Source organism: Agelaius phoeniceus, chromosome 7 (assembly GCF_051311805.1).
Source record: "Agelaius phoeniceus isolate bAgePho1 chromosome 7, bAgePho1.hap1, whole genome shotgun sequence".
Classification (NCBI taxonomy): Eukaryota; Metazoa; Chordata; class Aves; order Passeriformes; family Icteridae; genus Agelaius; species Agelaius phoeniceus.
In genome coordinates this window covers 49,102,068-49,246,246 of record NC_135271.1, presented here as the reverse complement: position 1 = coordinate 49,246,246, position 144,179 = coordinate 49,102,068, and the positions used below count along the sequence as shown (strand labels likewise).

The window sequence follows — 144,179 nt, the reverse complement described above, 5'->3', positions numbered from 1 at the left end:
TTATATTTATAATTATAAATATAATATTATAATATATTTATTATTTAATATATAATATAAATTTAATGCATCAATATAAATTGTAAATTTGAATATAATTTGAATATAATTTGATTATTTCAAGCTCCCCAATGAATTCTTTATTATGCTTATAATTATAAATATAATATTATAATATATTTATTATTCAATATGTAATATAAATTTAATGCATCAATATAAATAGTAAATGTGAATATAAATATGAAAAATATAAGTATGAAAGATATTGAAATATGCTTTAAAATAAAGTGTGTTTTCTGATTTTATTTGGTTAAAGGCAGGTTTTTTAAATAAATAATATAACTATTATAAGAATGTACATTTAAGTACAGAAATACACAAGAAATATATAAAGATATTGTATAGATATATATTAAAATATATATTATACACACTATATATTTTTATATGATATATCTATTATATATAACATATCTATACATAAAATATAAATATATTTCTATTTTTAATATATACATTATATATATAATTTATATAATAATAAATATCTATATAAAATATAGATATTTGCTATATAATATATATTTTATATAGATATATATCTATATTATAGATATCTATAATATATAATAGATATATAATATAAAGATTATATATCATAGATAATAGATATAATAATAATAGATATATATAATACATATAATATAATAATATTATATATAAGATATATAATATAAAGATATATAATATAAAGATACATAGTGTATATAATATACATATGTATATTTATATATAATATATATTTTATATAGAGATATATATCTATATTATAGATAGATATCTATAATATATAATAGATACATAATATAAAAATACATAGTGTATATAATATACATATGTATATTTAATATATTTATTTATATATATATATATATAATATTATATTGCAAATAACACCCTGCATGGATTTTTATCTTCTGGAAGCTCCTGGTGTGGAATTCAAAGCCTAAGGAATAGGAATCCCCATCCTTCCCAGGCCATCAGTGGATGCAGGCCCTGCTGGAGGTCACAGTGCTCCAAACCAGGATATTCCTGCAGGAAAAAAAGCTGGAAAAGGATGGGAAAAGGCTGGAATTGCTGCATCCAAGGGGAAAAGGCAGCCCAGTGTCTCCAGCCCACCACTGAGCCATCCCTCCGTTTCCATGGATATCTCCCCAAAACCGTGGCCAAACAAGGCAATTAGGCCCCCACAATACCTCTAATTGCCTGGATTTTTTCCAGCTCGCTCTCCCCACTTTTCCAGAGGGGATTTCCCAGCCCTTTTCCAGCATCCTGCCCCTTCCCAGCTTTTGACAGCTCCCTCCCCGGCGGGAGCCCCCGGCATAAATCGCCGAGCTCCAGGTGACAGATGCTGCAATCAACCTGCTCCTAATTAGCCGAGAGCGGGACGCGCTCATTCAGAAAACGCGGATGCTCCCAGCAGGACCAGCGTGCGCTGCCTTTAATCCCGGGATCAAATCTGGGGCTCTGGGCCAGGCTTTAATGGCAGCAGCCCGGGATGACACCGGGGGCTGGGGCGGGATCGTCCCCGCCGCACCTGAGGATGCTCGGGCGGCTCCGCACGCACAGGGAGGCGCCTCTGGAGGCTCCTGGAGAAAAGCAGGATAACCCCAAAATCCCGATCCCTCCCTGGCCTCCGCAAGCCCGGAATCAGGGATGGAGGCAGCACATTCCCACCTTCCAAGGGTTTGTGCCCGAGGTTAAAAACTGCTGGAAAAAATTCCCCGTTTTTAGCTCGGTTAACCCAGCACCAGGGAAGGATTGGAAGTGGAGCGAGGGGAGGATGGGAAAAAATGGGAATTTCCACTCTCTCCCATGGTGCTGGGGAGAAAAAAGCCTCTTTTCCCAAAGCCTGGCTTTATTGGGATTTTAATGAGCATTTCAGGCCCATTCTCTGCCTGCCTTTGAGGCCGTACAGTTGTCAGGGCATCAAATATTCCAGGCAGCTCATTTGAGCGGAATTTCGGGATTTTTTTACATATTTTTCCAAAGGAGACTTTCATGATCAGAGTTTAGCATCCCTTTCAAAGAGCTGGGGCTTTGGTGACTCCTGGCTGCTCTTCCTGCAGGCACAATTCCTCTGGATTTTTGGCTGGAACATCAAAAACGCTCGTGGCACCACGGAAAATGCAATTTATTATTAGAGAAGGCAGCAATTCAGGGTGTAAATTTATTACAAATGGAATTGTCCTGGAGAGTTCGACATTCCAGTTCCAAATCCACTACAAAAGCCCTGTGAAATTCCCTTCCCTGCCTCATCTCCCTCCTGGGTGAGGTGGGGGCAGCCAGGGAAGAGTGACCTTGGGAAATACTGGAGGATTTTGGAGGGAACATTTCTGCAGCGTGTTTGGGAATGGTTTTGAGGATTTTTTTTTCCCCCACCGTGGGGTTTGGGATGCACTGCCTGCCTAACTCAGATTCCCTGCTCTTTCCTCGTAGCTCCAAAGCTGGAATGCATGGACAAGGAGTATCCCAAATCCATCTGGTACTAAAAAATCAAATTAAATTTATAATTGAGGGCTTATTCGTGGGTGAAAAATGAGGTTTTGAGGGAATTGTCTTCACCTGGGAATTCCCCCAGGAAATGGGGAGCAGGGATGGAGGCAGGGATGTGCTGAGGGGAGCAGGAAAAGGAGGAGCTGTGGAACAATTCCTGGATTCCCAAGGAAAACAGGGCATCCTGGCACAGCTGGGAATCCTTGGCCAGCCCTGGGGAAGGAGAAGGAATTTGGGATGGGAGAGAACGGGTGGGCTCCAAATCCCTGTGGCCAATTCCACCTGGAGCCTTGCAAGCCTGAATTTGGGGAATTACAAAAGGAATTATTGGGAACAGAAATCACCTCCATGGGACACTGTCCCAGCTTGCTCCAAACCCGGCCTTGGACAATTCCAAAGATCTCCTGTTTTTTGGGATAAAGCCACAATGGGGGCTCACCTGCCCTTCAGCTTGTGTGCAATTAGGAGGAATGGGAAAATGCTTTCCCAAATGGAAATTCCTAATTAGAGGTATCCATGTACCCTGGAACACGGAATTCCCAGCGCCCTTCCCGGTGTTTATTGATTAACAATTATTATGGGCAAACACGAGCTCCCCTCCAGAAATCTTTTGACAGCAGCTGTCCGTCAGAAATAATGATCCTTTTAAAACTCATGAATAAATAATAATGCAAATCCAGAATCCATCCCAGCCTCTGGAATGAGATGCACTTATTTAAAATAATGACTCTGCAACGCTTCCATAATGAGCTGTTCCCTGTGTAATCCCCCCGACTTTTCCTCTTTTCCCCTGGCCTTGGGACTCTTCCCTTTCCACATGAAAACATCCCATTCCTTCAGATCCTTCTCTCCCAAACCCCTGTGACAGTTTTTTTCCAGTGGGTTAAGGAGATGAGGGATGAATTTTCCATGGATTCATGGCATGATGGGCATTAATGTTGAGTTCCATTCATGTTCTCCTTGGGTTTTTGGGGAGCAGTTTGCTTGGGAGCACCAGGAAAGAAGGATAAGATCCCCCTGATCCTCCTGTTCTCCAGGCTGAGCTGGAGAGTTCTGGGGAAACTCCCGACTTTTCCTTTTTTCCCCTGGCCTTGGGATTCTTCCCTTTTCACACAAAACAGGATTCCTTCAGATCCTTGGCGTCTGGCCTTGGGACTCTTTTCTTTCCACATGAAAACATCCCATTCCTTCAGATCCTTCTCTCCCAAACCCCTGTGACAGTTTTTTCCAGTGGGTTAAGGAGACGAGGGATGAATTTTCCATGGATTTGTGGCATGATGGGCATTAATGTTGAGTTCCATTCATGTTCTCCGGTTTTTGGGGAGCAGTTTGCTTGGGAACACCAGGAAAGAAGGATAAGAATCCCCCTGCTCTTCCTTTTCTCCAGGCTGAGCTGGAAAGTTTTGGGAAAACTCCCGACTTTTCCTTTTTTCCCCTGGCCTTGGGATTCTTGCCTTTCCACATGAAAACATCCCATTCCTTCAGATCCTTGGGATCTGCCTTGGGATTCTTCCCTTTCCACATGAAAGCATCCCATTCCTTCAGATCCTTGGGATCTGGCCTTGGGACTCTTCTCTTTCCACATGAAAACATCCCATTCCTTCAGATCCTTGGGATCTGCCTTGGGACTCTTCTCTTTCCACATGAAAACATCCCATTCCTTCAGATCCTTCTCTCCCAAACCCCTGTGAGTTTTTCCCAACGTGTTAAGGAGATGAGGGACGAATTTTCCATGGATTCCAAGCATGATGGGCATTAATGTTGAGTTCCATTCATGTTCTCCTCTGTTTTTTGGGGATCAGTTTGCTTGGAAAGACCAGGAAGGAGGGATAAGATCCCCCTGATCCTCCTGTTCTCCAGGCTGAGCCCTCCCAGCTCCTCCCAGCCCCTTTGGTGAGCGGGAAAAGGGATCCAAGGAACCAAGGGAGAGGCGGGGGAAAGTGGCTTCAATAAATATGGGCTCCATTTGTATTTTCCTCATCTTTCCAGTGGGGGGTGGAAACTGGGAATGGGCTCCTCCCGCAGCTCTGGTATTAAAGGAAATATCCTCAGATTTCTCTGTCAGCCGAGTAATTTGGGATAATTTGAAATATCTTTTTGGAGATGGCTGTTAACAACTGCAATTCTTCTCCTGGCTTTCAAGTGAGCAGTGAGTGTTCCTAATGTCAGCCAAGGAAATCACATCCCGAGCAGCATTTGGAAAATAGCTCGGGAGAACAATTTGTGTCGATGATTTCTTGCCATTTTTCCTTCCCCCCCCCCCCCCCCCCCCCCCAATTTTTCAATTGGAGCCTTTTCCACAATGTTATTACATGAAATTCAAACACCACGAGGAATTCACCCCAGAGGAATTGTAGGGAGGCTGCAATCAAGGAATTTGCTATACTTTGGAGTTAGAATCTTTATTTTTTTCCTGGTTTTTATTTGATGTTTGCAGAGATAGTGATGGCTGGGTGATAAGGGGGTGCCAGCTCTCCCCCCCTTGCTGCATGTACCAATTGTCCCCTGCTGAAATCCCAGCTCCCACCTCCAAATATATCAATTACTCCATTGAAACATGTAAAAAGGTGGAAGGAGAGATGGAATTGTTTGAAGGTTCAGGACTGGAGAGATTTGCAATTTAAAAAAGGACCAAAAAAGAGAGAGGAAAAGCAACCAGAGCCATTCCATGACCAGGCTGGGGCTGATTTTTCTGATCTCTGCTCATTATGGAGAGGTTCCTTGTGCAGGGAATTGGAGGTGGGATTGGAAAGGATGCTCCAGAGGGGAAGGAGAAAGAGAAGGAGGAGGAAGAGGAGGAGGAGGAGGAAGTTAAGAATGAGGAAAGGGAGAAGGAGGAAGAGAAGGAGAAAAAGGAAAAAGGAGAAAAAGGAGAAGGGAACTCCTGGATATGTCTGTGCAGTGAGTGGTCTCCTTCTCCTCCCCCAACATGGAATTGTTTGAAGGTTCAGGACTGGAGAGATTTGCAATTTAAAAAGGACCCAAAAAAGAGAGGAAAAGCAACCAGAGCCATTCCATGACCAGGCTGAGGCTGATTTTTCCAGTCTCTGCCCATTATGGAGCGTTCCCTATGCAGGCATGAGTCCAAGCTTTGTTCCCAAATCCCTTTTCCCAAAATAACAACCCCGTTTCCCTTCCGCATGAGGACACAAAATCCCTGGAGGAGCAAACCTAAGGCAGGTCCCCAGCAAGGGCTGGTTTGTGGTGGTCCCTGAATCTCTCTTGTGCCCCTCGGTGCCATTTCCCAGGTGGATGCATCCAGAGGGGGAATTCAGCCCCTCCAAGGGCTGGGGAGAGCTCTGGGAATTGTGCTGGGGGAGAAGGAAGGAGAGACCTCACTGCCCAGACATCTCTGGGAGTTCCCTTCTCCTTCTCCTTTTCTCCTTTTCTCCCTTTCCTCATTCTCAACTTCCTCCTTCTACCTCTTCCCCTTCCTCCCCTTCCTCCTCTTCTTCCTCCTCCTTCTTCTCTCTCTCCTTCCCCCTCTGGAGCATCTTTTCCAAGCCCACCTCCAAATCCATGAGATTTTGCAGCCCTGATCCTCCAGTTACCGGCCAAAAATCACAGGGAAGAAAAGACCCTCTGTAAACAGAAAAAAAAGGAGCCAAAAAATGGCAAAAACCTCTGAGAGATGGAAATCAGGATCCAGGAGAGGAAAAAACACGAGGACATCACCAGCAGAGTTCCCTCCTTGTTATTTTATTCAAGGCTTTATCCAAGCCAGGTTTCCTTCCTGAGGTCTCTTCATTGCTGTTGCTCCCACGGATCCCAAAATTCCAGGATTGTGGGATTGTCCTGGTTCCACACCATCCTGCTCCAGGCACCTCCTGCCTGCTCCCAGCTCTGCACAGGATCCTGAGAGAGGTGAGGAGACAGGAGCTCGTCCAGCCGAGCTCAGTCAGACCAACACCCAAATTTCCAGAGCATTCCTTGGATTTGGGTCCCTCTGTCCTGCTGCTGTTGGGGGTATCTGGGACCATCCATGCAGCAAAGTGAGCAACACCTGAATTCCTGAATTCCCACAGAAATCAATGCTGGATGCAGAAAGCAAAACTGAACAGGTCTGCTGGGAAAACAGGAGGTGCTGGCAGCACTTTTCCAGCTGGGATGATCCCAAGGATTGGTCCCGAGGCAGAGCTGGAATGGGACTGGAGAGCCAGCAGGGTTCTCCCAAGTGAGGGATTTCCAGGAGAGGAGTTCCCCTGCACATTCCCAGTCCATGGAACATTGGCTGGGAGGGAACGGGGGATATTTTCCTCCAGCAGCATCCAGAGGGGTGGGAAAACAGGAGGTGCTGGCAGCAATTTTCCAGCTGGGATATCCCAGCACTGGTCCCGAGGCAGAGCTGGAATGGGACTGGAGAGCCAGCAGGGTTCTCCCAGGTGAAGGATTTCCAGGAGAGGAGTCCCACAGCACATTCCCAGTCCGTGGAACATTGGCTGGGAGGGAACGGGGGATGTTTTCCTCCATTCAGGAGCATCCAGAGGGGTGGGAAGGAGCCAGAGTGTCCTGGTACCAACCACAAAAATTCCCTTTCCCAGAGCCCCACGCCTGGCACTCCCCAAGAGCTTCCCACCCTTCCCAGGCCACCCAAAGGATGCCAAAATGCTCCAAGCTGCCTTTTCCAAGAGCATTCCTCTCCTTATTCCTTGCACATGGGTCCTGCTGGAGCTCCCTCCCAGCCTGGGGAACGAGGCTTTTCCAGCACATCCCAAAACTCCTGCTTTTAAAACCACAATATAAAATCCTCCATCAACTTTGGGAATCATTTCAGGAATCTGGCAGGGCTCACCCACTTCAGCTGCCTCACAGCAGGCCAAGGAAAATAAATCACTTTTTATGGCAAAGGGAATTTCCCTAAAAGCCATAACCTGGGAAGCGACCGTGGGGGATTTTTTTGGAATTTTTTACTCCCACTCCCCCCAAAAGAACAGGGAATTACAAAGGGCTCTTCTGATCCATAGGGATGCATAAATGGGAGCTGACATTAATCTCCTCCTGCCTGGAGTGTTATAATGGGACACTTCACAAGCAGGGAAAATTTTTGACTAAAAAGGATTTTCTGAGGAGAAAGAAGAACAAAAATCCACCAAACCTGGGCTGAAAGAGCGTGAATCCATTTTTTGAGGATCAAAGGGAATTCATGAGACATGACTCCAGCTTTTTGGGGTTTTTGATTAAGGACCAGGACCCTGGATGGCTGTGGGATGGTGGGGATGAGGCAGCAAAGGGCTCTGCATGGGATATGGAGCAATTCCCGATCCTGCTCCCAGCAAATCCATTGTCACGGGATGTGTCTGCAGTGGATCCTGCTCAGGGCACAGGGCTGGAGGCAGGGATCTGCCCCACCGGGAATGCTGAGGTTTATCCCTAAGTTTTTGATTCAGTCCTTATAAAAATTATGGAGAGGTGCTGAAAGTTGGCTCTTTATCCATGGAAATGCCCCAGGAATGTGGCTGGTCCAAGAGCTGAAGCCAGGGCTGGGAGCAGTGAAGTGCCTGAAAATCCCAGCTCCAGGTTTTATAGGGATAACGGATGGAGCTGGAGCTTTAGGAGAGCAGGAGGAGTATTTTCCCAAATCCCAAGGACAAATTATCCCATTTGGGATAACGTGGGGCCTCCATCAGCATCATTCCAAGGTCTGAAGGATGCCCAGGAGCCCTTTGGTCCAACTTAATCCAACATCTGCCTGCTGGGTGATCCTTAAGGTCCAGCCCAAACCATTCCATGATTTATTTTCCGTGGAGAGGAAAGGTGACAGCAGAGAAGAGCTCTGGGCCTTGGGCAGCTCGACCAGCCCATCAGCTCCATGTTAATGTTCCCCAAAATCATCCTGATCCAAGGAATGAGCTGATGTTTTAATCATGATGAACATCCGAGATGAATAAACAACCCCATAATAATTTCAGGCTCCATTAGGAATAATGGATAAACCTCAGGGCTTGCCAAGTGGAAAATAACAATCTTGATAAGGGGGGAAACAAAATTAAAATTAATTTTCAACAGCACAAAGTGAATTTGGCAGCAGAAAAAGCCACGCAGAGTTTAAAGAAATTCCAGAGGAAGGACTTTTGTTAATAAATTACTTCACATGGGGTTATCCAGCTCTTTTACTCCAGGCTGTTTGCTGTTATGTCTAAAAGCATGGATTTAGGAATCATGGAGTCAGGATATTCTATCCCACTTCCCAGAAGTGCCAAATCCCACAGGTCAATGCTGGGACTGGGAAAATGAGGGGGGGTCCCAGCAGCTTCTCCCTCTGATTCACAAGCAGCCACTTCCCTAATTCCAAATTCCCTCAGAGTAGGGACCTTCCAGGGGGGGTTTATTATAATTAAACTCTCTGCTTGTGGCCAAGGGCTCTGGGAGAATTAGTCCTGATAAAAACAGGAGCAAATCTGCCCAGCTTGTGGTGAAAAACCTTCTCCACACCGAGGGGCTCCACTGAAGTCTGGAGATGTGTGGGCAGCTCCCATTTAATTCCACATCCCAGCTTTTTTTTCCAATTACCTTGGACTAAGCTGTAATTGAGATCTGGAATTAAAATCAAACAGGATGGAGGAGATTTAGTTGGGAAAGCCAATCAGGAATTCATGAAGAACTTCCCATCATGCACAGGATGCTGTCCATCCCACACGGATCCATCCCTCTGGCTACGGCCCTGAAGTGAGAACTGTCATTCCCTCTTCAATCCAGCTCTGCTCAGCTATTCCAGAAGAAAAGAAAGCACTGTTGCAAGACTTTTTCCCATTTTCCAAGGATCAGAGCTCTGCTGGAGATGCTGCTCCTCCCCACACGCCCAGATCCGTATCCCAGGAGGGCTCCTGGAGCTCCAGGTCAGTGGGAATAACTCAATTTTCCTGCTGCACCTCCTAATAAATCAGTATTTAAGCTCTGAGCACCTTGGTTGCATATTAAAAACACCATTCCAGTGAATTTCCACTGGGATGGGATTCCTGGGAATTGCATCCCGCCCTGCAGAGCGGGACTGGCTCCATGTGGAGTGTGCACTGCCCGGGTTTGTTAGGCCAAGCTTGTAAGGCCAAGCTTGTTAGGCCAAGCTCGTTAGGCCAGGCCCAGCATGGCATGGGCAGAGCTGAGCCAGCTCATCTCCAGCTTGGATCCAGGATAAATCCAGGTCTTTGGGATGGCAGGGAGCCCATGCTAATGACCCCCCTTGGATGAGTGCAGCACCAGCAGCATCCTCACCATTTTCCCTGCTCCACTGAGGAGCCACAATTCCAGATTGGATGGGCAGTCAGGACTTCCTGCACCTGCGCCTTGGAGCTAAATCCACAAAATTCGGTTGAACAAAAGGGGCTGGGTGTGAGGAGAAGGAAAAAATGACCCCAGTGTCCCCACGCACCTCCAGTGACGCTCGCGCTGTCCCCAGCTGGAGAGCGCTTGGCTTGCTCTGAATTCCAAAGAAATAAATTGGATGTGAGGGGAAAAACAGCTTTTCACCCCTCGTGGGAAAGCAGAAATTCTGGAGTAATGGATGACCTGCTAAAAATATTCCGTGGCAGCAAATTGTGCCTTGTCTGTGTTTGTGTCCCAGCTGCAGGAACGAGGCCTGGAGGCAAATGCTCCCGTTGGGATGGAACGAAGCGATGATAATTAGGAATTATAATTAGATATATTCTATATTTTTTATCTATATAAAATTATATATAATTATGAGCTTTTTTTCCCCAGTTGTGTGTGAAATTGTTGGGTGCTAAAACCTCGGGATGTGGGTTGTGGCTGCAGGAGGACCCCATGGTGGTGCCAAACCACCGGCACCCACCGGAGCAGCCGGGAAGAATCCCTGCCTTTCCCCCCCGTCACCTCGCAGCCCAGGGATGGAGTTTTGGATGGGATTTTTTGGGAGCTAAACACCTCATTTCTGCCTACGGATCCAGGGGCTCATTCCAGGAAGCTGGTTGGATATTCCTGCTGGAAATGCTCGCCCAACAGCACATTTGATAATCATCCACGGGCCCGTAGCTCGATACACCCCTGCCCATCTGCCGGCGTGGCAGCGTGCCCGCTCTCCAGATGGTCCTCGTGATTCACAGGGGCAGAGGTGCCAAAAAAAAGATGGATTTAGATGACACCGTTAGTGCCACCTCTCCCGCCTCCCCTCGGCGGTGACAGCTCCGACAAATCAGCGCCGCGGCGACAAAGAGTCCCTCTCAATGAAACACGGGAATTAGGGATGGAAGGACCTATTAGGTCATTTACTGCAGCTCCCTGCCAGCGCCTGATCAGCACATTAATCTCCCCAAGCGCAGATTTCGCCGTGGAAGGGGAAAAGCCAGGCTGCTCCCGGATATTCCGAGTTGCCAACGACGCGAGCGGGATTTCGGCTCGTGCCGCGGAGAGCCGCGAGGGCCATCTGGGGTGTCAAAATCTATTACACAAAAGTTCAGCCTCCAGGCAATCTCCGGGAGAGCAGGCCCGTGACAGACATGGAAAACGTTCCCGTTGAGGGGAGGGTCCAAAGGCAACGCAGGAGCGGGAACACGGGACAGGAAACCAGCACAAAAATATCTGGGGACGTGAAAAATGGCGCTTGGAAAGGGCAGCCAGCTCCACTTTCCCTCTTTTTTTGGCCTTCATCCCCTATGAGCTCAATTGGTTGGAGATAAAATGGCCAAAGTTGTGCGATCCATCCCCATCCCAGAGCTGGACTTGATGATCTTTGTGGGTCCCTTCCAACCTGGAATATTCTGTGATTATTATATCATTAAATATATCAGGGTTCTAAACATCTGCTGTGGCAAATACAAAGCCACCCAATGTCCTGCTTCCCAAAATGTCCCTTCTTTCCCCTTGGATTGGGATAACTTTAACAGCGTCCATTTTAAAGCAAAAAATTCCATAAATTTTTTCATAACTTTGCAAACTCTACCCAACCCCGATTTCATATCTCTTATGAGTACAAGGGGAGCAGAAAATTGAAGTGCAGCCCAATTGCAAGGTGAAGATCCAAATTTCTGCCAAAAATTTACTAAAATAAGGGAAGAAAATGGCAGAATAAAAGGATTTTCCCCTAAATGTTGCCCTCAATCTGGGATTAAGGTATTTAACAACTCCTTGCATGGCAAAAGTAAAGGATGGGTCCTTGACCAAGCCCTTGGCTTTTCCATGGGCTGGCTGGTTTTTTCCCATTTTTCCGCCCTGCAGAAATTTTTTCCCTCTTTCCTTGATTCCCTTACCAATCCCCAAAGTAATGTAAATAACACAGAGAAAAGGCAGTCATCCTGTGGGCTTCCCATGATTTTTCCTCTTTCCTTCCCAATTTGCAGAAACTGTAATTACTCAATTCACCTAATGAGGTGGATCTTCAAGGTTTCCTGAAATCCCTTGGATTCCTCCATCATTTATGTCCATATTGCCCCTGAGGTGAGAATGGTCCCCCTGATTCCTGATAGATGAGGAAATAAATGGAAATCTGATGATTTTCCACTCAACTTTTCGGTCATAGTCCACAGCAGCATTGAAAAAGTGAGGTTCCCCTGCTGTTTTACTTTTTTTGCTGGAAGTTATTCCAGGCAGAGGGTGGAAAACCCACTGATTTAATTTTTTTTTAAGAACTTCTTTGGGAAAGGCTGTGGGAAGACTTTGGAAAAGGGCAATGAGAAGTAGGGACACATTTCGAGGTGAATATTTTAAGCGCTGCCAAATATTTCGCTAGGAAAAAAAATTGAAAATGGCAGATTAAAAGGAGTTCTGCCTAAATGTGGCCCTGGAGTTGAGATAAAGGGAGTTAATGAATTTAGGGAAGGATGCAGAAAGACTTTGGAAAGGGATAGCTGCTCTTTCATGCCATAATTGGCCAAAAATCCCGTGTACAAATATCCATGAATTCAGGAAGAAACTGCTGTTATTGGGTCACTGGTTTTTTCCTCTTCACTCAAGGGAAGAGGAGAAATTCCTCGGTTTCTCCAAATGAATCCCCATTAAAATGAGCAACCGAGAGGCCACGGCTCCGAGGGGCCCCCCGCGGGCTCCCGCATCCCTGCCGAGCCCATTCCCCTTGGATGGGGCTGGGAGAGGCACCACTTAGAGAGGATGGAGGTGGCAGCACCTGGCCCGTGAAGAATTTGCTCTTCAGCTCCGGGAGGGTCCCCGCCGTGACCCCACGGCGAGACGGATCCCGCCAGGAAAACATCAGGACATTTTGCTGCCCACAAGGAAAACCGTAAATCCATTAAGGAAGGAGGGGAAATTGCCCTGCACCGGTGCTCCCTGGCCCGTGTGCATCCCACCCACCAGATGTGGTCCCTTAGGGATGAGCACAACGATCATCCCGGAGCTGCTGAAATGAGCAGCGGCCGGGCCGCACGGAGCTCCTGCCGCTTCCCTTTGTTTTTGGCGGCTTTTCCCGGGAGCAGAGCTGCCTCTGGGGCAGCCAGGCGTGGGTGCTGAGTGCTCCGTGCTGAATGGGATGCTCCTCTCCTGGTCCTTTCCTATTTTTTCCGCTCTGTCACTCCTGGAAGGGCTTTGATAGGAGATGGCAGCCGGTGATCATTGACAAAGGCCGGGAAGGAGGATGCTCATTTTGTGTCTTGGAGAAGGGAAGAAGGGAGAGGAGCAGCCTCTTCTTCCTGCTTTCATGAGCAATAAGCGGGAATATCAAAGAAAAGGATGGCAGGTTTCTGAAACAGTGGCTAAGAAAGAGATTTAAGGGCACAATGGAGCCTTGGTTTGGAATTGGAAAGAGTCCCTTTGGTTTCAGTGCCCTCTGGTAATTGGGGTTTATGGGAACAATTAGAATTGTGCCGAGATAAATAAAGACAGGAAAACAGGAAATGCATCCTATTTTCCAGCGTGCAAAGTGAGCTTTTCCCAGGGAACAAAAAAAAAGAAAAAGCCAGACTTTAATTTGTGAGGAAGAGACCGCAGAACCTTTTTATCCAAAGCTTTGAGATGCTTTCCTTACTTCTCCAAAATGCAACAATATCAGAGTAGAGATTTTTGGGATGACCATGGACACTCAGCCCCTTTGCACCATTCCATAGGCTACTCCAATGTGTACTTTTTTTCCTATATTTTTCTTTCTTTTGCCCTTTCTTCCTAGTCCGAATCTGCCTTCCCAATGGCAGGATCCAGTGGAATCAAAGATATTTATGCTGGAAAGCAGCTCCCGGCACCCTCAGTGTGAGTGGATGCAGGGAATATTCCATAATTCACAGCTGACACCAGTGGGATGATCAAAGGAATGTTACCCCTTGATCCTCACCTTCAGCAAATATAAGGAATTGGGAGATGCTTGGAGGTTCTTCCAATCTCAATGGATCTGCAATTCCATGCTCTCCTAGGATCCACCCCCAGGTTCCCCTCAACCTCTCCATGAGAAATCCAATCAGCTGTAACCAGTTCCTGGGGATGCCAAAGGTTTGGGGCCAGGCACCCCAAACTCCCCAGGGAACAAAGCATTTCCTGCTGCTGGCCAAAATGTTGGATGGGCTTTGCCTTTTGGAGGGAAAAAGAGCACCCAGGACACCTGGAAGTGGCATTTCAGGTGGGCACCTGGATTAGCAGGATAAAATCCTCACCATTTCATCCCTCTCCTGCCTATTCCTGCCCAAAAACCAGGACAAAGGGAGGTAAGAGCTTTAAAATTCCCTTTTGCTTCTGCAAATTCTATTTTTTTGCCAAACAAGCTCGGTTTTATTTCTGAGCTTTGCTTTTGCTGCTGATCACGAGGTACAGAAATCAAGGAGAAGAGCGTGAAATGAACTTGAGTTGTTTAAAAGAGCTTGATTGATATGAAGAAAAAGCATTTCCCCTTGAATTCACTGCATGGAGGGAGCTTTTTGAAATCCACACTCCTCATCAGGAAAACAAGGAATTATGTGTTCATTGAAGCCAGATCCAAAGTCTGGGAAATTACTAAAGTTAGAAAAATGCAAATGTTGGATTAGTCTGGAAGCCGGGAATTCAGTTCCATTAACTCTGACATTTCTGCACATCCATTGTGTATTTTCCCAGTTTATTTCCGTGGCTAACTGGGAGCAAAATCCACCTCAGCCTGTTGGCTCCGCAGGAAAAGGAGGGATGGCAAAGGAGGACATGGATCATGCCCCACATGCCAGGGACTTCCAGGGGCAGTGCCACCTTCCCGAGCTTCCCAGGGCTTTCCCAGCCCTCCTGAGCCCTCTCTATTCCACATCCAAGGGGGAATGGCAGGTGGGGTGTCCTGCTAGGAATGTGCCAGGCGATGCCACCCTTCCCTTGGCACCACTGCATCCGTGTCAGGCTGTCCCTGCACGGCTGGGCTGGCTCAGGCAGGTGCTGAGATGAAGCCAGATGGCCCCAGCTTTTCCATTCAGGACTCCTGAGTCACAGCCCATTCCCTGGATCCTTGAGAGAAGATGCTTCTTCCCAGTTTTTTATTTAGCATGGAAGTGCTTCGCTGAGGAATCCACCCCCGGAGCAGCCTCCCACTGTGCTTCTCCCAGGATCTCCTCTCCACGGCTGGGAAAGGAAGAAGTTTTGCTGGCAGCACAATTTCCAGCTCCCCAGGGACTGGGAAGTGCACGGGCTGCACTTAATTCCAGGGTTAATTAGTGAATGATCATTAGGATCCTCTAGCAGGGCATGCACCTGGAATGGGACACCGCAGCCAATTCTCAGCCCTGAGGATCACCAATCCCACTGGATCATCCATAGCCAGCCAGCTCCAGCAAGGCAGGAATTACTGCTAAGCCCTGAAATCCAAATTCCCGGAGGTGACAACCTGGATTGCTCCGTGGAACCCCAGGGTACAGCCCTGCCCTGCTGGAAACAGCCTTGGGATCGCCCATTCCATGTGGAAGCTGCTTGTCATGCTTGATTTACCCAGCTTATCCCATAGGCAGTTAATTAATCCCCTTCCCCAAAAACAATCATGAGTTTACTGCAGTCTGAGTGGCTTCCTGGTTTATCCCAGCTTCCCATGCTGGGATCTGCACTGGAATGATGAGTTTGGGACTGCCCCAGTCTTCCTTGGGTCTGCGATCCAAACTTTCCTCTGGCTGTGGGAAACCTCTTGGATTTGTGGCTCTCCTGAGTGCTGCCAGCTACAGCTGGGACACGAGCAACTCTTCCCTGCCTGGATCACTTATTCCAGGGAATATGAATATTTCCAAGGGAAAATGAGCATTTCCAAGGGAAAACGAGCATTTCCAAGGGAAAACGAGCTTCCCTGCAGAAGCATCGGGATGTAAAAACTGTTACAGACCTTATCCCTAATTTAATGCAATTCCCACCAGTTTAGCTCAGAAACAGCTGTGATCCAAAGCTGGGAGCAAGGAAATGTGGTTTTCCTGAACTTTTTGGGAGGAAGGAAAGCAAAACCAAATGGGGAAATGCGTTTCCCTTGGAAAAGCACAGCAGCACTTGCATTTTCCTCATGGATCTCCCCTCTCTGCCATCCCTTTCCTCCCCTTCTCCCACCAGCCAGGCTCCAAATATCCCAGCCAGGACCCAGTTCCAGAGTTTATTGTCAGCCTTCCTAAGTGTCCATAGTTCTGGCATGGAAATATTCCCCTCAAGGGACCTGTGTGGGATGGAATTGATTTTTTGGGAGAGCTTGGGAATGCTCAGTTAGGAGATGCTGGATTCCAAATGTGACAATACTTTCATTACTATTGTTGATGGTTTTGTTGTTATTATTATTATTATTATTATTATTATTATTATTATTATTATTATTATTATACACCTGATCCAGTGCAAGCACCACTGCACATTCCCAGGGTGGAAAACAGCTCTGGGTTGAAATTCCATGTGTTACAAACAGCTGTCCCAAAACTGAACTTCATCAGGATTGCCCAATCTTGGTTCTTGACCAATTTCCTTCTCCATGAGAGAAGAATGATTAAAATCCAGGATTCAGTCAGCTGGAATTGCCCATAAAAGCCAGGATATTATCATTTCTGTGAGGGAATCATCATGCCAGGGATGTAAGAGCCCTCCATGAAGGATGAATCCACAGCCAGAGCTGTTGGAAGCATTCGGAAAATAAAAGGCTTCTTGCTGTTAAGTTTCATTTAAAGGAACTTGAAATTCCCAAGAAGAGCAGCCCACGAGCTGCAGAAACCTCGTTAAGTGATTTCCAGGGCTGTTTGTTATTTTACCTCTGTTTACATGACATTTACAGCGGGGTTTAGATGAAACAACAGCTCCCTCAATCCGTTTGTAAACCCTCCCTTTCCCAAGGACAGCGGTGGTGCGCAAGGAAAGGAGTCAAGGAATGAAAATGTGAGGGAAAAGGGCTTTATCCTGGAACCTGGAGTGGCTACAAATCCAAATAAACCCAGCAACTCCCCCTTGGAAAAGCCAGGATGTCCCAGCGGGGAGGAATTGGCTGTAATTTATCCCAATTCCACAGGGTGACCCTTAAAACGTGCTGCACTTTGCATTTCTTGCCCTTTATTACCCAGCCCATCTCTGCTTTGCTTTTAAGATGATAAAAATCGTGATTAACTGAGGGGAAGCTTGCAGAGAATTTAAATCCTCCACGAGCACCTTTGCACTGCTAAACTGCTGGAAAAAAAAACAAACCCCAAAAAAGCCTCTTTTATGTGCTGGATGAAAACACAGAGCAGCAAAGTACAGAGGGAAGAAAGAAAAATGAAAAAAAAAAAAGCTTTCAGATAAAATTTTAATCATATTTGCAGTAAATCAAGAGCAGTTCTGGGTTGCTCTGAACTTTGTCCCCTTGGGTTTGTTTCAGAATGAAGGCATCACATGAGAATCCCTTTAATAATGACGTTATCTCGCTGGGTTTAGAAGAAAAGGATACAAAAATCAGGGAAAAATGGGAATGTGTGGCTCACAAAATTAAATACATGTGGGAAGCATAAAAGAACAAGCCTGAAGAGTAAATTGTGGGCTGAAGGATTCCCTTAATTGCACAGACCCCAATCATCCCCATCCCAGCCCAGCCCGGTTTTGATCCGGGGTTCTTTGGGATTTTGTGGATTATTCCAACCATCACAAGCCACATAATTCACAGGGAAAATAGAACCAAATTTCCAGCAAATTGTTCCGTTGTCAGCTCATTTATGAGGTGAAACGCTGAATTTTTCTCCAGTTTCCCAAACCCACCCCCAATATTTACAAAGGGAAGATGAAAGCAGTTCAGCCACTCAGCACAGAAGGCGACATTTTTGGGAAGTGACTTAATTGCAAACATTTTCCTTTTAGGAGCCACTCTGGGAGACACCTTAAAGGGATTTGTTTTCCGAACGTGTCGGGTGTTTAATTTCTAAAATAACATTTCGCGGCCTCAGCACTCCGAGTGATGAGTCACTTGTCAAACCTTGGCCCACGCTGCTGCCGAGTGACTCAGGGAAAAAACTGCCTGAGGCTGCTTGGAAAGAAGGCAAGGAACAGAGCAGAGGAGGTGGCCAAGATTTGAAGGATGAGTGGCGTTTTTGAGGGCAGGGAGGAGCAGACAGGGATTTCGGGGAGGGGAATGTGTCTCCATCCTCTCCTGGGGTCCTTTGTTCACCCACAGCCAGGAATTCCTTCCCAGGATCCCATCTAAACCAGATGAAGCCATTCTCCCTTGTTCTCTCACTCCATCCCTTGTCCCCAGTCCCTCTCCAGCTCTCCTGGAGCCCCTTCAGGCCTTGCCAGGGGCTCTGAGCTCTCCCTGGATCCTTCCCTTCTCCAGGGGAACATTCCCAGCTCTCTCTCCCAGCCTGTCTTATTATGCAGAGAACAAAATAAAAAACTCAACCAATTCTTGCAGATCCCCCCAAAATTCCACAACCTGGGTGAAGAAGAAACCCCTCCAAAGGGACACCCCTGCCTTTGGTGCTCCCAGTCCTCCTCCAGTGATCCCAAAATCCCTCCTGGGCTGGGGAGGAGCGGAAACCTGGGCGAGGGAGGCAGCAGCATCCATCAACAGCCAATTCATTATCCTAAACCCAGGGAGGATAATGAAACCCGCTGAAATATGGGACCAAAGGCCAAGGTTGGGTTTCCCTGGAAACCAGAGCATTGTGTTGGCTGACTTCTGTTGTCCCCAAACGTTGCCCTCGGTATTCCAGCGCCGCTGCTTTGCCAAGGGAAACGTCGGAGCATTTCCCCCCTTGCCTCCCCTCCCCTCCCTCCCTGCATCAGGCTGACTTTATCACCACTGATTTCTTACTGAAAGGATTCCAAAGGTTGCCTTTTTTCCATCATTCCCAAAGTTTTCCCCCTTTAATCCTCATCAAGACGCTGTCATTTATTCCCATAAATATCCTGGCCCACTGAGTATCTCCTTGGCCCTTGCCAATCTCCAGGAAAATAAAGGAGTGACCTCGCTGGGGCTGTGGTGATAAGGCTGGGATTTATCAGGAGGAGCTCCTAGGAGCCCTGTTTTCATTTTTCCAGCTGGGGCATAAATCAAGGGGGTGTGGGGATCATTCATCCCTGGTGGTGGATCTGTCAGCGTGGGGAAGGACGGGGGAGCAGGGAGATTTGTGAGGATCCCTCCTCTCCCTTCCTGCTGTCACCCCTGATGGAAATGTGAGCTCACACTGGGAATAGCTGGGCAGAAGGGGCTGATGAATTGCTCCACCAGACCATTCATATTGTCTGCTCATAATTCCCAGTGTTTTATCTCCGTGTTTTCAAACGGCGAGGGAATTTCGGGGCTTTTTGCACGCCATTCCTTAAACAAGACAAACTATTTTTAGTGACTGAACCTTTCCAAGGAGGGGTGAAAACGAGATGGGCTTTCCAGCAGGATTTTTAATGCTCAACAGCACTTTTCCCCCCTCTCATGAGGACCCCAAAAGCAGCTCCAGCCAGCCAGGAGATGCTTCTACAACCTCTGCTTTATCAAACCCGCTGTGTGCAGCAACTCCTCTCCCCTTGGTGGCAAGGAAAGGTGATTTTTCCTATTTTGTGTGGATAAAGAAGTGCCTCGGGCCCTGGGATGTGCTCTAATAACAACCAGCCCCACGCAGCAGGAGCTGCTCAAGAATGGAAAATGGAGATAAAACTGTGTAAACATTAAGCAAGGGATTAAAACATCGCCACGTTTGATGAGAAAGCCCAGAAATATCTTCCAGGAGTTCTCCTGAACCGCCTCGTTTTCCATGTTTTGTCTGTCAGCTCTGCCCCCCGAGCAGAAAGGCAGCTGAAAATCCCACAAACAGCCTGGTCATGGGGGAATGACATTCCTGCCATTCCAGGACTGGGAAATGCAGGAAATATTTGACATTCACCATCCTTCCTCAGGGGAAGGAAATTCCTGTTTTTTCCTTACCCCAGATAATTTCAGTCCCTCCCTCCCCAGCCCACAAAGGTTTATCAACATCAGGGCTTGGACTTGACGATGTTAAAGGTCTTTTCCAACCTTAATTCCGTGAATTTAACTTCCTTTGATTTAAATTTGAGGAGGCAAATGGTCAGTGTGTCTATTTGGGTTTATTTCCAAGGGGAGGAAAGGGATGGCAGAGAGGGGAGATCCATGAGGAAATGCAACTGCTGCTTGTGCTTTTCCAAGGGAAACGCATTTCCCCCGTTTGGCTTTGCTTTCCTTCCTCCCAAAAAGTTCAGGAAAACCACATTTCCTTGCTCCCAGCTTTGGATCACAGCTGTTTCTGAGCTAAGCTGGTGGGAATTGCACTAAATTAGGGATAAAGTCTGTAACAGCTTCCCAGCAGGAATTTTCCCTGTCCCAGAGGGAATTCTGAGCTGTGTCCCAGGGGTCTCCTTGGAGCTCATCTCTGCAGGGTGAGGCTGCTCAGGGAGGGATCTGTGTCCCCTGGCTGGAAAATCCTGCTGGGAATGTGAAAACATCCCTGATTTCCTCCCCCAGAAAAAGAGGCAAAAGCTGGGAATGGTGCTGAGGGGAAATTTCTGACAGGGAGCTGGGAATGGTGCTGAGGGGAAAATCCTGCCAGGGAGCTGGGAATGCTGCTGATGGAAAATTTCTGACAGGGCGCTGGGAATGCTGCTGGCACAGGGGGACAGGGATCCCCTCCAAGGCCAGTTTTCCACAGGGAGGGATGGAGGAGAGGGGCCTGCCTGACCCAACCTGCCTTTAATTGCCTCATTCCCATTCCCATCCCTCCATTTTCCTTTCATGCCTCCTCTGCTGTCCCTCCCTGGCTCCTCACATCTCCCCAGGCCTGGCTCCCTCTTCTTTCACTGCCATTTCAAATGCCCCAAAGGGTTGGATTTTTATTTCTCTGCCTCTTGCTTCCCCGAATGCTTTCCCTTGGGAATAACACCGGGGCCTCATCTTTCATTCCCTTCTGAGGTGAGATAAAAGGAAAAGGGACATTAAACCCACACAAAGCACCCCAACTTCACTTTGATCTGATAGGACCAGAATCATAACAATGCACAAATTCAGCACAGCCAGAAAGGAAGGTTTCCAGGAATTAAATTTTTTTTAAAATTGAGGTTCAGGGGAAATTCAAAGTCTTGCACATGAAGGCATTCCACCCTGCCAAATCATTCCCAGTTTTATGGTGAGGAAAAGGGAATTGAGCCTTATTTGCCATCACCAAAATCATGGAAGTGCATCGAACCAAAGCAGCCTTTCCCAGGAAACTTATGCAAATCGAGGGGGAAATTATCACCTACTCCTATTAGAATGGACCTAACATTAGTAAGACAGTTAATTAAACACAAGACCTAAGTGAAATTTTGAACAGAATCCGGAAAAATAGAGAGAAAACTCTAATTTCTGCCCACCATGGTACAAAAGAGATAAACAGAGTTCTGCAGAGAATAAAACAAGGAGCAGACCATCAGTGGTGGGATGTAATCTTTAGATAATCACCAACTGCAACTGGGATTTTTAATACTTCGTGTCACCTCATTGAAGCTTTACTGATATTAGCTGGGGCAAATATAATTTTAGAGTTATCTTTTATAGTAGTCATCTTTTATAATTTCAGTCCATCCCAATCCACAAGGGTTTATTATCAACATCAGAGCTCAGGCTTGATGATGTTAAAGGTCTTTTCAACCTTAATTCCATGAATTTAAGTTCCTTTAATTTAAGTTTAAGGAGGCAAACAGTCTGTGCGTCTGTTTGGGTTTATTTCCCAGCTTTTGCCTCTTTTCCCTCTTTTTCAGGGGGAGGAAATCAGGGATGTTTTTCACATTCCAGCAGGGTTGTGCCAGCCAGGGGACACGGCTGATGTTACAATAACTTGATGATGGTTTTTGGAATTAAAGAACGCTGCAACCTCCTTGTGAAACGCACACAGCCCACGTTCCTGCATGCCCTGCCCCAGTGGGACCCTGCACATCCTCCAAGTCCCCTTCCTGTCTTAGGGGCTCTTGACTGAGCCCAGCAGAGCATTTTTAGTGCAGAAAATTCAAATATTACAGATTTTTCCCCCAGTTTTCTGGGAGGCATGCAGGGATGCAAACTCCAACCTGGCCTCGGACGCTTCCAGGGCTGGGGCAGCCACAGAACCTGCCCATCCTCCGTGTAAAAATCCACGACAATTCTCATTTCAGTTCTGCTTCACCACTGGGCTTCAACGGCCCAGCGAATTCCTGGGAAGCGCCGCCTTTGCACCCATCTGGATCCCGCCCCTGTTTGATTCCTCAGTAATTACCGGGAATTCCTCGGGCAATCAAGCCTTTATCAGCGGCGGGTGCTCCTGCACAGACGAGCAGATATTAAAGGGCATCGCCTTACAAAAATCAGCATAATGGCTTTTAGTCCCGGCCTAAATTTGTGCCGGAACATCTGGCTCGAGGTGTGTGTGTTTAACTGTGCACACATCGCCTTAATTAGAGGGGGATCAAGGCTGGGGCACGGAGTCCCCGGCAAGCATTCACTCTCTATTTTCATTTAAAGCACTCTCTATTTTCATTTAAAGCAGATAATGATCGAAGTTCTGCCTCTGCTTGCAATAAAAATTTCATTTTTTTGGTTTTGGTTTCATTTCAAGGAGCTGAGCTCGGGTGCATCCCCCTCCAAACCTCACATCCCATCTTCTTGCAGCTCCCTGGTTTTGGGGTTTTTGGGGCACCCTGCATGCCCATAAAGCCAGAAATCCCTGTCACACAATAATATTTTGGTTTTATATAGGAATGGATCCATCAGCTTTGGGCACACCCCGGCCCCCAGCACTACTTTGGGCCCAAATCCACAATAAGGGTTAAAAGAGAATAAACAATAATGAACAACTGCTGCTGGCTGGGGCACTCTGCGGTGGGAGCCATGGATAAACACAGGATATTTCACTGCTGATGGGACATTTCTGGGCACCTCGGGAGGGAAGCTGTTGTCTCCATGTCCCTCCTGCCACAGCTCCACACCCCATTTGGGCGTTTCCATCCGTGAAAATTCCATGGATTCGTGCACAATCCAGGGGACAGCAATTAACTCTGCCAATCCCCTCATCCATCAGGAATCTGCGCCCCCCAGAGCTGCTGGAGGTGTCTCATCCCATTTTCCCCCTGGCTTGGCTGGCACACAGGCATGGACATGTCCCATCTCCTTGTCATTCCAGCTGGGATCAGGGGTCTCATCCCTGGGGGGGGTGGGCTAGGGAGCTCAGAATTGTAAAATTGGATTTTAGGAGCCTCATCTCCCTTTATTCCCCTGCTGCAGGAGGGAAGGGCTCCAGCAGGGCTGTCCCAAACTTCCCCAGAGCGTTGTAGGATCATGGAGGGGATGGTTGGAAGGGGCCTTTAAAGGTTGGATGGGCTTGGAGCAGCCTGGGATAGTGGAAGGTGTCCCTGCCCTTGGCAGGGGTGGGATGGGATGGATGGGATGGGATGGGATGGGATGGATGGGATGGGATGGGATGGGATGGGATGGGATGGGATGGGCTTTAAGGTGCTTTCCAACCAAACTCTTCTGGGGTTCTGGGATTGTGGGGTTCTAAATTCCATCTGTGGGAATTTCTCAGAGCCAGAGAAACCCTTGGGAGTCCTGGATTGCATGTGGCCCCAGCAGGAGGGGATTTCCAGCTCTCCTTGAGGAGTCACAGAGAAATCTGGAATGCAAATCCTTGAAGTTCATCGAGTCCAACCATTCCCTGCCCTGCCCAGGCCACCACTGCCCCATGTCCCCAGGTGCCACATCCACAGGGCTTTAAATCCCTGCAGGATTGGGGACTCCACCCTGCATGGATTTAAGTTGTTCCAGGACTTGAGCACTTTTTGGGAAAGAAATTTTCCCTCAGATCCAACCTAAACCTCTCCTGGTGCAACTTAGGGCCATTTCCTCTTTTCCTCAAGCCTGGCATGGAGGAAACAGAGCTGGGACCCAAATCCTTCTCCCCAGTGGTGAGGAATTTTCATGGCTAATGCCAAGGGGTTTTAGCCATGTGGGATTATTCCCTTAAATTCCTGCTCTGCTGAGCTCCACGTTTCATATTTACCCCCCAGCCAGCTCTCTCCAGTCCTGTCCAAGCACACCTTGCCAAAGGAACAGCCCACACCAGGCTCCAGAGGGAAAATCCAGAATTTCCAGTGCTTTAAGATCCCCACAGATGCATTATTTAGGGGAAAGATGCAGGGATGGGGGGCAGGAATGAGCTCGAGATGAGACCCAGATGGCCCAGCCGAGGAGGGGAGCAGCCTTTGCCTCCCTGGTGATGGATGCACAAATCCCTCCTGCAGCTGGGGGATGGATGGTGATGGATAGGGAGAGCATTAACCTTGTCACTTGGAATAGGTCACCCAGAGATTTTATCACGTTTTAATCCATGGTTTTTATCATGTTTTTATCATCCCAGCCCTTCCGAAGGGAAACACGGAGATGGGGATGGACAGGGGCAGTGTTCAGGGGGTTTGATGATAATTTTTTTAATGCTTCCCTTTCCTGAGTCCTGTTTTTTTTTTTTTATTTTGGGTTTAGGTTTTTTTTTTTTTTTTGGCTGTGGAATGAGATGCCCATTTCCCAAGATTTATGTCATGAAATTAGTGATGTACAATTCCCGATGGCCGTGAATTCACATGTCCTTGAGGGCACAGCAGGTTTAAGGGAACACCCCACAGGCAGGGGGTGTTTTTAGGGCTGTTCCACCCAAAAGGATGAATCTTTCCAAAGCACCAAACACCATGTTTCCCATCAATCCAGGAAAATTTGTCCTTCTTCCCTGCATCTTCACTGGGAACATTTCCCATTTTCACCTCTTTTTTCCATCTCTGTTTTCCATCACCTTTCCATTGAAGTGAAAGGGAAAGGGAAAGGGAAAGGGAAAGGGAAAGGGAAAGGGAAGGAAAGGAAAGGGAAGGAAAGGAAAGGAAAGGAAAGGAAAGGAAAGGAAAGGAAAGGAAAGGAAAGGAAAGGAAAGGAAAGGAAAGGAAAGGAAAGGAAGAAAGGAAAGGAAAGGAAAGGAAAGGAAAGGAAAGGAAAGGAAAGGAAAGGAAAGGAAAGGAAAGGAAAGGAAAGGAAAGGAAAGGAAAGGAAAGGAAAGGAAGGAAAGGAAAGGAACGGAAAGGAAAGGAAAGAGGAAAGGAAAGGAAAGGAAAGGAAAGGAAAGGAAAGGAAAGAAAGGAAAGGAAAGGAAAGGAAAGGAAAGAAAGGAAAGGAAAGGAAGGAAGGAAGGGAAGGGAAGGGAAGGGAAGGGAAGGGAAGGGAAGGGAAGGGAAGGGAAGGGAAGGGAAGGGAAGGGAAGGGAAGTGAAGGGAAGGGGAAGGAAGGGAAGGAAGGGAAGGGAAGGGAAGGGAAGGAAAGGAAGGAAAGGAAAGGAAAGGAAAGGAAAGGAAAGGAAAGGAAAGGAAAGGAAAGGAAAGGAAAGGAAAGGAAAGGAAAGGAAAGGAAAGGAAAGGAAAGGAAAGGAAAGGAAAGGAAAGGGAAGGGAGGGAAGGAAAGGAAAGGAAAGGAAAGGGAAAGGAAAGGAAAGGAAAGGAAAGGAAAGGAAAGGAAAGGAAAGGAAAGGAAAGGAAAGGAAAGGAAAGGAAAGGAAAGGAAAGGAAAGGAAAGGAAAGGAAAGGAAAGGAAAGGAAAGGAAAGGAAAGGAAAGGAAAGGAAAATGATGGTATCCAGTTATTATATTCTTTTTATCCCTAATTGAGCTGTCTGGAAGGGATAATTGTGGTCTCAGGCTGCTTTTGACCCAGGAATAGAATAATGGAATGATAGAACCAATAAAGCTGGAAAAAAACTCCAAATAATTGAGTCCAACCATGTCCCCAAGTGCCACATCCACACGGATTTTCAATTCCTCCAGGAATGGGGACTCCCCCACTGGACAACCCTTTCCATGAAGAATTTTTTTTTTCCCTAATGTCCAATCTTTAGGAAGTGACATCTCAGACGAAACAAGACCTAAAAAGGGCTTCTCCATTCCATGGGGACAATTTGGTGGGTTGGTGACTGTGGCTGTGCATGAGGGTTGTTCTCCCTGACTGGGAGGATTCAGGGGTGCAGCAGGAAGAGATTGGATCCAGGGAATCATCCTGTCCCAATTTAATGCCATCAAGCTCAGGCTAGTGGGATTTTTATCTGGAAAAGCCACTCAAGGAAAGTGCTTAGGAAGGGGCTAAACAGATGCCTGAGTTCTGATGGAAGAAGTCGTTAAAAACACGAAGAAATAAAATTTTAAGACAGCAAATAAGAAAAAGAGGGAATATCCCAGCACTGGAGAGGAGAGGATCCGCACGGAGTTTTTTAAGAGGTGTTGATGTCTGCGGGAAATTCAGGCAACGGGAGGCTCAGCTTTGGCTCTTCCCATCTGCATCCCAAAGGAAAGGAGCTGAGTTTCCCCCTGGCACATCCCCAGTTCCCAGGATCATTCCCATCCCAGCCTGTCCCTGGAATGATGAGGACACCAGAGCCCCTTGCCCTGGGTCAGGGCTCACTGATGGCAGAGCACAGAGTGAATTTTTATCACCTTTTTGGCATCAGCCACAAAACCAGGGCAGAATCTGTTCCATCTGCTCCATGCTCACGCCCTCAAAAGTTGAGATTAAATTAATTTCTCGAGCAGGGCCGGGAGGTTTTTTGGGACAACGATGCACCAGGGTGTATTTATGTCACAGGACTGAATTCTCTGGGATTTAGGGCATCTCCTCCCTGGAGCAGAGCTCTGTGCTCCAAATTCCACCAGTGCAACCTCTCCTCAGGCTGTGCAGGAAAGAGGATTTCACCCTCACAGCAGCTAAATCCACCTTCAGGGGGAAAGGCACCAGCAGCCTCTTGTCCCAGATGGAATTATCTTGGGAACCACATTTAACTCAGTCTTTCACTTTGTTTCAGTTCAAACACAGAAAAACATATGTGGATACAGAGAGGTATTTACACAGCGTTTATTTTTAGATTTAATCTGATGCAGAAAAAGGAATTAAAAAAAAAATCAAGCTAGGGGAAGGTGAAAATTAATTTCTGAGACGTGGCTGGACCTGCTGCACTTCGTAATAAGATTTCAGATCAGTATGTTGATGGAATATTCCCTGGAACAAATATTCTGAGGGGAAAGTGGGGCAAGGATGGCTGGGGGCTTTCCAAGCCTTTGGATCAGCACTGCAGAAACAGGAGGAATATCCAGTCTGGGAAAAAATACAGGGTTTAAGCTCTCAGTTGGAGAAAGCCCCAATACATTCAGGAATTTCACCCCATGGGGGGATGATGCATTTACAATTCGCTCTCTCTCTAGTGAAGGCTTTGCTCTTGTTAAGGGATTATTCTCATTTTTGGGGTGAGCTCAGATCAGGCACTTTTGGCTTGGATCGTCCCTGTCAGGACTGGGGAGGTTAACCACCAAAAAGGGTGGATTTCCCCCAAAAACATTCCAGAGGTTTCCAGTGCCAAACTCTCCTGTCACAGCCACAGCGACTGGAAGAAGAATTCAACCCTGAAAGCAGCACCCATGGCCTGTGTTCTGCACACACTCTTGGAAAAGACTGCCCAAAATATTGACTGACAAAGATTTTAAACATTGCTCCAGTGCTTTACAACACCAAAAAAACTGAATTTATTTAAACTTTGTGCGGCTGTTTTGCAGCAGGGATGAGTCAGAGTTTGTGAGCACAAGCTCGGGCTGCAGGGCTGTGTTCTGGGCAGGTTCCTCGGGCTGAAGATGGAGATTTTATTAAATCTGGGCTGAAAATGAAGTTTTTAAAATGGATTTGGATCCCTGGATGTGCAAATATTCATGGTCAGGTTGGATGGGGCTTGGAGCAACCTGGGAGAGGGGAAAGTGTTCCCACCATGGCAGGGGTGAATTTAAATATTTCAGACCTTTAAATATCTCTTCAAACCCAAACAGATCCATGATTCATTCAAGTAATTTCAGATAAAATGAGGTAATTTACAGGAAATTTGATTAAAAACCTCCTGGTTTTTTGGAGTCTGGTAAAAAACAGGACTGAAGGAGCTGTTGCTGGTGTTAAATATTTATTTATCACTGCTGGGTGGTGGAAAACAGATTTTTAAGCTGGAAAATCGAGGCTGAGCCTCAGAATAAGGAAAGCTCAGCTTTCCCAGAGAGGCTGTGGCTTCTCCTGGATCCCTGGAAGTATCCAAGGCCAGGCTGGATGGGGCTGGGAGCAGCCTGGGATCCTTGGAGCACTCTGGGGTGGTGGAAGGTGTCCCTGCCCATGAGCTGAGAGATTGCTCATGTGCCTTCCACCCAAACCATTCCCTCATTCCATGGTGATTCCATGGTGATTCCATGGTGATTCCATAACAGCTCCATGACGATTCCATGATGACTCCATGAAAACTCCATGATGATTCCATGATGATTCCATGATCACTCCATGATGATTCCACGACGATTCCATGATGACTCCATGACAATTCCAAGGCAATTCCAAGGCGATTCCGTGACGATTCCATAACAGCTCCAAGACAATTCCATGATTCCATAATGACTCCATGAAAATTCCATGATGATTTCATAACAGCTCCATGATGATTCCATGACGATTCCATGATGACTCCATGATGATTCCAAGACAATTCCTTGATGACTCCATGACGATTCCATGATGATTCCATAACAGCTCCATGGTGATTCCATGATGACTCAACGATGATTCCATAACAGCTCCATGATGGTTCCATGACTATTCCATAACAGCTCCATGACGATTCCATGATTATTCCATAATGACTCCATGACGATTCCATGACAGCTCCATGATGATTCCATGATGATTCCATGATGATTCCATGATGATTCCATGATGACTCCGTGATGATTCCATGATGATTCCATGACAATTCCATGACGATTCCATGACGATTCCATGACAGCTCCATGGCGATTCCATGACGATTCCATGACAATTCCATCCCCTCACACCATGCAAGGCCGTGACCCACTCCTGACTCAGCCTCCTGGCACGCAATCAATGAAATTTGGGTTTTTCGTGAGTCAGAGCCCTCACCTGTGAGCGATCAGAAGTAAAAACTCAATCCAGACCCTCCTGAGATCAGAATCTCAGCCCATCTGCGCCTTCAGACCCTTCAAACAGCCCGGAACAAAAACTGTTTGGAGGAAAAAATCCCAAATAAAGGATTTCAGAGAGAAGCCTGAGCTGCAGGAGCTGTCGCACCTGGTTAGCTCCAACATGAGGCTGCAACGTGGATTCATGGCCCAGCATGGATCACTCCAGAGGCTGGGATGAGGGATTTTGACAGGAAGGATGGATCCCTCAATTTTATTTTTTTTTTTTTGTACCTAAATATAAAGTTCAGCAGAATTTAAAAAAAAAAAAAAAAACAAAACCAGCTGACAAAGGAACAAAAGGATACGGGGAACATCTAGAGGAGAAATGTAGTGTTTTAAAAGAACATGGCATAAAAAAATCTGTGTTTTGTCCTCAGCCTGATGTCTGGCCAAAAGCTCAATCAACTTTTCCCCAGCTTCACGGAGATTTTGCATTTTTTCCTATTATTTTCCCTTGATTAGCCCATGTCCCACTATTGCTCCTGTCTCCATCTGGGAGCAATCTTCGTTCTCAGCCACAGCAGGAATTTTTTTTAGGGCATTCCTTGAAAATTGTAATTCATTTGGATTCATGAGAGCCCAAGATGTCCCTGTGTGTCTTCCTGCACCATCCAAGTGCCACCAAACCACATCCATGGCTTTTTTCCATGGTTTATATTGAAAAAAAAACGCTGCCACAAATGCCCAAATGATGCCAAATTTTTAATTCTTCCATTTTTTTCCCTCACATATGGTAATCGTTTTTCCATTTAAAAAAAAAAAAAAAAAAAAGCATGTGCATGGCATTTGCTAAGGATAAAAAAAATAAAATAAAATAAATTAATTTTTTGGGGGGAAGCTCTGTCTTTTGGAAGGAAAACAATGCTTTTGAAACTCTTGTTTTAAAGAGTGTCATTGCTCGTGTCAGGCTGAAAATATTTGGCTCAAGTTCAAGTGCAATAAAAACAGCTTTTGAAACGTCCAGATTTACAGTAAAACAGACATTCCAGCCTCCACACAGCTCTGGATCCAGAAAATCCTTAGGAGCACTTGGGACAACCCACCCTGGAGACACCGAGCAGCTGTTTTGCCATTCCAGTGGCAAGAAAAAAGGAGGAATTTTGGGACATCTCTTGGTTTCCCAAGCACTGGGATTGTTCTGTGTGTGCAAACAATGGATCCATCAAATCCAACCCTGCTTTTCCCAGGATCTTGGATCCTCAGCACAAAAATGATGGGAAATAAATACAGAGGAAAGTCCTTAACCTGAGGAATGGAATGTTGGATGAGTTTTAGGGAAGGGAGATTCCAGTGGGACAATCAAAGGAAGGCAACCTCGCTCCAAGGGTGCCCAGGGATGGATCCCAACAACTTCCAGATTCCCAAACCCACCTAAAACAGGGACAGAATCCATGCTGCTGGTTCTGGTTCAGGAGATAAATACAGAGGAAATAAATATAGAGGAAAGTCTCTCCTTAACCCAAGGAATGGAATGTTGGATGAATTTTAGGGAAGGGAGACTCCAGTGGGACAATTGAAGGAAGGAGACATCGCCCCATGGGCACTCAGGGATGGATCCCAACAACTTCCAGATTCCCAAATCCACCTAAAACAGGGACAGAATCCATGCTGCTGGTTCTGGTTCTGGAGATAAATACAGAGGAAATAAATATAGAGGAAAGTCTCTCCTTCACTTGAGGAATGGAATGTTGGATGAGTTTTAGGGAAGGGAGATTCCAGTGGAAGGATCGAAGGAAGGAGAGCTCGCTCCAAGGGCACTCAGGGATGGATCCCCACAACTTCCAGATTCCCAAACTCACCTAAAACAGGGACAGAATCCATGCTGCTGCTTCTGGTTCAGGAGATAAATACAGAGAAAAGTCTCTCCTTCACTTGAGGAATGGAATGTTGGATGAATTTCAGGGAAGGGAGATTTCAGTGGGACAATCAAAGGAAGGAGCCCTCGCTCCAAGGGTGCTCAGGGATGGATCCCAACAACTTCCAGATTCCCAAACCCACCCAAAACAGGGACAGAATCCATGCTGCTGCTTCTGGTTCAGGAGATAAATACAGAGGAAATAAATATAGAGGAAAGTCTCTCCTCAACCCAAGGAATGGAATGTTGGATGAATTTTAGGGAAGGGAGATTCCAGTGGGACAATCGAAGGAAGGAGCCCTCGCCCCATGGGCGCTCAGGGATGGATCCCAACAACTTCCAGATTCCCAAACCCACCTAAAACAGGGACAGAATCCATGCTGCTGCTTCTGATTCTGGAGATAAATACAGAGGAAAGTCTCTCCTTAACCCAAGGAATGGAATGTTGGATGAATTTCAGGGAAGGGAGACTCCAGTGGGACAATTGAAGGAAGGAGACCTCCTCACTCCAAGGGCGTTCAGGGATGGATCCCCACAACTTCCAGCTTCCCAGATCCACCTAAAACAGGGACAGAATCCATGCTGCTGCTTCTGATTCTGGAGATAAATACAGAGGAAATAGATATAAAGGAAAGTCTCTCCTTCACTTGAGGAATGGAATGTTGGATGAGTTTCAGGGAAGGGAGATTCCAGTGGGAGGATTGAAGGAAGGAGCCCTCACTCCACGGGCGCTCAGGGATGGATCCCAACAACTTCCAGATTCCCAAACCCACCTAAAACAGGGACAGAATCCATGCTGCTGCTTCTGATTCAGGAGATAAATACAGAGGAAAGTCTCTCCTTAACCTGTGGAATCAAGTGTTGGATGAGTTTCAGGGAAGGGAGATTCCAGTGGGACGATCGAGGGAAGGAGACCTCACTCCAAGGGCGCTCAGGGATGGATCCCACCAAATTTCGTGCTTCCAACTTCCCAAATCCACCTCAAACAGGGACAGCAGCCATGCCGCTGCCTGTGCCACACATCCATAGTGCCACATGCCACGTAATTAACTTAATTAGCCAAAGCCCGACGAGCAACAGGCGCCGGGACTGCTCCCCAAACCATCAACGTGACAGGAGAGCCGGGGCTAATTAACACCTCCTTAATACCTCCACAAATACCAAACCTGCTGCCGGGAGAAAGAGTTTCACACTTCCTTATCAAATTAGGGCGAAAGCGCTCCTAATGAGCGAAAATCAATTAGTGCACACCCAAATGAATGTATTTGTGCTGTCAGCAAGAGTTATTTGCATAACAGTTTGCAAGGGCAGGGGAGATGCTGGAGCTGCTCGGGTTCCTAATGAGGAGCTGCTGCTGGAAAAAATTGTTTTATCCAAGTCCCGACAGCACCAGGAGCATCACAGGCGATCCTGCAGGGCTGTGTGTCCAAAAAAACCCCAAATTCCAGGTGAGGAATGGGAATGACTTTCCAGCCCGGCATTGCTGATGGAGACCTGGTTCTTCCCTCGTTTATCCAGAGCGGTGAATTCCTCTTCAGAGCATCTCCAGGGAAAAATTAACAGCTGGAAATGGTACCCAGCAAGCCAAAATAGCTCTTGGAAAATCACCCTTAGTTTTGTGCTGTTGTTAGAAGTTCTAATTAAACTGGGGGAGTGGCTCAGGAATGAATGGAGCAGAGATCAACAGCAAAGGATTCTGATCAGATTTAATTTTATTACAGCTCCTTAAAACATTTTCTTGCCTTTCTGGCGTCTTCCAATGTAGTCTGGACCTTGGATTTAATAGTTTTGGAGGTGTGTTTGTGACTAATTCCAATGTGCCTCAATGGAATAGTCATGGAGTCACAGAATCATGGAATGGTTTGGGTTGGAAAGGATCTTAAAGCCCATTTAATTCCAATCCCTGCCATGGGGCACTTTCCACTATCCCAGGTTGCTCCAAACCCCATCCAGCCTGGCCTTGGATACTTCCAGGGATGGGGCAGCTTCTGTGGGCAGAAATATAAAAATAAAATTTACGAATAAATATAAATATAAATATAAATATAAATATAAATATAAATATAAATATAAATATAAATATAAATATAAATATAAATATAAATATAAATATAAATATTACAGACTGTGGACCGAAATAACTTCCCACAAAGCTGAAATCTTGAATTCCTCTCAGGAGGAACACACAGCCCCCAACAGCCCTGACAGTATTTTCCAGCCCATTTTCTCCTTTAAAATCCAGTGGTCAATTCTCCAGCTTGGGAAAAATCCATTCAATAGAAGGCAGAACATTTTCCTGGTAAAACAAAATCAGGTTTGAAGATGCGTGGGCAGGGTGATGCTCCGTGATGATCCCAAGCTTTTCACATCCTCAGTGTTATTTTCCAAGGACAATAATAACTGTGTTCACACAAACCCATTAAGCACTCAATGACAACATTTTTAGAATCCCTGTTTTCATTTCAGTCAGGTTATTAAAAGGTGTGGGCACTGGAGAATGTTTTAATCCCCTAAAAAAATAACAATAAAGCAAACAGCCCCATTTATTTAATGTCCTTGGAATTATCTGCAGCAAATATAAAATTATTTTTAAAACTGGGATTGATGGGAGGCGCCCCCCAAGTAGGGGGGGATGAGGTGACTTTTTATGGTCCCTTCCAACCCAAAATATTCCACAACTCTAAATCCATGCTGGAGGTCACTCCTGGGGAAATTTCCCCAGAAATTTTCTTCTCGAGCCCCTCGATCTTTTGGGACCCCACTTTTCACTGGATTCTCTGCGGTTCCTTTCACGTGCCCACGGTGGGGTTTGGCTGCTGTGGGATCTGCAGCCCCAGGAATTCCCAGCGTGCTGGGACTGCAGCCTCTCCGGTTAACATAGTTCACGCATTCCCCGGGCTCCCTCTGCATCCTCCAGCGATTCCAGCTGCCCTGGGGGCTCCACCATGCCCTGCTCCAGCACATCCATCACCCTGGGGGCTCCAGGGAACACTGCAGGCTTTGCAGCCCTGGATTTACCCCAGAAAACAGGGGGGAAATGCATAATATTTCAAATTTCTGCACTGAAATTTTAACTAATTTTAACTTTCCGCACTTTCTGCTGGGCTCAATCCAGTTCTTATCTCTGGTTTTTGTCTGGCAGCCATGGGGAGAGCATTTCCTAAAGCAAGCAGGGCCTGCAGAGGAGTTTTAAACAGAGTTTCTGGGGAAAGCAGAGGGTTTGTCACAGGCTGGTTGTGTCCATCAGGAGAAATTTGGGATAAAGAGGACGGAATCCGAGGCTGGGAATTCTTGGCCCGAGCCAAACGTGCAGAAATCCCACACTGGGGAAGGTGGGCATCCCAATCCTTGATATAACTTTACATCTTTCTACAAAAAAAAATAGAAAATCCCTTAAATCAGCACAAATTTCCCTAAATCACCACAGAAAAAATTCCCAGAAGGAAAAGGAGACAATCCTGGAAGGGGAGGGATGAGAAAAATGGGGACAAACTTTATGCAGGGCTGCTGTGACAGGACAAGGGGAATGTTTGTAAAATGAAGGATTTTGCTGGATTTGGATTGGATTTAAGGAAGGAGATTTTGCAGTGAGGCTGGGAAGGCCCTGGAATGGAATTCCCAGACAAATTGTGGCTGTCCCATCCCTGGAAATGTCCAAGGACAGAATTTGGAGCAACCTGGGGCAGTGGCAGGTGTCCCTGCCCGTGCAGGGATTGGAATTAGATGGCATTTAAAGGTCTCTTTCAACCCAAACCGCTTTATGATTTATGATTATTTGTCCAGGAAAATGAAAATCAATTGCAGCTTCCTGTCAAATTTTATGCAAAAGAAAGAAAATTCCATGGAAACAGATCTTTCCTCTCCTCTCACATCACTCCACAGTCTGCTGAGGGCTTTATTTTCTCTCTGAAAATAAATGTTCTCGTGCTCTATCTGGGTCTAATGCATAATTTGAACATTCTGAGGGAGATCTTTGATAGAAATCAGGTTGTAATCTCCTGGAAAGGATGGGAGGCTGCAAGGTCAGTGCCTGAACAAGATGAGAGCAGATCAGCACCTAATAAAGAAAGCAAATATCAGTGAGGGAGGAGGGAAAATAAATTCCTGAAGGGCTGAAACCAGGATTCCCAGCCTCGTGGGAGAAGCAGGGAGAAGAGTGGGAATGAGGGGGATCACAGGAGCTTGGAAAAACCCATCAGCCTCTTACAGACACCTCCGAGATGATTCTCATTTACACACGAGGAAATTGGCACGGGGCAGCTCCTTGGCTGGTGCAAATCAGCTCCGGGGCAGGACAAACAGCCGGAATAAATATCTGGGAAAAAGCTGGGAAAGGCTGAGCTGCCAGAGCCATTAACGCCGAGCAGCTCGTTACCTGGCGCAGTAATTAACGCTGTGCTCCTGGAGGTGCACTCTGATGCCTCAGCTTTGGCTTTTCCATGTTTCAGGCTCTGTGCTGCTTTAGGTGCAGCTCTGAGCTTCACATTCAGTGGTGCTGAGCTCTGTGCACAGAGCAGGGAGACAAAACAATTCCTGCTCCAGCTGGGCACCAAGGACAAATGAGCCAAATCTCAGGTTGGTGCTCCCAAGAGCACAAACAGCTGTGGAAGAGGTTTTACAGCAGCTCCTGTGAGCCACAGAGAAGTTTGACAAGAGGATCCATCCTTAACCCTGAAAGAATTTTCTACCAAGGTCTTTGACATAGAAACCAAGAAGGAAAGAAGGATAAATAAGGGAAACCTGCAGCTGCCTGTTCCAATGAGCACTTTGTTTGTTTCTCGTGACCAATGAGTAAAGGGTAAACTTCTGAGCTTTGTAAGAATGTATAAAAAGCATGCATAAAAACATATATAATAAAATACAAACAATAAAATATATATAATAAAAACAGTTTGAAGCCTTCTGAAAATGGAGTGTGCTGCTTTGGACTGTCTCTGTCTCAACTACAACAAACCCCGTGGGCTGGAGAGAGAAAAACAAGCAGGGTGGGACTGCAGGGGCTAAAGCTGGAATGGGACAATGAACTGCAAGGTGCAAATGGAGCAGAACTGATCCCAGGGACAGAGCCCGGGAGCGCTGGTGCATTTTGGGGCCATTTTGGTTCATCTTGGGTGCAGCCCTGGCTGGGCTCTGGTGCTGCCCAAGGTGGATCCATGGAGGAGATCCTTGGAATGAATCCCTGCTTTATTCTGTGGCTCTGCCCAGCCTCTGGGTCAGCCTTGACAAAGCATCACTTCCCTAAACGAGTCCTTTCTAAGGACACATCCCTGGATCTGGGCTGGAATTCCTCTCCCAGCCTTGCCTGAGGGGAGCACAGGCCCTGCTCGGCAGGAGGTGATACACACACACCATGTGCTGGAGAGTAACAGGGCTTTTTTTAGCTTTGCAGGCTTTAAATAGGCTCAAAGGCTGTGAAAACACCCTGGAAAGCAAAATCCCCCTGCCTGGCATCCTCAGGGTGCGTGGGGATACAGGAATCCTGCTGGGAGATGTTTGGTGTTTGTAAAACCTCACAGGTGTTTTGGGATGGGTTCACCCTGGAACTCTGTTCTTCCTCTTTGCAGCCTTTCCTCAAGGGATGATCCAGGAATAATCCTGGACCTCTCACATCAGGTTCAGAGCCCCTGGCAGGGCCTGAAGGGGCTCCAGGAGAGCTGGAGAGGGACTGGGGACAAGGGATGGAGGGACAGGAGCCAGGGAATGGCTCCCAGTGCCAGAGGGCAGGGATGGATGGGACATTGGGACATTGGGAATTCCTGGCTGGGCTGGGATTGCCAGAGCAGCTGGGGCTGCCCCTGGATCCCTGGCAGTGCCCAAGGCCAGGCTGGAGCAGCCTGGGGCAGTGGAAGGTGTCCCTGCCATGGCAGGGTTGGAAAGGATGAGCTTTAAGGTCATTTCCATCCCAAACCATCTCATGATGCCATTCTCTACATTTAATTCCACATCTGTTGCCTCACCGTTGAGTCATTCTTGTTATGGTTGTTCAAAACACCTGAATTCCTGGCATGTGACCCACAAGAGCCCAATGTCACCCCCAGATCTGGGTCAGTGTCTTGTTGTCACTCTCTGATGTCCAACAGCAGCAGGAGGGGACATTGGACTCACCAAGAGATGAATATTCCATGACCATTGTGGGACCTTGAGGGCAGAGGGAGGAACCCAAACCTCTCACCCCAAACCTCACACCCCAACCAGTTACAGGGCAAAGCTGCTTTCCTGTCAGAACCCAGGACATTGCTCTGGCTGCCCTGGAGGACTCCAGACCCTGGCAGGGGCTCAGAGACCTTGGCATGGAGTCACAGACACCTGTGCCTTGGATTTTAACCCATGGAAACAATTCCCAACTTTGTGTGAATGTTCACAAGCCACAAGGGTTTGAGTAGAATGATAGTTAATTTGTCACAGGGTGAAAAAGTGACAAATGAACTATCACTCTACTCAAAAGACTTCCAAGGATTTTGGGGATGTAGAATGGGGGTTCAAGAGGCAAGATGGAGGAATCTGGGCGTGTCCTGTCCTTCTTCTTCTTCTTCTTCTTCTTCTTCTTCTTCTTCTTTTTCTTCTTCTTCTTGTCCACCATCTTCTGCTGGGATGGTGGCACTTTTGGATTGGTTTAGAGTAGAGACAGACTGTCTAACATAGGTGATAGGTATTGGATTACAAAATTATTGTAAATAAAGTACAGGTAGTTCTTAGTATAAAAAGCCAACACCACCCCAAGGGCAGGGACTGTGCCACAGCCTGACCTGCCTGACAGATCTCAGCAGGTCAGAGAAAGAATGTAACAGATAAGGAAAAATAAACAATAATAAATAAAAGCAGAACAGAGGAATCTCGACTTCTTCTTTGGTTGTGGGGCTGGGAGAAAAAAGCCTTTTTAATACCTCGGGGGTCATTTCAACCACAGAAACCCGAGACTTTCCTCGCCTCCTCTGAGGGAAAAATGCGGCACAGCACCCTCGGCTGAAGCAGAGGCCGTGGAGAGCCTGAACCAGGCCCAAATCACAGCAAGGAGTGTTGATGTTTGGTATCACCCAGCAAAATCTCCCCAGGACAATCTCAAGGAGCTGCTGCATTTTCAAACTCCGGCAGGAGACCATTGGGACGGAGCAAAACATTTCATTCGTGCTTTTCCAACCCCTCGGGAAGCGCCGCGGCAAAGCTCCTTCGAGGTGCGCTGAAATGTCAGGGACCTCCCCAAGACAAATATATCTTTTGTGCGATTTAAATGGCAATCAGGGAGCTGTTTCTTCTGATTAATATGGGCAAAGTTGGCGGCCACAGCAGGGGACTGATGAGGCTAATCCGTCAATGTCCTTGAGAACGGGACGGCTGATTGCTCCAAAGCCACTGGAAATGCATAATGAGGAGGGATCAGGGCCGGGATGCCCCATCCCTCCTGCTCCAGGTTTTGAGGAGAGATCAGGGCCGGGATGCCCCATCCCTCCTGCTCCAGGTTTTGGGGAGGGATCAGGGCCGGCATGCCCCATCCCTCCTGCTCCAGGTTTTGGGGAGGGATCAGGGCCGGCATGCTCCATCCCTCCTGCTCCAGGTTTTGGGGAGGGAGCAGGGCTGGGATGCCCCATCCCTCCTGCTCCAGGTTTTGAGGAGAGATCAGGGCCGGGATGCCCCATCCCTCCTGCTCCAGGTTTTGAGGAGAGATCAGGGCCGGGATGCCCCATCCCTCCTGCTCCAGGTTTTGGGGAGGGATCAGGGCCGGCATGCCCCATCCCTCCTGCTCCAGGTTTTGGGGAGGGATCAGGGCCGGCATGCTCCATCCCTCCTGCTCCAGGTTTTGAGGAGGGATCAGGGCCAGGATGTCCCATCCCTCCTGCTCCAGGTTTTTGGAAGGGATCAGGGCCAGCATGCTCCATCCCTCCTGCTCCAGGTTTTGGGGAGGGATCAGGGCCGGGATGCCCCATCCCTCCTGCTCCAGGTTTTGAGAAGGGATCAGGGCCAGGATGCCCCATCCCTCCTGCTCCAGGTTTTGGGGAGGGAGCAGGGCTGGGATGCCCCATCCCTCCTGCTCCAGGTTTTGAGGAGAGATAAGGGCCGGGATGCTCCATCCCTCCTGCTCCAGGTTTTGAGGAGAGATCAGGGCCGGGATGCTCCATCCCTCCTGCTCCAGGTTTTGAGGAGGGATCAGGGCCGGCATGCTCCATCCCTCCTGCTCCAGGTTTTGGGGAGGGAGCAGGGATGGGATGCCTCATCCCTCCTGCTCCAGGTTTTTTTGGGTGTTTGCACCTCAGCTGCCTCCACAGGAAGGCTTTGGATGCTCCAGAGGGCACCGTTAATGAAATGACGAGTAGGAGAAGTAGTTGTACCAGGGCAGGGAGATCAGGAGCAGCACAAAGGTGGAATTTAGGATATTTGGGTGGTTCTGGCTCTCTGCATGAGCAGAGCTGGACCTAAAGACCCTGGAGATTCTGACAAATTCCTGGATATCCCACAGATTAACCTGTGCTTCCACTGCTGCTGCAGCAGGCACCTGCCAAGGGCAAAGTAACCACAGCTAAATCCATAAACAATTGTCCTAAATCCATAAACAATCGTCCAGTGCTCTTTTTCCAGGGAATTTGTACAATCATTGGGACCAGGACAGAGATCACTGCCCAGCCTTCCTTCCTGCATGTGGGACCAGATATTTGTGATGCAGGAAGGCCCTGGAGCAGCCCAGAACCCCCTGAGTACCAAATCCACATTTTCCTCTCCATCCTGTGAACCCAGGCTCGTCTCTCCCTGGTTCCTCCCTGCTCAGAGCAGGAGCCATGGGTGTTTTCCAGGCAGCCACTGCATCCCTGCTGAGAAATGAGGAATTTCACGGCTTATTGAGCACAGCAAATCGTCGCAGCAGATAAGACACGGCCCCAAATTATTTAATTCATTTTGTCTTGCTGTTGTTACACAGTTAAGGAAATTCCCATCATGCCACAGCCTGCAAAGCCAGGCTGGCTTTCCTCCTCCCAGTGCTGGGAGCTGGGTGGGATACACCCATGGAGAGGATGGAATCCCTGCCCTCTGCCTCCTGGAGCTCTCCCCACTTCCTAAAATCCAGGAATGCTGTCCTGGCAGCATTCCCACAGCCCCAGGAGCAGCTGGTGGCATCTTCCAAGGAGCACAGCTTTCCAGAGGGACTCCCCATTTTGCATTTCATTTGGAGATCTGTGCCTGCCTCCTTGGGGTTTCTCCAGGTGGGATTCAAGGATTAGGACCAAGTTTTCCAGAAGAGGGAAATTGGGGTTGCTGCAGCAGCAGTGGACACATCCGTGTTGTTTCCCAGAGAGTGGAGAGGAGGAGCCATTACTCAAACAGAATTATTCCTCATTTTTGCTCCTTATGGGGTGAAATGTTCCTTAGGAGCAGCTTTGGCCCTGCCCAACTTCCCGCTCCAAAGGCTGAGCCAGGCATGTCCAGGCAATGTTCCCTTTCACGGGCTGCATAAACCAGGAGGAGCAGCTGAAGATCTTCTCCATGTCCTGGTGTGACTCTGCCCTCCTCCCAAACCAGGTCACCTCCCATGTCCATCCATCAAAAGCTCCACAGAAGTGCCAAGGATAATCTCCCGCTGGATTAATTTTTATCCTAAATGTTACAAGCACAGAAATGCAGAAAATTAATGGAAATTGCTCCGTTTACGTTGGGTAGAATTTACAATTATTTGAAATTAAAATTCCAGTGATAACAACAGCACAACTAAAGCGATTCCACCTCATTTTTCCCTCGAGGACACAAAGTGTTCCCAGATTCAGGCATCCCTCAGGCTCTGGCAACACCAGGAAGGCTGGGAAGGGATTGGAAGTGCCCTTACAGGTACCAGTGACCCCCACTCAGCTCAGCTGCCATTTCCATCCCTTCTGACTCCACTTCCAGCCCCCGGATCACAGGGATGCTGTGGGGAATCACATCCTTCCCTCCAGCCTTTAATGCCATGGATTTTGCAGCCGGGATTGCTGGGGCCGGGGAGGAGGTGGCACATCCGTGTCCCACAGGAGCTGGGAATGCCCTGGGGTGGCACCTGGCCCGGGCAGGGCCCAATTCCAGCCCCGTTTTCCCCGGCAGGGTGGGACACCGGCTGCCAGGATCCCTCGCCATCTGCTCATCCGCTGCCGCAGAGCGATTCAAAGCGAGTCGCAAATTTGTAATGACCTGAATATTCCAGCGCCGGCACATTGGTAATTAGTACTCGCTAATTTGCTCTCAGATCTTTCTCTCTCCCGTACAGCTCAGGCTGCTTTGCAAGACAAATGATCGTTTCCCTGGAACACCTTTCCTCCCCTCGGATCGCAAAGCAGCCCCGCGCAGACGGCAACTCCGCCACCTTAGGATGGCTCTGGAAAACTGCAGGAAAAATCCAGCCTGAAATCCCGCGGGCACTTCTCCACCTTCCATTCTCCTCCCTCCATCCTCCCCTCTTCACCCTTCATCTTCAACCTTCCCGTTTCTAACCCTGACCCTTTGTTTGCCATCCTCCATCCTTCAGCCTGCATCCTCAGTCCCCCATTTTCCACCCTCCACTTCCCATATTTCATCCTTCATTTTCCACCTTCCACTTCCCATCCTTCATCCTCCATTTTCCACCTTCCACTTCCCATCCTTCATCCTCCATTTTCCCCCTTCCACTCCCCATCCTCCACCCTCAATCCTGCCTTCTCCACCCTCCAATCCTGTGCATTGTTCAACCTCCATCCTCCACTCTCCACCCTCGATCCTTCATCTTCCATCTCCCATCCTCCACCCTCCATCTCCCAATCTCCATCCTCCATCCTTCATCCTCCCCTCTTTTCCCTTCGTCCTCAACCCTCCAGTCTCCAACCCCGACCGTTTGTTTGCCATCCTCCATCCTTTACTCTGCATCCTCAACCCCCCATTTTCCACCCTCTATTTCCCATCCTTCATCCTCCATTTTCCACTTTCCACTTTCTATCCTCCACCTTCTACTCTCCACCCTTTGTCCTCAATCCTCCCTTCTCCACCCTTCAACTGTCCATCGTTCAACCTCCATCCTCCCGCTCTCCATCCTCGATCCTTCATCTTCCATCTCCCATCCTCCACTTTCTACCTCCAATCTCCGTCCTTCATCCTCCACTCTCCACCCTTTGCTCTCAATCCTCCATTTTCCACCCTCCACCCTTTGTTTTCTACCCTCCATCCTTCATCCTCATCTTCCATCTCCTTCCTCCACTCTTCACCCTTCACCCTCCACCTCCCGTTCTTCATCCTCCCCCCTTCACCCTCCATCTTTCACCCTCTATCCTCACAGAATTCCCAAAACACAGAGCAGGAGGACAATCCACACCTGGAGAACATTTCCTTCACACCTGTGGTGCTGCACATCCCTGCTGCAGATCCTGCCATGGGGTTGTTACACCTGGATTTCCACTGCTGGAGGCAGATTTTTCCAAAAGATCCAGAATTGGAATTTGGCTCTGTGCTGGAGGAGGCTTTACCTACAACGCAGCCATGTTTGAAGGGTTTCCCCAAGGCCCAGAGCTCCTCGTGGCCAGCACGGTCCTTGCCCCAAGCTCAGTGGGATTTGCCAAAGATCCCAGAGGGATCCCACCCTGAGCACTCAGCCTCACAAACATTGATGTTAAAATTTGAAATTTGGCAGGAAAAGCACATGGCCATCAAGGCAGGGACACCAAACTCCTCCCCAGCCCCTCCTGCAGAGACCTCGGTGCTGCTTTTTTCCCCAAAGTGCAGCTGACAATCCCTGGTCCATGAATATTCCTCCACCAGGAGAAATCACCTGCTGGCAGCACGGGAAGGAAAGGTTTTCCCTGGAAAACTCCCCTGTTGCCTCCACAGCTGGCAGCGTCCTCAGAGCCCGAGCTGTAATATGAGAAACACTTGGAATTGCTCTGTATCCCAGAAATCTGATCCTACACAGCCACAATTAAGCAGACGAGCCATCAGAAAATATTTAATGCTTGCAACAGGTTTTCCTTCTCAGCCCCATCAGATAAAGGGATACTGGTGGGAAAATCCAGGGAGGCCGTGGCTGGAGTTCAGCAAAAGGACTAATGAGAGGGAAAACAATGTTCCTTTTAGGCCCGGGGCTTCAGGAGTCCCAAATTCCCAACATCTGAGCTAACACATCTGAAACGGCTCCCCAGGTCCCAGCCCTGAAGTCTGTTTGTGTTTTGGAGAGCAGCCAAGAGGTGGCTTAAGTGGGTAAGGAATCTGTGTTGAAATAGGATTTCTTCCTGGGGTATCCCTGGGGCTCCATAGGCTAAAGGGGACACAATTCCTTCCAGGGAAATCCATGGAGCTCCAGCCTTTCTCCATGAGCTAAAGGGGACAGGATTCCTTCCTGGGATATCCCTGGGGCTCCAGCCTTTCTCCATGAGCTAAAGGGGTCACAGTTCTTTCCTGGGATGTCCCTGGGGCTCCATGAGCTAAAGGGGACTCAATTCCTTTCCAGGATACCCCTGGGGCTCCATCCCTTCTCCATGAGCTAAAGGGGACACAATTCCTTTCCAGGAAATCCCTGGAGATCCAGCCCTTCTCCATGAGCTAAAGGGGACAGGATTCCTTCCTGGGATATCCCTGGGGCTCCAGCCTTTCTCCATGAGCTAAAGGGGACACAGTTCCCTCCTGGGATACCCCTGGGACTCCAGCCTTTCTCCATGAACTAAAGGGGACACAGTTCCTTCCTGGGATACCCCTGGGGCTCCATGAGCTAAAGGGGGACACAATTCCTTTCCAGGATATCCCTGGAGCTCCAGCCTTTCTCCATGAGCTAAAGGGGACACAAATCCTTCCTGGGATACCCCTGGGGCTCCATCCCTTCTCCATGAGCTAAAGGGGACACAATTCCTTTCCAGGAAATCCCTGGAGATCCAGCCCTTCTCCATGAGCTAAAGGGGACACAGTTCCTTCCTGGGGTATCCCTGGGGCTCCATAGGCTAAAGGGGACACAACTCCTTCCTGGGAAATCCCTGGAGCTCCAGCCTTTCTCCATGAGCTAAAGGGGACACAGTTCCTTCCTGGGATACCCCTGGGGCTCCATGAGCTAAAGGGGGACACAATTCCTTTCCAGGATTTCCCTGGAGCTCCAGCCTTTCTCCATGAGCTAAAGGGGACACAGTTCCTTTCCAGGATATCCCTGGAGCTCCAGCCCTTCTCCATGAGTTAAAGGGGACATGATTCCTTTCCAGGGAATCCCTGGAGCTCCAGCCCTTCTCCATGAGCTAAAGGGGATGGGTTTGGCTTTTCCAACTCCCAGACCTGGCCAGTTGTTCATGCCCAGTGGAGCTAAATCCATGGAGCAGCAGGAATCATGTGGAAGGATGGGAAGCGCAGGGAAGCAACCAAGCACAGGATCATGGAATCATCAAGGTTGGAAAAGGCCTCTTAAAATCATGGAGTCCAACCATGAACAGAGTCCTTCGGGTCAGGAAAATGAGGGTGGGGACTGGGCTCTGATCCCAGGGAACAGGGACAGGATGGGAGGAAATGGCCTCAGGCTGTGCCAGGGGAGGCTCATATCAGGCTGGATATCAGGAAAATTCCTTCATGGAAAGGGTGGCCCAGCCCTGGCCCAGGGTGGAATCCCCATCCCTGGAAGGACTGAAAAGCCAATTTAAAATGTGGAGGTGGCACTTGCTGGCCTCAACAGTGCAGGGGAATTGTTGGACTCAGCCTTGGAGGGCTTTTCCAGCCTTGATGATTCCGTGATTTGATGATTCTCCCATAAGGAAGAGACTGGAGCTGCTTCAGGAAGGGAAAATGTGGTTTTAAAATAGAACAGAAAAGAACTTCCCCCATCTCCCAGTTCCAGCTGAAGGAATTCCTTCCAGTCCTTCCAATTGTCTTGCATGAGTTAGAGGGAGGAGAACTGAGCCTCATCAGATCCCTCAGACTCAAATAATGGTCACCAACATTTTTTTTTTCAATTAACTTTGATGCCTCTGCAATCCATATTTCCTTCTCATACATAGAATTTTACGTGTTTCCAACAAGAAATTTATGATTATTTGTGCAGATGCTTTGTTAAATGTGATATTCATTTGTTTCATCTTACACATATTCCATCAATGTTTCTCTGAGTATAAATAAGAGAATTAAAAGTTTTATACATTTGTTACTGAAGGTGCTCATCAAAGAAGTTTTGATGTAGTAAAATAATAATAGTAATAGTAATAGTAATAATAGTAGTAGTAGTAGTAGAAAATAGAAGAATGCAGGTGCATTTCCAGAGTTCCAGGTGGAAACTGGACAGGAAAATGTTCCTGTTGGACACCAAACAACACAGCGGGCCTCAGAAAAACTCAGAGTATGATAGGGTGAGATAGGAAAATCCTGCCTTAGGACATGGAGATGATTCAGGGTTCCAAACCATCATATTTTAGGGAATTAGGTCATCTAATTCATCCCTCTGAATTGCTCCTTGTATTTTTGAGAGTGCCCCATTAAATAATACAATTAACTGGGGCTGTGTGTGAGGATATCACAGATCCTGATTTGGGATATCCAGAAAAAAGGAGGATTTCTCCCTTCACATTTATTGATCTGATATCATATTTATTGATCTAATATAATATTTATTGACATAATGCCATTTTTATTGATACAATGTCATTTTTATTGGTACATTTGGGGTGCTGCCAGTCCCACCAGTTCACCCCCAGTAGATGTGGGCACCCTCCAGCTCCCAGCTCAGAACTGGGAATTTCTTCCCCATTTCTGCCCTGGCTCATTTCAGATTTGAGGCTTCCTTGGGGAACTAATCCTGCAAACAAGGGAAAGATTCCCATTGGGATTCTTTCTTCCAGCACCACTTTATGCCTACATCACAATGTCTAAGATGACCTTCAGTCTGTCTGAACTTTTCCCTGGGGAGCAGGATGAAGAGGAATTTGCATGTCCAACCCTTTTTTCCTGACATTTGCTGGCACGTGGATGGAGCTTCATTAGCTCCACGTTATTTATTTGATCTTCCCATTTTTATTCCTGCCTTTGATTACCCAATAACTCTGGAAATTATCTGGAAGCCTACGAGGGGGTTCAGCCTAAATAACAACCCTGCCACCTGACCCTCATTATTCTCCTCTTCCTTTATTTTACATAGGCAGAAGAGGAGGGAAAATAAAAAGGGATTAAAAAAAAATAAAAAACTCTACAAGGAACGATGTCACGGAGACAGATGAACATTCCTGCTCCAGCTTTTATCTCTGGGAATGCTGGCAGCCCTCAGATGTCTGAGCAATGCCGAGTTGTTACAGCACTGCTGGGATCAATAGATCCATTAATCTTTCAGAGGCTGCCTCCTTCCATGCCCAATCCACCATTTAGAGGGAAAAAAAATCCACCTTGCACGTCCCATCTGCATCCCTGGAATCGTCCAAGGCCAGGGGTTGTGGAAGGTGTCCCTGCCAAGGAATCCCTTGGAATTAGATCAGCCTAAGGTCCCTTCCAATCTTTCCAATATTTCATGGAATTCCATGAAATAAATGTAAAAACCAACCCAGGAAAGGAAGATTGGGAAGCTGTGTCTGTGAGCACCCCATTGGAGTGGGAACGTCCCTTCCAGCCCTGGAATTCCATGAAATAAATGTAAAAATCAATCCAGGAAAAGAATATTGGGAAGCTGTAGCTGTGAGCACCCCATCGGGGTGGGAACACCCATTCTAACCCTGGAATTCCATGAAATAAAAAGAAAACAAATCAGGATAGGAATATTGGGAAGCTGTGACTGTGAACACCCCATCGGGGTGGGAACACCCATTCTAACCCTGGAATTCCGTGAAATAAATGTAAAAATCAATCCAGGATAGGAATATTGGGAAGCTGTGGCTGTGAGCACCCCATCAGAGCATGAATGCCCCTTCCAACCCTGGAATTCCATGAAATAAAGTAAAAAACATTCCAGGAATGGAATATTAGGAAGCTGTGGCTGTGAGCACCCCATTGGAGTGGGAACATCCATTCTAACCCTGGAATTCTATGAAAAAATGTAAAAACCAATCCAGGAGTGGAATATTGGGAAGCTGTGGCTGTGAGCGCCCCTCTAGAGCGGGAACTCGCGGCAGATTCCGGAGCTAACGGCTGCACTTCCATTTATGGCTCTCTTTAAGTATTACCCTAAGTGTTATTTAAGAGATGTGCAGTCCTTGGATAGATCCCTTATCCCTGAGGAGAGGAGCTGAGGGAACAAGGCACGGAGCAGAAATGACTTTGTGTCATAATCTGGAGATTTAACGACGAGCAGAGCGCGCGGAAGGAGGAAGGAAAGGGCAGGGTCGTGACACCAAAGCAAAAAGGATCCCAGCAAACAACCCTGGGAGCCCGTGGGAGAAACAAAGCCAAGGAAACTCGGGATGCTTTGATGGGAGTGTTTCCCAAAAGCTGAGTTCTTCAATGCAAAGATCTCAGCAGGCGGCTTCCAAATCAAAATTCAATTGGAAAATCCTTCATGAAGATACCCTGAGGTACAGGGATGGCACAGCTGCCAGGAGCAGGGATGCATTTCCAACAAGTAGGAATGAGAGAGAAAGGCAGGAATGAGAATTAACTGGGAATATTCAGCCTGGGAAGGTTTAAATTATATCCACCATAAAGCAGGGAGGGGGCAACATCCATACAAGGCTGTGAGTGGGATTTATGTTCCCTGACACTGCTGGGATAGAGCTCTGGGAAGGGCTGGCTCATCTCCCTGTCAGTCTGAAAAAACAGGGAGGGGAAAAACCCATTCAAATCCACCCATTTTCACTGCTAAATGAATTTTTTCCTGAGAAAATGAAGCAGTTCCAGCACGACTCCTTGATGGCATTTCAGGATCCAACCCAAATATCAGAATCATGGAATTTGGTAATGCTGCAGTGAACTTTATAGGCTGCTTTTCAGCCTCAAAAAAAATACCTGTGCAAGTAGAAAAATAACAGCGATGGAGCAGCTTTTACATTTTCTGGGAATATTTGATGAAGGAATTTCATGCAGTTCCACTTGGGAAGGCACAAAGACTGTGGTTGGGAGCCGAGCGAATGCTCTGTGCAAAGATACTTTCTCCATCTGCAAGGCAATAAAATGGGAAAATAAATGCCATGTTCAGGGAAAAACAAGCAGCACAAACACCACAATTCAACCTCTTTTATTTTTTTTTTGCAGAGGAAACAGTTATGGCAGCTTTTACATGGATTGGCTTCCAAATGGAGAGGAGATGTGGAGGAAAGGAGATCCCAGCCTGTTTTTCCCCCACTGACACTGAGTTTTCCAGCCCCACAAGCTGTTCCCATTCCTGAAATTTCTGCAAAGTCACTCGATTTGCATATATGCAAATAACGCTGGGTGTTTTCCCTGCTGGAGACAGAGCTTGGCCTTTCCTGCATTGGGCCATAAATGCTGGCAAACAGCAGAAACTGCAGGAAAATGAACAGCTCCAGAACAAGGAATTGGGAGTCGGAGAAACGTGGATTAATTAATTTGAAATGTCAAAAAGATCTGAGGGCAGTGAGCAGCCCCCAGCCACAAGGGGCTGCTTTGCCCAGGTTATTCCCAGGATGGATAAAATCACTCGGAGCCATGGAAGAGCCTTGCTCACAGAGATCCCAAAGGTTTGGAATTCGCATGGAGCTGGGGTTTTTACTGTGAGGCTTTAGGATAAGAGGAACGACATCCAAGGGCACCATTCCCAGCTCAGGGCTGCAGCTGAAGCACTAAAACATGAGCAGTTTAGTCTCCTGGTAAAATGGTGATTATTATTTGCCACTGGCTGCATCCAGCAGGAATCTTTTGAACCTCTTTTCCCATTGTCACCAGGTCTGAGGCTGGGCTGTTCCAGAGGCAGGGATGCATCGATCCCGACCCCCATCCCGCATTTCTGACGGACAAAAGGGCTCATTTCACACCCAGCTGGATTCCCTTTGTGAAGGACGCTCCTAAAAGGGCTCCCCGGGGTCATCTGCGCACCAGGCAAATGGTATTTCTGGGAAAATAAAATAATTCCCAATATATTCAGGGATTAAACCTGGGAAAGAGCTATAATCTATGCTTGGCTTTTATTTTAAAAGGGCAGCATTGGAAACCGTTTTGGAAAATCCCACAGGAACATTTCACAGGAGGATAAATCCCACCCTCAGCCAGCCTGGGCAAACTGGAGGTTGGATGGGTGGAATAAGCTCAGGTTCTTTGTCTGTGGAAGCCACGTTGGAAAGAAACTTTGGGAATGATCCTATAAGAGAAGAGATTTAATTTGCTTTTCCAGCAGAGCTCCCAGCCCAACCCCAGCAGAGCCTGGCAATGCTCAGGTGGAGCAGGAGGACATCCCAGGACAGCATTCCCTGCACATTCCTGCTTCCTGTCTTCAGCCAGGCTGGACACAAAAATGCTGGGAATGTACACAAATCCACAGCCACAAGGAAAACATTCGGCACTGGATCCCTCTCCAGGCCAGACTGGAACCACCTGGGATGGTGGAAGGTGTCCCTGCCCATGAAGGGGGATGGAATGGGATGGGCTTCAGGTCCTTCCAACCCAAACCATTCCATGCTGCTCTGATTCCATGATTCACTAGGGCCGGAAATCCTCCTGATCCCAAAAATGCCAGAGGCTGCAGGTAACTCCAAATCCTTGCTCCATCCCATCCCCTCTGCTCCTGAGGAGGTGACTTGGAATCACACAGGGACACCAGCAAACAGCAGCTTTGCAATAAAAAAAAATATTTCTGATAAAAATTTCCCTGGAAAATTCAAATTTCCCTAGATAACATCCAAAAATGTTATTTTGTTATTTTGTTTTTTCTTTTTTTTCTTTCTTTCTTTTTTTTTTTTTTTTTTTTTTGCTTCAGACACAGGCCCAGTGTTAATAAGGCAAAGCTGTGAGTGACCAGGGTGGCTTTTGCCACCCTCCAGGTGGCCCCTGCTCACTCTGAGGTCACCAACTACATAGGGTTGGGCAAAAGGAAAACTCTCCCTGCAAATGGGAAAAATCCACGTGGGACAACGCTGGCACAAACAAGAGATCAACACATTCCCTGCAACAATCACCTGGAGAGAAAGGCAGAAATTCCAAGCCAGCTGATAGTTTGTGTTGCTGGAGGAAAACTGGTGCTGGATAAATTCATCCCACAGGTTGTGGATCCTTTGTTTCTTTTTTTCCTGCCAAGGTCAGGATTAAATGTGTGAGATGGGATTTCTTGTTGGGACTCAGGTGTTTGTTGGTTCTTGTCTCTGTCACAGTCTCACAAACCCTGAGTTCTCCAGAACTTCACTCTGACACACTAAAAATGGAGCTGTGTCTCTCCCTCTCCAAGGCCTTTTAAGGATAAACTGTCCAATTAAGAAATGACACCTGAATTATTTTTCCTTTTAACCCAAAAATCAATCACTCATGTCCTGCAATGTGGACTTTTTATCCAATTACACAAAACCACCCAAAGCCATGGAGGAGAAGGAGAAGGAGAAGGAGAAGGAGAAGGAGAAGGAGAAGGAGAAGGAGAAGGAGAAGGAGAAGGAGAAGGAGAAGGAGAAGGAGAAGAAGGAGAAGAACCAGCACCCACCCTAAACCCTCCACCTTGCTCTCTATCTATTCCTGTATTCTAAACCCTTAAACTCTGAGTTTCCCCCCTGTGATATCACACACTTCTATCCAAACTCCACACCCACAATCCCAGTTCCACCATTCCATTTTGGAAGCTTCTCCACGGCCCCAGGTCAATGCAGTGTTCTCCTGGGGGTCAGTGCCTGCCAGCACAGAGAGGCTGAAATTCCGAGCACAGAGAGTCTGAAATTCCCAGCACCAACAACTCCTGACCTCCAGCCTTTCCGAGCGCTTCCGACAGCACGAGGACACTGATGGATCTGGAGCTTTGACACACAAGAAAACCCGACTGTTCTGATTACAATATCCTGTGAAGCTGTAATTAAGGCCTTTATGACAACAAAGAAAATTGGATTACATTATTCCAGGGCTAAACAGCCCGAAGATTGCAGGGAAGCCAGGAGGATGGAGCGTGACGAGCCGCAGGCGGCTCCGACAGCAGACAAAGACGGGCGATTGTGGGAGAATCTGAAGTGGTTTTGTGCCTTTTGAAATTATAGAGGACAAGCCCAGGAGTGGCAGCTGAGGAAATCACACCTTCATTTTCTCCTGGGCTCTTCAGACTCCTGTTTTCTGTAAGTAATGTGGGTAAATCAGAGGGGCTTAATGCCGTCCACGCAGATCCTGCTTTCCCTAAGAATCACGTTTTCCATCGTGGTTTTATTTAAATGAGTGCATCACTCATGTCACAGGGAGGTGAGGCATGCTGGAAATTCCCAACACACACCACAACCACCTGAATTCTCTGTTCTTTAAAACACCAAACCAGTTCTGTAAGACCCAGAATCCCCTGAATTAAAATCCCAAGGGATTTTAAAGCAGGCACGGGGCAGCTCCATCGAACTTTGCAATGGTTTCCAACCTTTTCCATTGTATTATAGGATCACAGAATTCCAGATGGTTTAGGCTGGGAGGGACCTTAAAGCCCATGCCAATCCACCCCTGCCATGGCAGGGACACCTTCCACTATCCCAGGTTATTCCAGCCTGGCCTTGGACACTGCCAGGGATCCAGGGGCAGCCACAGCTTCTTGGGGCACCTGCGCCAGGGTTTCCCACCCTCCCAGGGAAGAAATCTTTCCTAAATTAATTAAATAATTATCCTTCCTGGATTAATGACATTATTAACAGAGTTTATGGGACACTGAGGAGCATTTGAGACCCTGCCCACAGCTCTTCTTCCCTGCCTTCCTCCATCAAGACCAGCAGGATTTGCTCCCTCCTCTTCATCGCTCCCAAAAGGTGCTTCATGGTCAGCAGCTCCCATTTGGGGTTTGCAGGGGGCCAAAAGAGCAGGGACTTGGCTCTTGACAAAATGTCCTTGTATTTGTGTGTACTTGCTCTCTGTGCAAATCCAGATTTGAGGCAAACCCACTGATTTTCACAGATTTCACAGAATTCACAGAATGACCAGGTTGGAAGAGACCTTCAAGACCATCGAGTCCAGCCCAGCCCCAACACCTCAGCTAAACCCTGGCACCCAGTGCCACATCCAAGCTTTTTCCTTGGTTCTTTGTCAAAGCCTTGCTAAACCTCACCAACCATTTGCCAAAGTTCCTTCCCAGCCCTTGTCAAAACCCTGTCTGATTTCAAACTGTGAAAAACCACATTTTTTACAGCAAACCAGTGGAGCAAGAGTTATGTTTTAAGTGACATGTTCTAAACCCCCCCACATTTTATTTATTGCCATGGTCCCTTGGCCTTTTCCTGGCATCACACTCTGCACCCAGCTGTGCCCACAGAAAAACCTGGATATGGGAGGCTTTGCTACGTGCCCTCACCATGGTTTGGCCATTCAGACACTTAAATAAAACTGTATTCTCAAGCCAGAGAATAAAAATCACCTCACTCCTCAGCTGTAGGGTAAATGAACTTCATAAAACACGAATATCATTTGTTTTAATAAAAGGGAGCCCACAGGGAGTTGGTTCATCTGAGCTCGGAATTCTTTGTTTTCAGGCCGTGTTTGGCGTGTTCCCAGCTGGGGTTCATCCCTCACTGCCCATCAGATCACACACAGAGGTGTCTGTGCTCTGCAGTATTGTTTTTCCATGTATTTTCCATCCTCTTTACTCCTTCATAAAAGGTACAAATGTGTCAAAGCCTTGCCAGGCTGATATTGATTTGTGGCACCTCGTGAATGCTTCATCTTCGATTCCCTTCACTGAGCAAAAAGAGCTGTGGAAAATCTCATCCCTGCTTTGTTTTTTTTGGTTGCTGTTTTTTTTTTTTTTTTCCCTCTCTTCACAGAACCAGCAAAAATCCAGGTCTGAAACAACACTTGAAACACCTCATTGAAAATACAGGGATTTTTCAGTGGATTATTTCAGATTATTTCAAGGGATGGCCTCAGCACCGTGCGGATTTCAAGACAGGCTTTGTGCTGCTGTGTTTTTATTTTCTTTGTTTTCCCAAATAGGGTTTGGACAAGGAGAGAGGTTGAATCTGTGTGGGAAAGGGGCAGGGAATGTGCAAAACCTCTCCAAGATGTCCCAGGTGTCACCTCTGGTGCTTCCATCAGCATCTTCCAGCTCCTCCTCAGGGCTGCATCTCCAAATTCTCAGCCAAAAATTCAAGTCTGTTCTTACCACTTGTTTCCCTTCTGTGGAGCATAAATTTAGGGATTAATTTAAAATTAGCAGAGCAGTGTTTTGGGAGGGATGAGATGTGAATTCTGAATTTAGCAGAAACAGTATGTTTCCTCCTGATGCCTCGTTCCAAGATGGCAAAATTGATCCACTTGGAAAAAAAAAAAAACAAGATGCTGAACATCAATAGTATTAACCAACCCCAAAATTCCCCTCCAGAGCTCTTCTAGGATATAAGGAAATTATTTAGGTTGACACTAAAGAAAAAAAATATATTTCATTTGAATCTACTTTCAGTTTGGCCCATTAATTGCTTTAAAAATTCATTATCTGCACAGAGTTACTTCATTTCCAGTAGGATCAATATATATATATATCTATATATATATACACATATATATATATATATAATTATATATATATTATTTATCTATATATAGATAAATAATATATAGTTCTATATCTATATATAATATAGATATAATATAGATCTATATCTATCTATATCTATATAATCTATATAATTATATATATATTATATGTAATTATATATAATATTATATATTATATATATTATATAATATATATTATATATATCTAGATATATAGATATAGATATAGATATAGATATATAGATATAGATATAGATATAAATAATATATATATAATTGAAAGCTCAACACCATTAAAACAACTCATACTATTATAAATATAACAGTGCCATACTTCCTAAAAACCCCCAATTAATTCCATTTTCCAAAGCCTTTGGGCAGGACATCAAGCAGGAGGGTTGTGAATTCCCTCCTATATCCACCCCCAAAGCCAAGCCAGGCTGTCTGCAGGAATCAGGGCTCCCAACAATTTGGAAATCACTCCTGGAATATTGTGCAGTTTGTTCAGATTAGGCAGAGTCAAAAATCATCCCTAATGGAGCAATGTCCATGCAGCAGCAGGCGCACACGAGATAATTTAAGCAGGAGGAAATGGGCTTTGAAGTGGTCCCTGATGAGGTTTTCCTTGTTCCTAAGAGAATCCAGATGGATTCCAGAGCTTTTTTAAAACCACTTTCTGAAACTCCCCCCACCACCCCCTGTCATTAGGGCGCATTATAGTGACACTCTGCAGTTGGGATTTTATGGGGAAAACGATTTCCAAGTGGGATTTTCCTGGGCAATGTTTCCTCTCAGTACCTGAACCCCCACTCTGCCATTCCATTCCCTGTCCTGCTCAATCCCTGGGATTTTCCTGGGCAATGTTTCCTCTCAGTACCTGAACCCCCACTTGGACATTCCATTCCCTGTCCTGCTCAATCCCTGGGATTTTCCTGGGCAATGTTCTGAACCCCACTCTGCCATTTCATTCCCTGTCCTGCTCAATCCCTGGGATTTTCCTGGGCAATGTTTTCCCTCAGTACCTGAACCCCCACTCTGCCATTCCTTTCCCTGTCCTGCTCAATCCCTGGGATTTGCATTTTGCAGAGGATCCATCCTGGAGCAAATCCTGCCTCCTGTCATCCTTGGGAGCTCATCCATCCTGACCTCCTGGGAGTTGTGCTACAGGAATTGAGAGTGGGTCTGAACATTCCTGGTTTCACCCCAAAATGTTCATTCCTGGTTTTCACAGCTGCAGAGAGGAGCAAACCCAGAGAACAGCCACGTGAATGCTCCACAAGGAAGGGAATTCAGTGTATTATCATTAAAGGGCTCCCTGATTTTGCACTTTGCTGGGAATTTCCCTGCAAAGCCACGGAGCAGCCAGCCAGGAATGTGGGATTTTTGGTTTTATTCCTTGCCTTGCTTTGTCTCCAAAGCCAGGGAAGCAATGTCTTGGATGCTCCAGCTGGCTCGGACTGTGCAAGCCAAGGAGGCAGCATCTAAACCAGGGACACCCAAACAGCCACTGAGCCCAAACCCAGGCTAGGATTGCCTTCCTGATTGGAATTTTAAGGAAGACACACACACAGCCCCATTGTATCTATAATTAAAACCCACAAACAAACCCTACCATGAGCATTCCGGCCCCTCTCCCCACTCAAGCAGCTGCAGCAGGTCCTTCCCATCAGGATAGGGGTCACCAAACCTTGTTTTCTTTTCTTCTCCTTCATTTTTTTTCCCCCAAGATTTGACCTTCAGAAGGCAATTCCTGGGCAACCCTCACAATGAGTGCCTTCCCCCATCCGTGTTAAGTGCTGGGGAAAGCTATCAGGCAAAGAAAATTGATTCCCTTTCAGAGGCAGAACCAGAGGCGGCGAGGGATTTGATTTCCCTGGAAGGTTATTATATTCAATGCTAACATTATTTAAAGGCTTTTCAATGGAGCTCCACTCCACAACACCTCATTATGGAGCAAAATCAGCCTAATGATTGCGCTCTGCCAAAGCTGGGGGGATCTCGTTCCTGCTGGAGATGCTCTCCGCCTGGGAATGAGGTGCATCCATCACAGCAGCCTGGACAGGACGGGAAGAGGAAGGAGAGCAGCCCTGTGCAATAATTGTTAGAATTCCTGGCTGCAAAGTTGTGACTTTTCCGTTCAAACGCGTGGGATTTTGCGTTTTTCGAGCGCCTCGCAGAGTTCCATCCATTAAACACGAGTTCAGGGCCGAGTCTGTTTGGACTGGCTGTTTCCTCTCCATAAGGAATCCGTCAGGAGATTCAAATAATCGGGAATGTGGTCATTTATTTCCACGTTGCTTCACTAAGTGTGTGAACGGCACTTATCACCCCCTCACACACCTGCAGCGCCCGGCACATTTGCATTTGTGGAACTAAACACATTTCTGCAAGGGAATTAAGTAACTTGGACTTTTTTTCTCAGGTTTAGCCAGCAAAGTTCTTACAATGTTCCCCCCCCCCCCCCCCCAAAAAGGCTTTCCAATAAATGAAGTGACTTTGGGGTTTATAAAAAGTGTTGGCTGGAAGGGTTTGTGTTTTCAGTGAAAACTCCAAATTGTAGAATCATAGAATTCTTTAGGGTGGAAGAAACCTCAAAGCCCATCCAGTTCCACCCCTGCCGTGGGCAGGAGCATCTTCCACTATCCCAGGCTGTCTAAGCCCTGTCTAACCCAGCCTTGGACACTTCCAGAGATGAGGCAGCCACAGCAGTGGTAGGCAGGTAGAAAAAACTTGTTGCCCACTCAAAAAGTAACATTAAATACATGTTTATAGTGAACAACTTTAGTTTAATAGATGGATTTTCTCATGAAGGGAAAGATTATCAGGTGATATCTCCTGTCTAACAGGAGAGTGCTTGGCAGCCTGGCAAGAAATGTTCAAAGTTATCAGAGCTGGGACTTGAAATTCAGCCTGGTACAACTTAAATCAGTCAGACTCAGTTCCAACCTTTCATAATCTAAAATTTAATACAAACCAGAGCAAATTCCCCAGTGCAGCACGAATCAGGCACCAGGTCTGGCTGAGCAACCCCAGGCTTGCCCTCTTCCCCCTCCTCCAGCCTTCCTAACTGCAAAGAACCTCTGGTTTTCTGAGCTTTTCCCTGCTAATTGAATCCCATTTACTGCAGGCCTGCCTGCATTTACAATGAGCTGGGGGATCATTTCTGCCCAGACGTGGGGACTCGGCGGAGCTGCAACTCGTAACTCAAACGTGCCCCTTGCTAAGAGGGTTTAGAGCCCTCAGAGGAATAAACCCAGCACTCTGTGACCCTGGAAAGTCACCTCCCTGCAGACACGGAGTGGTGTGGGATCTTTCATCCCCCAGATCCCGAAATCCAGAGCTTTTCCACCCCCCCAGGCATTGTGGGGCAGAGCTGGCTCTGGTTCTGACGTGTTCCTACAGATAAATAGGGATTTTTAAACTCCTTTTCCCCCAGTTTGCCATTAGAGTGATTAATGGAAGGAGAGGAAATATGGATAAATATGGATAAGGAGAGGAAAAATGGATAAGGAGAGGAGAGCAGCATCCTGCAGCCCACCCCTCTGCCTTGGAGATGGATGACGTTGGGAAGAGGAGCCAGCAGGCCACGCTGAAATCCCATCCCAAATCCAGGTTTAATATTTACAGCTGGGACAGTGCACCAGGAGCCTGAATCCCACACAGGGGTTGAATTATTGGGAGCTTTTCCCACTCTCTGCCTTCACCTCCAGCAGCAGCAGCAATTCCATATGGAAGCATCCCAGCACTTGCCCAGCCAGCAAAGCAATTTGCCAGTCAACAGCTGCATTAACCAGGAAATCCTCCCGGGCAGAATTCCTCCCCGAGCCACAGATTCCTTTACGGAGTCCCCCAGCCCTCCAACAACTGGATTTTAATAACTTTAATGACCCCAATCCTGTGAGCTCAAGTTAAAGATTAACTTTGGAGCTTTTATTGGACTTATTTGGGTGCAGGATGGTTTGGAGTTGTTTTTCCTCTCAGAGGTTTGGCCCTGGGCTTGCAGTTGGATGCTCAACTCAATTGCTTCAGTTTAACAATTTTTCCTTCAGTTTTCCAACGGTTCCTAAAGTGCAAAGGGGAAGAAAGAAAAACCTGGGGGGGGGTTTTATGGATATTTAAAATTCATGAGGAGGGAGGTACCCTCTGAAGAGCTCAAGTGTGGCTGTAGGAATGGGACGAATCCATTGGAAAAAATCCAAATTTGGATTTTGGACAAATCCAAATCTCCTTCTGGAATGGTCGCCATCGCCCTGCTCCAATGGAGGTGATGTCTGGGCACCCAGCACTTCCCAAACCTCAGGAGAACTGAGGAGCTGCTGCCAGGAGCCCTCATGCTCGTTAATACCTCCTCATTTGCAAGTCTGGCAGGTGGAGGGATTGGACCTTCAGCACACGGGACATGTGGGAATTTGGACCTGTTGCTGATGGAAGATGCCCAATGCAACGCGATGGGAGACCCAGCCCAGCAGGATGGAAGGCATCCAACCCAACATGGTGGAAGATGCCCAGAGTGATGGAAGATGCCCAATCCAACACAATGGAAGGTGCCCAGCCCAATGCGATGGAAGACACCCAACCCAACGTGATGGAAGACACCCAACCCAACATGGTGGAAGATGCCCAAAGCAATGGAAGATGCCCAACCCAACGTGATGGAAGACACCCAACCCAACATGGTGGAAGATGCCCAAAGCAATGGAAGATGCCCAACCCAACGTGCCGAAAAACCCCCAATCCAACATGATGGAAGACCCAACCCAGCAGGATGGAAGACACCCAACCCAACATAGTGGAAGATGCCCAAAGTGATGGAAAATGTCCAGTACAGCACAATGGAAGGTGCCCAACCCAAAGCAATGGAAGATGCCCAACCCAACATGATGGAAGGCACCCAATCCAACATGGTGAAAGATGCCCAAAGTGATGGAAGACACCAAACCCAACGTGATGGAAGACATACAATGCAATGGAAGATGCCCAACCCAGCATGATGGAAGACACCCAACCCAGCGTGATGGAAGACACCCAACGTAATGGGAGACACCCAATCCAACGTGACAGAAGACACCCAACCCAACATGGAAGACCCACAACCTGATGGAAGACACCCAACCCAAGGTGATGGAAGATGCCCAACCCAGCCACACTGGCACAGCCAGCTCAGCTCCGGGATTTTGACCTGGAGAATTTGGGGGGCACGGCCAATCCCACTAAGCAGGGCAATATGGGCAGAGGGGTTCCCACCACTGCAGCTGCACTCATGCAAGAACCTTGCTGCTTTCAGAAGATCTTTTCCTTTCAAGCCTAGGTCCAGTGCCAGAACCTTCTTTAGCCCTACAATGAGAATTTTAGACTGGTTTGGGTGGAAAGAGACCTTAAATCCATCCCATTCCAGCCCCTCCCAAGGGCAGGGACACCTCCCACTAGACCACGTTGCTCCACACCTGATCTGGAACATTTCCAGGGATAGGGCAACCACAACTTGATCTACCCCACAAATGTTACTATCTCCAGAAGAATTCTGCCACGCACCCATGAGGCATCAAAAACAGGGAAAGCAAAAGCAAGCCTGCAAAATCCATCTTTTCTAATGTGAACATGTTGAGTCACAAGTTAATTAATGAGAAGTTACACGTGAAAACTCCAGAATGAGTCTCCAGCTCTCTGAGTCAGACGCCCACAGGTTGGAGGAGGGAAGGAAGAGGGGGAGAAGGGCTTTGCAAAAGGATGCCCTGAGGAGCAGGACCAGGAATGAGGGGCCATCCACCCGTCACATAATTCCCAAGAAAGAGTTATATAGAGCATGATGAGAGATGTCAGTGCTTAAAAAAAAAAAAAAAAAAAAAATCCCAAAAAGAAATAAAATGCCAGACGTCTACAAGCAGCAATTTGCCAGAAAAAGCAAAACAGCTGAGGAGGAGTAATCCGAGCCACATTATTTTCTCATTTTCTTCATTAATTTTAAATACCAAAACTTACAGCAAGGCAGGCCCTTAAAAAAAAAAAAAAAGAAGAAAAAGTTTAACTCTTTCTTCTCTGTGTGAACAAGCAGCAGTGATTTTTCTAGTGAAGTCTCCCTTAGATCTGAGAGGATGGGAGCAGGGACACAGAGCAGAGCTGGCTGCTCAAGAAGACCATGACAAGGTGCTGAACTTGAAAGTTACACCCAGCTTAGATCCCATCAGGAGCTCCAGCCCAGCTCTGGATGGGGAGATTTGGAAAAAGCCTCAAAATCCTTGGACAGTTCTGCTTTCCCTTCTCAGGGTGACAAGCAGGGCAAGACCAGCTCTCCCTCCTGTCACAGATACCAGGACAGATCATTTTTCTGAGCTCTGACACCACAGAGAGGAATGATCTCCCAAAAAGGGAATTATTCCCAAGCCAACCTGTGAGAAACGCTCCTGTTTGGTTTGAGATTGAACCTGATCACCATCCTCCTTCCCTTTTCACTCTCTCCCCTCTGGATGCAGCCAGAGGTTCAGCCCAGTTTGACCAGTAAAAACCTGAATGATTGGAGTTATTCCTCATTCCTGCCAGGTGCTGGGATAGCTGTGCCTGAAGGATCCACCAAGACAGGTGTGAAACAAAACGTGATCTGTTAGTGGAGACACCTTGGAGTAAAGACAAGGAACACCTGGAGCCCAGTGGAACCTGTGACCCTGCTGTGACACTGAGTGACAGCCACCAGGAGCTTTAGAAATACCTCAAAAGCACCAAACCCTTTGGATGCACCAGGTCCTGCCACCCCCAGAGGTCCAGGTCCCTCTCCAGCCAAGCACTCATCATCCAGACTTCCAAGTTTAGGGAAAACAATTCCTGAAGTTTTTATTGCCAAGAAGCTGCTTTGCTGATGACTTGTAGAGGGATTTCTCTCCCCAGCTTTCAGCCCCAGCTTGCACCTCCTTATCCTGCACTTCTCGTGGTGATGGAGACAAGACCCAAATGCCTCAGACAGCAAAAAAGCTGCTGGTTTTCATCTCCCTGACAAACACAAGCCAGGCCCCAAGCCCTTTTCATCCAAATTCTCTTTCCCAAAAAGAATATTTTATTCTCATAATATCACAGTGCTCAAAGTTTGGGTTTTTATTCCTGAAACCTAAGCTAGAGGTGCTCCAGGTCAGGGGGTTAGGAGAAATCTGGAAAACCCTGAAGCTTCCTTCCCTTCCAGCTGGTGGCAATGCTCTGCCTGAAGTCACACGAGTCACTTTTTGAATATAACTCAGAAATCATCTCCCAGGTAAGAGCTGAACCTTTTGGAGTCCATATTTCCACGTGGTTTGATTTGGGAGTGAAAAGGAACGTGAGCAGCAAGGGCCTGGTCCTGCTCCCACAGCAACACCCACTGACTGCTGCCTGCCCTGGCTTTCCTCCCAAATTTCACTTTTTCCCACTGACAAAGCAAAGGATGAGACAAAGCAGGGAAGCAGGATTCCTGTTGGGGATGTGTTTCCATAGAAACACCAAAATTAGGAGGGAGAGGAGCCTTCCAGCACCCCCCAGTGCTCCCAGGCCCACAGCTCCGGGGCCTGCTCCCACCTCAGCTGCCAAAACACAATTCCATGGGAATTCCACAGAATTCCTGCCACCACCAACCATCCCATACAGAATTCCACTGCTGGGATTTCACCAGGGAGCAAATGCTCCGTGGGAGCAGCTCCCAAGGGCATTCCTTGGCTGTGATGGGCACGAGCCGCCCTCACGCTCCTGCCTGGGAGCTCTCGGATATATTTAACTGACAAGATGCACATAAAACCCAGCAAGGAGAACACAGGAGTTATTTGGACAGGATTCACAGGTTTGCAGTATCCAGATGGAACACACAACTCCTCCAAGAACGTGAATATCATGTATTTTTTCCCTTTTTTTTTCTTTCTTTTTTTTTTCTTTGGAGCCAAATTAACGTGGGCCACCAGCCAGGCTGTGTCAAGAGGAATGTTCACATAAGGGAATCAGTCACAGCACGACCCTTTGTCCCAAAAAAACATCACTGCACTTCCCACTCTGCTGGGTTTAGGACAAAGGAGGTCACCAGGCTCCTACCTGGCATCAAAATCCAGGGAATCTGCTGGTCCTGGTGTCCTCCAGTGCTGGCTGGGAGGGAGGAATTTCATCTTCTCCTTTAGATGCCTGGAAATGAAAACATATGTGCCAAAAAAAAAAACAACCGACAAAAAAACCAAACCCTGAAGCATTAATGAAAACTGGATGCTGCTTCTTGTTACTTTCTAAATTTGAGATATAACAGGAACACCAAAAAATGTGCAAAGGAATGTTCTTCCCCCTCCCCTCAGCGACGACAAGCTTTTCCCTGGTAGTTTGCAGCACCATCCCTGCTCCATAAAAACACAATAAAATCACTGGGAGAAACACCAGAAGAGATTGACAGAGTAAAACAAGAACAAAGTATAAACCCAGAAGCATCAAGAGTAAGCCCTTAAGTCTCTTCTTCCTAATCTTCCCAATGATCTCCTCCACTGCTCTGTTTTATTACCTCTCAGAAGGGTTTTAGCTTTAATATAGATTGGAATTACTGGGGAAAGGAAACATTTTAAACATTTAGGCATCCTAACTCTTTCAAGAGAGGCTTCTTAACCTTTAATCCTCCTTCCTCCACCCGCGGGCCACGCAATATGTGGGGCAAAAGGTCAGGGACGTGGACAAAGGCAATAATCTGAGTCTAACCCACTTTTCTGGGACCCAGGCAATCAGCAGTCAGTGCACAGACACACAGCCAGAGCTTCTGCTGCTGCTCAGGGCTGCTGGACTCAGCTTAAATGCAGGCCAGGGTTTAAATCACTGCACAGGCATGGAGAAAGGCTGGAAGGGCCAGAAGAGGGGCAAGGGCAGCAGAGGGGGCACAAAGCCATCAGATGGTTTGGTTGGGATCCTAAAGTCCGTTTAAGGGCAGGGACACCTTCCACAGGCTGCTCCAGCTTGGCTTTGGACACTTCCAAGGATCCAGGGGCAGCCACAGCTGCTCTGGGCACCCTGTGCCACAGCTGGCACTCTCCTAAGAGTTCAGTGTAGCCATGGAATTTTATGAAAAATCCCTTTTGTTAGGATTTTTTCTCCTGAGAAGGTGAGAGGCCTCAGAGGAAAAGAAAAACCATAATTATCTGCTGCTGTGGAATGCAACAGGTGCATCTTTGATCGGTCCACGTTGGTTGTTTCTAATTAATGGCCAATCACAGTCAGCTGGCTCGGACTCTCTGGTCAGTCACAAGATTTTATTATCATTCCATTCCATTCTTAGCCAGCCTTCTGATGAAATCCTTCCTTCTATTCTTTTAGTATAGTTTTAATATCATATATATCATAAAATAATCAATCAGCCTTCTGAAACATGGAGTCAACATTCTCATCTCTCCCCTCATCCTGGGACCCCTGTGAACACCGTTGCAGTTCAGGCTTGGCCAAGCAGCTCTTTGGATGATTTGAGCTGATTCTTTCCCCCTTTTCCTCGCCCCTGGAGTGTTTTTGGGGTGATCAGTGAGTTCTGATCAGCTCTGCCCTGCTGTCCCCAGCCTTGGAGCTCTTTAGGAGCTACAGCTGTCACAGCCTGGCGAGGGACGTGTGGCCTTGGCTGGCGTGGCTGTCACAGCCCCGTCACTGCTGTGCACCCAGGGGTCTCATCTGGCTTTTAGGATGGTTCCTGGCAGCTTGCAAATCAAACAGCAACAGCAAAATCAGCTCCAGATCCCCCCCAGGCTGAGCAGCTCCACGAAATCCTTCCCCGCCACCATAAATATTCAGGAGGCGCCCCAGGGAGCTGTGCCTTCATTTCCTCTGCCCTGTCGCTGGCAGGGTGACAGCTCTGGAGCCAGGACACTGCCCCAGCATCCTCGGGAAGTCTGGAGGGACAGCAATGCTCACAGCAGGCAGTGATGTGGTACAAAAGAGAAGGCACAGCCCACAGCCACCCTGCCTCAGTGACCTTTCCAAATCCGCTCACTTCAGCAGCTCCACAGAGCCCAGGCTAACGAGAAATGCCAATTTTTCCACAAGTTCATTCACTCCCAAAAGGCTCCCAAGGGAACAGGGAAATGGCTGCAGCCACTGGTGTAGCCTGAGCCCAAACTAACCAGAAATGCCATTTTTTAAGGAACAGGGAATAGCTGCAGCCACTGGTGTAGCCAGAGCCCAAACTAACCAGAAATGCCAATTTTTCCACAAGTTCATTCACTCCCAAAAGGCTCCCAAGGGAACAGGGAAATGGCTGCAGCCGCTGGTGTAGCCTGAGCCCAAACTAACCAGAAATGCCAATTTTTCCACAAGTTCATTCTCTCCCAAAAGGCTCCCAAAGGAACAGGGAAATGGCTGCAGCCACTGGTATTGCCAAACTAACCAGAAATGCCATTTTTTAAGGAACAGGGAAATGGCGGCAGCCACTGGTGTAGCCAGAGCCCAAACTAACCAGAAATGCCAATTTTTCCACAAGTTCATTCTCTCCCAAAAGGCTCCCAAAGGAACAGGGAAATGGCTGCAGCCACTGGTGTAGCCTGAGCCCAAACTAAGGAGAAATGCCATTTTTTAAGGAACAGGGAAATGGCTGCAGCCACTGGTGTAGCCAGAGCCCAAGCTGGGTCCCCTGAAGGCAGCTTCTCCCCGGTGAAAAAAGTGAGCACGACAGAAAAATAAAATTATTAAAAGAGATTCATCCCTTCTGCTGCTTTTCCACACCAAACTGATTCACTCAGCTAAACATTCAGCCCCGAGGCTTTCTTCCCTCAGACTGATTCACTCCAAAAGTTGTTTTATTCAGGGCAGAAAGGACGGGCAAAGCCAGGAGGATCCTTTTTCCTTTCTATTCAGGCTTGGCAGGGGATGCTGAGTTTTGGGGTGATGAAATGATGCTCTCACCATCACCTCGGGGCTGAGAAACCTCTCCTGAGCTCCCAGCTCTTCACCCCCAGAGCTGGGGAGGGGAGACTTTAGGGGGAGATGAATAAAGATGTGGATTTGAATATTCAAGTACACAGAGATGTGTTGATGCTGCCTTTTGTTAGACACAGCAGACACTGATTTGTACCTTCTGTCAAAGCTAAAGATTTGGGAGACAGCACAAAATGTTGGGTCTGCTGCGTGGAGTTGAAAAAAAAAAACACGTAAAAATTCAAGAAAATTGTGTGCACATTGCTGCATGTCTGGGTTTTTGTGGTTCATCTACAAGTTGGAAGGAAATATTAATTCAAGTCCAGCTAAATGATCCTGGGGCTGTCAAAGTTGTGCATCAGTCTGGGAGGTAAGTGACATTTAAAATTCAAAAAAAAATTCAGCAGGGAATCAGCAAAATGGACCAGGAATGATCCCATTTGTCCTGATCAGTATTTATTTATCCCAGAGGAAAATACTGATTTATGCCACAGATTAAACCCTTTGATTTAGTCGTTTGGAAGGCCCCTGACAACTAAAAATGCAAACAAGGTGCACTAAACAAGCTTTTGGCAGCTCTTTGCAGGCTGAAATCTGACGTGCAGGATGGGAACCCAGAGCATTTCATGGCTCCATCACACAGACAGGGAACCTCAGCAAACTTCCCTCTGCCTTTGATCATCTCACAGGTCTCATCTGTTCCTATCAGAACTTTTCAAGAGGAATGTCTGATGTTTCCTTCTGAAGTCGATGTGAGAAAGTGAAGAGCCTTTATTTTAAGGTACCTTTAGAGAGGAGGAGGTTGACACATGCAAAATGGAGTTTTCACTCCCTTTGTTTGAGTCATTCCAGCACAAAAAATAATAATTAAAAAAAAAAAGAATCTGTCAGTGACAAGTCAGGAGGTTGTTTGTTATTCTTGAACTGGTAAAAAAAGAGATTATTAAACCCACCAGGAACGTGTTCTGGAAATTCCACTGTTCCTTATTCTTCCTGAAGGATAAAGAAGTGTGGTGCCATAGAATGGGGTAAATCAGCAAAAAAAGCAGATTAGGAACAAGAGTTTGGGGACAGAATTAACAAATGCTGTTAGGTGACAGAATTAGGTAACAGCACCTAACCGTGTTTGTCAGCAGAAGGGGTTTGTTCTCCACAGTGAAAATGCTCTCCAGTTAAGAGGTTTAATTTTAAGTATCTGGCAGAGCAAAATGAAGCCATTGGAATAATTATTTACCTCCTGACTCCACCCAAGGCCTCTCTACAGCAATAATTTTACCCCCAGGTACCAAATCAATGGTGGAAAGCCCAGACAGGGAGTTCACACCTGGATTTTGCCTCCCTCGGTGGCTCAGAGGGGGAAATATCTGGGGATTCCTAATACAGAACGACTCCCAGTGGGAATTTTTATCCCAGTTTTCACTAAAGTCATGGGAAAGTGTTCCATAAACTTCACTGAGCTCTGGATGTGGGTAAGGAGAATCCTGAAGAGGCTTTGCAAGAAGATTTTCTGAACCGTGTCCTGAAATTCTGGGGCTTCTGACCTCCTTTTTCACAGAGCTGAGTTAAGATTTGCTCCTTAAACATGGGGCAAAAGAGGAATATTGAGGGATTTTCAGCATCCATGGCATGGCAGCATGCTGTACAACTTGGATCCAAATCTGGGAATTGATGGAATTTAGGTGTCAATAGTTTAATGCTGAGGCTGTCACCAAAGATGGAGGCCAGAAATGGTCTGGATTAAGTTTCATGGGACCTGAATTTGGGGTCAAATCTGGGAATTGATGGAATTTAGGTGTCAATAATTTAATGCTGAGGCTGCCACCAAAGCTGGAGGCCAGAAATGGTCTGGATTGAGTTTCATGGGACCTGAATTTGGTGTCAAATCTGGGAGTTTGTGGAATTTAGGTGTCAATAATTTAATGCTGAGGCTGCCACCAAAGATGGAGGCCAGAAATAATCTGGATTAAGTTTCATGGGACCTGAATTTGGGGTCAGATCTGGGAATTGATGGAATGTAGGTGTCAATAATTTTGTGCTGAGGCTGCCACCAAAGCTGGAGGCCAGAAATGGTCTGGATTGAGTTTAATTGGCCTGAATTTCTTGTCAAATCTGGGAATTGATGGAATTTAGGTGTCAATAATTTAATGCTGAGGCTGTCACCAAAGCTGGAGGCCAGGAATAGTCTGGGTTAAGTTTAATGTGGGCCTGAATTTGGTGTCAAATCTGGGAATGGATGGAATTTAGGTGTCAATAATTTAATGCTGAGGCTGCCACCAAAGCTGGAGGCCAGAAATGGTCTGGATTGAGTTTCATTGGCCTGAATTTGGTGTCAAATCTGGGAATTGATGGAATTGAGGTGTCAATAATTTAATGTTGAGGCTGCCACCAAAGATGGAGGCCAGAAATAATCTGGATTAAGTTTAATGTGGGCCTGAATTTGGGGTCAGATCTGGGAATTGATGGAATTTAGGTGTCAATAATTTAATGCCAAGGCTGCCACCAAAGCTGGAGGCCAGAAATAATCTGGATTAAGTTTCATGGGACCTGAATTTGGGGTCAAATCTGGGAATTGATGGAATGTAGGTGTCAATAATTTAATGCTGAGGCTGCCACCAAAGCTGGAGGCCATCTTAGTCTGGATTAAGTTTCATGGGACCTGAATTTGGTGTCAAATCTGGGAATGGATGGAATTTAGGTGTCATAATTTAGTGCTGTCAGCAAAGGTGAAAAAAGGAAAATCAGAGGGGTTAATCTGTGAGATAAATTCCCTGAAATTTCCAGCCAGGAGGTTTGGTTAAGCCCCATAAATTTGGCCAGAAAGGGCCTCCAACTGTCCTGCCTCACGTGTCAGGAGAGCCATTTTATCACAACATCCATCAGGCAGCCCAGCTCCTCCGAGTGGGAAGCTCTGTGATTTCTGCTTTCACATTCTGCCAGATGCTGGGCTCTTTCATTCCCTGCCAGACAGGAACAGCCTCATCACTCACAGGCAGCCCACCATGCCATAAACCTCTCTGTGAGACACGCTTCCCATCTGGGAGTGTTACAAAATACAAAATACAACCCCATCTATTTAAAACAAAAAAAAACAAAACAAAACACCAATAAATGAGGAATCTGGTGGAATAAGTAGCCCATTAGGCATGGCACTGGGTTGAAGCTGGAATTCTGCTTCCTCAGATTTTCTAACACTTCCCAGATGGATCAAATTGACCAAAAATAGAAGCAGCCTATAAAAAGCTGATTTTGAGGGGAACCTTTCTCCTCACCTGGCACCCAGCACATCTGGCACCCAGAGCCTGGAGTGGCACATTCCAGAGCAGATTCCAGAGGGCTCAGGACCACCAGCACCTGGAGCACTCCAGGCTGCCAAGCCTGGTGTCTGTGCCACCAGCAGGTCCCAAGAGAGAGCCCCGCGTCCTCCTGCTCCTCCTGGAGATCTGAGCCCAAGAGTTGGGACCTCAGGAAAATGCAAACGGATACAAACCAGTCCTTTCCCCAGATCAGCTTCAGTGTGGACCAAATTCAGGCCCACATTAAACTCAATCCAGACTATTTCTGGCCTCCAGCTTTGGTGGCAGCCTCAGCATTAAATTATTGACACCTCAATTCCACAAACTCCCAGATTTGACACCACATTAAACTTAACCCAGACCATTTCTGGCCTCCAGCTTTGGTGGCAGCCTCAGCATTAAATTATTGACACCTAAATTCCATCAATTCCCAGATTTGACCCCAAATTCAGGCCAATTAAACTTAATCCAGACTATTTCGGGCCTCCAGCTTTGGTGGCAGCCTCAGCATTAAATTATTGACACCTAAATTCCACAAACTCCCAGATTTGACACCACATTAAACTTAATCCAGACCATTTCTGGCCTCCAGCTTTGGTGGCAGCCTCAGCATTAAATTATTGACACCTCAATTCCATCAATTCCCAGATTTGACACCAAATTCAGGCCCACATTAAACTTAATCCAGACCATTTCGGGCCTCCAGCTTTGGTGGCAGCCTCAGCATTAAATTATTGACACCTAAATTCCATAAATTTGGAGTGGGACCAGTGGTAAATAGAAATATCTCCCAAAACACCCAACCTGCAGTCATTCCCTGTTGGATGTGGCTGTGTTGGATGTGGCAGCATCCCTGAGGTGCTGCTGGAAGGGACCTGGGGAAAAAGGAGTTGGGAATCTCCTCACTCACCCCATGTGAGCAACAAGGACCAGCTCATGCTTCCCAGGAAAAATATTCCTGTTTAATCAAGTTATATTTAAAATATTAAATTATATTCAAATATAGTCAATTATTATGTTACTATATAATATAATGATATATTATATTATATATTATTGTATTAAATTATATTAAAAATATTCCTGTTTAATCAAATTATATTTAAAAATATTAAATTATATTAAAATATATTAACATTATTATATTATTATATAATACAATTATATATATTATATATTATATTATATTATATTATATTATATTATATTATATTATGTTATGTTATGTTATGTTATGTTGTTATATTATATATTAAATTATTATATTAAATTATATTAAAAATATTCCTGTTTAATCAAATTATATTTAAAAATATTAATTATATTAAAATATATTAACATTATTTATATTATTATATAATACAATTATATATTATATTATATTATATCATATTGTATTATATTATATTATATTATATTATATTATATTATATTATATTATATTATATTATATATTATTAATTATATTATATTATATTATGTTATATTTTTATATTATGTTATGTTATGTTATGTTATGTTATATTATATATTAAATTATTATATTAAATTATATTAAAAATCTTCCTGTTTAAGCAAATTATAAAGCTTTTAAAACCTGATTTCTCTGTTTTAAGCCTAAGTGAGGTGAATTAGTGTCTGCCTCATCCTCAGATCCATCTGGATAATCCTGCATCAGGGCTCCTGTTGGAAGGATGTCCCTGGAAATGGCACATCCCAGCTTAGGAAGGTTGGTAAAATTCTCTCTTTGGTGAAAACCTGGGAGATTGCAGATCCAGGGGAGGCTGTGCTGGTGAAGGATTCCCAGTAAAGCCCCAGTAAAGCAGAGCCCAAGCCAAGCAGTTTTGTGGGAAATGGCCTTTTCCTCCCCTGCCCTTTGGGTGGACATTCCAAAGGGCAGGGACACGAAGGAGATAAAGGAGGAAATCCCTTTCAGGTCCACAGCAATCCATCCAAGGGGGGGAATGTCTTGCCAAAAAGAAAACAAATCATGCAGAGACTTATCTGGTGTGATTGCACCGCTCCCCTAAAAGCCTCTTTTCCCAGTGGTGGCCAGCAAATCTCTGGAAATGCCAGAAGAAAGGGATTGTTCATATAAACACATCCATTTCCAGGGGAAGTTTACTCTTCCTATAGCCAGAGGATGTTTATTTTGTGGAAAAGAGCACGTTAAAACCTTTCCTCCCTTCTCCTCCACCCCCTGGCACTCGGGGATTCCTCATTCCTCATTCCCCAGGTTTAGCAGGTCAAGGGAAGGGGGAGCCCCAGTGGAAAACGTGAGGAAAAATAAATACAGGGAAAGAAATGGATAAACAAAATAGCTGAGCTGGAGTGTGGAGGCTAAAAATTCCCTGGCTGGGGCAGTGACAGAGCGTGGCTGAGAGCTGCCAGCTCTGTGGGGTGATCCCAAATATCCCCTGGACCACAGGCTGGGATCCATCCCTCTGCTGCCCTTTGGAATGTGGCTGGAATGGTGGCTGAGAGCTGCCAGCTCTGTGGGGTGATCCCGAATATCCCCTGGACCACAGGCTGGGATCCATCCCTCTGCTGCCCTTTGGAATGTGGCTGGAATGGTGGTTGAGAGCTGCCAGCTCTGTGGGGTGATCCCAAATATCCCCTGGACCACAGGCTGGGATCCATCCCTCTGCTGCCCTTTGGAATGTGGCTGGAATGGTGGTTGAGAGCTGCCAGCTCTGTGGGGTGATCCCAAATATCCCCTGGACCACAGGCTGGGATCCATCCCTCTGCTGCCCTTTGGAATGTGGCTGGAATGGTGGTTGAGAGCTGCCAGCTCTGTGGGGTGATCCCAAATATCCCCTGGACCACAGGCTGGGATCCCACCCCTCTGCTGCCCTTTGGAATGTGGCTGGAATGGTGGTTGAGAGCTGCCAGCTCTGTGGGGTGATCCCAAATATCCCCTGGACCACAGGCTGGGATCCCACCCCTCTGCTGCCCTTTGGAATGTGGCTGGAATGCCGGGGAATGCTCCGTGCCCCATGTGCTTCCCGCAGCTTTTAGAGATGCAAAATCAATGGCAACGATTTGAACTCGGGTTTAACGCAGTCCTAATGAAGTTTAATGGGTGCCGTTAGGAAAATTGGGAGCACCAGCACAATTCATCATTGCACAGATAAATGGAAAAACGGGAATAAAGAATATCTGGGGGGTTTTTTAGCACTATTTCACCAGCATCTTCTGTATCCAAAGGGAAAACCACTAGGGAAAATTCCTGAAATTTAGGCTATTGTTGCATGTCCCTGCTTGCTGTACTATTGTAACTTTTTCTGCTTTCAGACTTGGCAGCTGCAGCCAGCTCTGAGTTTTCTGCTCTTTCTGTTTCTGCTTTCCCAGCTTTCTGAAAATCTTCTTATCTTTACTATTTCCCACAGTTCCCAGGGTGGAAATGGGAATAAAACCAGCAAGTACCCACAACTAAGGATGAAACCCTGGTTTGGGGTTTCCAGTCCAGTTCCAGGACCTCATCCCAGCCTTTTGAAGACTCCAGGGATGGAGTTTGCACAGCTTCTCTGGGCTCCTGGAAGAGCTGAGAGGAAACAGCTGAAAATTCACTTTTTGCTTGTCTTGGGCACCAAAGCAGCTTCTCAGGGGCACCTCTGGCTCCTCTGCTTCCAGAGCAGGGAATCCAGCAGGGAAGCTGGGCATGGAAGGAGAGAGAATCCCACATGAGGTCTGGAGTTCACTTTTCAGGCAGGGTGTGCTGAAAAGTGAACTCCAGACCTCATCTGGGATTCTCCAGATGAATGGGAAAGGTCCAAAATTCCTGTTCCAAAGAGAGAGAGAAGAATTCTGGAATCATGGAATGGCTTGGGTTGGAAAGGAGCTTAAAGCTCATCCCATCCCATCCCCTACCATGGGCAGGGCCACCTCCCACTGTCCCAGGCTGCTCCAGCCTGGCCTTGGGCACTGCCAGGGATCCAGGGCAGCCCCAGCTGCTCTGGCAATCCCAGCCCAGCCAGGAATTCCCAATTCCCAATGTCCCATCCATCCCTGCCCTCTGGCACTGGGAGCCATTCCCTGGCTCCTGTCCCTCCATCCCTTGTCCCCAGTCCCTCTCCAGCTCTCCTGGAGCCCCTTCAGGCCCTGCCAGGGGCTCTGAGGTTTTTCCAGAGCCTTCTCCTCTCCAGGGGAACATTCCCAGCTCTCCCAGCCTTTCCCTCTGATCATCCCCATGGTCTCCTCTGGACTCTCCAGCAGCTCCACGTCCCTTCCATGCTGGAGATCCCTGAGAAAAAAGGGGATCCCCGAGGATAAAAAAATCATCTCAACAGGAAAAAACAGCAAGACCTGGGCATGAACTTCAGCTTTCAGCTCCAGGTTTTGGACACTGAGGAGTTTCCCTGAACTGAAGGCACGAGGACTTTTCCAAAAGGGCTTTCCAAGGAGGAATTAGGAAATCCTGTCATGTGCATTTCTTCCTCTCCCTCAAACTGAGAGCAGCAATCTCTGAGGGAAGAATTTAATCAAAGCCAGCTGCTAATTACTTTCCTGACACCAGGGGAGAAGGATGTTGGCATCCAAAAGATCTGGAAGATTTTTTCCTTATTAATATTTGATAAATCTGTAATTGGATCGTTTGATTCCGCAGTCTCCTTTGAATAGGAACTTTATTGAAATGAATCTTTATTAATTCAAGCCACAAACTTGAGGGGCTGATAACTCAGGGATTGATTGGAGTATCTGGAAGTGGCAGCTCTGGAGAGGAGATAAATTGGGATTGCTTAAGGACAAGTCAATACAGGCTGGATTTAATCCACAGTGCTTCCTATTAGAGGACAGAAATTACATTCTGTAAAGAGTTAAAGTTAAATTTCTCTGATTTCTCATTTCTCTCTTTTTTTTTTTTTTTGCTGAAGTTCAGAGATTCCACATGAATATTTAATTCAAAAGCAAATGAGAATTAAGTGTGCTAACATTGAATTAATAAAAGAGTTGAGTGGCATCCAATAGTGAGCAAATGTGCTCATGAAAAAGTCCAAAAATCAAAATTGCAACATTAAAGCTACTTAATACATCACATTGTTTAGGAACGGATATCACAATTTCCTCCTGATCCCGATAAAATAAAGCCAAGACTTTATTAAATGCAGTAAGAACATTGTAAGGCTGAGTGTTATTACCCTGGCCACAAACCCAATGTCCTGCTCTGATTTTGAACTATGGAAACCTCTGGCACTGGTTTATGTTAATAAATTTCTGCTAATAAACCAGTGACAAAGCAAAATAAATGTCCAGAAACCTCTGGTTTCGAAGGAAAATAAATTCAAGGCTTTGTGCAAAGTCATGAGGGATGGGAACGCCCAAACTTTTATCTGGGAGAGATTAAAATTCCTTTTTCTTCACCAGTAACGCTGCTTGGAACAGACAGTGAAGAAATGGCAAAAAATGAGAAAGAAAACTTTAATCCTTGGGGTTGTGACCATTCCCTGGGGAGGCTGTCCAGAGCCCTACCATAAAAAAAAAAAAAAAAAAAAACAACAAAATCAACAGGGAGGGAAGCCATTGAAGCAGGTTTTAAATATTTTTATTATTATTTTGTAAAGTTATTTGAGGTATTGCCCTTAAAGTCACAGTTCTGTGGCAGAAGCGCCACGGATGCTCCCCATTCCCAGCGAACCTGGCTTTGCGCTTTTCCTTGGCGGAAACACCCTCTCTTCCTTCCAATTCCCTTCAACAAAACCCTTTTCCCCTTTTTCTCCCCATTTCCCCTTTTTTTCCTCATTTTACCCTTTTTTCCCTCATTTTACCCTTTTTTTCCTCATTTTCCCCTTTTTGGATCCCCGGCGACGAGGGCGATGAGGGCGGCTGACGCTCCGTGACTGCCCCCTGGTGCCCCGCACGGGAACAGCACCCACGGCCGCTCTTCTGCGCCCCTCACACGGGGCAACACCGCCTTGGGAGCACCGAGGGGACACCCCAGCCCCGTCACCACCGATCCCGGCGCCGCCACCACCGATCCCGGCCCCGTCGCTCCCACGGGAGCTTCCCCGGCCCCGCCAGCCCCGCCGCCATCGCCGCCTCCCTCTCACGGCCTCTACCGCCCCTCCCGCAGCCCTGAGCAACCGAACGCCGAGCGGCGGATTCCGCGCGGTGCCGCGCCGCGCCCATCGAGGTGTCGGCGCATCGGCTGGCTCGGCCTGGGGGCACGCGGCGAGGGCGCGGCGGGGGCGGGTGGGCGCCGCCATTTTGCAGGAAGAGGTGAGGGGGGCCGGGGGCTCCTTTTCTTTTCCTCTTTTCCCGCTTCCTTCTCCCTTTTCCCGTTTCCTTCTCCCATTTTCTCGTTTCCTGCTTCCTTCCCGTCAGCTGTTGCTGCCTTTCCGCGGCAGTGCCGCTCCTGGAACGCTGGGAGGTCGTGCGGGGTGTGAGGGGGCTCCGGGGCTGAGGAGTTCAGCGCTTTCTTTTCCCTTTCCTTTTTCTCTTTCCTCTTCCCTTCCTTTTCCTCGTTCCCTTTCTGTTCTCTTCCCTCTTCCCTTCTCTTTTGCAGGGGTGTCCGGGCCTGTCAGCGCGGGGAGAGCAGCGTCTGCCATGGCCAATGTGAGTGAGTGACGCCAGGCCTTGCGGATATCCCGGGAACGGCGGAATTGAGGATTAAATGGAGTTACAAACAGGTTTGGGTGGGAAAAAAAAACTTCAAAATCCTTTAATTCCGACTCCGTGCTGTGGGCAGGGACAACTTGCAGCGTGCTCCAAGGCTTGGACACTTGTTCAGAGGCAGCTGCAGAACCTCAGCACCCTCCGATGGAAGAATTTCTCCCTGAAATCCCAATCCAGCCCTCCTCCAGTTTGAAAATCCCAGGAATAGTAACTTAATTAAGGATTAAATCCTTTTTTTTTGGCTTTTTCTGTCATCCTGGGCTCAGGCACGGAGGAGTTCCGTGTTTTGGAGCACTCAAAAGGCTGGAGCATAAAACACCTTTTATTGATTGTTTTTATTGCTCCCGCCGTGGGGACATGAATAATTCATTCCCTCCCTGGCTGCTGCTTCTTGGCTAATGCCAGGTGTGTAAATATTTGCATGAGCCAGCTGTAATTAGTGACATCTCCGTGTTAAGTGAGGCTGATAATAAGGAGAAATTCTCTTTTCTGCTAATTACACGTTGGCTGTAATTGTTTACATCTGTTTACAGCATCATCATCATGCAGAAATTGATTTTAAGAGCGATTTGCCATGATAAAGAAAAAAGATTTGAGTGGAATCCAATTTTTGTTGTGCTACAGGAACCTTTTAAAGCTCTTTTAGAAGGAGACTGCTCCAGGCTTGAACTGTAAATAATTGATTTAAGTCATAAATTAAATGTGTCTTGAAGCATTTGAGTTGTTATAATTTGGTAGAAATTATTTTATATTTACACAGAAGTGCTGGATGAAAAACCTTCTACTACCTTAGGTCCTAATGCTTTAAATACAATTTTTATATTAAACATCCAAATAGCACCACTTATTCTCTTCTTTTCAAAGGAAATGGCTGCTGAAAGTGCCTCTTTTGATATAAAATTGCATAAATTTTTATACAATCAAAGCTGCAGCACTTGAGGAACATCCTTTTATGTTATTTTCTCAAAAGAATTGTGATTTTTTATCTGAAAAGTTGAATTTTCCAACAAACACCCACCCTGTGGCAGGTGGGATTTGTGTTTTCCAGGAGAGATAATCACAGAGACAATCCCTAGCCATAATTTAATTTAAATGTTCAATTTTTAGGGCTTTTTCTGCATGAGAGGCCTTTAATTAACACTCAACCAACAAAATGTAAAAATACCAATAAAATATTTCTACAGTTTGATGTCACAGCTGGCCATAATTCAAATTTCAAGATCATTACTGAGGATTTTTCTTGCGACTCGCGGAGCTGCGTTTAAACAATTCTTTGGATTTTTATTATGAAATAATTTTTATTTTAATATGAAATTATTATTTTTTTTGTTTTTTCTCTCCTCAGGTGCTCTGTACCAGAGCAAGGTTGGTCACCTACCTGCCAGGCTTTTATTCCTTGCTCAGGAGAGTGGGGAATGCCAAAGCTTTTTCCACTGCAGGATCCTCGGGCTCAGATGAGCCTCACGTGGCTGCTGCACCTCCTGATTTATGTAAGGAAAACCCTGGAAATCCCCATTTGCACCTGGGATTTTCACTTGGGAGAAGGAAAAAAAATCCAATTTCTGAAGAAAAAGGAAATTGAAGGAAAAAAAGCATATTTAGGAAAAAAAGCAAATTTATTGCCTTGAAATGTGAATTTGGTTTGAGAGAATAAAAAAGCAAATTGAAGAAGGAAAAGAAAATTTGCTCCCTTAAAAGGCAAATTTATTTCCTTGAAATCAGAATTTGATTTGATAGAATAGAAAACCAAATTGAAGAAGGAAAAGAAATTTTGCTCCCTTAAAATCCAGATTTGGAGGTGGGATTTTTGACTTGGTAGAAGAAAAAAAAATGCAATTTCTGAAGAAAAAGCAAATTGAAGGAAAAAAAGCAGATTTAGGAAAAAAAAGCAGATTTATTCCTTTGAAATCAGAATTTGATTTGGTAGAAAAGAAAAGCAAATTGAAGAAGAAAAAGAAAATTTGCTCCCTTAAAAGGCAAATTTATTCCCTTGAAATGTGAATTTGATTCGATAGAAAAGCAAATTGAAGAAGAAAAAGAAAATTAGAAAAAAGAAAAAGCAAATTTATTCCCTTGAAATCAGAATTTGGTTTGAGAGAAAAGAAAAGCAAATTGAAGACGAAAAAGAAAATTTGCTCCCTTAAAATCCAGATTTGGAGGTGGGATTTTTGACTGTGTAGAAGAAAAAAAAATCCAATTCCTGAAGAAAAAGCAAATTTAAGAAAAAAAAGCAGATTTAGAAAGAAAAAGCAAATTTATTCCCTTGAAATCAGAATTTGGTTTGATAGAAAAGAAAAGCAAATTGAAGAAGAAAAAGAAAATTTGCTCCCTTAAAATCTAAATTTGGAGGTGGGATTTTGACTGTGTAGAAGAAAAAAAATGTAATTTCTGAAGAAAAAGCAAATTTAAGAAAAAAAAGCACATTTAGGAAAAAAAAGCAGATTTATTCCCTTGAAATCAGAATTTGATTTGGTAGAAAAGAAAAGCAAATTGAAGAAGAAAAAGAAAATTAGAAAAAAGAAAAAGCAAATTTATTCCCTTGAAATGTGAATTTGATTTGATAGAAAGAAAAGCAAATTGAAGAAGAAAAAGCAAATTTGCTCCCTTAAAAGGCAAATTTGGAGGTGGGGTTTTTGACTGTGTAGAGGAAAAAAGGGAAATTTAAGAAGAAAAAGCACATTTAGAAAAAAGAAAAAAAGCAAATTTATTCCCTTGAAATATGAATTTGATTTGATAGAAAAGCAAATTGAAGAAGGAAAAGAAAATTAGAAAAAAGAAAAAAGCAAATTTATTGCCTTGAAATCAGAATTTGATTTGATAGAAGAGCAAAGCAAATTGAAGGAGAAAAAGCAAATTTGTTCCCTTAAAAGGCAAATTTGGAGGTGGGAATTTTGACTTGGTAGAAGAAAAAAAAAATCCAATTTCTGAAGAAAAAGCAAATTTAAGGAAAAAAAGCAGATTTAGGAAAAAAAAGCAAATTTATTGCCTTGAAATCAGAATTTGATTTGATAGAAAAGCAAATTGAAGAAGAAAAAGCAAATTTGCTCCCTCAAAAGGCAGATTTGGAGGTGGGGTTTCTGACTGTGTAGAAGAAAAAAAAAATGCAATTTCTGAAGAAAAAGCAACTTTAAGAAAATAAAACAGCATATTTAGAAAGAAAAGCAAATTTATTCCCTTGAAATGTGAATTTGGTTTGAGAGAAAAGAAAAGCAAATTGAAGAAGGAAAAGCAAATTAGAAAAAAGAAAAAGCAAATTTATTGCCTTGAAATGTGAATTTGATTTGATAGAAAAGAAAAGCAAATTGAAGACGAAAAAGGAAATTTATTCCCTTAAAAGGCAAATTTGGAGGTGGGGTTTTTGACTGTGTAGAGGAAAAAAGGCAAACATAAGAAGAAAAAGCAAATTAGATAAAAGAAATAGCAGATTTATTCCATTGAAATATGAATTTGATTTGATAGAAAAGCGAATTGAAGAAGAAAAAGAAATTTTGCTCCCTTAAAAGGCAAATTTGGAGGTGGGATTTTTGACTGTGTAGAAGAAAAAATCAAATTTATGAAGTAAAAGCAAATTTAAGAAAAAAAGCAGATTTAGAAAGAAAAAGCAAATTTATTCCCTTGAAATGTGAATTTGGTTTGAGAGAAAAGTAAATTGAAGGAGAAAAAGAAAATTTGCTCCCTTAAAAGGCAAATTTGGAGGTGGGATTTTTGACTGTGTAGAAGAAAAAAAAATCCAATTTCTGAAGAAAAAGCAAATTTAAGAAAAAAAGCACATTTAGGAAAAAAAAGCAAATTTATTCCATTGAAATCAGAATTTGATTTGGTAGAAAAGAAAAGCAAATTGAAGAAGGAAAAGCAAATTAGAAAAAAGAAAAAAGCAGATTTATTCCCTTGAAATCAGAATTTGAATTGATAGAAAAGAAAAGCAAATTGAAGAAGAAAAAGGAAATTTGCTCCCTTAAAATCCAAATTTGGAGGTGGAATTTTTGACTGTGTAGGGAAAAAAGGGAAATAGAGGAAAAGCACATTTAGAAAAAAGAAAAAAAGCAAATTTAAGCAGAAAAATCCAATTTATTCCCTTGAAATCCCAGTTTGGAATTGGGATTTTTGTCTGGTGCATTGCTGATGTTTGTCATCAAATCCTCCTTTTTCCCTTGGGTTTCCCTGCTGGTTTTGGGGTTTCCTGACTGCTTTGGGGTTTCCTGACTGCTTTGGGGTTTCCTGGCCATTTTTGGGGTTTCCTGGCCATTTTTGGGATTCCCTTTTGGGATTTCCTGGCCGATTTTGGGATTCCCTGCTGTCTTTGGGATTTCCTGGCCATTTTGGGGATTTCCCTGCTGGTTTTGAGGTTTCCTGGCCATTTTTGGGGTTTCCTGACTGCTTTGGGATTCCCCTGGCCGTCTTTGGGATTTCCTGCTGTCTTGGGGATTTCCCTGCTGGTTTTTGGGTTCCCCTGACCGGTTTTGGGTTTCCTGGCTGTTTTTGGGGTTTCCTGGCTGCTTTTGGGATTCCTGGCTGCTTTTGGGATTCCCTGACTGGTTCTTGGGATTCCCTGACGGTTTCTTGAGATTTCCCTGCCGGTTTTGGGGTTTCCTGGCTACTTTTGGGATTTCCTGACTGTTTTTTGGGTTTCTTTGCTGGTTTTGGGATTTCCCAACTGGTTTTTGGGATTTCCTGGCCAGTTTTGGGATTTCCTTCTGTCTTTGCAATTGCCTGGCCACTTTTGGGTTTCCTGGCCGCTTTTAGGTTTCCCTGCTCTCTTTGTGGTTTCCCTGCTGTCTTTGGGGTTCCCTGGCCGCTTTTGGGATTCCCTGGCCACTTTTGGGTTTCCTGGCTGCTTTTAGGTTTCCTTGTTGTCTTTGGGGTTTCCTGGCCGCTTTAGGTTTCCCTGCTGTCTTTGGAGTTTCCCTGCTGTCTTTTAGGTTTCCCTGCTGTCTTTGGAGTTTCCCTGCTGTCTTTTAGGTTTCCCTGCCGCTTTTGGGATTCCTTGGCCGCTTTTGGGATTCCCTGGCCGCTTTTGGGATTCCCTGGCTGCTTTTAGGTTTCCCTGCTGTCTTTGGGGTTTCCCTGCTGTCTTTGGGGTTTCCCTGCTGTCTTTGGGGTTTCCCTGCTGTCTTTGGGATTTCCCTGCTGTCTTTTGGGATTCCCTAACCGCTTTTAGGTTTCCCTGCTCTCTTTTAGGTTTCCCTGCTATCTTTGTGGTTTCCCTGCTCTCTTTGTGGTTTCCCTGCTATCTTTGGGATTTCCCTGCTCTCTTTTAGGTTTCCCTGCTATCTTTGTGTTTCCCTGCTCTCTTTGTGTGTTTCCCTGCTGTCTATCTTTGGGGTTTCCCTGCTATCTCTGTGGTTTCCCTGCTCTCTTTTAGGTTTCCCTGCTATCTTTGTGGTTTCCCTGCTCTCTTTGGGATTTCCCGGCTCTCTTTGGGATTTCCCTGCTCTCTTTGTGATTTCCCTGCTCTCTTTATATTTCCCTGCTCTGTGTTTCCCTGCTCTCTCTGTGTGTTTCCCTGCTGTCTCTGTGTCCCCTGACCTCTCTCGGCTCCCCTGCAGCTCCCAGGACGGTGTGGCCGGACGAGCTGATGGGTCCCTTCGGGCCGCAGGACCAGCGCTTCCAGCTGCCGGGGCACATGGGCTTCGGCTGCCACCTGCACGGCACCGCCCCCCAGAGAGCCCGGCCCGCCCCCAGCCTGCCCGACCTCCTGGCCGAGCCCTCGGCCGGCGACAGGCACGAGTTTGTCATGGCCCAGTGCATCAGCGAGTTCCAGGTGAGAGCAGCCCCTGGTGTGGGCATTCCCTGACCCATCCCTTCGCCCAGGGGATGCTCCTGGGGAGCTGAGAAGCCCCAGAGGAAAAGGAGAACAGTCCTGGTCTGGTTTATCATTATTTGCTTTGGAATGTGGTTGGACACTGTTTACCCACAGGTGATGGTTTCATGTGAATTGTTTTGTCTGAATGGCCAGTCAGGGCCAAGCTGTATTGAGGCTCTGGAAAGAGCTGAGTTTTATAATTTTAACCTTCTGTAAGTAGCCTTTCTGTATTCTTTAGTGTAGTTTAGTACAGCATTCTTTAATGTAATATAGGATCTTAAAGTTATAAATAAGCCTTAGAGAACATGGAGTCAGATCCTTCCTTTCTTTCCTTTCCCTTTCCTTTCCCTTTCCTTTCCCTTTCCTTTTCCTTTCCCTTTCCTTTCCCTTTCCTTTCCCTTTCCTTTCCCTTTCCTTTCCCTTTCCTTTCCCTTTCCTTTCCCTTTCCTTTCCCTTTCCTTTCCCTTTCCTTTCCCTTCCTTTCCCTTCCTTTCCCTTCCTCTTCCACCACTCCTTTCCCTTTCCCCCTTTCCCTTTCCCCCTTCCCCTTTTCCCCTTTCCCTTTCCCCCTTTCCCTTTCCCCCTTTCCCTTCCCCCTTTCCCTTTCCCCCTTTCCTTTCCCCCTTTCCCTTTCCCCCTTTCCCTTTCCCCCTTTCCCTTTCCCCCTTTCCCTTTCCCCCTTTCCCTTTCCCCCTTTCCCTTTCCCCCTTTCCCCTTTCCCCCTTCCCCTTTCCCCCTTCCCTTTCCCCCTTCCCTTTCCCCCTTCCCTTTCCCCCTTCCCTTTCCCCCTTCCCTTTCCCCCTTTCCTTTCCCCTTTCCCCTTTCCCCTTTCCCCTTCCCCTTTCCCCTTCCCCTTTCCCCTTCCCCTTTCCCCTTCCCCTTTCCCCCTTTCCTTTCCCCCTTTCCTTTCCCCCTTTCCTTTCCCCCTTTCCTTTCCCCCTTTCCTTTCCCCCTTTCCTTTCCCCCTTTCCTTTCCCCCTTCCCTTTTCCCTTTCCTCTTTCCCCTTCCCTTTCCCCTTTCCCCTTTCCCTTTCCCCTTTCCCTTTCCCCCTTTCCCTTTCCCCCTTTCCCTTTCCCCCTTTCCCTTTCCCCCTTTCCCTTTCCCCCTTTCCCTTTCCCCCTTTCCCTTTCCCCCTTTCCCTTTCCCCCTTTCCCTTTCCCCCTTTTCCCTTTCCCCCTTTTCCCTTTCCCCCTTTTCCCTTTCCCCCTTTTCCCTTTCCCCCTTTTCCCTTTCCCCCTTTTCCCTTTCCCCCTTTTCCCTTTCCCCCTTTTCCCTTTCCCCCTTTTCCCTTTCCCCCTTTTCCCTTTCCCCCTTTTCCCTTTCCCCCTTTTCTTTCCCCTTCCCTTTCCCCTTTCCCTTTCCCCTTCCTTCCCTAGCAACCCCCTGCATGTGGAACAAGCACAACTCTCTTCTTCCTCAAAAAGGATTTTTCTGCACTATTTTCTGCCACAAGAAACTGCCTCAAGGTGGTTCTTTTTTAGGAGAAAAAGATTTCAGACTGTTTTGAAGCAGCATTTTAGGAGTGATTAATGGGAAGATTTCAGTCCCCAAACCTGCTGTTGGCCAAGTCTCACCACCTTTTACCCTGTAAAGTTGAAATGTCTCTCAGTATTTTAGTTCATGGATCTGGATTTGCAAAGTTTAGGCAATATTTAGTTCTGAAAACCATGGAATTCACAGAGGAATCCCTCAACCTCATAATGAGAGACTCATCATTGTAAAATTGAATTTTCCTTCAGTATTTTATTTCATGAATCTGGATTTGCAAAGCTTGGGCAATGTTTAGTTCTAAAAATCCTGGAATTCACCCAGAAATCCCCCAATCTCACAATGATTCATCTGCATGAACACACCCAGTAAAATTGGAATTTTCCTTCAGGATTTTAGTTCATGGATCTGGATTTGCAAAGTTTGGGCAATGTTTAGTTCTGAAAACCATGGAATTCACCCAGAAATCCCCCAATCTCACAATGATTCATCATTATGAATCCACCCAGTAAAATTGGAATTTTCCTTCAGGATTTTAGTTCATGGATCTGGATTTGCAAAGCTTGGGTAATGTTTAGTTCTAAAAACCATGGAATTCATAGAGGAATCCCTCAACCTCATAATGAGAAATTCATCATTGTAAAATTGAATTTTCTTTCAGTATTTTATTTCATGGATCTGGATTTGCAAAGCTTGGGCAATGTTTAGTTCTAAAAATCCTGGAATTCATCCAGAAATCCCCCAATTTCTAATCTCTCATTATGAGAGGATTCTGGCAGTGTTGCAGATTCATCTGTATGAATCCACCCAGTAAAACTGGAATTTTCCTTCAGGATTTTAGTTCATGGATCTGGATTTGCAAAGCTTGGGCAATATTTAGTTCTAAAAATCCTGGAATTCACCCAGAAATCCCCCAATCTCTCAATGATTCATCATTATGAATCCACCCAGTAAAATTGGAATTTTCCTTCAGTATTTTATTTCATGGATCTGGATTTGCAAAGTTTAGGCAATATTTAGTTCTAAAAACCATGGAATTCACCCAGAAATTCCCCAATCTCACAATGATTCATCTGTATGAATCCACCCAGTAAAATTGGAATTTTCCTTCAGGATTTTAATTCATGGATCTGGATTTGCAAAGCTTGGGCAATATTTAGTTCTAAAAACCATGGAATTCACAGAGGAATCCCTCAACCTCATAATGAGAAATTCATCATTGTAAAATTGAATTTTGTTTCAGTATTTTATTTCATGGATCTGGATTTGCAAAGCTTGGGCAATGTTTAGTTCCAAAAATCCTGGAATTCACCCAGAAATCCCCCAATCTCACAATGATTCCTCATTATGAATCCACCCAGTAAAATTGGAATTTTCCTTCAGGATTTTAGTTCATGGATCTGGATTTGCAAAGCTTGGGCAATATTTAGTTCCAAAAATCCTGGAATTCACCCAGAAATCCCCCAATTTATAATCTCTCATTATGAGAGGATTCTGGCAGTGTTGCAGATTCATCTGTATGAATCCACCCAGTAAAATTGAAATTTTCCTTCAGGATTTTAGTTCATGGATCTGGATTTGCAAAGTTTTGGGCAATATTTAGTTCTAAAAACCATGGAATTCACAGAGGAATCCCTCAACCTCATAATGAGAGACTCATCATTGTAAAATTGAAATTTCTTTCAGTATTTTATTTCATGGACCTGGATTTGCAAAGCTTGGGCAATGTTTAGTTCTAAAAACCATGGAATTCACCCAGAAATCCCCCAATCTCACAATGATTCATCTGCATGAATCCACCCAGTAAAATTGAAATTTTCCTTCAGGATTTTAGTTCATGGATCTGGATTTGCAAAGCTTGGGCAATGTTTAGTTCTAAAAATCCTGGAATTCACCCAGAAATCCCCCAATTTCTAATCTCTCATTATGAGAGGATTCTGGCAGTGTTGCAGATTCATCTGTATGAATCCACCCAGTAAAACTGGAATTTTCCTTCAGGATTTTATTTCATGGACCTGGATTTGCAAAGTTTGGGCAATGTTTAGTTCCAAAAACCATGGAATTCATCCAGAAATCCCCCAATCTCACAATGATTCATCTGTATGAATCCACCCAGAAAAATTGGAATTTTCCTTCAGGATTTTATTTCATGGATCTGGATTTGCAAAGCTTGGGCAATGTTTAGTTCCAAAAACCATGGAATTGACTCAGAAATCCCCCAATCTCACAAAGATTCATCATTATAAATCCACCCAGAAAAATTGGAATTTTCCTTCAGGATTTTATTTCATGGATCTGGATTTGCAAAGTTTGGGCAATGTTTAGTTCTAAAACTCCTGGAATTCATTCAGGAATCTCCTAAGCTCCCAATGAGAGATTCATCATTTTCAATCCACCCAGTAAAATTGAATTTTCCTTCAGTATTTTGTATTTTGCAGAGTTTAGGCAAAGTTTAGTTCTAAAAATTCTCTATCTTTTTCTATCTTTTCAGATTTTAAATAACTTCTAGTAACAGTCAATATTGTTAATAATATTATTATTTCAATATTTAATATGAAAAGTGTGAGGTGCCAGTGCAAATCACCTGGAGCTGCTGGAGTGTATCTGATCACTAAACCCTATTTTGCTGCACAGAGTTATTCCTGTTGGATATTAACAGTGAAAAATTGAATTTTTCTGGTTTTTAGGGTTCTGATGCTCCCCAGAAGCAGCAGATCAATAATGCTGAGACCTACTTTGAAAATGCCAAGGTGGAATGTGCAGTGCAAGCCTGTCCTGAGCTGCTGAGAAAAGGTTCATTTGGATTTCCAGTCAAGAAATTCAACTTTTCTATGTAAAACCAGTGAATGGCCATGCTCTACCACAGATTGTGGCATAGAAAATTAATTCAGAATTAATCAGTACCAAAATCCCTTTGGATAGAATGGAAACCAAGTGCTGTTGGCGTTATTTAATTTAATAATTTTAATTTAAAATTAATTAAAAAATATTTGGTATTGATAATATTTAATATTTCATTTAAATGTAATTTTTAATTGTTTTAGTGCCAGGGAAATTCTGGAGTTAATTCCTTATCCAAAATCCAGTTATGAAATCCTTTGGAATTGCTGAACAAAACAACAAATGGGAACCAGGAAACTTCTGAATTTGTGGTTTTAACTTATTCAGGAAGGAAATGACAGAAATTAAATGGGAATAAAACAGAGTAGAATGGAAACCAAAGCTTTGCTGTTGACAATATCCAATATTTCATTTAAAATGTTATTTTGAGTTGTTGTTTTACTGGGAAATTCTGGAGTTAATTCCTTACCCAAAATCCAGTTATAAATTCCTTTGGAATTGCTAAACAAAACAAATGGGAACCAGGAAATTTCTGCAAGCACTGAATTTCTGGTTTTCATTTATTTGGAAGGAAATGAGCAAAATTAAATGGGAACCATTTAATATCTTTGCAGATTTGAAATAACTTTAGTAACTCTCAATATTGTTAATAATATTATTATTTCAATATCGAATATGAAAATTGTGAAGTGCAAATCATCTGAAACTGCTTGAGTGTATTTAATGAAATTTAATGAATTATTAAATTAAATTAGATTTACTTAAATGGGAGCCATTTAATTATATAAAAAGAAAAATAGTAACAAAATAGGAGATGAAATGGGAACAATTTAATTAAATAAAAAGAAAAAATAACAGAATAGGAGAGGAAATGGGAACAATTTAATTAAATAAAAAGTAAAAATAGTAACAGAATAGGAGATGAAATGGGAACAACTTAATTAAATATAAAGTAAAAATAATAAAAAAATAGGAGGGGAAATGGGAACAATTTAATTAAATAAAAAGTAAAAATAATAACAAAATAGGAGAGGAAATGGGAACAATTTAAGTAAATAAAAAGTAATAATAACAGAATAGGAGAGGAAATGGGAACAATTTAATTAAATAAAAAGTAAAAATAATCAAAATAAATAATAATTTTAAATTAATAATAATATAAATATATTTATATAATTTAATATATAAATTAGAAATATATTCATATAATTTAATATATAGATTATATATGAAATATATAAAAATTATATATAAATTATAAACTTAATGTATAATTTAATATATAAATCGCTGTAATTTAATATATAAAGTATATAAGTAGATGTTTATATAAGTAATATAAATATATGTGTATATTTTAATATAGAAATATTTATTTATATATTAAAATATACACATATACTTATATATATAAATAGAATTATTTTTATTCTATAAAATTATTACAATAAATAAAAAATGAAAATGAAATTAAGTAATTTAAGAAGGGAGATGTGCCTGTGGTGTTGCTGTGGGTGGGAGGGCAGGCTGCCATGGCAGGGCAGGACCAACTCTGCTTTTCCCCACGTTCAGATTTCCAGTCGCTGTTCCCGGAGGTGAGGCCCAAGCGCCTGACTGTGCTCACCGTCACCCAGAGGAGCCAGCACGACATGAGCGTGTGGAGCCAGGAGGTGGAGGAGGAGAGGGAGATGCTCCTGGAAAATGTCAGCTCATTCACTAACCTGCCCCACTTCAAATCCTATTGCAGTCCTGAGAGATAGATATAGTATAGATCTATATTTGATATATATAGAGAGATATAATATAGATCCATATTCGATATATATAGAGAGAGATATAATGTAGCTCCATATTCAATATATAGAGAGATATCTAATATAGATCGATATTCAATATATATAGAGAGAGATATAATATAGATCCATATTCGATATATATAGAGAGATATATAATATAGCTCCATATTTGATATATGTAGAGAGATATAATATAGATCCATATTTGATATATATATAGAGATATATAATATAGCTCCATATTCGATATATATAGAGAGATATAATATAGATCCATATTTGATATATATATAGAGATATATAATATAGCTCCATATTCTATATATATAGAGAGATATAATATAGATCCATATTTGATATATATAGAGAGATATATAACATAGCTCCATATTCGATATATATATAGAGAGAGATATAATATAGATCCATACACCGTCACCCAGAGGAGCCAGCACGACATGAGCGTGTGGAGCCAGGAGGTGGAGGAGGAGAGGGAGATGCTCCTGGAAAATGTCAGCTCATTCACTAACCAGCCCCACTTCAAATCCTATTGCAGTCCTGAGAGATAGAGAGAGAGATATAGTATAGATCCATATTTGATATATAGAGAGAGAGATATAATATAGATCCATATTCGATATAGATATATAGATATATAATATAGCTCCATATTTGATATATATAGAGAGATATATAATATAGCTCCATATTTGATATATATAGAGATATAGATCCATATTCGATATATATAGAGAGATATATAATATAGTTCCATATGTGATATATATATAGAGAGATATAATATAGATCCATATTTGATATATATAGAGAGAGATATAATATAGATCCATATTTGATACATATAGAGAGATATATAATATAGCTCCATATTCAATATATATATAGAGAAATATATGATATAGATCCATACACTGTCACCCAGAGGAGCCAGCACGACATGAGCGTGTGGAGCCAGGAGGTGGAGGAGGAGAGGGAGATGCTCCTGGAAAATGTCAGCTCATTCACTAACCTGCCCCACTTCAAATCCTATTGCAGTCCTGAGAGATAGAGAGATAGATATAGTATAGATCCATATTCGATATATATAGAGAGAGATATAATATAGATCCATATTCGATATATACATATAGAGATATAATATAGATCCATATTCGATCTATATAGAGATATAATATAGCTCCATATTTGATATATATAGATATAATATAGATCCATATTTGATATATATAGAGATATAATATAGCTCCATATTTGATATATATAGAGAGAGATATAATATAGATCCATATTTGATATATATAGAGAGATATAATATAGATCCATATTTGATATATATAGAGAGAGATATAATATAGATCCATATTCGATATATATATAGAGAGATATAATATAGATCCATATTTGATATATATAGAGAGAGATATAATATAGCTCCATATTTGATATATAGAGAGAGAGATATAGATCCATATTCGATATATATAGAGAGATATATAATATAGATCCATATTTGATATATATAGAGATATAATATAGCTCCATATTTGATATATATAGAGAGATATATAATATAGCTCCATATTTGATATAGAGAGAGATATAGATCCATATTCGATATATATAGAGAGATATATAATATAGTTCCATATATGATATATATATAGAGAGATATAATATAGATCCATATTTGATATATATAGAGAGAGATATAATATAGATCCATATTTGATACATATAGAGAGATATATAATATAGCTCCATATTCAATATATATATAGAGAAATATATGATATAGATCCATACACTGTCACCCAGAGGAGCCAGCACGACATGAGCGTGTGGAGCCAGGAGGTGGAGGAGGAGAGGGAGATGCTCCTGGAAAATGTCAGCTCATTCACTAACCTGCCCCACTTCAAATCCTATTGCAGTCCTGAGAGATAGAGAGAGAGATATAGGATAGATCCATATTCGATATATAGAGAGAGATATAATATAGCTCCATATTTGATATATATAGAGAGATATAATATAGATCCATATTCGATATATAGAGAGATATATAATATAGATCCATATTCGATATATATAGAGAGGTATATAATATAGCTCCATATTCAATATATATAGAGAGATATATAATATAGCTCCATATTCGATATATATATAGAGAGATATAATATAGATCCATACACCGTCACCCAGAGGAGCCAGCACGACATGAGCGTGTGGAGCCAGGAGGTGGAGGAGGAGAGGGAGATGCTCCTGGAAAATGTCAGCTCATTCACTAACCTGCCGCACTTCAAATCCTATTGCACTCCTGAGAGATAGAGAGAGATATAATATAGATCCATATTTGATATATACATATAGAGATATAATATAGATCCATATTTGATATATACATATAGAGATATAATATAGATCCATATTCGATATATATATAGAGATATAATATAGCTCCATATTCGATATATATAGAGAGAGATATAATATAGCTCCATATTCGATATATATAGAGAGAGATATAATATAGCTCCATTTTTGATATATATAGAGAGATATAATATAGCTCCATATTTGATATATATAGGGAGATATAATATAGATCCATATTTGATATATATAGAGATATAATATAGCTCCATATTTGATATATATAGAGAGATATATAATATAGATCCATATTTGATATATATAGAGAGAGATATAATGTAGCTCCATATTCGATATATAGAGAGATATATAATATAGCTCCATATTTGATATAGATAGATATAATATAGATCTACATTGTATAGATAAATATAAATATAATATAGATCCATATTTGATATATATAGAGAGCTATATATAATATAGCTCCATATTCTATATATCTAAATAGATATAGATATAATATAGATCTATATTATATAGATAGATGTATGTAATATAGCTCCATATTTTATATATAGAGAGATATATATATAACATAGATCCATATTATATATATAGATGTGATATAGATCTATATTATATATATAGAAATATATAATATAGATCCATATTCTATGTATAGAGAGAGGTATATATAATATAGGTCCATATTCAATATATATAGAGAGATATATAATATAGCTCTATATTCTGTAGATATATAGATGAATATAATATAGATCTGTATTATATAGATAGATATGATATAAATCCACAGTCTATATATATAGATATATATAATATAGATCCATATTTTTATATATATTATAGATCCATATTCTATATATAGAGATATGTACATATAATATAGATCCATATTCAATATATAGAGGTGTGTATATATAATATAGATCCATATTCAATATATAGAGATATGTGTATATAATATAGATCCATCTTCAATATATATATATAGCTATATAATATAGATCCATATTCAATATACAGAGGTATGTATATATAATATAGCTCTATATTCAATATATATAGAGATATATAATTTAGCTCCATATTATATATATATAGATATGTATAATATAGATCCATGTTTTATATATATATTATAGATCCATATTTTATATATAGAGGTATATATAATTTAGATCCATATTCTCTATATAGAGAGGTATATATAATACAGATCCATATTCTGTATATATAGAGAGATATGTATAATATAGATCCATATTTTTATACATATATTATAGACCCATATCATATATAGAGAGAGATATATATAATTTAGATCCATATTTGATATATAGAGAGATATATATAATATAGATCCCTATTATATATAGAGAGATATGTATATATAATACAGGTCCATCTTTTTATTTATATATTATAGATCCATATTCTATAGATATAGATATATATAATACAGATCCATCTTTTATATTGAGAGAGATATATAATATAGATCCTTATTCTGTATATACAGAGATCTATATAATATAGATCTATATATAATCTAGACCTTTATTACATTATTAAATGTATTATAATAGATTACATTTTTATCTTTAATATTATTTATAATACACTTCTTTATAGTTCTTCATTATTAATTATCATTTACTGTTTAATTCATTTAATTAAGATTCCACTGCACTTTTTACTGGTCAAAAATGTAAAAATCATCAATTTCTCTGGGGTTTTTTTCCACTTTAATGAATGTTTTTAATTCTTTTAACCCCGAATTTCAAAAATGTAAAAATGTGAAAATATGTAAAAAACACCAATTTCTCTGGGGTTTTTTTTCCACTTTAATGAATGTTTTTAATTCTTTTAACCCCGAATTTCAAAAATGTGAAAATATGTAAAAAACACCAATTTCTCTGGGGTTTTTTTTCCACTTTAATGAATGTTTTTAATTCTTTTACCCCGAATTTCAAAAATGTAAAAATGTGAAAATATGTAAAAAACACCAATTTCTCTGGGGCTTTTTCCACTTTAATGAATGTTTTTAATTCTTTTAACCCCGAATTTCAGTTGTGTTTTTTCATCTTAACGTTGTCTTGTTCTTTTACCTCTAGAGGGCTCTGAAAATCCCTTTATTTCCCATTTTCCACCATTTTACCATTTCCCCACCAAGTGTCGCTGTTCACTGCCCTTAGCACCTCAAAAAAAGAACATTTCTGCCTATTCTTTGTAAAATATCCCCAAACCCAGCATTTCATCTGGAATTAAATCATATTTATGCCTGAAATTAATCCAGCTCAAATATTTATTAAACTCACTCTGAGGGACCAGAAGAGATCCTAGATCAGAAGTGTTGTGCCTAAAATTGTGATATTTGGAATTTAATTTACAATTTGGACATAATTAATCATCAGAGCCATCAACCTTCAAAATACAGAATTTACTGGGGGAAATTTGCCTTATTTTGAACTAATACAGAATTTACTTTAAATTCTCTTTATTTTTACTAAATTGAAAATTTCTCTCCTAGTAAATTTTCTTCTTTTGAATTAATACTGAATTTGTTGTTAAATTTCCCTCATTTTTAACTAATACAGAATTTACTGTAAAGGGTAAAATTCCTTCATTTTGAACTAATACAGAATTTACTGTAAAGGGTAAAATTCCTTCATTTTGAACTAATACAGAATTTACTGTAAAGTATAAATTTTCCTTATTTTGAACTAACACAGAATGTACTGTAGATTTCCCTTATTAATATTCATTTGAAATAAGGGTAAAATTCCCTTATTTTGAATTAATACAGAATTTATTGTATTAATACAGAATTTATTGTAACGGGGAAATTTCTTTCATTTTAAACTAACACAGAATTTACTGTAGAGGGTAAAATTCCCTCATTTTGTAATGTTAAGGATAAATTTTCCTTATTTTGAACTAACACAGAATTTACTTTAAAGGGTAAAATTCCCTCATTTTGAACTAATACAGAATTTATTGTAAAGGGGAAATTTCTTTCATTTTAAACTAATACAGAATTTACTTTAAATTCTCTTAATTTTTATTTTTACTAAATTAAAAATTTCTCTCCTAGTAAATTTTCTTCTTTTGAATTAATACTGAATTTGTTGTCAAATTTCCCTCATTTTTAACTAATACAGAATTTACTTTAAAGGGTAAAATTCCTTCATTTTGAACTAACACAGAATTTGCTGTAAAGTATAAATTTTCCTTATTTTGAACTAACACACAATGTACTGTAGATTTCCCTTATTAATATTCATTTGAAATAAGGGTAAAATTCCCTTATTTTGAATTAATACAGAATTTATTGTAAAGGGGAAATTTCTTTCATTTTAAACTAATACAGAATTTACTGTAAAGGGTAAAATTCCCTCATTTTGTATTGTAAAGGATAAATTTTCCTTATTTTGAACTAACACAGAATTTACTCTAAAGGATAAAATTCTTTCATTTTAAACTAACACAGAATTTACTGTAAAGGGGAAAATTCCCTCATTTTGTAATGTAAAGGATAAATTTTCCTTATTTTGAACTGATACAGAATTTCCTGTCAAGGGTAAAATTCTCTCATTTTAAACTAACACAGAATTTACTGTCAAGGATAAAATTCCCTCATTTTGTATTGAAAAGGATAAATTTTCCTTATTTTGAACTAACAGAATTTACTTTAAAGGATAAAATTCCCTTATTTTGAACTAACACAGAATTTACTGTAAAGGGGAAAATTCCCTCATTTTGAACTAATACAAAATTTCCTGTCAATGGTAAAAATTCCCTCATTTTGTATTGTAAAGGATAAATTTTCCTTATTTTGAACTAATACAGAATTTACTGTAAAGGGGAAATTTTCCTTATTTAGAACTAACACAGAATTTACTGTAAAGGGTAAAATTCCCTCCTTTTAAACTAATACAGAATTTACTTTAAAGGGTAAAATTCCCTCATTTTCTATTGAAAAGGATAAATTTTCCTTATTTTGAACTAACAGAATTTACTTTAAAGGGTAAAATTCCCTTATTTTGAACTAACACAGAATTTACTGTAAAGGATAAATTTTCCTTATTTTGAACTGATACAGAATTTCCTGTCAAGGGTAAAATTCCCTCATTTTGAACAAACACAGAATTTACTTTAAAGGGTAAAATTCCCTCATTTTGAACTAACACAGAATTTACTTTAAAGGGTAAAATTCCCTCATTTTGAACTAACACAAAATTCACTGTAAAGGGGAAATTTCCCTCATTTTTAACTAACACAGAATTTGCTATAAAAGGTAAATTTCCCTTATTTTGGACCTGTAAGGGACTGAAGCTGCATAAATCATATTTTTCTAAATTTGAAACCTTGAGCTTTTTAGGGTACTAATTGCAGAGAAAATCCAATTTTTACAACTGGCAGCAAATAAATGATTTTATTTATAACAAGTAAAGTTAGAAAGAATCCATTTTGTGTGATAACCTCATTTGATGCCTTTCTTTTCCCAATTTTTCCCTTCCAGTTCATCAATGGTGCCAAGGAAATCTGCTATGCAATTTCTGCTGAGGGCTACTGGGCTGATTTCATTGATCCATCCTCAGGACTGGCAGTAAGTTCTTTCTTGCAGTAAAATTGGGATTAAATCCAACATTTTCAGGCTAATTCCTTGAATAAATGAGGATGTGTCAGCTGTGAGTGCAGGGCCAGCATTGCCAGGAAATGAAATTGGATTTTAGGGAACTGGAGAAGTTTTATGCCCCAAATCCCTTGGGCACTTTCTGCTGTGCCCAGGTAACTTGGGAACCCTGTGCAGGTGAAGGCTTTAAAAAACCTCATTTTGCACCTCTTAATGATCCCTTTGTCCCCAAAAAAGGAACTTTTTGTTCCTGTGCAACACTGGGAGCTTTCAGTGGGAGATGAGCTTTAGTCTGAGCTCTGCTAAAACCGTATCACAGCTCAAGGGGATGGGGGAAAAGCTCGGCTTAGTGGGGTTGATTTAAAAACACTCCAAAAAGCAGAGATTTATTGTGCCAACAGAGGCAACCAGGGCATGTGTGCAAGGCAGAACAGGCAGGCCAGGGGGGGAGAAGCTGCCCAGAATTCCCTGTCCTGAAAGAATTGGGGATTGATGGAAATGGGGTTTTGCAGGCCAGGGGGGGAGAAGCTGCCCAGAATTCCCTGTCCTGAAAGAATTGGGGATTGATGGGAGTGGGGTTTTATAGGCCAGGGGGGGAGAAGCTGCCCAGAATTCCCTGTCCTGAAAGAATTGGGGATTGATGGAAGGGGGGTTTGGTCTTCAGACTCCAGCAGCAACATCCTGGCCCTGAATCAGGCTGGGGTTTAAGTCAGAAGCTTCATCCTGAGATAAAGAACTGAAATATCTGTGTGCAGCTTAAATACCAGTTCCATTTAAAAAGTTAAATACCAGTTTAATTTAAAAACCTATATACCAGTTCAATTTAAAAACTTATATACCAGTTTCATTTAAAAACTTACATGCCAGTTCAATTTAAAAACTTAGATACCAGTTTCATTTAAAAACTTACATGCCAGTTCAATTTAAAAACTTAAATACCAGTTCAATTAAAAAACTTATATACCAGTTCAGTTTAAAAACTTAAATACCAGTTCAATTTAAAAACTTATATACCAGTTCCATTTAAAAACTTACATGCCAGTTCAATTTAAAAACTTAAACACCAGTTCAATTTAAAAACTTATATACCAGTTCCATTTAAAAACTTAGATACCATTTAAAAACCTATATACCAGTTCAATTTAAAAACTTAGATACCAGTTTCATTTAAAAACTTAAATACCAGTTCAATTTAAAAACTTAAATACCAGTTTAATTTAAAAACTTACATACCAGTTCAATTTAAAAACTTAAGTGCCAGTTCAATTTAAAAACTTAAATGCCAGTTCAATTAAAAAACTTAGATACCAGTTCAATTTAAGAACTTAAGTGCCAGTTCAATTTAAAAACTTAAATGCCAGTTCAATTAAAAAACTTAGATACCAGTTCAATTTAAGAACTTAAATACCAGTTCAATTAAAAAACTTAGATACCAGTTCAATTTAAAAACTTACATACAAATTCAGTTAAAGAACTTAAATACTAGTTTAATTTAAATACCTGTCTGCAACGTAAATATCAGTTTCATTTAAATATCAGTTTCATTTAAATACCTGCTTGCAACTTAAATATCAGTTTCATTTAAATATCAGTTTAATTTAAATATCAGTTTCATTTAAATATCAGTTTAATTTAAATATCAGTTTCCTTTAAATACCTGTCTGCAACTTAAATATCAGTTTAAATACTTAAATACCAGTTTAATTGAAATACTTAAATACCAGTTTAACTTAAGTACCTGTTTGCAACTCAATCACATTTTTGCTCCTCTAACCAACTTTCTTTAGGGTGTTACTGCAAAGTTGAGCTGTTCATTTTTGAATTAATTGAGTTCATTTATTTAGTGGAGTTGTGAATTTTTGAATGAATTCATTTATTTAATGGAGTTGTTCATTTTTGAATTAATTGAGTTAATTTATTTAATGGAGTTGTTCATTTTTGAATTAATTGAGTTCATTTATTTAGTGGAGTTGTGAATTTTTGAATGAATTCATTTATTTAATGGAGTTGTTCATTTTTGAATTCATTGAGTTCATTTATTTAGTGGAGTTGTTAATTTTTGAATTAATTAATTTATTTAGTGGAGTTGTTCATTTTTGAATGAGTTAATTTATTTAATGGAGTTGTTCATTTTTGAATGAATTGAGTTCATTTATTTAGTGGAGTTGTGAATTTTTGCAGTTTCCTAGGAAGTTTCTCTCCTTAGTCCATGTCCCGTTTCCGGCAGGGCTCTGCCCTTAACTCCTCCCAAAGCTGAGGCTGGGACTGGGATTTGAAGGGAAAACCTTTCAAAACTCCACACCTAAAACTCCTCCACGCACCCGAACTCAAGCTCACCTTTCACCCACCCCTCAGAACCTGAAACCCTTGTGGAAAACCTTGGATTTCTTCTTCTTTTCCTTCAGTTTTTCGGGCCTTACAGCAACCGCCCCCTGCTGGAGACCGACGAGCGCTACCGGCACTTGGGCTTTGCCGTGGACGACCTGGGCTGCTGCAAAGTGATCCGGCACCACCTGTGGGGCACCCACGTGCTCGTGGGCAGCATCTTCACCAATGCTGAGCCCGACAGCCCCGTCATGAGGAGGCTCAGTGGCTGCTGAGCCCAACAGCCCCGTCATGAGGAGGCTCAGTGGCTGCTGAGCTCCCTCAGCCCCGTCATGAGGAGGCTCAGTGGCTGCTGAGCCCAACAGCCCCGTCATGAGGAGGCTCAGTGGCTGCTGAGCTCCCTCAGCCCCGTCATGAGGAGGCTCAGTGGCTGCTGAGCTCCCTCAGCCCCGTCATGAGGAGGCTCAGTGGCTGCTGAGCTCCCTCAGTCCCATCATGAGGAGGCTCAGTGGCTGCTGAGCTCCCTCAGCCCCGTCATGAGGAGGCTCAGTGGCTGCTGAGCCCAACAGCCCCGTCATGAGGAGGCTCAGTGGCTGCTGAGCCCAACAGCCCCATCATGAGGAGGCTCAGTGGCTGCTGAGCCCGACAGCCCCGTCATGAGGAGGCTCAGTGGCTGCTGAGCCTGACAGCCCCGTCATGAGGAGGCTCAGTGGCTGCTGAGCTCCCTCAGCCCCATCATGAGGAGGCTCAGTGGCTGCTGAGCCCAACAGCCCCATCATGAGGAGGCTCAGTGGCTGCTGAGCCTGACAGCCCCGTCATGAGGAGGCTCAGTGGCTGCTGAGCCCGACAGCCCCGTCATGAGGAGGCTCAGTGGCTGCTGAGCTCCCTCAGCCCCGTCATGAGGAGGCTCAGTGGCTGCTGAGCTCCCTCAGCCCCGTCATGAGGAGGCTCAGTGGCTGCTGAGCCTGACAGCCCCGTCATGAGGAGGCTCAGTGGCTGCTGAGCTCCCTCAGCCCCATCATGAGGAGGCTCAGTGGCTGCTGAGCCCCCTCAGCCTCCTGCCCCATCTTGGGATGGAGTTCTTGGCTGATCCTCCCTCGGTATGGCCAGGGCTTGCTCACTTCCAAGTGTTCTTAGAGAATAAAAGTAGCTGGTATTTTATTTCTAGGCTTTTGGGAATGTGTGTTCACCACGTGTGGCTTTGGAATAGGGATGGAGAATCAGAGGAGGGATCATTTCCTTTTGAAATTCTCCATCTTCTCTTACCTCAGCAGTGAAATAACTGCTGAGGAATAGGGATGGACAGCGTTGAGAATCAAAGGAGGGATCATTTCCTTTTGAAATTCTCCATCTTCTCTTACATCAAGCAGTGAAATAACTGCTGAGGAATAGGGATGGACAGCGTTGAGAATCAGAGGAGGGAGAGTTTCCTTTTGAAATTCTCCATCTTCTCTTACCTCAGCGGTTCTTTCACTGCTTGATGTAGTGCTTAGAATGCTCTGAAAATGCCACTGAAATTCCCAACAAATCTGCCATTCCTGAAATTAGGAACTGGCAAAAAAAAAAAAAAAAATGGAATGAGTCATAAAATTGTTCTGCCAGAATACAGAACTTAATAAAATCTGGGCTAATCACTCATTTGCTGTTGGAAAATGAGAATGAGGTCAACTTCCAGTGGTCTCCAACTCATCCAGAGACTCCATAAAAACTCCTTAATTACCCTGGAATTACTCATCTCTTACTGTTTCTTGTCTTCATGGTGCTTGGGATTTATTTTCTCAGTATTAGCTAAATATATTTAATTAGTTTATATACCTAAATGTAATTTAAAGTTGCTTTTGTAACTTTCTTAGGTCATTAAATACAAGAAAAAAAAATGAGAGATAATAGGGCAATGCTTGGATCTCATCATTGTTTTCCTGGACTTGGATGCAATTTAGATTTGCCTCTGGAATTTGGAAATTAGTTAGGATCAGTTATTGCAATTAGAGATGTTTCAACAGGAAGGTTCCAGGCTCCCCAGCTCTTACAAAAACACTCAGTCAATGGTGGGAGCAGCAGGGCAGGAATTCCAAGGCTCCTGAAACCCCTGGAATTTCAGTGCCTTGCACTTTGGCTCAGGGGCTGAAGCAATAAAGGAGATTTGGATCCCATCCCAGGCAGTGTGGGGCCATTTTTATGGAGCAGTGGAATCCTTCAGGCTTTATTCCATGGGAATGTGCAGCAGCTCAGGATCCAGGGATTTTACCTCAACCTTTGTTGTTATCCTGGGATAACAGTTTGGGACCCTTTTTTATGGAGCAGTGGGAACCTTTCAGGCTTTATTTCACAGGAATGTGCAGCAGCTCAGTCTGGGTGAGGATCCAGGGATTTTAACTTGATCTTTGCTGTTATCCCAGAAAGTTTGGGACCCTTTTTATGGAGCAGTGGGAATCCTTCAGGCTTAATTCCATGGGAATGTGCAGCAGCTCAGTGTGGGTGAGGATCCAGGGATTTTAACTTGACCTTTGGAGCCATTTTCATGGAGCAATGGGAATCCAGGCTTTATTCCAGCTCAGTGTGGGTGAGGATCCAGGGATTTTACCTTGCCCTTTGCTGTTATCCCAGGCAGTTTGGGACCCTTTATATGGAGCAGTGGAATCCTTCAGGCTTTATTCCATGGGAATGTGCAGCAGCTCAGTGTGGGTGAGGATCCAGGGATTTTACCTCGACCTTTGGTGTTATCCCAGGCACTTTTGGAGCCATTTTCACAGAGCAAAGAGAATCCAGGCTTTATTCCAGCTCAGTGTGGGTGAGAATCCAGGGATTTTAACTTGATCTTTGGTGTTACCCTGGGATAACAGTTTGGGACCCTTTTTATGGAACAGTGGGAATCCTTCAAGCTTAATTCCACAGGAATGTGCAGCAGCTCAGTGTGGCTGAGGATCCAGGGATTTTACCTCGACCTTTGGTGTTATCCCAGGCACTTTTGGAGCCATTTTTATGGAGCAATGAGAATCCAGGCTTTATTCCAGCTCAGTCTGGCTGAGGATCCAGGGATTTTAACTTGATCTTTATTGTTATCCTGGGATAACAGTTTGGGACCCTTTTAATGGAGCAGTGGGAATCCTTCAGGCTTTATTCCACGGGAATGTGCAGCAGCTCAGTGTGGGTGAGGATCCAGGGATTTTCCCCTGACCTTTGGTGTTATCCCAGGCAGTTTGGGACCCTTTTTATGGAGCAGTGGGAATCCTTCAAGCTTAATTCCATGGGAATGTGCAGCAGCTCAGTGTGGCTCAGGATCCAGGGATTTTACCTCAACCTTTGGTGTTATCCCAGGCACTTTTGGAGCCATTTTCACAGAGCAAAGAGAATTCAGGCTTTATTCCAGCTCAGTGTGGCTGAGGATCCAGGGATTTGAACTTGATCTTTATTGTTATCCTGGGATAACAGTTTAGGACCCATGTTTCCTGGAGCAGTGGGAATCCTTCAGACTTTATTCCATGGGAATGTGCAGCAGCTCAGTCTGGCTGAGGATCCAGGGATTTTAACTTGATCTTTGCTGTTATCCCAGGCACTTCTGGAGCCATTTTCATGGAGCAATGGGAATCCAGGCTTTATTCCAGCTCAGTGTGGCTGAGGATCCAGGGATTTTCCCTTGCCCTTTGCTGTTATCCCAGTGTTTCCCAGCCCCATGGATTCCAGACCTGGCCCAGGCTCTCCTGCTTCTCCCCCAGGCTCTAAGCCAGGCCCAGCAAGGCTTTCCTGGCTTTAGGAGCAGCTCCTGGAGCGAGTGCCCCTCTCTGGCCCTGTCACCTGCACTTCATGGCCTGGCTGCATCACAGACAGGGCTGGCAGCTGTTCCCAAAGTTCCCATTCCCAATTCCCAAATTCTCCTGCTGCCCTGCAGTGCTGGCTCTGGATTTTGGGGCAGGACTGATCCCTTTGCCATGGAATTTGTGCTGTGATTCCAGAGCCCAGCCCTGACTGCTGCTCTCCATAAAATCTCTGTTACTCCAAGGATTTTATTCCTATTTTTTTTTTTTCCTTCTTAAGAAGATTAAAGAAGTTGAGAACTGCAGTGTGTTGTGTCTGTTTGCAAAATCTACAGCAGAAGGCGCTCACTGGACATTTGGGGGAATTTTCTTGGAAAAAATGTGGAATTCTTCACAGAAACTGTAACTATCTTGTAGATTTGATGATTTATCTTCAGCTGGCTTCCTGTACTTCCAATTAAGATTGGGATGTTCATTTTTGATTTCAGGTTCTTTAAGTTTTGTCCCATAAAGGACAAAAAAATTCATTTTCCAGCGGCTTTTCCTGAGGCAGAAATCTCACTGGAATATTGGGAATTTTGCCTTGACCTCATGAATATTAATGTCCATAATATTCATATTAATGAACAATAATGTTCATAGTATTCATATTAATGAATAATAATGTTTTATGTCATATAAATATAATATATAATTTTATAATATATAAATATAATATATATTATATATAATATATAATATATATAATATGTTATATAATATATTATATATAATATTATATAATATATATTATATTATATAATATATTATATATTATATAACATATATAATATATTATATAATATATTATATATATATGATATATTAAAATATATAATATATTGTATATAATTTTATAATATATAAATATAATATATAATGTTTATATATATAATGTTTTTGAGGGGAGCTCCAATTCCTAATATTTTCCTAATTATGATTTTTCTTACCATTAATCCCCCAAAATACCTGGACCTGTTCCAGTTCTGTTTTCCTCCCATCACAAGAGCCAGACTGAACTTTCTCACATAAACTCAAACTTCAGGAATACAAAATAAAATAAACAATAAAAAAAGTAATAATAGTAATAAAATAATAATAAAATAAAATAATAATAAATTAATAATAAATTAATATAATAATAATAATAATAATAATAATAATAATAATAATAATAATAATAATAATAATAATAATAATAATAATAATAAAATTAAAAATAATGGAAGTTGAAGTAGCAAATCCCAAAAAAGTTTTCAGCCAGTGGAAAGAGGATTGTTTGATGTTGAGGTGCTACACTAATTAACTAATTAACTCTGCTTAGCTAATTAACAGCAGGGGAAATATTCTGGGATGGATCTGGGGGATTCTATTCCAAATTTTCTCAGCCCCTTGGGAGTTCACTGCTTTATTCCTGATGTGCTCCTGTCAGGATTTCCAGTGTATATTTATATATATAAAAATATAGTATTTCTATATAATGTATATTATATATCCATATTTGTTTCCACATCAATATTTACATATTTATATCTTTTTATTAAGCTGTGCTTAACTTGGGAGAGAGCAAATGAACTGAGATTTAAAAAAAAAAAATACAAATTAATACTCAACATTCTGCCAGGTGGAGGGAATAAAAATCCTGCAGAAAAAATGTGGGAAGACATTTGGAAAAATCAGTGTCCAGTGGTTGATGCTGAAATAATTGGGAATAATTGGGGACTGGAAATAGAGGTTTTATTCCTGGGGGATTTGGGGGACAGAAAACTCTTGGATTTTCCTGCTTCACTGAGGAAAATGGGAAAACTGCTGATCCCAACATTCCTGGGACTGGATAAATGTAAATATCAAAAATAGCCAATATTTCTTATGTATAAATATATTAAAAATATATTTATGGAAGTACAGATCTCTATAAATCTCATGTATGAAAATCTCCTTTGTATATATAAAATATATAAAAATACATATCTATATACAAAAGTATCTATAAATCTCACATATATTAGAAACTCCTTTATATATAGAAATACATATAAATATATAAAATGTATGTCTATATATAAAAGTATATCTCTATAAATCTTGTATTTATAAAAATCCCCTTTTTATATATGTATTATTTAATATATATAAATTTATATGTATTATATATAAATATATATATTTTTATATATAATAATATATATAAAAATATATATAAATTTATATATATTATATATATAAATTTTTATATATTATATATATATATATTTTTATATATAATAATATATATAAATTATAAATATAAATAAATAAATTATAAATATAATATATATTATTTAATATAGATATTAAAATATATAAAAATATGTATCTGAAGCAAGAAATGAATGAATGAATCACAGCAAAAGGAAATGCTGCAGTGCATTTATTGAGGATTGCTTTGCTCACCTGCAGAAATTCCATTTCTTCCTCCTCTGATCTTTGCTCCCTGTGTTTAAAATCCAGAAATACAAAAAAAATTCCAGGGATTTTGAGAAATGCTGGTGAGGTGAGAGGGGCTGCAGGAGTGAGGGGCGTGTGTGGAAAAGGAAATTGGGGAAGGAGGGTGGGAGAGAGAAAATCAGGAAAATTCAGAATTTAGGGACCAAACATGAGCAGGAATATGAGCAGGAATCCAAGAAATGCAGGGATTGAACTCCATCCTGTTATTTATTAATTCCTGTTATTATTTTATTATCCTGTTCTTTATGGAGCTCATCCTCAGCAACACCTGACTGGTCCCTGCCCCTTTTCTTTATGTCCCAGTAGCCAAAAAATCCCCAAAACTGAGCTGTGTTTAGGGAATTTTATTTCTATTCCCCCTGTAAATAAAGGATCATTCCCCAAGGGATGTTTTCCTCCTGTTGAGCTCCAGCTATAAATGGTATAAATTGTTATTTCATTCTTTTCAAAGCAATTATTCTTTATTAAATAGTATAAATTGGTATTGATAAATTTTGGTATAAATTGTTTTATAGAAAAAGAGATTAATTGAATTTGAATTTCCTTGAATTTGAATTTCCTTGAATTTCCTTTTTATAAAGCATCCAGGGAGATGCCACAGGAGGAGGGACAGGCTTGGAATTTTTCTTTTTGGAAATCTCCAGAGCCAGGTGGAATTTGCATAGAAAAAGAGATTAAAACCCTAAAATACAGAGATGGGGGAAAGGAGAGCAAAATTCCAGGTTTGGCTGGGGGTGAGACCAAAAACCAAGTTGATTTTATAGCAAAAATCATTCAAAACAAACAGTGGTATAAACAATGGATAAATTGTGATTTCAGTATTTTAAAAGCAGTTATTCTTTATTAAATAGTATAAATTGGTAAATTTTGGTATAAATTGTTTTATAGAAAAAGAGATTAATTGAATTTGAATTTGAATTTCCTTGAATTTGAATTTCCTTGAATTTCCTTTTTTTAAAGCATCCAGGGAGATGCCAGAGGAGGAGGGACAGGCTTGGCATTTTTATTTTTGCATAGAAAAAGAGATTAAAACCCTAAAAACCAGAGATGGGGAAAGGAGAGCAAAATTCCAGCTTTGGCTGGGGGTGAGACCAAAAAAAATGTTGATTTTATAGCAAAAATCATTCACAACAAACAGTGGTGTATACAATGGATAAATTGTTATTTCAGTATTTTAAAAGCAATTGTTCTTTATTAAATAGTATAAATTGGTATTGATAAATTTTGGTAGAAATTGTTTTATAGAAAAAGAGATTAATTGAATTTGAATTTCCTTGAATTTGAATTTTCTTGAATTTCCTTGAATTTCCTTTTTTTAAAGCATCCAGGGAGATGCCAGAGGAGGAGGGACAGGCTTGGGATTTTTATTTTTGGAAATCTCCAGAGCCAGGTGGAATCTGCATAGAAAAAGAGATTAAAACCCTAAAAACCAGAGATGGGGGAAAGGAGAGCAAAATTCCAGCTTTGGCTGGGGGTGAGACCAAAAAAAAAATGTTGATTTTATAGCAAAAATCATTCAAAACAAACAGTGGTGAAGGTCAATTTTTATAAAGATGTATATCTGGAATTTATATATATATATATATATATATATATATATATATATAATTTATTTTTTTAATGACATCCCTGTAGAACACACTGAGCTTTTCCTTCCTGAACCTCCACGAAATCTCCCTGGAAAATTCATCCCAAGGCCACAAAATGCAGGAGAGCCCCGTCCATGAGCAAATTCCTGATTTTCCACCATATCCCACATGGATTCTGCGAGCTGGGGAGCTCTCCAGGAATCTGCATTTTTTCCCTGTCATCCCCCCACCAAAAAAAAGCATTTTCAGCCTTAAAAATACCAGAATTTGATAGAGCTCAAGTTACCTTGGAGCAGGAATAGGAAAAAATTCGCTCCTGAAAGAATAATTGATTATTCTTTTTAAAAAAATTAATTAAAAAACAATTTAAAGCAAGTCCACGACACCCTGCTTTTATTACTGACTTTGCAATACAAAGTTGATTTCTTAAAAAGTGATGTAAACCATTTTTTAATATATATATATTTATATTTCTATATATTTTTGATCATTTCTATATTACAAGCTCGCTGACTTGCAAACCATCCCTTTTGGAATTTTTTTCCAGCATTTCCAAACCCTCCTTGACCTAGAAAAATAAATATTGCATCCATGATTTCCCAGCAAAACAAGCACCACGGGTCACCCAAACAGCCCAGAAGCCATGGAATAAAAACCCCATGGAATAAAAACCCCATGGAATAAAAACCCCATGGAATAAAAACCCCATGGAATAAAAATCCCAGGAAATGTTTTGGATCAATTTCCTCTCTTCTGGATTCCGACCTTTGGGGCTAAAATGGGAAAATATTGGAAATATTCCCCCTGAACCAGTGGGAATCAGGGAGCAGCAGCTCTTCATTCTCCTGCTGAGGGCTGGGAATGGAAATGGGGATTTTGGGGATTTCTCTGCTGGAATTCCAGCTAATTCCCGCTGGAAATGAGGATTTTTGGGGATTTCTCTGGTGGAATTCCAGCTAATTCCCGCTGGAAATGAGGATTTTTGGGGATTTCTCTGCTGGAGTTTGAGAATTCCAGCAGTTTTCAGCCAGAAATGTGGATTTTTAGGGATTTCTCTGGTGGAATTCCAGCGGTTTTCTGCCGGAAATGCAGATTTTTTTGGGGATTTCTCTGGTTGAATTTAGGAATTCCAGCGGTTTTCCGCTGGAAATGAGGTTTTTTAGGGATTTCTCTGGTGGAATTCCAACGCTGTTCCGCTGGAAATGCAGATTTTTAGGGATTTCTCTGGCGGAGTTTGGGAATTCCAGCAGTTTTCTGCTGGAAAAATGAGGATTTTAGGGATTTCCCTGGTTGAATTTCGGAATTCCAGCTATATCCTGCTGGAAATGCGGATTTTTAGGGATTTCTCTGGTTGAATTTCGGAATTTCAGTGGTTTCCTGCATGAAATGAGGATTTTTAGGGATTTCTCTGGTTGAATTTCGGAATTCCAGCTATATCTTGCTGGAAATGAGGATTTTTAGGGATTTCTCTGGCAGAATTTAGGAATTCCAGCTATTTCCTGCTGGAAATGAGGATTTTTAGGGATGTCCCTGGTTGAATTTCGGAATACCTGTGGTTTTCTGCTGGAAATGTGAATTTTTAGGGATTTCTCTGGCAGAATTTAGGAATTCCAGCTGTTTCCTGCTGGAAATGAGGATTTTTAGGGATTTCTCTGGTTGTATTTAGGAATTCCAGCGTTTTTCCGCTGGAAATGAGGATTTTTAGGGATTTCTCCGGCAGAATTCGGGAATTCCAGCTGTTTCCTGCATATCCCGGGTGTTGGGATTCCTCCTTTGCTTCCTCGCTGCCCATCCCAGCGGAGCAGGAGCTGTGGGAATGCTGCATGTGTTAATTAGCGCGTGTTAATGAGCGGGGGGGTTAATGAGCTGGGAATGCCAGCGGGCTGTTCCCAAGAGGAATACGGACGTAGGAGCACTTCCAGTGCCAGTTCTTCGCCGAGGTAAGCCGGGCTTTACCCACGTTAGGCTGGGCTTGGTGGCTTTTTCCAGCCCCAGAGTCTTGTCCGGAATTGAGCGGTCCCGGGACCAGCGCGGGGTTCCGGGATCCTCCCCAGAGCTCCTGCAGCAAACGGGGACGCGGAGCGGGAATTCTGCTCCTAAGGCGCGGTCCTAAACCCGGGATCAGCCAGAACCGGCCGCGAGCTCAGGGGGCCGGGCGGGCACAGCGGGGCCAGCGTGGCGCTGTCCCTGCCCTGTCACCATCCCTGTCCCTGTCTTGCCACCGTCCTGTCCCTGGCCTTGGCACTGTCACCGTCCCTGTCGTTGTCGCCACCACTGTCCCGTCCTTGTCCTGTCGTTGTCATCGTCACTATCCTGTCGTTGTCATTGGTACCGTCCCTGTCCTGTCGCAGTCCCTCTCACTGTCGTTGTCACCATCACTGTCCCATCCCTGTCCTGTCGTTGTCACCGTCACCGTCCTGTCGCTGTCATTGCTACCGTCCCTGTCACGGTCTCTGTCGCTCTCGCGGTCCCTGTCGCGGTCTCTGTCACTGTCATTGTCACTGTCCGGTCTCTGTCCCTGTCGTTCTCACTGTCCCATCTCTGTCCCTGTCACTGTCATTGTCCGGTCTCTGTTGCTGTCGCTCTCACTGTCCAGTCTCTGTCGCTGTCTCTGTCACTCTCGCTGTCCCTGTCGTGGTCGCGGTCTCTGTCCCTGTAGCGGTCACTGTCCGGTCTGTGTCGCTGTCACTGTCGCAATCCCTATCCCTGTCCCTATCCCGGTCTCTGTCCGGTCTGTGTCGCTGTCACTGTCACAATCCCTATCCCTGTCGCGGTCTCTGTCGCTGTCACTGTCACTCTCGCTGTCCCTGTCGCGGTCTCTGTCCCGTCGCTGTCGCGGTCACTGTCCCGTCGCTCTCGCTGTCCCTGTCGCGGTCTCTGTCCCGTCGCTGTCGCGGTCACTGTCCCGTCGCTCTCGCTGTCGCTGTCCCGTCGCTCTCGCTGTCGCTGTCCCTGTCGCTGTCGCGGTCACTGTCCCGTCGCTCTCGCTGTCGCTGTCGCGGTCTCTGTCCCGTCGCTCTCGCTGTCCCTATCCCTGTCGCTGTCGCGGTCACTGTCCCGTCGCTCTCGCTGTCCCTGTCGCTGTCCCGTCGCTCTCGCTGTCGCGGTCACTGTCCCGTCGCTCTCGCTGTCCCTGTCGCTGTCGCGGTCACTGTCCCGTCGCTGTCGCTGTGGCGGTCACTGTCCCACGGCGGTGGCCGTGAGGCAGCGCTGTGCCAGCAGCGCCAGGCCGAGCGCGGCCGGTGCGGCGGGGCCGGGCGGGGCGCGGGGCGCGGCGGCGCTGAGCGGGGCCAGCGTGGCGAACACGGCGTCCGAGGCGTTGCGCGGCAGCGGCAGGTTACAGATGCTGCCCTCGCAGCACGACGTGCACACCTGCACGGACACACGGACACACAGACAGACACACAGGGAATGAGGGATTCGGGGCCAAAAAACAGGGAATGGGGAATTCCAGGGAGGAAAATGAGGGGAAATAACGGTACACTTGCAAAGGAACTCCCTGTGATTTTTCTCTCCTTTTTTCCCCTCTCCTTCCACTCTTTAAAAATCCATCGATAGAGAGAACATGATTTTCTCCCTTCTTTTTCCTTCCCTTTTTTCCCCCTCACTTTTTAATCATTCCCAAGGGAAATTCGATTTCAGCCGATGCCGAATTTACCCACTAATCCAGCCAGACTTCTGGCACTCCAATTACTCCATAAATTATAATTTTTATCAATAATATTATGTATATGATGGATAAATATTATATATACGTATATATACATAATATACATTATATAATACAAATAATATGTATTAATATAATATATATTATATTAATAATAATATATATTTTAATATAAATATATATTTAGATATAAATACAAATATATATTTATATATAAATATATATTTATATAATAATATAATATACATTATATAATACGTATTTTATATAATATACAGAATCTGTTATATGCTATATACATATAACTTAAGCATTATATATACACTGTACATATTGTATATAGTAGATATATATCAAATATAACATTATATGATATTATATAGCATATGAAATATGTTATATGTTACTAAATACAGTTGTAAATTGTTTTTAATATTACATCTAATAGGCCGTATTTATTGTTGATATATTAAGGATATTATACAGTATATTGTATATCTATTTCAATATATAGAAAATTCGTTTTATATATTAGATATAAATTTATTATATGTATAAAATATATTTAATATATTGAGAGAATATATTGTATATATTGTATCATGTACATTATATACTATATATCATGTATTGTATACTCTTATATATTGTTACATATTGTATTCACAATATTTTGCATATATGTGAAATATATTGTATATTATATATAATGTACATGATCTTTTATATAATATTCCTATATATTATATATTTTAGATAAAATTATTATATATTTCATCTATAATATATTTTTATATTATATATTGTCTTGAATATAATATAATATAATATAATATAATATAATATAATATAATATAATATAATATAATATAATATAATATAATATAATATAATATAATATAATATAATATAATATAATATAATATATTGTCTTATCCTATTTATATTTATGTATTTTCTACTATATTATATGTAGTATTGTCTCTATTAGATATATATAATATATATTACCTAATATATATATAGAGCACACATTACATATTATATATTACATACTAATATATGGAATATATATTGTACATTATTAGAGATTACATTATATCTAAAATATTACAATATACTGTATATATTGCATATACAATATGTATATATAATTTGTGCATTATATATACATTGTACATATATTATATACGGTATACATATTATACATATATAATATATATTATAATAATATATATATTACATATGCACTATTACATATAATCATGTATATTATACACAAAGAAAATTAAAATATATCACAGAATGTTATATAGTAATAATAAAAATATTACAATATCTACTCATTATATTATATTATATATTATATTATATTATATTATATTAATTACTATATTATATGAATATTTTCATTTTTATCTATATCTGCACATACTATATTTACAAAACAACCCCTAATTATATAATTTTTTCCTCTATTTTCCCCCACCTTGTACTCCTCGTGCCTGATGTAGGTGCAGCCCGTGCTCAGGCACTCCTCCAGGGCCACGCAGCGCTTGGTGACAGACACGCTCTCCCCACTGGCCCTCATCATGTGCTGGCTGAAGCAGTACCTTGTCCCTAAAAATCATGGAAAAGTCTTTATCTGCCCAATTCCCTTTCCCTGAGAGCCCTCCAGCAGGAGAAATAGGAAAGAAATGCTGGGTTTTTATCAAATCATGGAATTTTTTTAAGAAAACCAATTTTTGATGTATTTATTGTAGATCATGTGCTGGCTGAAGCAGTATCCTGTCCCTAGAAAACATAGAAATATTTATTTGCCCAATTCCTGTTCCCTGAGATTCCACCAGCAGGGGAAACAGGAAAGAAATGCTGGATTTTTATGCAATCACAGGATTTTAAAAAACTAAGAAATTTTTGATGGATTTATTGCAGATCATGTGCTGTCTGAAGCAGCACCTTATCCCTAAAAAACATGGAAATATTCATGTGCCCAGTTCCCTATTGCCCCTTTGTCCTGTCCAAACAAGGAATATCTGGGAATGTTGGGCTGCTGCCATGCCAGCCAGCCTGGGGGCTTTTATTGCTGCTGATTTGAGCTCAAAGGAAGCAAATTCTGGGCTGATAACGGGCCTGACACAGGCTGCAAACACAGCAGGGTCATCTCCTTCCAAAATAAATATTTCCCAAAGGCAAAATCCCAAAACAACCCAGCTAAATGGGATTCACAGGGGCTGATGGATCATCTCAATGTTCTGTGATGTTTTTGTTTCTCTTCTTTGTCTCAGAAGAGAACTGGTGAAGGAAGGGGAGATCTGGGCAGCTCAGATCTGATATTTGAGTGTTTGCACTAAAGGGTTTTTCTGAGCTGTTCCAAATTTCAGACTCCAAGGGGATTTATGGGATTAAATAAAATACCAAAATTCCAGCTGTGGCTGCCCTGAATGTGGATTTGTGCCATAGGAGAGGGAGGTGAACACAGCCAGAACCGTCCTGTATTCACCAGTAAGAGAAATAAAACTTTTAAAAATCCTTCCCTGTGAGGGTGGGGAAGGGTTGGGATGGAATTCCCAGAGAAGCTGTGGCTGTTGCTGGATCCCTGAGATTCCAGCAGGATTCCAGGAGAAACAGGAGGGAAATTCTGGATTGGAAGAGTCCAAGGCCTTGGAAGTGCCCAAGGCCAGGTTAGATGCTTGAAGCACCCTGGGATCATGGAAGGTGTCCCTGCCCATGGAATGGGATGAGCTTTAAGGTCCCTTCCCACCCAAACCAGTCTGGAATTTTAGGAAAGCAACACCAGAGCCTGATTGAATCCCCCAGCTGAGCCAGAGGAAAACAGGGAATAGCTCCAAGTCCTCAACCTCATCCACTGCAAGGAGACAGAAAAGCTCAAGGGATGAACTCCAGAATCCCACATCCCACATTTCTGGGAATAATGGGGCTCCCTGGCAGGGACAGGGGGAATGGGATGGCGCTGGTTACCTCGGGGGCAGTAAACATCCGGAGCCCAGCGGTTGCACTCGTAATTATCTGAGGCCTTTTCGCAGGTGAAACACTTAAATCCATGAGGATACGGCGTGGCTGAAAGGAATGGAAAATGTGGAATTAATGGGAATGATACAGAGTTAAAATGACCCCATTAATCTGGTTCTACACTGCTTTTTGGGAGAAACACTTAAATCCTTGAGTATGGCGTGGCTGAAAGGAATGGAAAATGTGGAATTAATGGGAATGATACAGAGTTAAAATGACCCCATTAATCTGGTTCTACACTGCTTTTTGGGAGAAACACTTAAATCCACGAGTACGGCGTGGCTGAAAGGAATGGAAAATGTGGAATTAATAGGGATGATAATGGATTTAAAATGACCCCGTCAATCTGGTTCTATGATGCTTTTTTGGAGAAAACTGTAATATTTTCTCTCTTTAGACCCAAATTTCTCCAGATTTTCCTGTCAGTGTCAGCAGGTTGGTCCTGATTTGTAAAACCCCGTCCCCCACAGCACATTTAGGTCGCTGTGGACTCATTCCAGCTGTGTTTACCCAGCCAAAGTGCCCAGTGCTGACTTCAAAGGGAGCTAATGGGAGCTGGGAGTGCTCATTCCCTTGGAATCAGAGCTCACATCCAACACTGCAGCTTTATCAGTGCTGATAACAAAATATCAGGTGGATTGAAACACTCTGGGAATTGTCCCATGGAGGGAAAGAGCTGCTCCTGTTGCAGGCAGGCTCACAGCCCCAGAGGGAACAAAACCACTTTGCTGAACCTCCAGCTCTGAACAGCAGCCTCTGTCCTAATTTATCTCACCAATCGAGGCCTAATTCCTTAATTGCTCTCCTGGCAGCACTTCCGGGGCACTTTCAATCTCCCCTGAAGGTGCTGCCACCTCCTCAGAAGCCAAATGGTGAACAGGTCACATTTATCAGTACTTTGGACCTCTACAGCCCCAAGGGCCACGTCTTCACTCTCCTCCTCATCACCTCCTCCCCTGGCAACATGAGAAGCCTCAGCTTCTCCATGTTGTGCTCCTCTGGAATGTGATTTGGAGAATTGTTTACCCAGCATGTGAAATTGTTTTAATGTCCAATCACAGCCAGCTGAGTCAGTCATGAGCTTTTATTATTCATTCTTGTTGAGCCTTCTTGTGGCAATGCTCCTCACTCAGGGCTCACCAAATGTGGAATTTGCAGGCAACCCCAACAAGGGAAGAGAGGAGGATCTTGACTCCATGTTTCAGATGGCTGATTTATTATTTTATTACATATATTATATTAAAAGAAAATGATATATTAAAACTATACTGAAAGAATAGAAGAAAGGATTTCATCAGAAGGCTTGCAAAGGAAAGGAATGATAATAAAACCTTGTGACTGACAAGAGATTCCGAGACAGCTGGGCTGTGATTGGCCATTAATTAAAAAAACCCACATGAGCCCAATCCCAGATGCACCTGTTGCATCCCACAGCAGCAGATAACCATTGGGTACATTTTGTTCCTGAGGCCTCTCAGCTTCTCAGGAGAAAAGATCCTAAGGAAAGGATTTTTCATAAAATATGTCCGTGACACCTTTTGATGTCTCCTTTCTCTTTCTTTAGTATAGCTTTAGTATACAATTTCTTTTAATATAATATCACAATATAACAAATCGGCCTCCTGAGAACTTGGGAGTCAATTCTCATCTCTCACCTCGTCCTTGGGACCCTCACAACGACCCAGGCCATCAGGGGGAGGTGACTTACTGGAGGGGTGGAGGTAGACGATGTCCTTGGCGGTGAAGTCGCGGCTCCGCGCAGCCGGAGCGCGGCCGGGCAGCAGCAGGAACAGGAACAGCAGGAACAGGAATAGCAGGAACAGCCTTGGTGGCCAGGCCATGGCCCGGCCAGGACCTGCTCATGCGGCGGCCGAGAATCCCCACCTGGGCAGAGTCACAGAATGCCAGAATTATCCAGGCTGGAAAGCACCTCCGAGATCATCGACTCCAACCCGTGACCGGCACCCCCTTGTTCCATGGAGGGAAAGAGCTGCTCCTGCTCCACAGCCCCAGAGGGAACAAAACCACTTTGCTGAACCTCCAGCTCTGAACAGCAGCCTCTGTCCTAATTTATCTCACCAAACGAGGCCTAATTCCTTAATTGCTCTCCTGGCAGCACTTCCGGGGCACTTTCAATCTCCCCTGAAGGTGCTGCCACCTCCTCAGAAGCCAAATGGTGAACCACAGCACTGAGGGCCACATCCAGGCTGTCCTTACAAACCTCCAGGGATGGTGACTCCAGCACCACCCTGGGCAGCCATTCCCATGGCCAATCCCTTTTTTCTGGCAGAGAGCAGGGATGAGCCGAGCAAACCCACAAGGACCTGGCCACCACCTCGTCCCCGTGACCCAACCGCAGAGCCTCCCGCTCCTCTGGTTATTTTGGCCTCAACAAATGCCAAAATCATAATTATCTGAGGCCTTTTCACAGGTGAGACACTTAAATCCAAGAGGATACGGCGTGGCTGAAAGGAATGGGGAATATGGAGTTAAAAGGAATGGAAAATGTGGAGTGAAAAGGAATGGAAAATATGGAGTGAAAATGACCCCATTAATCTGGTTCTACGCTGCTTTTCAGGAGGAAACAGCAATGTTTTTTCTCTTTGGATCCAAATTTCTCCAGATTTTCCTGTCAGTGTCAGTGGGTTGGTTCTGATTTGTAAAACCCCGTCCCCCACAGCACATTTAGGTCACTGGAAAAGGTGGACAAAGGATCTCCCTGGATTTCCAGGGCAGCAAAAAGCTGGCTGGTCCCACAGGAGGTTGGTGCTTCTGCTGACACCTCATCTCCACCTTCCTCCTGACTCTTCCTCACTGGCTGGGCCACATCTCCACGATCCTACTGATTTTATCTTGGCATTTCCTCTTGGAAAAGACTCTATCTCAGAGCTGCAAACAAAGTCACCATTGGATTTTCCTCATCCATGCTCCAAAGGGGTTTATTCCTTTATTATGCCATTAATAAATAATTTGGTGTATTTTTTCCTAAGTCCCCTGACTGATGGGAACTAATTAAAGCAGAACTCAATAACCACTGTGGTACCATTCCTGAGACCATTCCCACTCCAGGCTGTGGGGAGCCACCCAGGGGCAGGCAAGGCTAAAAAAATCATTAAATACATAGCTTAGATAATTAGAAACCCTTAAAAAATTATGAAAGTGCCTCAAAAATCAAACAGGACAGGAAAATCCTGAAAGGATGCGGCTGCTGAGCCCGGCTGGAGCCGATGGTTTCCTCTGGAATCCATCCAGAACACACACAGTTGGGATGAGTTTTTCCATCCTGATCAACCAAAAGATCTGCAACACCCAGATAATTCCTAAGCAGCTCTGAATATGTGGTGGTTATTATCTAATAATATTTTTTTTTTTGGTTGATTTTTTTTTTTCAGGAAAGATATGACGGGGTTGGGGATGTCACCTCCAAATGTTTGTCCCACAGCAGAAATCCACCCAGGGCCAGCAGCACAAAGGTTGTCATTGTCCCTGCTATTATCTGCAAACAGCTTTTTTATTAAAACACAGTGAAATCCATAAAAAAAATATGAGGAAAAAAGATAACACACAGCCCGGTGCTTTAAACTTTGTTGCTTTAACCTTATGAAGAGGGAATTTTGGATTTACTCCATTGATCCCTCTCCGCCAGGGGAGAATGAAATCCTGATTAGAAGCAGACAGGAAATAAAACAAACCTCTCCCAACCACGTGGAAGATGAAAGAAATGGGTCCATGCAGGATCTGGAGGCAGAATTTGGAATTTGGGACTATTTTTTTTATCCCAAACAACACCAGGAAGGTTTCACATGCCCCACTCTTCATTTTAAGACATCAGCAGTTTGCAGTGAGACCATCAGGAGCAAAAAATGAGGATTTGATCCTGAGCTACAGCACCAGAAAATGAGGATTCACACCCCAAAAAGAGGAGCTCATCCCAGCTCAACTCCAAATCTCATCAATAATTAACAAATTATCAACATAAAGGACAAACAGTCATGGAATCAAGGTTGGAAAATACTTCCAATATCATCACATCCAACCATCACAGTGATACTTTAAGTTAAAGCACAGCAAGGTTGAAATAGCAGCAGGAATTCCTCCCAGAGAGACAAGAATTTGTTGGGTTTGCTCATCTGAGGCACAAAACTCTTTTGTTTTTGCAGAACTGATCAAAGCCTTGCAGTTGGGGACGTTGGTTTTCCCAGTGCCCCTTCTGTGGGACCAACTGCTCACCCAGCCCCTCTCCAAATCCTCTGTGGCAGCACTCAGCCATCAGTTTGGAAAAGTGGCTGGTGCCAGAAACCCTCCAGCTGCTCCCTAAAAATATCCACATCCTTGCTCTGGTAATTGCAAGGACCTTAATTGCCGGCTCCTAATGAGTGGCAAGAAACCGTGAACGAAGGGAGAGAATTCACTGCCCCACCTCCGTTTTCTGTTTGAAACAGGTTTAATTACAGGCAAAGAATCACAATTTTAAAATCCTCTGGGTTAGAAAACTGTCCAGAGAAAGGCAAGCAGGGCCAAAATTTAAACCCATGTAATTTAGGGAAGTTCTTATGTAGCAAGCACCTGCCACCATTATTGTCACCATGAGCACATTGCACCTGCTCATCCATACACACAGGTAGGGCAAAACCAGGAAATTCTGCAAACATGGAAAGACCCAGTGCCAGAAACCTAAATATTTAATATTCCATGAATATTTTGAGTATCAACACAGGGGTACACATAGTTCTGTCTTTCATGGGGGGCAAATATTCGGTGACATTTAAGGTAATGATGATTACAGAGAGTGGAGCAGCAAAAATACTTTGCATTAAAGTAATATTAAACACTTCAGAACTCAATATCCAATAATGATATATTAAATATTCAATTAATTATATATTAATTCAATGTTCAGCACGCTCATTTTCTCTGGTGTTACACTCACACATAAAAATAAAATGTAAGGAAGGAGATACAAATACAGATATATAGATATGGATGCACTGTCTTAAAACCTGCAAAAATTTGGTTTGGTTCCCAAAATCCTACATAATTCTTATTTTCTACAATGGTGGATTCTCTTTAAGAATCCTATAAGCCCTAAGAAGCTTCACCAAGGGCATAAAGGCATTTTTGTTCACTCCCAAGCCCCATTTATCCAGAACTTTCAGCCAAAACAGCCAAACTTTGTACAAAACTTTTATTTTCAAGAATTATTGGTGGAGTACCCCCTACTCCAGGGCTAAACCTCTGTTGGCAGAGCAGATGGGAGGCACGGGAAGATATTTTTTCCCTCAGAATTCCCTCAGCTCTTTGCGCAGAGCCGAGCGCTCATCCCAACCTAACGGAAGCTGGCACGGCCCGCTCGGAATGCGGTGGTGGGACACGGTCACACGAGCTGTGGGAACCCAGGAAATTCCTCTGGCTGCCCTGGAGGGCTCGAGACCCTGCCCAGGGGGATCAGAGACCCTGGCAGAGCCCAAGATTCCTGTGCCTTGGATTTAGCCCTTGGAAAAAACAATTACCAACCTTTATATGAAGGATTACAAGCCATGACAGTTTAAGGAGAATGATAGTGAATTTATCACGGGGTGGAAAATAGATTTTTGGGATTTTTAGAATGGGGGTTCAGGGGGCAAGATGGAGGAATCTGGGCGTGTCCAGCCTTTCTCCTTCTTCTTCTTGGCCTCCATCTCCTGCTGTGATGTTGGCACTTTTGGATTGGTTTAGAGTAGAAGCTCACTGTCTAACACAGGTGATGGGTATTGGGAAGTCATTGTAAATATTGTACAGGTAGTTTTTAGTATAAAAAGATAACACAGCCCCAGGGCAGGCAGAGTGCCTCTGTCTGTCCTGCTGAGCAGGCCTGGGCTGGACAGGAGAAAGAATTTTATAGATAAGGAACAATAACAACCTTGAGACCGAGAACTGAGGAGCTCTGACTCCATACTTGAGCACCAGGCTGGGAAGAGGGAATTTTTGACACATCTTAGGGACACTCTGAGCAGCACAGAACCTGAGAACGAGTCCCATGTTTGGGTTTGGATCTTTTGGATCATGCAGCCAGTGTGTGAGAGGGCCTGGGAGCTGGCACAGAAATCCCATCCCTGTTAAGTCCATCTGCCTCACTCCAGTGGCACCTCAGAGGTGGGAAGGCCGTTCCCTGAGTGTGACACAGCACAAAGTACCAAGGCTCCATCAGAAGGGTGCAAGAGAGAGGGATTTGTTTGAGCAACACGCTGCTTTTATAGTTTTTCAAGATATCCACATTTACTTAACAGACACATTCACTGCCCATTGGTTGTAAGAAAGAAACCAAGTTCTCAGTGGGTGACCAAGGAGCCACATCATTCTGTGAGCCAGCTGGAGTCTGTATCTCTTAACTTTCTCTCCTTCATCACCTCTCCATGGTGACAACCTTGGTGTCTTCCTCAGGAGAGATATGGGCCTTTCCTTATCTTCAGGAGGCCTTTGCTGGCTGACAAGAACAGCACAAAATGCCTTTCCTACAGTTCCCATTCCGGATTACTCCGGCCTGGCCTTTGCCCCACCACGGTGCAAATGAGCCACGGGAGGCCCCGAGCTGCAGCCCAGTTGCCCACTTGTCAGGTCTCATTAGGGAGGGGACATCTCGGCCTCGTTGGCTCCGGCGCTGGGGACAATGGAAGGTCCCAACCCTCCCCGGAGAGGAGGCCGGATATCAGGGCTCTGGGTTTAGGGGAGAAGTGTTGATGGAGGGGACAGTTATTGTAAAGGATGGCTTTGTCCCTTCTGTCCTCCTCAGGCTGACCATGACCAAACCCAGCTGCAAGCTTGCAGTAAAAACACCATTCCAGGAAGGATTAAAAAGGGGGGGAAAAGGGAGTCACACACCAAATCTTTCCATGCAAACACTCAGCCAAAGCCAGGCAGGAAGGAATTCCTGATTCATGGGTATTTCTGTGGTTCTCCTCACATAAGTACGGCACAGGTTGTGGTGTTCAGGGCCCTCCACCTTGCTCCCAGGGCAGATGGAGCATTTCCCTGCTCTCCCTGGATTTCCAGGGCAGTGGGAAGTTGCCTGGTTGGTGGGAGGCTGATGATTGTCCCTCACAAGAGGAGGCTGATGATTCTGCTGACAGCTCATCTCAACCTTCCTCCTCCATCTCCTCCTTGCTGTCTGGGCCACACCTCCAAGTTCCTACAAGGTCCCAACTCATTTCATCCTGACATTTCCTCTTATCCCTCCCCTTGGAAGGGCCTCCATATCTCAGAGCTCCCTAAAGCAACTTTTCCCCGAGTGAAACAAGCCAGCAAAAGCCAGGAAAATTTCCCTCTCAGTGGGCAGGAGGCTTTCTGAGGCCTAAAGCAGCAATCACAGCACAGCCAGGCAGTGCCATCTGTGAGAAACCACCAAGGCTGTTTCTGTTCTGCTGGGCCATCCTCCCTCTGCCCTAGGGTGATGATTCCTCAGTGGGAAATGAAGCCATGAACTCTGAGCAGCCTGATGAGGCTGGAAGAGCTGTTCCTGGAGGCAGAGTCTTCCCTCCAGGAATTCCCTCATGCATTTCCCCAAGGTGACTTTCCCAAACACCTCTGCAGATTTTCCTCCTGCCTTTCTTCCAGGTCACACAAAGCTACAGGTTTGACTTTTCACGACTGAATTTAAAATATTTGGGTTACTTTTAATCTCCCTCCAGCTTCCAAATCCAAGCCCAAATCTCTGCCTGTGTCATCACTGTCCAAAGACAAATCAGAATGGCGATGGAACATTTTCCATCTGGCAGCTGTGCTGGATCCCAGACAACAATCCCAAGGACTATTTGCAACTTCTCCAGCTCTAATTGCCTTTTTCCCCCTTCTCCTTTATCCTGCTCAGCCTTTTTGTATCTATTCTATTTATTTCTTTTGGTTCCCACCACACACGTCAAAAGGTTATGAAAAAAACCTGGAACTTTTATGAATTGCCTCCAAATCCAGCTTTTTTCCACATGCCATTTAGGGGATTTTCTTGGCAGTTTCACCCCAGGAGCGGTTAAATGTGCATCCCCCTCCCCATAAAATGGGATGTAGCAAAGCTCTTGTATCCAAGGAACCTCTCAGAGCTCTCACAGAGGGGTTCGCTGCCTCTCCTCAATTACAGCGAGCAAGAGTAATTAAACAATCAAACACAATTAGTGCACTAATTACTCCCAGGAACGTGGCCCATCTAATCGCCTTGCTGCTAATTACAAAGCCTGGAGTTCATTGAGCTAAAAGCCCTGGACCTGGGGAAGTGAAGGGGGGGACAATATGTTCCCTCTCACGCCGCCTTCCCTCGGATGCAATTTAATCTTTCACAGGATGTGATTCCAAGGTTATTTTACAGCCAGCACTTGGCTTCTGTTTTCAACATGAATCACTCATATTTTCAGTCCCACCAGTGAAACTTTTCTTAAATCCTTCCATCTTTTAATGATTTGGGGTAAAATGTCACTTCCATTTACCCTCAGGATAGTTAGGCTTCAGAAAAACACAGGGATGGAATAAATATATTTTACTGGAATATCTAAGACACTTGATATTTGTCATTAATGACGGGGGGGAAAGTGGACTCAAAATTCAGCCACGATATAGGAAAATATAATTTCTGCAAATTAATTGTCAAGTTTAGCAGGTGAAATATTCCAAGTTAGACAGAATTTATTCCCATTTTACTCCATGAGTGTGGTGCAGGGACACCACTTTTCCTTCCTTTAAACTACATGGAATATTCAAACCTGTGACCTTGAACACCTCTGAATCAGCAGGAAAAGGGACATGGATGATCCAACAAATCATTTCAAGACCCATTCCTGGGTTTTTGCACAGCCTGCAATAGAGTCAAGAAGGGCAGAAAGCCTGGGGGGATGTGGGAGATGAGGATTTTGCTCAGTTTGGGAATTCTGGAAGCCCCTCAGCACACAGGCTGACCTCAGAGCAAGGAGAGCCCCCAGACAGCCCGGCTCCACGCAGACAGGATAAGGAAACCATGCGTGAGCACAGAAATCCTGGGATTTTCCTGCTAATAAGAAGCAAAACCCCCCAGTTGCTGAGTTCCAGTGGCCAAGGGGAGGAGAGCAGCTAAATTATTCCCTAAATGAATATTTGAGTTCGCTGGGGCAGCTGAAAGGGCTCCTCTTCCCAAAGCAGGGATGGGATTTCTGTGGATCACACGTTGCCTTCCTCCACCTTGGGAAACTCTCGTGGCAAAAGGAGGAAGGGGAACACCCAGGGGAGGAATTTCAGGACAGGGAGGCTGTGACTGCTGGTCCAGGGTTGGTGACTGCACTGGAACAGGGCAGGGTAGTGATGTTCTCCTGGGAACAAACGAAACGAAATCCCAAGGAACAGAGTCTATGCACAAAATTAAATTTTGTTCTGTGTGGAAACAGCAATTGGGATCATCCTGGACCATCTTTCCTACTTAAACCAAGCAAGAGCATCCCAGTTACTGGGAAAAAGGGAAAGAATATTGCAGTGTGAGCAAATGAAATGAAGCCAAAACAATGCCAAAGAAACAAGGGAAATAAAAAAACCCCAGGAGAATGTATTCCGTGTTTATGACAAGAGCTGGAAAATCATCTAAGCGGCAACCAAGACATGAAACCCATCAAGAAAACACTTTTCTAGACCATGTTTCAGCTTGTAGCATTTTAAACAGAATGGGATGAGGTTTTAAGGTTAAATTTTTACTAAGTCAAGAAAATTGGGACAACCTTAGGAGCAGGAGGATCCTCAGTATTTTTAAAGGATCAAAGGAACAGCTCCTGAGTCCATGGTCATCCTGGGTAAACTCCTGGAGCATTTTGTTTGTGCTACAGCAACAAATATTTCAAGTAGTAAAAAATGACAAGGGAAAGTCATTGGGATGATGGGGAAAATAGGTCTCCAAACAATCCCATCATTTTCCAACGGGCAGGATTCTGGCTCTGGCTGTGAGACTGTTACAGGGAATAATTGGGGGGAGGCCAAAGCAGAGCACCAAAGCTCCGAACCCTCCTGATTACAAAAATGAGTTCTACCCAATTAACCAAGCGTGCTCGGGCCAAATTAAACCCCAGCCTAGTGACATCTCCAGATCTAATTGGTGAAAAGGGCACCTCCAAAAGATATTTTTTTTTCCCCCCTCCCCATTTCCCTGCAATTCTGCATTCAGTATCTTTGCGCCAGAAGTATTGATAAGAAACTCTTTGATTAGAGGCTGACGGGGACATGAAAGGGGGAGCTTGTCCCTCCTGCGCCAAACTGTGCTTTAATAAAGCCAGACATCAATCTGCACCATTGTGTCCCCGCTCTCCCGATGCCTCTCCGGCGGGATTTGTGACAGTTCCTCTGGGACATCACCTCGCACATTTGCCATGCTAGATTAGGCACCGAGCCGCAGCCGCGCCCGGAGCGCGCTCTGCGCGGCGCCACGGCTCGGCCCCGCCAACGTCACCTCACACAAATGAGGCTTTATTGTTATGAACACAGCCAAAATTTCAGCCTTTTCCCCTCTGAGGAGCGTTCTGACCCAGCACTGATTGCACTGTTATTATTCCTTGCCTCTCCTCAGTTACGCGACACTAACGAATCCCGGTTTTCCCTATTCCCGCTGTAATGCCGTGTTTTCCCCCCAAATAATTTAACATATGCATGGAGCAGTTAACAAACACCATGTGTCATTTTTCCAGCCCTGGACACGCAGGGATGAGGCCATGGAAGGGCTCCCTTCCCCTGACAGTTCACCCAGAGTTCATCCCATTTTTTATTTCCCGACCCGTGCGCGAATTCCCTTTGGCACAAGGCACCAAAAATCCAGGGAAGCCACAAAAGGAGGGGACACTTAGGAGGACAACACCTCTGCTTTCCACACGTCCAAAGAGCACATCGCAAACCAGGCTGCAGAAGATGCCACGGCAACCCTCAGGGAAATAACTGGGAATTGGGAATGGCTTGGCCATTCCCAGCTGTACAATTCCAACATCTCCGTAAAATCTCATGACCAAGGACCCGAGCCTCGTCCAAGGATCCTTTAGATAAGTACCTCATTCCTATATTTATCTTGATAAAGTAGCTCATGTTTGTGTGAATCCAAATAAATAAGAGTTTCTTGTTCTATTTTATCATTTCTGCTGCCACCCTTTCCTCCATAAGGACTGTAACAGATTTTGTCGTAAATCTCTTGGCAGAAATTGCCATAATTAGTTATATTTGAAGAGAAAAATTCATCTAATTTTGTATTTTCTATCCTGTGACACCAAATTTCAGATACTTTCCTCCAAGAGCTTTACTCAAAGTTATCCTACTCCAGTTTTAATGTATGCTTTATTTTGGTATAAATTAGAAAAGCTACATATCATTAAATAATATGCAATAAACCCAAACGAGAGCTGACTAATTAATGTACTTTCAGCTGTCTAGTTAATCCATGGAGTAAACAAATCCTTAATTCATGACGATTTTCATTCGTTTTTCCAGAAAAACAAAACCCAGCCGAACCCAAAACAAACCCTCTGCCCCATAAGAACTTCCAGTGTTATTTGAATTCCAAGGCCAATTAATTGCCACTTTTCCTTACAGAAAAAGCCATTGAATTCCTTTATTTTTCCAACTTGATGATGAAAAAAAGACTAAGAGAAAACTCATCCCCAGCATGATGGAAATCTGTAAAACTCCATCCCCATTTTAGCCACTGCTCCCAGGATGGTTTCAAGCTTCCAACACCACGATGAGGGGTCTCAGTGGATATTCCTGAGATGGAAATTTTGGATTTCTCCCTGATTTTTATCACATAAATGTGCTGGAAAGCTGAGCAGTGTAGGTGCCTTCCCACAGAAAATTCTTTACCCTTGTGCAGAAAGTCACTCCCTTTCATTTATGTCATTACAATGTACAGATGGACCAAATACTCTGAATAACTGAATTAATCTTAATTCATTTTTCTGATGCTAAAACGAACAATTTTGCTGTTCCAAGTTCAGTTAGGAGGAAGCTATTTATAAAGTGCATTAACTGCAGAAAACTCCAGCAATAAGCAGGGATGTTTCACTCCCATAGCACCCATTTCCTTGTAGATTTAATTTTTAATTCAATTTTTGCACAAGTTCATTACCCTCCCTGCTTTTCCCTTGTAGATAAACACTGCCAATCAATTTTAATGTGTATTTATCACATAGTGAAAAGTGTGAGAACATCACAATATTATATTGAAAAATCCTGTTATGTTCCACAGCTAAGCAGGAAAATATTCCTGTGACCCATAACTGTCTGCCAGCAGGTCAGAAAGCTGAGGCACAAATTTGGTTTTAGTAAGAGTAAATAGATTAATTTAATGAATTAATTTAATTTTTATTTAATAGTGATATTTATTTAAGAAATAAATAATTTAATTATCTATTTAATATTTATTTAATAAATAAAATAAACCAAGATACTCAACAGTTCTGCCAGCAGAGAACCAGGCTCTCATTCTAATGGATTTCACACCAAAACAAACCTTATAATTTTAAAGCAATGTCACAAAAGGATTATTGTTGTTTTTTCAGTTATTTTGGTGGGTTTTAGGGGTTTTTGGGGTTGTTTATTTTTTTCATCCAATTGTTGCTTCAACCCACCAGAAATAATTCCCTGGAGCTCATGGATTATTTGCTGTGTTTATTCAGGGTTAACTGCAAATAACAACAGTGCCCGAGGATAGGAAAAGTTAATTTTCCTGAAACTACAGTGCCTGGATAGAGGAAATTTTTCCAAAATAACAGCATTTTATTCAGAATAAGCAGAATATTTCTGGTTTGTGGCAAAAATCATGCTGGCATGAATACAGCTTCCTAAAAATGAGCTCAGCTGAAAAGGGGCCTGAAAACAATTGAGGATCTTCCTGGAATGCTCATGAGATAAATCCTGAGGGTCACGGGGATAACACCCAGTGCCCATGAGAATGGAAAACCCTGGTTTGGGTAATATAAAAATAAAAAATGAAAATAAACATAAAAAACAGGAGAATGAAGGACAATAACCACACCCAGGAGCCTGGACAAAGGGCTGGACTCTGCCTGAGATCAGCAGGGAAAGGGAGCAGGAGCTGAGCTGGGAAGGGGATGGGATGTTCAGGATGGAGACAAACACAAGTGCTTGGAACAAGTTTGATGGAATCCCAGACTGGTTTGGGTTGGAAGGACTTAAAGGTGATCCTTTTCTGATGCCTCAGGTTTTAGATTTATATTTTGCAGACCCTGTGCTGCTTTAGTGTGTAGCTCTGAGCTTCACACTCAGTGCTGCTGAGCTCTGTGCACAGAGCAGGGAGACAAAACAATTCCTGCTCCAGCTGGGCACCAAGGACAAATGAGCCAAATCTCAGCCCAGGAGCACAAACCCCGTGGGCTGGAGAGAGAAAAACAAGCACGGTGGGACTGCAGGGGCTAAAGCTGGAATGGGACAATGAACTGCAAGATGCAAATGGAGCAGAACTGATCCCAGGGACAGAGCCCGGGAGCGCTGGTGCATTTTGGGGCCATTTTGGTTCATCTTGGGTGCAGCCCTGGCTGGGCTCTGGTGCTGCCCAAGGTGGATCCATGGAGGAGATCCTTGGAATGAATCCCTGCTTTATTCTGGGACTTTGTTCTTGGGAAGCCTTCTCAAGGCATCAATTCCACCCCCTGCCATGGCAGGGACACCTTCCACCATTCCCAGGCTGCTCCAGCCTGGCCTTGGGCACTGCCAGGGATCCAGGGGCAGCCCCAGGTGCTCTGGCAATCCCAGCCCAGCCAGGAATTCCCAATTCCCAATGTCCCATCCATCCCTGCCCTCTGGCAGTGGAAGCCATTCCCAGTGTCCTGTCTCTCCATCCCTTGTCTAAATTCCCTCTCCAACTCTCCTGGAGCCCCTTTAGGCCCCCACATCTCCTTTCCACCTCGCCCCATAACCAAATGAGGAAAACAGAAGCCTTTTGTGGCACATCAATTAAAACCAAACCCCTCCTTGGTGTTAATTAAACTTTAAACCTCTCCTCATCTGCCCTGCCCCATGCTGAATGCCTCATCCCCTTGGCATGACCAAGTCCACTTTCCCAAGGTTTTTTTGGAACATCACCAGGAATTCAGGAGTCTGCCAGCTCAGAGATGTTATCTTATATGAAGAATCGCTCAAAATCGTGCTCCGACTCATCTGCCTCAAACACTCACCTCCAGAACATGCTAAAAGCACAAAACATTCCCAAAATGCAGCCCCTTGATTTCAGCATGGCTTCATTTTCCCCCATGAATCACCTGGAATTCCACAGGCCACAATCCATAACTTTCCCTGCATCACCACTGACGTGTTCCCTGTGATTTATTGGTTTCCATTAGATCTGATCTCCGCTCTCATCCTGCCCCAAATTCATGGAGCAATCTGTGTCTGACCAGGGAAATGTTGAAAATACTCAGATTTTTCAGCTGCTGATTTCTCACAAATTGACCTTTTCTGCCAATTATTTCCATGCTGACAGTAACAAATTCCACTGTAAATAACAACCCTCCAAGGGCACCTCTTCCTGCTTTTCCTTGAGAGAAAAGAGGCTTCCAAGAAAGTCATTCCACAACACTTCCATGTTTTACCTCAACAAACACAAAAGAATATTTAAGACAACATAAACCCATTTAAATTTAAAATATTTGAACCAAAGCTTTGTATGGTTTTGTTTCCCAACTCAAGCAATATGATGACATAATTATATTTTACTATATTTATTTTTTTAGCCCCATAATCATTGAGAAACCACCTCCAGAATGGTGTAGGAATCTTGGGAATACCAAAGGATTGCCCCTGGATCAGCACAGCCAGTGCAAGACAGAGCAGAGAGCACAACCTGGCCAGTCCACAACATTACAGAAAAGAAAAAAACTTAAATTAAAACAGCCTAGATTAAAGCATGATGAAAATTTGCTCCCTAAAGCCAACAGACTGACTAGAAAATGGGCTGGAAATTCAAAAATCCCACTGGTCCAGAGGATACATGGAAACAGGTGTGATAAAAGGAATTCCAAATTATTTTTTTGTGCCATTATTTTAATTAATTTTTTTTTATATGTCACTGAGGCCTCATGGAAAAAATAATCAGGTCAGGATTCCTTTTAGGAATGATGGCCTTTCCAAGGATATTATAGTTAAAAATATAGATTACTTCCTAATATCAATGACCAGACACCAGCAGAGAGAGTTTTTTGGCACTGAAACACTGCTTTAATTTCCATGATGTCTAATTATGTAAACATCTCAAACAAATAAAGGAAGGAAGGTGTTTAGAAAAAGGAATTTTCTTCTTTCTTTGATCATTGAACACTTCCAGCCAACTCAGGAGTGAAGTCAGCTCTGGTCATAGTTGGAAATGAAGGCCTGCAGTTGGCAGTGCCAGTGTGTCAGAGCTGGTTGCAATGATTATATAAGAAAATATTATAATTTATTGTGACATCTAATTGCATATTATTATAACTATCCTATATTTTAATATAATGATTAATATTATAATATAAAATCCAAGGAATTGCGGAATGTTTGGGTTGGAAGGGATGTAAAATTCATCCCAATCAACTCCTGCCATGGCAGGGACACCTTCCACTGTCCCAGGGGGCTCCAAACCCCATCCAGCCTGGCCTTGGACACTGCCCGGGATCCAGGGGCAGCCACAACTTTTGGCTTTAAACTGAAAGAGAGGAGGATTATGTGGGATATTGGGAAAAAGCCTCCCCTGTGAGGGTGGTGAGGCCCTGGCCAGGCCTGCCCAGTGGAAGTCAGGAAGATTTGCTAATATATTTCAAAATAAATTGTTTCCACGTGGAAAATAAATGGTTTCCACATGGAAACCAGAAATTGCCAGGAGTAGACACTTCAGCTGCTCTGTTTTCCTTGAAATCAGCAGGAAATCCCACTGGCCTCAAACCCTAACTCCAGAGGGACACTGAGGCCTTGAGGCTGCCCTGGAGCAGGGGCTGGGCAGAGTCCCAGAATAAAGCAGGGATTCATTCCAAGCATCTCCTCCATGGATCCACCTTGGGCAGCACCAGAGCCCAGCCAGGGCTGCACCCAAGATGAACCAAAATGGCCCCAAAATGCACCAGCGCTCCCGGGCTCTGTCCCTGGGATCAGTTCTGCTCCATTTGCACCTTGCAGTTCATTGTCCCATCCCAGCTTTAGCCCCTGCAGTCCCACCCTGCTTGTTTTTCTCTCTCCAGCCCACGGGGTTTGTGCTCCTGGGCTGAGATTTGGGTCATTTGTCCTTGGTGCCCAGCTGGAGCAGGAATTGTTTTGTCTCCCTGCTCTGTGCACAGAGCTCAGCACCGCTGAATGTGAAGCTCAGAACTGCTCACTAAAGCAGCACAGAGCCTGAAAAATTAAATAAAAGCCAAAACCTGAGGCATCAGGGAGAGGAGCCTCCTCCTGCAAAGCCTGAGTGGGAGCAGCTCCCACAGGGCCCAGACCCTGCAGAAATCTTGGAATCCACCCAAAATCTTGGCCCCGCCTACCCCCAGTGCAGCTCTACACATAAACTCATAGCTGAGGTCACAGCTCTGAGCACCACAATTTCTAAATCAATTAATTTGGGCTTCCAAGCACTGGAGCCCAACCAGAGCAGTCCCAACTCCTCCTTTGTCATCCAGGTCCCTCATCTTCTCCATAAAAACCCTTCACAAATCAAAAAGTGATTTAAAAACCTACCTTTCTGTAGAGGGCAGGGAGCCAAAGGGCTCCAGAGCAGCAGGATGAGGTGAGCAGAACCAAACCAGGGACCAGGAGCTCCCTGAGCTCCTTTAAAGTCACCCAGCAGTGGGAGGAGCACCAGGAATTAATTAGGGAACAGTTTCCCACCTCTGCTCAGGTGTGGGATCTTTGTTTACCAGAATCACCTGACCAAAAGCATTGCTCCAGGTCAAAATGTCAAAGAAATAAATTTTAAAAAATAAAAATAACAAAGAGAAGTTTGAGCAGTTTGGTTTTGTTTTTATAATCCAGGCCTTCTCCTCTATGCAACAGAATTAACGGATAAGCAGGAAAAGTCTCATCCCTCCACAGGGAATTTGTTTCTTCCACACCTTAAATCCTAAATTTTCACCCAGTCTGGCCATGAAAATTGTTTGCCTCAGAATAGGAAATAATCAGTGTTTTAAGTCTTTGCTTTAGAGTTTTTCAGTAAATAATAATTTAAAAATACCAAAAGGAAAATAATAAAAACAAAGTAAAATTCCAAGGCCAGGTTGGACGGGGCTTGGAGCAACCTGGGATAGTGGAAGGTGCCTGTGGCAGGGGCTGGAATGGGATGAGCTTTAAGATCCCTTCCTAAATTTATGGAAGGCAGCCATAAATATGAACATAAATATGAAAATATCCATTCATTCAGCCCTCATGGCTCCAATTCCCTGATAAATGTGGAGGTGGAGGCACCACTCTGGGAGATCAGGTGGATTTTCAGCCCCAACAGCCACAGCAGGGACAGAGCAAAACCCAGAACTTCCCCCCCTGGTCTTGCTCATCCTCTGGAATCCTGATCACAGCTCAGAAAAATTCATTTTTCACCTCGAAAGGGAAGAGAAGAAATAAAAAACGTGCTGTTCAACCTTCTCCTGTTATGACAGACTTGCAGATACTTCACATTTTTCATTTATTATCAGGGGCTGCTTTGTGGAGCTCCAAGCCATGCTCTGTGCCAGATATATGAGGTCATGGAGCTGAAGCTCTGACTCCCTGCCAGATCGAGCTGTGATATTAAAAGAAGCCAAAATGAGCTTCCTGTGCAAAACTGGGAACAAAAGAGCATTTTTGCAGTGCTACCCTGAGGGTTCATAGGAACCTCAATGTCCAGCTCCAGGCACAGCTCCCATCTTATCACCCCATCAGCTCTGGAGCAGAAACCCAGTGTGGGCTCTTTTGGGATGTGTCTGAGTTTGAATCAGGGCAGAGACACAGAGAGGTCCTGGCAGGAGCTCCCAGCCCAGCCATTCCCAAGGAGCTGCTCGATCCCCACACCTGAAGGAATGGGATGGGAGATGCAGCTCCAGCCACAGTGGGATGGTTTGGGTGGGAAGGGACCTGGGGCTCATCCAGTTCCAACCTGGACACCTTCCATCATCCCAGGCTGCTGCCTTGGGCACTGCCAGGGATCCAGGGGCAGCCCCAGCTGCTCTGGGAATCCCAGCCCAGCCAGGAATTCCCAATTCCCAATGTCCCATCCATCCCTGCCCTCTGGCACTGGGAGCCATTCCCTGGCTCCTGTCCCTCCATCCCTTGTCCCCAGTCCCTCTCCAGCTCTCCTGGAGCCCCTTCAGGCCCTGCCAGGGGCTCTGGGCTCTGCCTGGATCCTTCCCTTCTCCAGGGGAACATTCCCAGCTCTCCCAGCCTGGCTCCAGAGGAGCTCCAGCCTTGGAGCATGTCCAGGGCCTCCTCTGGATCTGCTCCAGAACCTTCTGATGTCAGGCCCAGAGCCTGAGGCAGCTCTGCAGGTGGGGTCTCACCTGAGGGATAATCCAAATTCTCACCCTAGGATTTGCCACAGAAGGTTCCAGCCACAAAGGGACTCAGGAGATTTCTCTCTCACCACCAGCAGCCAAGACCTGGTGATGGTGATGTTTTCTTTAAGCAACCTCAGTGCTCAATTTTACACATCAGAGACCCAAAACAAGCTCAGGAAGTGCTGTATTATCCAGCCAGGTGAGCTGCGGGAATTTTGGATTTGAAAAGAACAAGTAGATATTAAATTCTTACCCAAAACGCTTCAAAACAACATGAAAATTCCAACAAACAGAGCTCAGACAGACCCAAGAGCACTCATCCAGCCCTCCCAGATCCTGCTGACAGCTGCTGGAAGCACATGGAATCTTTTCAGGACAGAACACCTTGAAAATAATCCTCCCTCCAGAAAGCTTCTGATACCCAACAGCACAAACCATGCTCAGGGAAACACGGGAAGAAATGTGAGGAAAAATTTCCTTGGAAAAGCAATGATAATATGAGTTATGGAATGGTTTGGATTGGAGAGAATTCTCTAATTCCAGCTCTCCTCCATGGATGTTGATCAGGAGGAAAAACTGAAGATAAACATGGGCATCAATGCACATCAGGAATTTTAAACTAAAAAAACTAAACTGAGTTTAAACTAAACTCAGGTTTGGAATTGCTCTCATCTCCTGAAGATGCAGGATGCAAAGCAGCAGGCAGGTGTGGGATCAGCCTTGGGGATGAGGCCTTCACTCTCAAACCCATCAAACTGTCCTAGGGACCACAAGCACCTGTGGGAATTCAGATTCCATCACCCGAGAGTTTAGGAAACACCAGAGTCTTCCTTACCTCCAAGGAAAGCCACATTTTACTGCAAGTTACCACATTTTTAGAAAGAAATTATGGATAAAATGTGTGCTAAAGCCGTGCCCACAACTTGCCCTGTTGGGTCATAAAAGCTCAGTTCCTCCCCTTGACTCCGAGCCAAGAATCCATGGGGAAGATGCTCCACTATCCACAAAACTCTGTGCAAATCCCACACTTTAAATAAAGATGTACCAACATATTTGTCCCAAGACATTTTTCCATTCACACAAAAACATGGATGCAAGACTTAAACTCCCCTTCCCACAGAGGTTTCAGTTGTTTCATATTCCCATAAAACATTCTGTGGATTGATCCTGGATACAAGGATAAATATCCTTGGACTGAGACTGGAATTGGAATTATCCCAGCTACAAGTGTGGTTATTATGTTGCTTCTACTTTTGGGACCTCAACATAATTTTCATGTGGCATCACACGGTTCCCTTCATGGTTTTGGCAGCCAAGCCAGGAAAATCCCTTTCCAAAACCCCCTCCCAACCCAGGAACCCAAATGAAAATGGGAAAAAGAAGTGACAGACGCCCAGAGCTCCACACCTTGCTCGGGGACAATTTGGTGCAGGGTCCAAAGCACCCAACCTGTCCTAATCACCTTGAGCTCATTAATTTACAAAGCTTTGGCCCAACTCTCGGGGCTGGCAGATGATCGAGCTCTTAGTGGATGTGATTCAAACTAATCCACTAAAAGGCATTTAATTCCAGCGAGGAAATCAGGACTTTTCAATTATTAGAAGTGCTAAAAAGTTTTACTGCCAGCAGACTTTCAAGGCGAGGGGAGAAACAAGGCCCAGCTCCATCCATGGGGGGTTCCCACCTCAAATCCCACCACCAAATCCCACCCCATGGTTCCCCCCGTCCTCTTTCACTGCAGACAGGCAAAAATGCAACTGGATCCAGCCTGTGCTGTTGCTTATTTTCCCCTTTTTCATCCTTCAGATCCCATTTTCAGTATGGTTCCCTAGGGAAAAGAGGATTTTGTCAAGTTACACAACTTCTCACTTGCATCCATCAGGGCGTTTGGCCAGGCTGGAAAGGAAGGGAAGGTTGGGAGGTCAATGAACATTCCATGATGGGACCATCCTCCAGCCAAGGAAACTTTGCACTCCCATCAGTACCTCACCAGACACCAAAAAACCCAAAAAAATATCCCAAAATCCAACAGAGAAAGGAAGAGAGAAAACTCTGAAGTGTCCCAACTGTGGAAAAAAAATGGAATTACAAACCAGGATAAGACCCAAAGTTGTAAAAATCAACTTCCTCAGACACAGGGCATGTGGTGTCCTTGGGGCCAGGATGGTTGCTGGGAATTTGTTGTTAAATTGGATCATGCTCAAGATTTTTATTTTGCCAGTCCCAAAAAGCAAGGCCTTGTTGTCTGAACACCAAACAACACCAAATGTCATTTCCAGATCAAATATTTGAGTGGATATAAAACTCAAAGCAGGTAAATATTCATTCATTTAACAACACTCTTGGTTGCCCCAATTAAAATTTTCTCCATAAAGCAATTCCACAATAAAACACTCCCTAGGATAAAAACCACTGAAAAACCACCTCTTTCCTTTTTCCCACTTAAATATTATATCTAAACCCAAGGTAAAAGCTGTTTAAAATCTCTGTTATCTGGAAAAAAATATGAAGATGGTGATATTAATTTTAAAAACATTGTTAAATGTCCCAAAGATGCTTTGTACCATACTAAATGTTTAAGCAGGGCATGGCCTGGCAGATACAAGCTGAAAACCACTTAACAGCAGTGAAACTTATTTTTTCCCATCCTTAGAATGCAGCTGGAAAAACAACTTTAAAACCTTCTCCATCCTTGGAGGCCAGCTGATCAATATGGAGATGTCAGTATTTGTGTACAGGCTTTATAGAGTTACAGGAAACAGATATTTCAGATGGATAAAATAGATATTTTAGGTGGATAGAGCAGATATTTTAGATGTATTTTTTTCTATATTTATCTACGGATGGACAGACATTCATCACCCAGCAGAGACAGGAGGTAAAATGAGGACGACAAGGCCACTTGAACTTTCCTTGGGATGCGACGGACCCACAACATTTTCACTCCCCACAAACCTCCCCACATTCCTACCTCCATGGATACCCCAAAAACCTCTGAACCACCAAACAACCTCCTTGGAAAACACCTCCACAGAATCCCGGTGGGCATCCCAAGGGTCCAGATTTGGTATTTATGGATGGTTCCCAACGCTGGGTCCCAGCCCCGCGCTCACCCTCTCCTCCCGCGCCGGCGCCGCCCTCGCCGGCCCCTTGGATCTTCCTGGAGAGGGCTGGAAGCTCCTTAAGAGCATGAAGACATCTCAAGAGATTTTAACTCTTAATATCTGCAGACTGGCATCTGCTTCCTCGGCAGTTTAGCCCCAAATGTACGTCTGGGAAGAAGGAGAGCCCTAAAAGCAGGCGGGATTTCCATGAAATCCAGCCCTGCACTGGTTTGGCTTTAGAATCTTGTTAAAGGAGCACAAGGATCCCAGGAAAACAAACTCCCTGTGATGAAATATTGGAGGTAGGGAAAGGCTGGCTGTGCACAAAAAACAAAGAGCTTGGTAGGTGTAGAGAAAATAAAACATGCAAAAAGAAATTCTACCCCATTAAATATTTAAATATACTGAATTGGCCAAATTTGTATAAAAAACAGAGTAATACATAAAAAAAAAATTTAAAAATCTAGAAGTTAAAATGGTCTATTTTATTTAATATATTTAGATTTACCACAAGCCTTATGTGGGGACATTTAAAACATTTCTACAAACACACAAATCAACTCTAAATAAACTGCACGTGCAGAGCCCCCATTAAATCAATATTTGGGCTGTGGAATCAAAGTGCAAAGCCCCCATTAAATCAATATTTGGGCTGTGGAATCCAAGTGCTGCCCTTTGGGATTCTGGCCAGGAGAGCCCACGAGACCCCATGACTTGAGCAGCAGATGCACAGAGCGAGGCCTGGAGATGCTGACATTTCATCAAGGGCTCCCATTCTTCTGGGGACAAGAGCCATTGTTCCCTGTCCCACCAGGGCTCTTTGGGAACACTGCTGAAGCACATCTGCCCAATTTTATTTTATTAATAAATTTTAATAAGTGGTTTTTCAAGTTTTTTTTTTAAAGTGTTTTATTGAATTCCTCAAAAATAACGTCTGAAGAGTAACCTGACGGAATTTGCTTCATTTATTCAAAAATTGTGTTTGTCGATGTGTAACAGCAAATAAATTGAAATCTGCAGCAGCTGGCAAAGAGAAATCCAGGGGTTTAATGGAGAATATTTTAGTTTGTCTTTCTCCTTCCTACCAACCTCATTTTCAGGTGACTTTGTGGCATGCATTTATGGCATTACTCCACCTTCTCCTCCAGACACACAATATTTAGATTAAAAAAATCCATCCTACAGCTGATTAATCACCAAAAACGAGCTTGTCAAGCCCTTCCCTCCACCAGCCAGACCCAAAAATCCCTGATTTCTGTAACAGAAGTGTGAATTCTATGGCACAGAAGGACAGTGAGCTGCAATCGCCTCAGCTGCAGTCCAGGAGCAGAGCTGGCAAACACTGGACTCACCCTGTGAGGTGATTCCAGCTGGGAATCTCTGCCTGGACCAAGAAATGATAACAGTGAAAGGCAACAGGGGCTGAGTCAAAAATTTCCAACTATTTCAGGGGACAACATTATCAGTGAGTAAATTAATTAATTAATTAATAAATAAGGACTAACAGCAGCAGTTCACGAAATTTCCTGAGAAAATAAATTTTTGAGGACTTTTTTAAAACTACCCCAGGGCATTTAAAACCCACTTTTAATAAGCTCAAAATTAGGCAAGATTAGGAGTGTGCAGCCTTCAGCATTTCTGGATACAAACCACCAGGAAAACACTCTCCCTTCCATGACTTCCCCTTTTCCAGAGTCCTTTTATTCCCTGCACTGCAAACCAAACCTGAATCCCAATAATTTTCCTCTGTTAATCTGGTTTTATACTTTTTTTGGGTTTTTTTCTTTTAGCACTTAACTTCCTCCTTGGGACGAACCCCAGGGATTCTGCAACCTGCCTGATGCTGAAATATTCCCATTTTTCCAGCCAAATCCCTGCAGTATCCACAGGGATCATCCCACAGCGAGCCTGGCACCTGCCTGAGAGTCGGAATTTGTCTGCACAGCAGCTCAGGAGATGAAAGCAGAGCCACACAAAAGCTCAGGGCTGACTGATAGGAAATAATTGTAGGCAGAATTCCATGAGAGGAATTTATGTTATTCTATTCAAGGCACTTGTAGAGGAAGAGAATGCAAAAAAAAAAAAAAAAAAACCAAAAAAAACCACCCAGAATTTGATAAAATACAGGAATAATTGGCATTAAACCAATAAAAGACGTAAAAGGAAAACATGATAAAATTTTAATTATAATTGAGGTAATTCCTCTCATCTTTTCCTATCATATTTGGCAGTTCATGTAGAATATTTAGCAGTTTATAGAGAATACTTAGCATTTTATATAGAATATTTAGAAGCTTATATTGAGCATTTAGCTATTTCTATAGAGTATTTAGCTATTTATATGGCATATTTAGCTGTTTATATAGAATATCTAGCAACTTATATAGAATATGTAGCAATTTATATAGAATAATTAGCTATTTCTATAGCATATTTAGCAGATTATGTAGAATATTTAGCAAATTATAAAGAGTATTTGGCTATTTATATGGCATATTTGGCTGTTTATATAGAATATTTAGGAATTTATAAAGAGGATTTAGCTATTTCTATAGCATATTTAGCAGATTATATAGAATATTTAGCAATTTACATAGAATATTTAGCAATTTATATAGAATATTTAGCTATTTGTATAGCATATTTAGCAGATTATGTAGAATAATTAGCAACCTAATAGAGAATATTTAACAATTTATATAAAATCAGGAAGCCCCTGGAAGAGCTTACTCAGGAATATTTGTATATTTTTAGCATTTTATATGGAATATTTAGCAATTTATATAGAATATTTTAGCTATTGTATAGCATATTTAGCAGATTACATAGAATAATTAGCAACTTAATAGAGAATATTTAACAATTTATATCAAATCAGGAAGCCCCTGGAAGAGCTTACTCAGGAATATTTGTATATTTTTAGCATTTTATATAGAATATTTAGCTATTTGTATAGCATATTTAGCTATTTGTATAGCATATTTAGCAGATTACATAGAATAATTAGCAACCTAATAGAGAATATTTAACAATTTATATAAAATCAGGAGGCCCCTGGAAGAGCTTGCCTAGGAATACCCACCGACGGAGCAGCAGGAGGGATATTTTATGTCATCATCCCAAATCCATGCCAGCTTTGAGGGTTTCCTGCGTTTTCCAGCGAAGCCAAGCCCGGGGAGGAGGCACAGCTCCTGCTGAGAGCATCTGCAGCATCCCCTGGGAGAGAGCCCCGCTCTTAACTCCCTGCCCTGGCACTGCTGGCAGCCCCGTAAATGGGAATATTGTGGATTCACAGGGAATCACTGGAGCAGGGGCTCAGCTGGGATCACGTAGGCACAACTGGGCAATGAACAAACGGCCGTTTATACTGGATTTTTCCCCCGTTTTAACACGTGCCAAGGGATAAACCGTGGGTTTATTGGGTGTACAGATGTCCAAAATAGATTTTTATTGGGGTTAACAATACTTCATTGTTGGTGGGGAAGGAGTCCTGCCTCCAGACACACATTTCTGCTGTGAAGCCCGTAAAATTTCCACAGCAGATTTATAAAAACTCAACCAGGGACAACAAAGTGGGCAGGGAAGAGCCCAAATAGCAGCCCTGATGGAAAATGATGATGATTTGTAGGAACATATGGCCACAGAGGGATAAGGGCTCTGCTCCTCTCTGAGTAGGTCACACCACACCACAAAAAACACAGAAAATTTGCCAGGGGCAAAATGGGTCTAGGACAGGGGAAAAAAATAGGAGTTATTAACTTTGTAGGAAAAAAGATGGATTTCCAGCAAGTCTTGTCGTTCAAACTACCAAAAAAAAAATCATGGAACTCAAAATAGTCTTTAAAAAGTGGTGGCATAATCATATATATTTATTTGTGCTTTTGCTCTTGCTCTCCAATTTCACCACAAGGAGGGATTGTCAGAGGTAAAAATCTCTCCAAAGTGGCAAAGAGCCCCCAGAAATCCAACCTTGGCACCTGCTTTGGTGTTCCCAGAGAGCCAGGATCCCTTTCCAGAGGCAGATCCCAATCAGCAAAGCAGACACGGCACCTTTCACCCAGGGCTGAAATAACAGTTTGTTTTCGAGCTAAATGAGTCCATTTCCACTAAATAGGTCTCCCTGGGTGAGTTTTGTGGAGCCAGACCATCAGCAGCTCCAGCAGACGCTTCCAGCTCTCCCCAGGGCTCAGCTCAATTGACCCCAAGGACTCACTCTGCCCATCCCATCCCATCAACCTGACAGGCACGAGGAGCAAAACGGGGCAGGAAAAGGAGGGGGGTCAGAACTTCCTGCCCTCAGGTCCTAAAACTCATCTTGAGGGACGCCCAGCATTTATTGTTAGTGCTCCTTAAACCCCTTTTTTCATCCAGGCCGTGAGAAACTGGATTAACCAGCAAATTGTGGGATGCAACTTGGGTTTCCATTGGAAAAGCCCAGCCCTGCCGACGAGCAGAGCTGAAAGCAAATAATTTATTCAGTTTCCAAGCCCTGTTGTAACTTATCCTCTACTTTTACACCAGAGAGTGGCAGGAAATCAGCCCTGGAGATCAGACACGCGAGCGCCCAATAATGGAACCGGCGGATCGCTGACGCATAAATAAAGTTTTAGATTTACAGGGAACAAGCCTCCCACTGTAACGCGGCCAGGAGGACTTTTCAGATGTTTTTATGTCAGCACCTGGCCTAAAAAATAAATCCAGTGGGAATGGGAAGGGTTGGATTCCCTCCCTGCTGGCACCTCCTGGGGCTGTAGGGAGGCAGCGGGGTTAGACCCGAGGGCAAGCCTGGCTAAACCCCGTCCTTGGTGTTTGCATAACTAATGAGTGGATGTTGGGAATCATTTTGTCCCAGCGGTCCTAATGAGCTAAATCATTTTGGGATCGTTTGTCTCACCCAGGATTTGCTTCCAGCTCGTTCTGCCGCCGATCTGGTGGAGAAACCTCATCCCCACCCCTGTTCCCTCTCAGGGCTGAATCCTGCAAGCTCAGCACTGACCACAGCCAGGCAAAACCATCAAAATGTGCATTTTCCTGTGCTGCTTCCAGCAGCGGTCGCAGAGGGAAGGGCACCACTGGGTTTCCACAGCAGGAAAATAACGCACGGCTCTGAGATCCGCGGGATTCCGTGAGCTTGGAGCCAGCCTGACCTCCTGACACCACCAGCGCCAGACCTGAGCCAGCCTGGTCCTCCCATCTCGCTGCAAAATGGCTTTTCCACAGCAACAAAAGCAGGGAAAAATCCAGCACAGGTTGTTCTGAAGGTGTGCTAATAGCCACACCGGGGGTTTCCACCCACTTCCCACTGGGATCTCTGTGGTTTACAACAATTCCCATTGAACAAGCTGTCTCAAGCAACAGAATAATTATTTTTTATATAGAAAACGCATTTATTGTGCCAGTTCTGCCCACTGGAAGCTCCCAATCCATCAGCCCAGCAGCTGGTGTGGCCTGAAAATGAACCTTGAAGTGATTTTAAAAAATGAACCGCAGCCCGGGCTCCTGACACTGGAAAAAATCAACCAAAGTGATGGATATTCCTGCAGGGACTCCCACAATCTGGGCAGGTTTTCATACCTGCCCCTGTACATTGCCAAGTAAAAATTCCCCAAATATAGGAGAAATTACGTGGCTATAGAAAAGAATTATCCAGCTCATTGTATTGGCAAGTGATGTTTTGGAATAGAATGTAGTAATTATTAAGACATTGGTAATATTCCCTCCACTGAAGCAGGAAAGAGCACATACACTGGCTACAGCTGGAAGCACAGTTATCTATCTATGAAATTCATTTAATTTTTAATTTTTAATTTAATCCAAAGCTAGGCTGGGTGGGGCTTGGAGCAACCACTGGAAGGCGTCCCTGCCCACAGCAGGGATTGGAATAGGATGAGCTTTAAGATCCCTTCCAACCTAAAATATTCCATGATTTTTTTTGCGAGCAGCATTTTTAAATAGCAGAGAAGAAGATCAGGAAGCTCTTTAGCAGCAGCAGCAGCAGCAGCAGCACCGTGACTCTCTTTTACTCCCAACAAACAGAATTATTCCCTTTGCTTTCATTCGGAAAACAACTTGTGAAGAGCCCCATTTCCATGGAGAGGCTCTCAGAATTAAAATGAAAAGTAGCGATAACCACACTGGGGAGCGGGGCAGGACCAGCCCGCAGCGCCTCCATCCCCTCTCGGGAGCCAAAAACACCCGGGAACCCCCCCCTGTGGCTGGGACCCCCAAAAACCGGGAATCTGGGGGGAGAAGGGGGGGTTTGGAATGGAAGGGCGGGTTCCAAACACGGGGGGCTCCTGGAAAACCCCTCCGGCTCCCCCCGAGGCTCATCCCGGGATTCACCCCATGGGGAACCCGTTCTGCTCCGGGAGGGGAGCGAGGGGTCCCCAAATCCGGCTGGAATCGCCGAGCCGGGGCTGAGCGAGGGAAAAATGGACATTTTCCCCTGTAACCCCACACAGGCACGGGTTTGTTTTGCTAAGCACGTGTCAACCCGAGCGACTTCTCGACTAAAAAAAAAAAAATAATAATCTCTTTTTCCGCCGTAACAATGGAGAAAACAATAGAGAAAACAATAGGGAAAAGAATAGGGAAAACAAGACAGAAAAGAACAGGGAAAGGGGGTAGAAAGAAGCTGTTTGGGGGGGTTAAACAGAGACAGGGACGTACCTTTGCCGCACGGATTGTCCAGGCGCTGGCTCAGGGATTTTCCATCGCTCCCTCGGCGGCCGGGGCAGCCCGGGAGCCGGGAATGCGGGATCCGGGAATGTGGGATCCGGGAATGTGGGATCCGGGAGTGCGGGAGCCGGGAATGCGGGAGCCGGGAATGTGGGATCAGGGAGTTCGGGATCCGGGAGTGCGGGAGCCGGGAATGCGGGGTCCGGGAATGCGGGAGCCGGGAGTGCTGGAGCCGGCAATGCTGGAACCGGGAGTGCGGGATCCAGGGACGCTGGAGCCGGGAATGCGGGATCCGGGAATGCCGGATCCAGGGATGCGGGAGCAGGCTGGGCTCGCCTCCCTGCCGTGCCCGGCTCATGGAGCGGCAGTGCCCGCTCTGCTCCGCCGGCAAGGCGAGATTAGGATCTCCGGCGGGCAGGGAATTGTGCTGAGCTCCGGCTTTCCTTGGCGCTTCATTAAAAACGAGATTTTATTCCGGGCTGGTGTGGACAGATCAAACAATCAGCCGGTTATCCTGCTCGGCTGTGCTCCAGGACGGAAGGAGAAAACCCTATGGATAGCAGCGGATGAGTTCAACAGCACGGGGAGTGAGCAGCCGGGAAGGAGAGGAATCCTGCGAGCCGGGAGCGAGCACCATCCCGGAGCGAAGCACAAACGTTCCAGCCTGGGGAATCACCTCATTCCCATTTCTTTTTTTATTTTTCCTTTTTCCCCGGTTCTGCTTTGCTGCTGCCGAGGGTGACGGGGAGCCCCGGCTCGCTGCTCCAGCCGGGAGCGTCTCCCTCGGGCTGAATCAGCGGCTGATCCCGGCTCAGCGCTCCCCAAAGCTTCGCCCGAGCCAAACTGCGGCCGCCAGCCCGCGGGGACTCATCCGCTGCCAGCTCCCAGCCAGGTTCGCTCTCTCTGCTGCTCGCAGCTCTCGAGGACGGTGATGAGGTTTATCGCAGCCAAGTCACGTCTGTGTCCCGGCAGGCTGAGCTCGAAAAACCCCCACGTATTTTCCAGAGCGTGACATCACATCTCAGCTCGGCTAAGTGGCTTTTAGATAACAGGCGATGCCCCCTCCCTGAGAATTCCGAGATAAAAACGTCGAAGAAGGGCAGTTTGCGCACACAGGGCGAGGTTTAACAGCACAGCTTAATTCATTTCGGGACATTAATTAGTCATGCAGAAAGTATTCAAAACACCAAGTATTCAAACCACCTAGTATTCAAACCAGAAAGTAAATATTCAAACCAGCCCAAGCACCAATTCATAAAAAAGGCATTACTATGAAATCAGCCCCGGCTGCCGAGCTGCTCAGAAAGGCAGGAATTGCTCTTGGGAGAAGCTGCAGCTCCTCTCTCTCACTCGCAGCACACAAATCAGGGGGCACCACCGGTCTTTCCTGCTCCCTGCTGCTCCTGCTTCCCCTTCCAGTGTTTATGGGAAGAGCATCTCCAAAATGGAACCTCCCTCAGCCAGGTCTGAGATGTCCCTGACCTCGGGGTTGTGAGCGCTGCCTGCCACGCGTTCTCTCCTCTGCACATTTTCATTCATCATCACAGAACCCCAAAATGTCCTGAGCTGGAAGGGATCCACAAGGATCATCCTGCAGAGGATTCCCCCAGAAATCCTTCCTGAGAGCATTGCCCAAGCTGTTCCTGGAGCTCTGGCAGCCTTGGGGCTTTGCCCGTGCCCTGGGGAGCAGTTCCAGTGCCCCACAACCCTCTGGAGGAAAAACCTTTTCCCAAAATTTGCTCTGTTGACATAAACATTGATCACTCCCTGGAAAAGCTGCAAAGTCTGACTCAAACCGGTGAGTGGGAAAATTAATTAATTAATCACAATGAATCACTTAATTAATCTTAATTAATTGCAAAATTAATGAATTAATCACTTATTATTTACCTACATGGCATCTCGGAGATGCCCATGTTTTCCTCTTTGGATTAATAAAGCTTAAATGTTAATTTTAAAAATTTCTTAGGCTTTTGCATGAAAATTGCTGTGGAATCGAGCACTGAGTCAGGGTCAAGGACAGACCCCCTCAGTGTGTCCCAAAATTCAGATAAAGGCTGGAGGGCGGAGGACTTGAAAAAATTACTGAAATGAGGCCTAGAAGAACAAAGCAATGAATCAAAAGTTTTGGGAAAACCTTTAAGGGAACAAGGAACAAATCTCTGTGAGGGCAGGGAAGGATCCCAGTCCCTGCCCTGCTGCAGGAGCAGGGCTGGGGTGGTTCTGGAGCAGGAACTTCTCGGGCAGGAGATTTAAAAAGCAGATCTGGGTGTCAGGACTGAGTCAGGGCTGGGCGTGGAGGCCCAGAGCTCAGTGCTGAGCAGGCACTGGGATGGAGAGGGCAGGAGCTGGGAATTCCCTCTGGGAAAGAAGGAACAGCAGCCCCAGAGACTGCATTGGCATTGCTTGGGCCAAGAATTCCAGAATCCAGACTGGGTTGGGCTGGAAGAAACCCTAAATCCCATCCCATTCCAGCCCTGCCATGGCAGGGACACCTTCCATGGTCCCATTGCTCCAGCCTGGCCTTGGGCACCGCCAGGGATCCAGGGGCAGCCACAGCTGCTCTGGGCACCCTGTGCCAGGGCCTGCCCACCCTCACAGGGAAGAAATCCTTCCTAAAACCCAACTTAATCTCCCTTCTTTTAGTTGGAGGAAGCATCTCCCTGGATTTTATCAGGTGGCAGCTGTGGAAGTGGCTGAGGCACAGCAAATATTCAGTGGCTCACTACAGAGGGAGGTGGCAGCCAACCCATCCCAAAAATAGATGGGCAGGGAAAGGAATCTCCTTTCGGAGATTAGAAGAGTGGGGCAGACCCTGAGCATTGCTACCAGAGGGTGGAGACCCTCCTGACTCAGCTCAAATCATCCATCAGACCCAAAACCCTCACCTGACGAGCAGGATTTAATAACACACCCTAATTATCTCCATATTTATCCCCACAGATCCCATGAATAGAGCAGAACAATCTGTCTGCTGCTCTCAGAGCCTGTGAATCATCCCCACGAATCAATCAGAACAAAACAAGGAGCTTCAGTGAAAAGGAGCAGTGAGACAGCATCAGGAAGATGAAAAGTTGGACAGAAATCACAAAATCCCAACCCAGAATCGGGATTAGAAGAGCTGCAAGTCTTGGGGAAGGCCACAAAAGCCTTGTGGTCCTGCAGGGGGATTAGGAGGTCAAAATGTCCCATTGAGAAGGGGTTTAGATGGATCAATTTGTCCCATCAGGATCCACAGGAGCGAACCCCTCCCTGCCTGGGTGTGCATGCACAGAGATTTCAAACCTTTGTGGGAAGCCCCGTTGTGAAAAGAGCTCATAAAATCACGTCAGTCATGGAATAAATTGTGAATCCTTTTAAGACTCCCATACAGAGGGGAGGATTAAAGGAGTAATTGATGTCAAGCACTAAAAAAACAAAAAGCTGGGTGATTCTTTGGGAAAGGGATTTCTCTCTTCTCGTGAGGAGCAGCCGGGCCTCATGGGCTGAGTCTGAGCCCTGATTTGGGGTGTTTGGGGCAGCATTTACCAGAACAGCTCAGGAAGGGTTGGAACCCTGGTTCCTGCTGGGAATTTCAGCCTTTCTGTGCTGGGAATTTCAGCCTTTCTGTGCTGGCAGGCTCTGACCCCCAGGAGAACACTGCCTTGACCTGAGGCCGTGGGGAAGCTTCCAAAATGGAATGGTGGAACTGGGATTGTGGGTGTGCAGTTTGGATAGAAGTGTGTGATATCACAGGGTGGGAAACTCAGAGTTTAAGGGTTTAGAATACAGGAATAGATAGAGAGCAAGGTGGAGGGTTTAGGGTGGAGGCTGCTCCTTCTTTACCTTCTCCTTCTTCTTCTCATTCTTCTTCTTCTCCTCCTTTTTCTTCTTCTCCTTCTCCTCCTTCTCCTCCTTCTCCTCCTTCTCCATGGGTTTGGGTGGTTTTGTGTAATTGATAAAAAAGTCCCCATTTCAGGACATGAGTGATTAGTTATTGGGTTAAAACTGAAAATAATTGAGGTGTCATTTCTTAATTAGACAGTTTATCCTTAAAAGGCCTTGCAGAGGGAGAGATAAACCTCCATTTCTACTTTGTGAGAGTGAAGTGCTGCAGAACTCAGGGTTTGTGAGACTGTGACAGAGACAAGAACCAACAAACACCTGAGTCCCAACAAGAAATCCCATCTCACACATTTAACCCTGACCTTGCCAGAAAAAAAAGAAGCAAAGAACCCACAAGTGCGTGCTGGGGTGTCTCAAGCCAAGATGGGAAATCCTGCAGCACCAAAATCCAGTTATTAACAGCAATTGTGAACTCATTAATTTAAAAATATCCCATGAAAGAATGAGTGCTCAGAGAGGGCGATTCCAGCTCTGCTGATAACAAATCCTGGTGCTGTCCTGCTGCTGAGGGGACATCTGCTCCTCCAGGAATGCTCTGAGGGCTGTGGCTCTGCCCGTGGGCACCCAGTAAAAATAGATTTTCATTTCACACCTCTCCAGACGCTCCCTAACTGGCCAGGAATGAACTTCCCCAGTGTCTCCCAGCATCTGCAGCTCAGCCCTTGACTCCTGGGCCAGCCTTCAATGGTTTGCATTCATTTCTGGCTCGGGGTGCTTCATGAATGCTCAGCTCGTGGCTCAGCGAGATGAAAGCTGATTTTTTTAGCACAATCAGCTGCTGGAAATGATTCCTCAAATTCCCCATAAGCACCGGGGAAAGAGCTAAACTGGGACTGTAATAGTTTCATTCTGCTTTCACCAGATTTAGTCTAGCCCAGCACAAAGCTGGGCTTTATCTGTGCCTCAGATTTATCTGTGTCTCAGATCAGTAATTCTGCTGTTAAGTAGAACTTTTTATTACTATTTATAGCTCTCCACTATCAGCATCAAACAGAGCATGTCTGACTAAATGAAATTTTGCTGTACCCTCATTTTTAAAAGCCTTCTGCCACTTTTAATCCCATTTAAACCTTTGCTGAAGCAAAGAGCACCCAGCATTTGGTGTTTCTGGAAGAACAGTTTGGTTATTTCAGGTAGTCCCTGAAGGGGGAAGAATTTTCCTCAAACTTTTGGATTTAGACCAAGATTTTGGAGCACAAAGCACCTTTGGGCTGGGAGAACTGGGGCTGGGTGTTGGAGCAGCCCTGAGGAGAAGGATTTGGTGGATAAGAGGATGGATATGACCCAGCCCTATGTGCTAATGGAATCCCAGAAATCCCAGAGCTGCATCCCGGGATTTTCCAAATTGTGGCCCTCCAGGCATCCCCTAATTTCTCCAAACCTCAGGAACTGAGGTGTTTGTGTGCCGACCCCAGGGAGCATCACCAAGACCCAGCAGTGCCAGCAAGAAAGAGCCCAAAACTGACATCAAAATATTAAAAATTCGCATCCAAGAAACGCCGTCAAAACATTGAGTTCGGACACTTGGGGCTCAAAATTCCCCACCAAAACTCCACCAAGGGAAGTCCTTTGGGAGAAGATCCCATAACAACCTGGAATGGAGGTGAATCCTGAGCTTCTGGTTGATTTACAGGGAAATTGCAAACGTGGGGTTGAGGTTCCTGCATGCCCAAACAGTCCTGGGTTTCACCTGGAATTAGTGACATAATTAACAACATTTCATAACCTTCCACTGAGACTCACAGCCAGAAGGAGCAGTTTAAAGGCTGAATTTTCCAGTCCTGCAGAAGGAATGAAAGGAAAAGTCTGTGGTGTTGCTGGTCTCCAGCATCTGACTGCTTTCCCAGTAGTAAAACTGGGAACGCGTTATTAAATCCCAGCATTTTAGGAAGAACGGGATAAACTGGGAATTCCTGTCTCCCTCATTTCACTTCCTGGCTTAAGAATCATTTGAACAGGGGAAAAAATCCGATAATTATGAATTCTAATTCTATCCAGCTTAACACCCCAGCAAAGCACCTCGAAAGTAACAGGATTTCAGCACACCCCTTAATTTTCCATAATTCCCAAAACCAATTCCTCTTGGACATCCCTGTGAGAGAAACTGGGTGATAGA

At 44.1% G+C, this 144,179-nt stretch overlaps 3 protein-coding genes across 13 annotated transcripts; 1 reads left to right on the top strand and 2 right to left on the bottom strand.

Annotated features, from left to right (window-relative positions):
* Nucleotides 1–71,193: 71,193 nt before the first annotated feature.
* Nucleotides 71,194–73,677, bottom strand: LOC143694552 (uncharacterized). Its single transcript, XM_077181865.1, has 2 exons — nt 73,220–73,677; nt 71,194–71,235 (listed from the first exon to the last, which is right to left on the bottom strand). The coding sequence occupies exons 1-2, from the start codon at nt 73,655–73,657 to the stop codon at nt 71,194–71,196; spliced, it is 480 nt and encodes a 159-aa protein (XP_077037980.1). The 5' UTR covers nt 73,658–73,677.
* On the top strand, nt 73,594–99,437 carry MMADHC (metabolism of cobalamin associated D). 8 transcript variants are annotated; one of them, XM_077181780.1, is made up of 9 exons: nt 73,594–73,670; nt 73,957–74,006; nt 75,412–75,556; nt 79,613–79,827; nt 84,046–84,151; nt 85,772–85,902; nt 92,939–93,025; nt 95,458–95,636; nt 95,881–99,437. In XM_077181780.1, exons 2-9 carry the CDS (start codon nt 73,998–74,000, stop codon nt 95,894–95,896), a joined length of 888 nt encoding a protein of 295 aa, XP_077037895.1. In that variant the 5' UTR covers nt 73,594–73,670; nt 73,957–73,997; the 3' UTR covers nt 95,897–99,437. The 8 variants fall into 8 exon arrangements, with proteins under 8 accessions (XP_077037895.1, XP_077037896.1, XP_077037894.1 ...); XM_077181781.1 differs by lacking the exon at nt 73,594–73,670 and having other exon boundaries at nt 73,888–74,006; nt 96,082–99,437; XM_077181779.1 differs by lacking the exon at nt 73,594–73,670 and having other exon boundaries at nt 73,888–74,006; nt 96,002–99,437.
* Nucleotides 87,819–139,402, bottom strand: LYPD6 (LY6/PLAUR domain containing 6). Of its 4 annotated transcripts, none has more exons than XR_013183117.1 (5): nt 138,170–139,402; nt 111,659–111,834; nt 109,900–109,998; nt 108,407–108,537; nt 87,819–87,946 (listed from the first exon to the last, which is right to left on the bottom strand). XR_013183117.1 is itself a non-coding variant. In XM_077181786.1 (5 exons), exons 2-5 carry the CDS (start codon nt 111,789–111,791, stop codon nt 106,425–106,427), a joined length of 558 nt encoding a protein of 185 aa, XP_077037901.1. In that variant the 5' UTR covers nt 111,792–111,834; nt 138,170–138,307; the 3' UTR covers nt 106,342–106,424. The 4 variants fall into 4 exon arrangements, 3 of the variants coding, with proteins under 3 accessions (XP_077037901.1, XP_054492048.2, XP_077037900.1); XM_077181786.1 differs by lacking the exon at nt 87,819–87,946 and adding an exon at nt 106,342–106,619 and having other exon boundaries at nt 138,170–138,307; XM_054636073.2 differs by lacking the exons at nt 87,819–87,946; nt 138,170–139,402 and adding exons at nt 106,342–106,619; nt 134,583–134,748.
* Nucleotides 139,403–144,179: the final 4,777 nt, after the last annotated feature.

Excerpts from the sequence above, each read along its gene's own strand:
- MMADHC (XM_077181780.1), top strand. Across the intron at positions 75,557-79,612 it reads TGCTGCACCTCCTGATTTAT|CTCCCAGGACGGTGTGGCCG; the intron begins GTAAGGAAAACC and ends GCTCCCCTGCAG. Across the intron at positions 93,026-95,457 it reads ATCCATCCTCAGGACTGGCA|TTTTTCGGGCCTTACAGCAA; the intron begins GTAAGTTCTTTC and ends CTTTTCCTTCAG.
- LOC143694552 (XM_077181865.1), bottom strand. The coding sequence starts at position 73,657 with ATGGCGGCGCCCACCCGCCCCCGCCGCGCCCTCGCCGCGTGCCCCCAG. Across the intron at positions 71,236-73,219 it reads GGAAAATGAGGAAAAAAAGG|GAATTTTGGACCTTTCCCAT; the intron begins GTAAAATGAGGG and ends TCTTTGGAACAG.
- LYPD6 (XM_077181785.1), bottom strand. The coding sequence starts at position 138,536 with ATGAGCCGGGCACGGCAGGGAGGCGAGCCCAGCCTGCTCCCGCATCCC. Across the intron at positions 109,999-111,658 it reads CGTCTACCTCCACCCCTCCA|CCACGCCGTATCCTCATGGA; the intron begins GTAAGTCACCTC and ends CATTCCTTTCAG. Across the intron at positions 108,538-109,899 it reads GGATGTTTACTGCCCCCGAG|GGACAAGGTACTGCTTCAGC; the intron begins GTAACCAGCGCC and ends CATGATTTTTAG.